General features: G+C 39.4%; 1 protein-coding gene and 1 long non-coding RNA gene across 2 annotated transcripts; one reads left to right on the top strand and one right to left on the bottom strand.

Annotated features, from left to right (window-relative positions):
* Positions 1-12,348: 12,348 nt before the first annotated feature.
* Positions 12,349-65,178, bottom strand: DHX15 (DEAH-box helicase 15). The gene is made up of 14 exons (XM_019928407.3): positions 64,956-65,178; positions 58,683-59,118; positions 55,326-55,519; positions 39,770-39,929; positions 37,996-38,214; positions 33,719-33,886; positions 25,667-25,753; positions 24,505-24,654; positions 23,990-24,098; positions 23,286-23,477; positions 20,279-20,401; positions 15,834-16,024; positions 14,127-14,296; positions 12,349-12,915 (listed from the first exon to the last, which is right to left on the bottom strand). The coding sequence occupies exons 1-14, from the start codon at positions 65,024-65,026 to the stop codon at positions 12,798-12,800; spliced, it is 2,388 nt and encodes a 795-aa protein (XP_019783966.1). The 5' UTR covers positions 65,027-65,178; the 3' UTR covers positions 12,349-12,797.
* Positions 65,179-65,260: 82 nt separating this feature from the next.
* LOC109548850 (uncharacterized) lies at positions 65,261-120,056 on the top strand. Its single transcript, XR_002175031.3, has 4 exons — positions 65,261-65,633; positions 78,505-78,658; positions 108,999-109,117; positions 119,761-120,056. It is a non-coding gene; the product is annotated as an uncharacterized lncRNA (long non-coding RNA).
* Positions 120,057-133,069: the final 13,013 nt, after the last annotated feature.

A 133,069-nucleotide genomic window follows, 5' to 3' on the forward strand; every position in this document is an offset into this window, starting at 1 on the left:
GAGGAAGCAACCGACAATTCAAGGAAGGATTAGGTGAGTGGGTGCGCTTTGACATTTGCCAAACTTGGCAAGACAAGGACGGGAGGAATGGGACTAAGGGGTGGAGCACAACTGTGATTTCTTCATAAAGCCTTGGCCTTCAAAAAAGCAAGTCTCTAGTGGCACAGATATGACAAGGAAGTTCAGTTTTGCACTGGCTGGGGGTAGGGTAAGGTGTTAAGGGAAATAACAATGCTGTGGAGATAACTGAGCTCTCCCTGCTCAGTTATCTGCTCTCCCCACCCTTTACCTCCACCTTCAAGGTTTGAAACCCATCTCTCACTTAGGCTTGAAATCTTGGGCAGGTTACATAACCTCACAGCACCTCATAAATTTAGTTTATGTTAAGTGCTTAACACAGTACTTGGTACATAAAAGTACTGTTCAAAAATCATAGGGCAAATCAAAATGTGTTTGATATGTGTTTTTCTTCCAGAGTTCAAAATTTTTCCTTAAGAAAAAGTCCAAAAATGATTTATTTCCTTAAGTTAAAAAATAAAGAAGTCAAAATTTTCATTATTTGAAAACTGAATGAAAAAGAAGTACACTCCATCTTTAGTTGTAAAGGACCAAGATTTCACATGCTTATATGATGCTAATCAAATGATTAGAAAAAAACAGCCTGACATCAGCAAAGGTTCGAAACTCCCTCCACAATGAAATTACTAAAATAACACATACACAAAATGTTTTAGTAACTATTATCCAAGTTCCCTTAATGCCACTGGCATAGTTTAACAACAGTTTTTAGTTGGGAAAAGAAAGAAATCAAAAGGGATTATAGGGCTTCCCTGGTGGCACAGTGGTTGAGAGTCCGCCTGCCAATGCAGGGGACACAGGTTCATGCCCCGGTCTGGGAAGATCCCACATGCCGCGGAGCGGCTGGGCCCGTGAGCCATGGCCGCTGAGCCTGCGCTCCACAATGGGAGAGGCCACAGCAGTGAGAGGCCCACATACCGCAAAAAAAAAAAAAAAAGGGGGATTATAAATATAAAAGCCACCATGTATGTAATTGCACAGGGGGGAAAGCCCTCACTTGGAATGAGGAAACAAAGTAACAAAATGAATGACCTTGAAGCAAACTTGGTTATTTCAGGGCTTTGATTTTCTTTGAAAATGAGAATTTGAAATCAATGGCTTGAGGTCCCTTCCAGCATTTCCTTTGATTTTGACGGCTGCTGCAATGGCACAGAAGTTATCCATTTGGCCCTCCCATTCCACAAAAACAAAACACATTATCATTTTAAGAGTCAAAGAGTCAAATTGTTGTTTTGAATTTTAAAGCACTACATAACTGCTAAGGTTAAAACTCCCCTCTTTCAAAAATCCGAAAAGGTTGAATCATCAGAGGATAGAACCCATCACCACTGAAAACCAAAGTGGATTTTCAACCTAGTAGAAAATCTGAATTGACAAAGCATGCAAAAATTAGCTCAAATAGCTGCAGCCTTCCTCCATGAGTATCCTGGTAAATGCTTAGTGGTTTAAGTGTTTATTGTTTATGCTGCAGAAAGCAATGAGGCTGGAAGCATGAATGTAATATGCCCAGAAACTAGAATCTTCATTCAACAGGGAAAGAGTTTTCTTCAAATAAAAATAACACAACTAAAAAATTCCAAATTCTTAAAAGGTTTAATTTTTTTCACAGGATTCTTTTTTTTGGGGGGAGGGGTAACACATGGGAGCAAACCACCAACTGTCAATCATGTATTTGCAAAATTCCTGATATTTTACAGTCACTGGATTTACATACATTTGTAAGTGATGTTTCTCCACATACACATACAGTGAAAGACACTGTCCAAATAACTTCTGATGTAAAGTAGAACTTCGAAAGAGAAATCACTTAAAAAATCAAATCTTATATAATAAAAATACTTTAAGCACAGCATTCACACATTTGACGGTAGATCCCAAATGCTTATCTAAACAGAGGGAATGCAATTAAGCTGCCTTCACTCAAAATGGTGCCAGAGGGCAACTACCCCATTTACTAGCCACTGATAAGTCATGACAACACTATTTCACAGCCCATCACCATACTTCTGAAGCCCCCCACCCCACCCCAGGATTCAGGATTTCCTCAACACTAGGGACTTATCTCAAAAGCCTTAGTTCAGAACAGTAAAATAAATAAAGATCGCAATGCCACATTCAGAAACTAGGTAATGGCTTGGAAGTAAAAAGGGGGCGGGGGAGAAATGAACTGTCACTTATCTGTTTTTCTAAGTTTTCTATTTTTTAATAAATAGCAAAACTAAACTTAAAACACTAACTTAAAAAATAAATCTAGCAGACTTAGAAATTCTGTGGGAAACCCAATGGCCATGGAAAACTTTTAGACCACTTATTAGTAGGTCTTTTTTCAGATATATGGTTCAGACATAATTTAATAATACATATGAACATGGTTATAGTATTTATATTTACTAACGAGAAGAACTTGGCAAAAGACACAATATTCCTTTTCACAATTAAAGTTTTGAAAAGATTCTTTAGATATCATATGTATACAAAAGCTATTAGTATTCATTTTTAATACAAAATAAGCTAATTTCCTTACTTATACCATTTAAATATTATTTTTCTCTCTTCCCTTATGGAACTGGGGGGGGGGAATGCTACAGAAGAAAAACAACTGATGTTTCTGCTAAATAGTTCAAAAAGTCTTCCGTAAGTCTAAACACCTGCTCCTGCTTGCCTAGCTGTGTCTAAACCCTGTCAGGAGACTAAAAAAGGAAGGTCAAAACAAATAAGGCCTTTCCCTGGAACCTCTACTGGACCCTTTGAGAGTGCATGACATTCTGAGTTTCCCTTGTAGACAAATACTTCAGACATTTATTTGTAATCAGATACTGACTTCAGTAGATTACAGCACAGGATCTACAAACAATCACAGTCACTACACTATCAATTCATAAATATAATGTGGATTATCCATGAAAAACTTGTGATTCCTTTCAATACATTCTTTTGGGGTACTTCCCGGCAAGCATCCCCTAGCATATAATAAGGAAAAGAAAGCACTCAGGTTACTTAAATCTTCTTGTCATATTCACAGTAGTATCAATTTTTGTAACAGGGGAATCTCTTTCCAGGTGACTCTGGCTAAGAATCCTAAGAGTCAGGGACTAATAAACAAGACAGACCTCTGGAAGGCGGTCACAATAAATATTTCAAAGTTCGTGTAAAGAATGGAGCTTTACTCAGGCCCCACGAAATACCCAATCATATTTGTAACAATGGAATAGGAAAAGTTGCTACTTACAGGCATCCACTGGACCAGGTGTTAGTTATATACTATTTCATTTAGTCAACCCAACCCTTTGGCAAAGTATTATAACCAATTTCCCTTAACAAATGAGGACGCGGTTAGGTAAGTCACGTCCAGTATTTCAAACCCCATCAATCAGTTTCTAAAGCTCATTACACGATATTCCTACCCCATATTCCTCAGATAATCTGGTTTCTAGCCTGGTGGTTAAAAAAGGAGTAGGCAGTCTAAGAAGTACCCCCATCACCAGTGAGGAAGCAACAATGCAATAAGAAAAGCAAACGTAAGAAAGCAAGCCACGGTGGTGAGATTTTTTAAATATCTGCTGAAAAGTTACTGCATACCACACCTAATGTTAGGTACTAGGGACACAGTGACATGTGACACAGCCCCTGCCCTTAAGGAGCTCACAGCCTATCAGAGAAAAACAGCCTTAAATACTCAACACTCCAAGGACAGAAATGGGTAAGACAATCATCATAATGGCTCGAAATCACAGGGAAAAGCAGTTTAGCGTGAATTAAGTAGGAGGGAATATGATTCACTTCGGTTTGGAAATATTTCTCATCCCCAAACTAAACAAGTTAACTTTTGGATTATGTTCACTCCACGCTAGCATATTACTGATCCACTTTAAAAACAAGAAATAGTTGCAGTGAAAATCCATACTATAATAAAGCAAGTTACTGGTTAAAAAAACATCCCATGAGCCCCTGTAGTACCACTCGAGGAAGAGGAGCACCAGAATGCAGTAAAGTTCCTTCTCCTATTTCCTTGTGAACATTACACCAGAACGGAAAACTAGATCCACCTCGCTCACACATGTGCCTATGTGGATAATGTTCTAAACTTACGTGAGATCACAATCTGAGAACCATGCAATCAATCAGAGACTCCAACTAGGCTTTATATATCCAAGCTCCCTAGTACACAGCTCAGGGGAAATCCATCAAGCAGTGCAGGGAGCCCTTAGGCTGCGAGAGGAATGCCAGTTCCGCTGAGTGGCCACGTGACCTTGGACCTCAGTTCTTCTGGGGAGGAAAAAAAGGGGAGGGGGGGAATAATGCAGTCTACCCTAGAGGTAGGAGATTGAGTTCTGATCAAGGACTCTTCAGAGTTCCTATGAATTATTTTAAAAGTTGCTATTGATTGCTTTCTCTTTTCCTCCACCATGATCATCATTTCTACTGCCTTCAGTCTACCTGTTTCTTAGTGAGAACAGGACAATAACTGTCCAAGAGAGCTGTTCATGTGAAAGTCCTCTATACTAAAAGATATCCAATATTACCTTTCTCTATAGTAATTACACAAACTGTGGGAAATTTGGGCTTCAAAGACTTTTCTTAACCCGGATAAACAAAATACCTTGTACCAAAATTGACAGGAGCGGATCTCGATCATCACATTACTTTGAGACATCTCTAAAGCAATCAGGACTTTCTGTACAAACTCCTGTTTCTCTGAGGTAATTAAGCGTCTCTAATAAAGGCAAGGAAAAAACAGAATCAGGCATTCAAAGTTTAAAAAACACCTTTAAGTCATCGGTCCAGGCTCTCTTAAATGTAAAAAAGGTAAACAATGAGAAAATAAAATGTAAACTATATTTTAAATTACAAAAAATTTCATTAATATAATTAATCATGGGACGTCATGATAGCACAAAGCAGCCAAATATAAAGCTTTTAAGAATTTCTAAGTAAATACTTTACAAAATAGTCTTCAGTACATGTTTTTGTACTAAGGAGAACTGAGGCTGTACAATAAAAAGCAAATATACTAAAGTAATACCATACGCTCACTACTGCAATTCAGAAATGAAATTCTAATCATTTTTTCTACAATTTACTGCACAAATTTATCTATCATTCCTTAAACATTAAAATGTTTCCCTTGTAAAGAAGAATGTTAGCACTGGTAAATTCTCCCTGCGAGTCAAATACTAGGTTCTTTGACAAGGTACTATAATATATAATAGAACTAGTGCCAAAGAGCTGAAGTATTCCCCAGCATCTGACCTTAACAATTCTACTTCTTTATGTGATCTAAAATAAACAACACTCACCTCTGTAAGCATTAAAATAAATTTCCACTAGCATGCCTCTGATTGTGCATCAGATTTGGCTAAGTCAAAATTTCTTTCAACTGCCAACAATTCTACATATGAGTAACAAATTAAGCTGAAATTAAGACACCTCTCAGCAAAAGCATGACATTTATTACCGAGTGTAGAATGTGTTCACCAATGCCATTAACCAAAAATCGCAAGAAAACAAGGCATAAGGAAAATTCACTGCTACTTGATGAGTTTACGGGTATAGTTGCCATCCAAATCTAAATACATGGAATGCATTAAACTTTAAGTATAAAGAACATCTGCTTTGCCTAAATTTTTTTTTTTTTAATGGCAAGATCTTAAAAGACTTTACCACTTTTCTCCATGCCTACTATAACCATCCTCAACCTGGGGCAGCCTTCTCCCTGTTTTCAGTTCCCAGGCTAGAACCACAGAAGAGGAACCTGAGCAGAGTGAATTTACTATCAGATTCCTAAGATCTAAACCCGCCCATGAGGAAGGCATCCCTTTGATGATCCTTTGCTTACTCACAATCAAACCACTTAACCAACTATCACGCATTACTCCCTTCCCTCAAGCCTAAACTTGATTTCCAGTGCACACTAAGATCAATACATTCCCCCACCCCCATCAAAACAGAGGCATTTAGGGCTTCCCTGGTGGCACAGTGGTTGAGAGTCTGCCTGCCGATGTAGGGGACCCAGGTTCGTGCCCCAGTCCGGGAAGATCACGTGCCAAGGAGCGGCTGGGCCCGTGAGCCATGGCCGCTGAGCCTGCGCGTCCGGAGCACAGCGCAACGGGAGAGGCCACAACAGTCAGAGGCCCACGTACCGCCAAAACAAACAAACAAACAAACAAAACAGAAGCACTTGAGTTAGGGTCCCTTAACCCTCCCTTCTATCTTCACCTTAGTCTTTCTAAGGAAGTTTTCTCATTTCCTAGGCTACCACCACCAAGCTTGGCCTCAACCCGTCTCTCTTAAAGACACAGGTCCAAGTTTTCCCTAAAAAGGTTCAGCTGGGTCCCCTTCTTTAAAAAAATATCCCTCCCATCTTGATCTCAATCCTAACCATGCAACTTCTTGTAAAAAGTAGCCTTGGCAAGCTTTTCCTAGTTCAAAACCCTCTCTCTCTCATTCAACAATGCCTAACAGAGGGCAGGTTGGCCATGCAAGGGACTCAGGCAAACTGAAGAAAATGTGCCTCCCCTCCAAGGGCCAGCCACAAACCCCACTGCGGATTACTGAGTGCCATGCTAAACATCAGGTAGGCCTGTCCTTGCCTGACCTATGAATATTTTGAAAAAACCTTATGTGATCATCTTTCCCTTTCTAAACAACGGCTCTACTTGGTTTGAAACACCCCACGGTCACATAAAACAGATGAGCTGGCTGAAATCTGGCTCTTTTGGCTACCCATTTGCAGCCTCTGCCTTAAACATAAACTAGCTAATCCAATGATTTTGTAGATTCACAATTCTCATCTACCCATAAAAGTGCACCATCTAAACTTTTATTTCTTGGTTTTTCACCTCTCCAATTCCCTTATTGTAGCTTCTATACTTGTAACCTCTGCCATTTCTCTACGTGGCAACTAGGATCACAATAAAATGATCTGAAGCCTAGATTCGCAGTTGGCACACCAAACCATTTCATTCACTTGTACCCTAAACCAGCTATCCTTAATGACTCCTTTGCTTTATGTCACTACTTACTCTTGCCCTTTCACTCTTATTCTTCTGTTTGGGTTCAATCTTCTTACCTGGATTATAATGTTCTAAGTGGCTTCAGTGTCCCTCACTACTTCCAATCTATCCTCTATAGTGAACTCAGATCCACTTTTTTTTTTTTTTCGGTACGCGGGCCTCTCAACTGTTGTGGCCTCTCCCGTTGTGGAGCACAGGCTCCGGACGCGCAGGCTCAGCGGCCATGGCTCACGGGCCCAGCCACGCCGCGGCATGTGGGATCCTCCCGGACCGGGGCACGAACCCGTGTCCCCTGCATCAGCAGGCGGACTCTCAAACACTGCACCACCAGGGAAGACCCTAGGATCCACTTTTAATCTAGCCTTTAAAGCCCTCCACAACTCGATCCCTACCTAAATTCACAGCCTCATCTGACCTCACTCTATAGCGTATACTCCAGCCAAAATGGAATACTTGCTGCCCCCTTAACACACCATCAAAACTGGCCCCGAATGCCAAGAGCACAAACCATTAAAGGGGGAAAAAAAAAAAGGATAAATGGGACTTCATCGGTATTTGAAAGTTCTGCTTTTTGAAAGACACCCTTAAGAAAATAAGTCAACAGGCTGGAAAAACATTTCCAAGACATGTATCTCATCAAGAACTTGGATCCAGAATACATGAAGAACTCAACAATAAAACTAATAATAAAAAGGGCTAAAGATGTGACCAGTCACTTCACCAAGAGATGTGAATGACAAATAGGCATGTGAAAAGATGTTCAACACCGCTAAAGATTGGTTGTGCAAATTTCATCACAGTGAAATGCAAATGGAAACCAAAATGAGGGACTACACACCTACTTAAATGGCTAAAATTTTAAATAAAAATGGGGGACTCCCCTGGTGTTCCAGTGGTTAAGACTCCGAGCTTCCAGTGCAAGGGGCAAGGGCTTGATCCCTGGTTGGGGAACTAAGACCCCACGTGCCGCTCAGTGTGGCAAAAAAATAATAAAGGAGGAGGGTGGTAATTACAAAACACTGGCAAGAATGAAGAGCAATGAAACATGCACTGACGGTGGGACAGCAAAATAGTACAGCACTTTGAAAACTGTTGGGCAGCTTCTCATAAAACTAAACATGCGTTCCTAGGTATTTACACAAGAGAAATAAAAACCGATGTCCACGCAAACACCTGTATGCAAATAGCTTTACTCATAATAGCAAAGGCTGGAAATAACTCAACCTTCCAGCAACAGGTGAATGCATAAACAAATATGGTACATACATAATGGACTACTGAATATACCTATATATGCAACATGGATGACCCTTAAGAGCATTATGCCCAATGAAAGAAACCAGACACAAAAAAACTACAACCAGTCTGATTCCATTTATGACCTTCTGGAAAGGGCTAAACTAAAAGGACAGAAAGTCTGTGCACTTGCAAAGCTCTTGGGAGTCGAGCAAGGGGATTAGTGAACAACGGGACAGGGGGAAACATTTTTGGGGTGATCAAAATGTTGTGTATCGTTTGTGGTGATGATTACACAACTGTATAGATTTGTCAAACTTCACCAAACTGTAGACCTAAATCAACATGGTAGTTTGCTGTATGTAAATTATACCTCAATTAAAGCAGAACAACTGTCTCTGGACCATGACTCTTGGCCTGATAATGCTGTTAATTGTCTAAGAAATACTTAGTGCCTATTGCAATCCTAATAATTGTTTGATGTGCAACTAAACCACAAAATTTCTTGATTACTTAACCCCAAATTTGCAAATGGCTGCCTAGAATCCAGCTTTAAGAGTTAAGAAAAAAAAAATCTAAAATTTATAATAGGGAGACTTAACATATAAATTCGAATTTCCAGCTTGGTTTAAAATACCATCAGGCAAAAAAAAAAAAAAAATACCATCAGGCATTGTCACATGAGAGCCAGGGATGTGAGCTTACCCCAGCCCTTAACCACTTCCAATGGACTCACACTTAACCATTTGACTTACTTGGCTGCTTATTTATCTCACTTTACTCAATACTTGACTAACTAATCCTTAACCTATCCTTCCTCTCTGATACCTATAGTTCTTTACCACATTCATCATACCTTGCTTTATATTATGGATCTTTGAACACATTTTAAAAATCCCAACCAGACCATAATTCCAGACGGTCTCTGAATTATCAATCTATTTTTATAGACTCACACAATGCCTTCCAGAGTTGGTACTTAATAAAATGAACAGTGATCGGTATTACTAAGCGATGTATACAAAAATTGTATGAAGGAATACCAATAACAATAAAACTTCTATCAGGGAGAAATGTTAAAAACAAGTTATAAATGTAGTTTTCCCATGAGTTCTCAATCAGGTTCCATTTACTACAGTCTATTATTAATTATAAATGAAGACTCTACAAAAAATACCATCTTTTCAAACAGAATAAAACAGGCCCACATATTAAAAGAATGCAAGAAACTTGCCAAATACAAGTAACTCCCAGGTTTGGGTTAAACTTAGTGTATGACTGATAACAGAGGCTGCTTTTGCTAGGCTAAGTTCAAACACTTTAGAAATGAGCAATTAACAGTCCAAGCTAGAGAATTCACAGTAAGCCAAACAGGAAAGTTCCCAAAATCTAGCCGGTGTATATCAACAGAAGTACTTAAAAGTCACTACAGCAGTAAGTTCTCAATAAACACATTTGCCTTGATGATGGCAAGATAATTATCTGACCACTTGTACGATGGTTATCTTTTACCTACGGATAAAACATCCACCTATTTTATCCATAAGTATGGTACGAGGGCACCTCTAAAAATGCCTGGAACCAGACCACAATCCCCTCCTCTACTTTCAGTAATATAGGGTAATGTAATCTTAAGTTGCATTAACAGAAGCAATGGCATGTCTGGTCCCCTGGGAAATACAAGTTCCACGGCACTTTGCCCAGCTTAGACCACAGTATTGACTACAATCCAGAGAACACCCAGCAGAGGTTAAGCAGGAACATTCATGATATCTATAGAAACCGTATCAAAGAGGAAGGCTGAGGAGGAAAACAGGCTGTACAGCCTAAATAAGAATAAAGGAAGATGACAGTTAACTCAAATAACTAAATGGCATCATGCAGAAGAACAGCCAGGCTTATTTAACTTTACTCTAGAAGAATTAAAAACAATTAGTTACAGTGAAAGAGTATGCCCAGCATTTCTAAGAGAACTATTAAGATGTCTTCTAAAGTAATGGTTTTGCTCTGAAGTATCTGAGCAAAGGAGATGGCCATTAAAATTATTTAGAAAAGAATCCCAACTATTTGCAGGTACCTTACAAACCTAAAATTCTAGAACTAAGTCATATACTATATTAAAAATTCAGCATAGAATCCTTTTATTTTTGCAATTCTAGCTAAATGGACTGATTACAGGGTATGTATTTTATCCTGCCCTATACCCCCAAGTTGTGTTCATTTCCTCGGCCTTTACAGACAAGCGTTCTACTTGCTGATTGTCTTCCTTCCTTATGCTACCTATTCTGCACTCTGTATCTAGGGGTTCTGTATCCATGGTTGGTTGAATCCAGGGACCTGTGTTTACAGAGGGCCAATTGTACTATGCCATTTTATATAAGGGACCTGAGCATGCACGGATTTTGGTAACCACAAGGGGTCCTAGAACCAGTTCCCCACAGATACTGAGAATGACTATATTCACAACAAAAAGCAGTTCTACTTATTTTAAACTGAGAGATAAGGAGACCTCTCCAGAAAACCTTCAAAAAAGATTTTCTGAATTACTATGGAGGGAATTTTAATATTTTGGTAGGCATGATAATAGGGAATAAAAACTCGGTTTGCTCTGTTTCCAGGCAGCCACTCCCAATGCACACTCATCACTTGTAAGATACAAACAATACCAGCCATTCCCAGAAACTCTGCCAAATAACTACCTAACATTGTTCTACATATCGCTCTATAACTTGTTTCTCTATAAGAAAACCGAATGGTCGAACTCTAGATTTTAAAAAGCACAAGGTTAAAAAACACATACAACACACTGAGACCTATTTAAAATTGGGTAGATGGTCAGATTATAACGATATGCAACTGATTTACCAACTGTATACTGTGGTATAATTTTAACAGATAATATATTACTTTGGCAAGACCTACCATTTTAGTAAACAGTCTTATCAAGTGCCTAGACTTTCTTAACCTAAAAAAAAAATGCTAGCATATAATATTGCCAATAGTTAACGTAGGACAAATTTTTAAACAATTTAAATGAAACCTAAAATATTACTTCAGCATGTAAATTACTCCATGGGACCAAAATTAAGCACTTAATAGAAGCATATTAACTCTTTCAAACCACTAGGCATCATTTAACAATTAACAGCTACCTACACTGAGAAGTATCCCAGTAACCTGAAATACTCTTAACTTGCCCAATTAACTCCCTTACACCACATACTAGATATATGCCTCAAAGTATATTGAAATCCCAACTATGTACACCTATACATTTAACATTTAAATATTTTTAAAGAGGGGAAAGGGAGAAGAGGCAAGTCCAGACATTAATGAGTACAGTATTTACTCTTCAAGTAAAAGGAACTGATTTACTAAGAACCCTTTGATGGGTCACACCCTAAAGACGGGTCGCATCTAAAGACCCTTTGATGGGTCATTTGTGGTTAAAAAAAGGGTTTTTAACTTGTCTGTGGCCTGTTACAGGGAATGGAAAGTTCACATTTTAACACACTACACTAATTACTTTGTACATTGCATAAAACACCCAACACTGAGAATTCAGTAAAACTGACCAAGATCTACAATATATCATTTCCTATTGTCTATTTAATACAAACATTTGTTTCAGTGACTAGAGTGCTTAGAATGGTATAAGTAAAACAAAAACATCTGCTAAAAATGTGGTAACAAAATAATAAATAATCAGTCTTATGGAACGAACTTTAAGATGAAGAGAAAACTATCCTTTAATTATTCTGTCTTTGGGGATCCAATTCTGAGTAAAAACTACATACTTTATCTCATTAGATCACATCCTGACCTAACAAAGTGCTAAGCTATGTTCTTTAAAACACTGCTGTAACGACTACTTTAAAGAGCAACCCTGTGGAAAGATGCTGAATATGTAATCATAGTACACTTACAATTCAAGGAGAGAAAAAAAAAGTCCCACACTGGGAAGAGAAGAAGCCATACTTAAAGAGACTAGAACAAAAATATCAAAGTGCTGTGGCCAAAATTAGTATAAATAGACTTTATTGAAGTCAGTGCCTCTGTACTGAGACAGAAGATTGTGTCTACATAAGCACAAGTTGTAACATTTCACAACTTCTAAAAGGAATGTCAACAATTACAACGATCATGCATACCATGGTCGATAATCACATTTTAGAAGCATTTTCAACCATTTCTAAAGAAATGCTTATAACATTGTTATATATAGAACTACTTTCAATAAACTGCAAAACATTGATCGACTTTTCCAGTATGAGCTACAGTGTCAACACAAAAGGGAGGCATAAATGTTTAATTTATGAAATCAGAATGGAATATTTACTGTAAAGAAAAATTAAAAAGCTTTCAAATAAAGGCCATTATTGAACCAACGTGAAGAGCACAACTTGAACTTTTGAGTTCATTCATCTTTTAAAGCTGTCCTCTGAATAACTTCAGTTCTAAGCATTGAATTCAGTACTGTGAATATTCCTTGGATTGCAGTTTGGCAATGATGCGGTCCAACTGTCTCTTTGCTTCACACTGTGGGAAATTGCTCATGTCATAATATTGAGGGGCAATTTTCACCAACCTGTCCAGAAGGGGGGGAAAAATTACCAAATTAACAATTAAAGTACTGGAATTGCTAACGGGATAGGCATTACTCATTAATATACTGATAAAGAAAGGCAAACCTACAAATCCAAATCAATGTTAAAATTACAAATGCCTAATCCTTATAAACACCACTTTTGATATGTATGCTTCTAATAAGCTGTAAATTTTCTGATGGTGGACTTCCCATAAACTTAAAAAAAAGATAAATTCTTACAAAAAATCCTTTCTTTACATTAATACAAAGATATTAACATAAGGTCATTCATTTCTTCACTCTAGAACACTATTTTGACCAACCTCTCTAAGGTTAGAGTACTGAAGGTTCTATACAAGAAACATCCTGGTATTCAAATGACTGGATCTTCTCATTTTCAAAGTTCTAATAACCATAAATATAACTCTATACCCCAAACAATACACTTGACTGAATCTTTTTTAACGTTTAGCCATACAATTTTTTCTCAACAAAGCATTTAAGATAAAATGATAATGTCCTACACAATTTCAGTGTCAAAAGTCATAAATCAGTGTAGGAAATATTGCAAGTGACATCAACTAAAATAAGCGCTTCAGTCCCACCATTCTTGGCTGACGTTTCCTATCTTAAGTTATAGAATAGATTCTGGCAAAAAAGGAAAAAAAAAAGGACACAAGAGGGAGTGAGGTAGTGAGCTAGTGAAGTGGGTGGGTAATTTTGCTTAGAATAAGTCAGTTCTGATTACATTTTGTGAATCAAATATGCAATGATACAAAAAGAGGTATAGTTTTTAATGCTTGCTTAGCTCCTAAAGCACCAACATATAAATAACAGTTGAGAGCTAATTATAGTGGGACAGATAAAATATAAAGACTGACTGACTTCTGGAACCAGAAGACTTGAGTTAATCACAACAGCAAGAGAAGGGCTCTAAAGACACTCTTGATATCAGTTAACTGTAGCTTTATATTTGGCTCCAAATCCTGCCCATGTCCGTACCAACGATCTCACTGTCCTCTTATCAAACCAAAGATTCTAAGAGGTAACCATACCATCAGGTCAAAGCCCCATAACTATACACTGGACTATATACCTTAGTGATGAAAACACCAAATTCCCCAGAGTGAAACGAAAAACAAGTCTCCTTTCAGATTCCATTCTGAGCAAATGGTAACGAAAACTTTTAGAACGAAAGGCGCTGAGCTTACCATTCGGGCTTGATATCTGTACACGTCCGGATGTAATTCTTTGTTGTAAGAACAAACTCATTATAAAGCACCCATTCAGGCTTGTGGTCAAGAACAGTAGAGGGATGCAACTGAACCACCTGGTTATCTTTCACAGTTAAGTAATGCCCTGTTCGTTCTAAATGTGCCACCTGAAACCAAAACCCAGTAAATTAATACGATACTTCTGATGTGCTAGTTACAAAACAAAAGTGGTGTAAAGCTACCTATATAATTAGGGACAAGCAAGCCTCACCTTTTGCTTTTTATCTGATGGCTATATTTATCTACCACTGCCTAATAAAAGCAGGCATCAGCCAACTACAGCAGGCCAAATCCAACTCACTGCCTATGTTTGTAAGGCCTGTCAGCTAAGAATACTTTATACATTTTTAAATGATTAGGGGAAAAAATTCGAAAGAGAAACATTTGGTGACACTGGAGTGGAAATCACGTGAAATTTACATTTCAGTGAAGTTTTACTGGAACACAGGCATTCCCATTTGTCCAAGGCTGCTTTTGTGCTACAAGGGCAGGCAGAGTTGAATAGTTTTAATAGGGACCTAATGGGCCCACAAAGCCTACTATATACTATTTGGCCTTCCTGCCTTAGACCATCTAGAGTAGGTTCTTAATGCCAGGTGACAATTTTGTGGTAGCTGAACAACTACTAAAAGATTAATTATCTACAATCAAACACATCAATTGGTGGCACTCATCTAATATTTAACAAATACCAAAGCAGATGAAGATAGCCCTTTCCAATTCTAGAACTCTAGTAACATAAAGAATATGTGTGAATAATAGAAATGAATAATACATAATAGAAAATAAACTCAATTTTATTCAATAAATATTTACTAAGCACCTACTAGGTGCCAGGTACTACACTGCATGCCCTATTTCTAATAAATTTTAATCTTAAGAGAATTAGAAATCCATAATGCTTGAATAACAGAGCAAGGCATGAAAATCCTAACTCTAGTAAGATCTTATAAGATGCCACAATAAACATTCTGTTGCTTTGATTTCAAATACCGACAATGCGCCAATCTACTTTCATTCTGACTGAGTGCATTTAAGTCCATTCTATTTATTGAGCTCATCTGGCCTTAAGGCAGGCCACATCTTGCTTAAAAGACAGAGCCAAAGGAGACAACGAAAAAAACAAGTGGGATATATAAGAGATAACTAAAACCAATCCCATCCCAAGTAAGGGACTGACTTGTTTTCATCAGAAAAACTTTGCATTTTTAAAAACATAATCTGTTGTAAGTCCCTTAAAATAAATACTCACTAGATTTACCTGACAAGTTTTACTTCAGCCTCCAATATAAAACACAAAGCTAAATGAAATGTTTTAAATTATTTTTCTTTATTACTTAAATCAAAAGACACGCCTGGCTTTCCCAGCACCAAGTGTCTTAAAGACTCCATTAATAAAAAAGTAATTCTAAAATTGATGTCTATATAACTGGATCACTAACCATGCCATTTAGTGAATTAATTTAGACACGTAAAAACTTCTTAGTGTATCAGTTCATTCAAGAATTTGGACATAAAATTTAAGATCAATATTTATAGGCATTCTTTAACTGAATTTTTGTGTTTATGTGGATTCCAAGGGCTGCTATAGAAAACAAACATTATGTAAACATTTAATTATGCACTTCTGTATTATCCACATACCTGCATAAAATACCCAGTAACCAAAGCTTTTCTTATATTAATATAATAGTCCCTGCTTGTAAAGTCAGTACTTCGACGAGGCAAATTAAATCTGTCCATAATTCTCGATAGCTGCTGGCGTACATTGTCTGCTGACATCAGGGACCTGTAGTTAATGAAGTTGTCATAACACCACTGAACCGATTCATGATCTACAAAGTTGGAGGGAGGGAAAATAAGAGGGACATGAATCATCCAAACAGGTATATTATCTAATTAAAAAAGGAAATCACTATAAACAGTAAGCTAAGTAATCCAAAAGGGAATAACCCACATCATTTTTATAAATTAATCACAATGTTATCAACTTTCCTAAAAATCTGGAGTGAAGTTCAAAATTAGAAATAGCACTAAGGTTTCTGGCTATTGAATGACAAAACAATGGTTTTTGGATAAACTATTTTAATTGTTCTGAGTTATTTACCCATAAACATACACCTGGTTGTTTTAGATAGTCTGACAGGGGTGGGTTGAGAGAATTTGGAAAAATGCCATGTCTTTCTCATTTTCAAAGAAAAAACAAGCTTAGATTAAGACTATCAAATACAATTTAAAAGTTATAAAAATGAACTTCAAGTGACTATTGTGTGCTTTGCTTTACTCCTGAGCTAGAGCACCCCAAACTTAGTGTTTAGAAGTTTTACTGTGACCCATGTACCTCTTAGTGGTTTAAAATACAAGTGACATAGGTTACAAGGATGTCTGGAACACTCACTCTTATGTTTAATAAACAAAGCTTATATCAAAGCACTTCAAGTAATTTCACTACATATATTTTATTATCAAAGGGATCTTTCTCCATTGATGAATCCTTCCAACTAACCTAGAGATGCTCATATAAGAGCTCAAACTGTAGCATCATGTAAAACATTACACAGTGCCATCTTTATGTCTCAAAGTCACAACGGAAAACTGCATTATTTACTTCAGAGGCCCTTCGATAAATAAATCTAAGAGGGTTATTTGTGAAATGGGGGGGGGGGTCCTTAAAATATTACAACTATGATGATACTTTTCCAGCTATGTGATATACAGTAATCTTTGGCATAGTCCTTTCTCCTTGGTTCTAGGATTCTACGAATTATAATACACATATTCTTAATAGTTTGTCAGAGGAACAACAGGTATATTAATAAATGTTTATCCATTACAAAATGCAGCCACATTTCAGAAACAGGGTAGGTGGATAGATGGTGTAGTAAATGACCTTTAAATTGAAGACCTGACATGTTAAAATGTCCATTAATTAACCCATCTGGAATGAGAAATAAAAGGTATCCAACTGAACATACTGACATTTAAAGCAAAGCACTGAGTATCTTCAGAGATGAAACAAAGAAAGTATGTGCTTAATGAAAGGTAACGTCGAAACAGACAATAAAAAGGGGGACTTCTTAAAAGGGTTGTTCATTTGCAGACTCTGATCTGGAGTGTAGTGTTTCTGACATGCTAAACTTTTCACAGAATTCATACACTAAAGAGTAACAGAACAGGAATTTTAAGTTGTCAAGATAAACAAATAGTATCTGATGGTTTTACTATGTCTCTAAATTTTTGAGAAATAGTTTGATAAATGGGAGGAATAAAATCTAAACACGGGAACATTTTATTAAAATAATTCTAGCTATATATTTCTCACAGTGAAACTACTCTTAAGATCTAAAGCCAAACCATTAGCACAGACACACACAAACACACAGAGAAATTAAGGCACTGCAAAATAACTTAAATCTAGTTCTGTTTCCCAAGTGTTAAAACAAATAGTATAAAGACTAATTTATCTTTACTATGTAATCAATCATTGTTTTTAATGAAATAGATCGTCTTGACTAATATCTGAAATATTTGCTAATATCTGCTAGTTTGCAAATACACAATGTTTCAAATACAACACAGCATCACTTAAAAAATAGTTAAAACACCCCAAATTCAATAAATGGATCTGAAATGTCCAAATATTATGTGGAGATCAAAGTTTGATGTTATTTTTAGACTAGCTCTCCTTATTTGAAAAGGTGGCAGTGATTAAAGGCTAAATGTCCAGTCATTCTGTTTCCTTTGACCTTATTAAGAAAAGCGTATCGAGGAAAAGGTCTAAAACTAACCAACAGCTTACCATCCCTATGGCAGTGAAAAGCATTTAGTAGAAAAAGATCATCTATCTAGTGAGCAGATGTTCCCATTCTACTTCATGACACTCCCTCTGCTCAGAATGGGTAGGAGAAAGCTTGTATAGGTACCTACTGTTCAATATTTTCCTAGAAAGTTCCCAACTACCAAATATGTGTATAAAGCACAAGCATTCTTTAGCAATTTTATCATTTAAATCTTAAAACTCCTCTAAGATACTGTAATGTTACATTTATATGTAAAAATGAAAACACACAGTTCCACTATAAATCTTAAATTTCATTTTCAAACCAAACTATGAAATACAATGCTGTGCTAGTTATCATCAAAAGCTTAAATGACAAAATAATACAACCTGATTTTAAAAGAATTAAAATGTCCTGTGAGAGAAATAGGGTTAAAAAACCATGCTGCTCCTACAGAAATCTTTTCATTTCCACTTAAAACAGTACCTTAATAACGTCAAGGGATTCTGAGAACCAAGATGGATGTGAATCTGCTCCTTCTCAAGGCAGTTATCACAATCTGTTAACAAGTTACGTGTCTGGTGGTCACACAGTTATCAACTAGCATGCAATACAGTTCGCACCACAACAGGAATATAGTGTATTTCTTGAATTGATCTATCCCATCAGGAATAAAGGCTTTAACATTATGCATTACCAATACTTTGGACACAAGAAGGATAAAATAAATTTTCTGACGTAAACTATGTATTGGCCTTCATCTGTTTCTCAATTACTTTTCATTTACCTCATCTGCCCCAAATTTCTCAGATCCAGGAAGAGAAGGACTCTCTACCTTTTCCTTATCTGATATTCATCAATTCTATCAACTCATATCAGAGTTCGTGTGTAAGACACAGATGTGCAATTTGGCTGCTAAGGTCCTTGTTCCTCATACTGGCCCTCTAGCACTTCTGGACCCTGAATGAATAAATTCACCCCTATCCCCAAAGAGATGTGCCAAAGTCAACAGACTATTTTAAGAGTGTAAATAGGATTTTTTGAGAAATAAAAATGAGATTCAAATAAAACAAGGAGTGCAAAATTTGAATGTCTATATAATAAATTAGGAAACTAAATTCTTATCAGCAGAAACCACAAACTTTCAGAGTGATTGAAGACACCACATTCCTGGAAAAGGGTGATGTAGGGCTATCAGTCTCTGATAACGTATCACCCAACAGGTTAACCTACCGATATGTAGAAATCAAATACTTTCAGAATCTATTGCAATTATTTCCACATTTTTTCCCCTTTACATTTTCCTCTCATTTAATTTTTATAAATAGTGCATTCCAACAAAAGCATCTAGCAATAACTGTATTATTACCACTATGTTTCCTTGTTTTCAAATAACTGGAAAATGTTTTTCATGTTGCTAAATATTCTCTGAAAACAATATAAAGCTAGAACAATATTTCATCACGTTGCTATAGCATAAATCACTGAACCATCTTTCTACTGGTGGGCATTTAGGTAGTTTCCATTTTCCCTTACTATGATAGGTAACTGTGGGATAAAAAACTTGAAACATATCTCTGTCCACAGAATACTAAAAGAAAATCTCACAGATTATCTCTGGGTCAAAGGGTTTGAGTTTGTTAAGGTTCTTGGTAACATAAAATCTACTGCTTTTCATAAACATAACATAAATTTACATTCCCAGCTCTGGTGTAAGACTGCTCCACTAAACCCACTCCCACACAACTAAAGACTATTTTTCTTTAACCTTTGCCAATTTTATAGGTGAGAAAATGGCACCTCTCAATAACAATGCATTCATTGAACTACAAGTAGAGGTGAATTTCCTCCTCATGTTTATGGACCACTTATAGCCGGAGAATGGTCATTCACATTTATAGCTTGTATTTCTATTTTGTTAGTTTACTCTTTTGTAAGAGCTATTTATTAGTAAAAATATTAGACAGTAATAATTCTATAATACAAAACCATTCACAAAAAATGCAAAATTAAAACAAAAGTATATCAAAATCTGTATGTTCATGGTAAATTTTATACAAGTATTTTATCTTTATTTCTCTGTATTTTCCAGGTTTCCAGTGCTTTTTCCCTGATTATAAAAGTAAACAACTCTGGAAAAGATGGGCAATTTCTATTTTAAATGATAGTCATGAGTTTTTTTCTAAAGGATCTCTGGGTTTCTAATGTAAAGTTGTCACGGATAATAAATGAAAGTGCGATGAAGAAACATCTTATATGCTGCAAGTGACATTTAGACAAAAGAGTGCCTTCAATCTAATTTACACTTACTTTGTTTAAAAGCGTGGTAGACATTCAGCAGTGTCAGATGATCTCCATCTATGTGGGCAAATCTCATCTTGGCCTCATCTGCGGCTTTCTTGGCCTCCGTGGGGCGAACAAAACACTGTGGGACTAAACAAGGTTGGTATGGGCCCAACACAAACGCCCATATCGATGAGTCACGCATTCACAGATAGAGGAACAAGGCCTAGCTAGGTCAGTTCACAGAGCATAGGGCAGGGCAGGATGGCCTCCAACTGCATCTTGGACTGTTTACTACCTTGATTTGGTACATCAACACCTAACCACATCTGTAAGACAAGAGGGTTTCAAAGCTACAGAGTACCTGATTATTTTTAACTAGATCTAAAAGTAGGCATCAAAACAGCTATTCTGAAGGCCATCAAGATACTAGGAAGCTCAACTCATTTCAAAAACCAGTGCCGATAGCTCTACCAATAGCCAGAATTACGGTGTTAATAGCCTTTTAGCTAAATATAATTTTTTAAAAGGCCATCCATTGAATCCACTGAATGGTTATGAAAGTGATGAAGCTATACTTGCCCACTGCAGGGCTAAAAACAACTTTCCAACCAGTGTACTGCCACATTTCTATTGTAATTCTTCCCTAGTGCTGTGGCTATTACCAACTGGTGGGTATCACTATTAGCACTGGTGAGCAGAAGCATATGTAAACATAAAAAATATCATGAAATCTTGGGTTTTGATGATAGCAGTAGTGGTGGAAGGTTAAACCGCCTCTGAATTAAGAAAATTCAAAAAGGCTGGGAATATTCGGCCTGGTTTTCCAGCATTTTAAGAAAGATTAGAAAATAAAGTCCCAAGTTCTTTTTTTAAACTGTATTTGAAGACTTCAATATAAAAGCAGAATCCAATATTTTAAAAGTTGACAATTAGTCTGAAACGGTCATTATTTCAAGGGTCATCAAAATATATAACTACAGTATTTGTTTAGAGCCTCAATATTAATTCACATAAAACTTTAAGTTGTTACATACAAAGCGTGCACTATATTTTTTGAAATACAACTTTCCTTCATTCACTTTAGCAATTCCATAGTCGTAATAGCAGTATGAAAATAAAAAGACTTAACAACTTGGGACTTTGTGAACACATTTTTAAAGCTCTTAAAACTTTGTCAATAAAAAAAAATTATAAATTATCAGTTCAGATAGAAGATAATGGGAATAATCGACAGTGAGATCAAATACAGTATCAATTACTCTTTGCCATACAGTTTCCCCTTTAAAATGATTCCAAAGAAGCCAAATAGAGACAATGACACATAATCACAGTAAATACTAAGTCTTGCTTAATGTAACTGAAGCAAGGTAATAAATAAAAGTACAGAAACCTCTCATAGCTGTGAAAGTTAATGTGAACTAGCTACCAGAGTTAAATATTGGGTATAAGAAGCACTCCATAAGGCCCCTGATTTGTACTATTTATATCAGGACCCAAAAACTTCAGAAACTATTTAAATGGAAAACAAAGCATTACAAGCTCAGCAAACTGTTTCAGTTCCGTGACTTCTTCCTCACACTTTAATAACGTTTTCCCCCACAAATGCCATGCTTAATAACTGCTGCACATAAGTGTTCACTCTCTTGATGTGCTAAAGATGACCAGTAAACCCTACGTTTTGTAGAACTAGTACAAATAAGAGATGTAGTTGGAAGATCTCAACTGCATCATAATGACCAATTTTTTTTAAGAGCTAATTTTCTGAACTCAGACAATGGTAATTGTATAGTATGCCTGATAAGAGAACCTAGAAAAATAAAAACTGGGCAGATAACAAATACACAATCTGTTAAAACTCTTGCCCCACACTTTCTCTAAAAACTAAAATGTTGGGTTAACTACAACTGGGAGAATCTAGCAAAAACAACATATAAGAAAAGGCAGACAACAACCTACCACCACCTCCGCAAGAGACTACAATTTCATTAAAATGATTCGATACTGCCCTGCCCATCTGCTCTGAGTCTGATCAATCATAACTCTGCAAAAAAAACATTTTAGCTAGTTCTTAAATTAAAAATTCACACCATTAAAATATACATCTAAACTAAGCCAAAATTTTTATATTTAGAAATTTTAAAAATTTCCTCCTTTAACTACATGTAAGATTTTGAATTATTTGAGGCATTTAATTATAAATAATACCAATAAACCACTCTATGACTGGAAGTCAACTTTCCCCAGTACTGAAACTAGTATTATAGAGTACTTTGATAGTAAAAACTTAATACGTTTTCTATTTTCCGCTGCAAGAACCAGTGTATATTTTTATATTAACAGTATTTCTTTTTTTTGGAAAATCTAATTTCCAAGTTACTATTTATTTATGAATTAAGTGTTACTATTAAAAACAATAGTATTTGTTCAGCTTAATGTCCTAATTTTTAAAATAAGCCATTTTATCTATTAGACATATTTATTTTATCAAGTGTTTTCCTGTCATTGTAAAAGAATTACCATCAGGTTAGATTTTAAACCCAGAATTATATATTACTACTTCTATTTATTTGATACTAAGTTTGAAGTAAATGTTTGATTGCCACTGCAGTACGATTTATACATGTAAAAAAAGCTCACTTAAATGACAGTTTGCTTTGTCTCAGGCTCACTTAATAGTGCCAGCTACTAGAACAAAGTTCTTCTGGTACTTTTAGCAATAAACTGCAAAACTAATGGACCTACCAAAGAACTCAGTTATGATGTCTTCAGACTTACTCTCTTATTGAGATTTTTATCTGCACTCAAGAGAGCCCATGTTTTTACTATACTGTGTGCACAATGACTTAATTTACTTTTGTAAATACTATGTCATTATGAAGCTACTTTACAAGATATTTAGGAAGCAAAATGAGTCCCTTAAAACCACCTATAAAATCCACTATCATAGTAAATATTAGAAAACAAAACCAAAAGTGAAGTCCACCCAAACTTTGAAGAGCTGGGCTTTTTTTAGTTCCTTTCCCTCTATTACCTGACAACATAGCAGTAATAGATAGGACCTCATTAGAACAGTTGTAGTCACAACTTGCAATAACCATTTTAGCGAGCTGTGGATCTAGAGGAAACTCAGCCATCATGGATCCCAATTCAGTCAGATCTCCATCATCATTTAAAGCAGCCAGATAATTCAAAAGTTCTAGGGCTCTCATCAGAGTTTCAGGAGCTAGGAGGAAAAGGCAATATAACAGACAAGCAAAAACGTGACAAAGTACAAATTATTATAAGCATTCTCATTTTTCATTCTACAGTGGACAAAGCTCGAAACTCAAACTGTCATCAAATTCAATTACAGCGATCTAGCAAACTATGAATCATATAAAATTGCAAAACTTTCCTGTATAATAGTAAAACTGTCATCTTCCTAAGTACATTAAATAACTGTTAACTCAACAATGTGTTTATCAAACTATTTTTCTTCCAAAAAAAAATTGGGAAAATTTTCATTTTCATGCCCTGTCAATAACTCCCAGAATAATTTAGCTATTCTGAAGGGAAAAAAAAAAAAAGAATTTGCTCTTTTGTCACTCTTTTAGTTTTAATGCTAACACACAAAATTTATCTTGACACAGTGTAAGAAACAGGTAAAATGTATTTAATATACACACTGAATAGGATGAAGAGAAAGAGTCAATTTTGGTTAAAAGGTTTGATAAAATATGCTTTGAGAATTCATACCTGGTGGATCCATAAAATCAAAATGCACCAAATCATCAATACCAAGTTTCTTCAATTGTAACACAACTGATCCTAAATTAGAACGCAAAATCTCAGGATAGGTGTTATCCTAGAAAAATACAAAAACATTTGTTCTGTTAAACATTCCTTAATCCTCTTGCTCCAAAAAGCAAAACGTATCTGTTCTCTGCCCCCTCAGCTATTAACTTTTGGCATTTCTTCTAAACCGCTGACTAAAGAGAGGAGAAAAACACTTATGGACTAAAAAGACTAAAAGGGAATCAGACACTTTCTATGAACTATCTTTATAGGGTTCGAAGCGTTACTGCTGCTGCCCACCTAGACTTAGAACTGTAACAAAGATTTGTATTGGTAGACTACACCATAAATCTCAGAAAAACTAAAGAGATTATAGTGCCAAAAGGCAAGATAAAGTAAATGAAGTAATTTTCTCCTGGTAACAAATTCAACTTAACCTTCCAAACGCACTAGGAAGGACACAGTAAAACCCTTACCTGCATTTCTGTTTTGTAAGCTTTCTCTGTATAAAGTCTGAAGCACTTCCCAGGTCTGGTTCGTCCAGCTCGACCAGCCCTTTGCTGAGCTGAAGCTTTACTAATGGCTGTCACTAAAAGGGACTCGACTCTGATTCGAGGATTATATACCTATTGGAATGGAAATAACATTAAGAATGATTCTTCCTTCAGTTAAACACAAAACTGTGATCTAACAGAAGTATCCAAAGCCCACAGCTAACCCCAAAATAAACAAAGTAGTACTGATGACCACGATAAACCATGCTGGGACAGAAACAAAATTCATCGTCTTTACTCCTTAACTTTCTTTCAGGTATTCTGTCTCCAACATTTTGAGAGACCCAAACTAACGTGAAAAGTCTCTTATCTAACACACAGATAGCTTATATCATCTTTACTCTTCCTAATTTAAAATAATTTCAGCTTTACCTTACTCTTATATAGTGGATTGTGCTGAAGGTTTTTGCCTGAAAAGAACCTGTCAATTTCAACACCTTGGACATTAAGAAAACTATTTTGAACTTAGTCCAGAAGAAGTCAGTTATATGCTGCCAGTTTAAAGGACAGTTTTCTATCAAAAACATGAATACTATGTACAATGAATTCTCCCAATTATACTTATAAAATGTAATCAAATGCAATCAAAGATCTTTAAATTATAAAACATAGTTTATTTATTTACTGAGCAGTCACTTCATTTGGTAAAAGTGCTTGGTATTCAGTACTGTTAAACTAGGGGTTAACATAGTACTTTTTATTCAAGTACTGTGCCTGGCACATAGAAACTCTAATTTAGTTGGGGAGTGACTGATATGCAGGTTATGATAATCAATCCTGTATTTATTACTACCACCATACTCCTTACATGAACATACACTCACATACAGAACACTCACCATCACTACAAAGAAACAAAGAAAACAATGCAACCGAAAAGAAGCCTAGGGTTAAACATTAAACATGGGCTTAGTATGTGAAAGCCAGCTAGAACACAAAGAGTTCATATCTCAGAAGTCTGAAAATGAAACACAAACTGGAAAATAATTCTAAAAAGTAAATTTAAGCCATTAAATGAGTAAGCAGTAAGTACTGTTAAACTAATACTAATTTATAAAGTACTAAAGTAGTACAAAATACGTACCTTTTGTTTCGCAAATCCAGGATCAATCACAAATACCACACCATCTATTGTCAAAGATGTCTCTGCAATGTTAGTTGACACAACAACCTGTTAAGAAATAAAGAGTACTTAACTTATACTACCGGCCAAGTACAATTCAAATAGTAAGATTAGCATTAACTTTCACTAAACAATCAGTTACAACCCACTAAATAAACCAGAAATAAGGTTTGATCTTTAATGACCAATGCTATATAAAGACGAATATTTAAGAATTCAGGGCTTCCCTGGTGGTGCAGTGGTTGAGAGTCCGCCTGCCGATGCAAGGGACACGGGTTCGTGCCCCGGTCTGGGAAGATCCCACATGCCGCGGAGCGGCTGGGCCCGTGAGCCATGGCCGCTGAGCCTGTGCGTCCAGAGCCTGTGCTCCGCAACGGGAGAGGCCACAACAGTGAGAGGCCCGCATACCGCAAAAAAAAAAAAAAGAATTCAAAGTTTCATTAAGCTCATCATAGTACCTTCCTTTTTCAACAAAAAATCTTCAGGTTATTACTCAATCACATCATGTTTTGATTATTCAAATAGCAGAAGAACATCAAAAGAAAATTATCAATAAATCAATATAAGCTTACCTCACAGAATGTCTCCCTGAGAGAACACTCCTTTGTTAATATCCAAACTCCACACAACATGTAAATCTTTCAATATTTTCAGGCAACATTGACAAAGGAAAACTTTGTATCACCAAAACTCAACTCAGTATTTTAAACAAAATGGCACATAGGGATGAAAACCTCAAGTTAGAATCCAAGAATTTGCAGATCATCAGAACAGAACGTGGATGTTTTGTAAAGTGTATAGTCTCAAAGGGGGTGTCACTGCATACAAGGAAACTGTTAATCATTTTAACTTTTTATTGACAGGGAATAATGTTTAAAGCATTTACATACTAACATGATAGCTTGCTTTTTCATGTGGGTGTTTTACTGTATTTTAAACAGGTTTTAGAAGATTAGGGGCTTGAGAATGACATGTTACATAATTTTTCTTTTTAAACAATGGGAAAATGGGATCCTCATTATTATTTTCCCCAAAACATCTCATTTTGGGAACAGATTGCTGCCATTAAGTAGGAGATACGTGTATATACAAGCAGTTTACACAGAAGATAGATCAGAGTCTGCTCTTAAAGCTTTTACAGTTTGTAAAGAAACATTAGAGGTGGAGAGGAAGTGTAATGACATCAAAAATGGGCTGTAAGGTTTCCCTGGTGGTGCAGTGGTTGAGAGTCCGCCTGCCAATGCAGGGGACACGGGTTCGTGCCCTGGTCCGGGAAGATCCCACATGCCGCTAGGCTAGGTCCGTGAGCCATGTCCACTGAGCCTGCGCGTCTGGAGCCTGTGCTCCGCAACGGGAGAGGCCACAACAGTGAGAGGCCCGCGTACACCACAAAAAAAAAAAAAAAAAAAAAGCGCTCTAAGATTTTTAAAGTGTTTATTTCCAAAGTGAAGACAATGAAAACTTACCGAGAAAATGGCGTTTAGGAGAGTTGTTGAAGGTAAGGTGGGATCTACCCACAAGAGGGAAGGGAAGAGCACTAGAAATAGAAGGTTCGGCTTAAACGAGAGAGCATGTGGACAAGAATGCCCATAGGCACATGTAAGAAAGGACTCACACTGCCAGGAAATCTTGGAGGTTTAAAAGATTACTAGAATGCCGCGGAGCAACTAAGCCTGTGTGCCACAGCTACTGAGCCTGCACTCTAGAGCCTGCGAGCCAAAACTACTGAAGCCCATGTGCCTAGAGCCCGTGCTCTTCAACAAGAGAAGCCACCGCAATGAGAAGCCCAAGCACCATAACTAAGAGTAGCCCCCGCTCGCCGCAACCAGAGAAAGCCCACGCACAGCAACGAAGACCCAACGCAGCCAAAAATAAATAAATAAAATAAATTTTTATATATTAAAAAAAGATTACTAGAACATCACTAACAGGATAATATTTTAGAATCACTTGCATGTCTAAGACAAAAACACTCCCTTTGTGCATTGGTCAGTTGAAAAGACTACTAACTAGCAAATGGACAATAAACCATAAGTGGTTTGATGCTTAATGAAATATATTTTCCAGAACATTTTGAAGACACGCACATTCAATAATTAGAGCTGAAGCAAGCATAAACAAGGTTAACAGGTGAACTTAAATAAATACAACCAGAGTTTATTTAATATTCTTCTACAAAGTCAGTGTGTTGTAGTGGAAGGAGCAGGGGTAGGTGGCAAAGCCAGGAATCAAACCTAAATAGCTAAGTAAGAGTGGAGAGGTTTTAACACCCCCAAGCTTTAATTTCCTTTTATAACTCTTGTATACTAGTCTAGCTGAGACAGAGTTTTAAGATATAAACTTAGATAATGTGGAAAGCCCTTAAAACTATACAGAATCACAAACTACATGCCTGTGATTACATAAGAGGTCTTGTAATTTTCTGTTATTCTGGGGTGAAAATGGTTGCCATTATGGATATATGTTGTACTTCTAGATAGATGTTTAAAACACATTTTGGGGGAAAAAAAATTTCACATATTTCTAATAGAACAAAATATACTCAATGTAATAAAAATGTATTGATGTGATTAACCCTTTGAGTTATTTAAAAACAATTTTTGTCCACCAAATAATTTCACTTGGTGTTCATGTGTCTTCTCTGGGTGTGTGTGTGACAAATCATACAACACCTTATAAAGTGGTGTGGATGTGTGATTTCACAAGTGTTTAAGAATCAGGTGATTACACCAACTTTGACAAGCTCCGTGTCATTACTGATGATAAAGTCAACTGCCATCCCAAAGTCACACTCTGAAATACAAGCATAAAAACACCTAGAGAAGCATGGTCTTTAGACTTTTTCCAAAGAAAAGCTTTAAGGTGATAAAAACTTTTTTTTGAGTAGGACCTACCTACCCTATGAGAGGTGGGTTTTGGGACAAAAAAGGGGAACAATCATATAACAAATTGTACAACTCTGAGGGAGGTATTTCTACTGACTCTACCACTAGAGCTGGATAAACAATACTAACTAAGGCTAAATAAAACATACACACCCACAGATTACAAAAGAATAGAGAAATAAATGAGATGATAAAAGTTATCTAGCTGTCTTGGAACCTTAGCAGTGGGGTGAGTGAGGCAAGCCCTAAGTATGTTCTAAATGTGTTAAGTGGCACATGATCTAATTAGGAAGTGGTCATAACACAGTGATACTGAATTTGTCAAGGGACTTACATATTACTGACAGGAATATATACGTTATAAGCTTTCTAGACTGTAGCTTGCAAATAAGTGTTCAAAGTGTCTTAAAGAGTGTTCAAACCTCACTTGCAAAGGAATTATTTCAGGTAAATAACCCCATATATAGAATAAACATTATGACAAAAAGTCTGGCGATGCCAATTCTAATCTTTTTATATTGTATGTGTTAAGAATAAACTCTCAGCTAGATTTATCCCTTTCCTCCTCAATAATCTGCCTTCTAATGGAATCCACGTTGATTTATTTCAGTAATTCCATTTCAAAGTACTTGAGTTGCTCTACTTGAATTCTATTTGGACTCAGTAATGCAGTTAGGTTAAACAAATTTGGATTTTTAGTCCCTAGGGAACTCGGTGGGAGTCTCCAATTCAGTGAGGACATTAGCTTGTTTGTAAATGTCCCAGCAGCACCACACTAAGTTATCTTCAGAGAGTGTATTATTAAGCCTCTCTTTAAAACTACAGAGCCATCACCATAAGGGCCATTTCTCTTTTATATTGAGCAATGAATGCTCTGAGCATACACTGTTAATTAGTAAACTCTAAGATAAGCTACAGAAAAATCAGCTATTTGTATGGACAAAATTAATGAAAACTAAATAAAAACAATAATAGTTGCTGGATTTTAATAACACCAAATCTACATAAAACAGCAGCTATAAGTCTTAGTCAAAAAATGCATACAAGTGACTTACTGATGAGTAAACTTTCATGCATGTACAAAACTACTGTAGCTTTAGCTTAAAGTCAAATATTTGAACAAATGTCAAGCATGATCAAAACAGGTAACAGTCTCCACCCTCACATAAATTTATGAATTGCATTCTCAACCTTTCTTTTAAAACAATTTATTTATTTATTTATTTTTGGCTGTGTTGGGTCTTCATTGCTGCACGTGGGCTTTCTCTAGTTGCAGCAAACGGGGGCTACTCTCATTGCGTTGCGCAGGCTTCTCATTGTGGTGGCTTCTCTTGTTGCGGAGCATGGGCTCTAGGCACGCGGGCTTCAGTAGTTGTGGCTCTGGGGCTCTAGAGCGCAGGCTCAGTAGTTGTGGCTCGCGGGCTCTAGAGCGCAGACTCAGTAATTGTGGCACACGGGCTTAGTTGCTCTGCAGCATGTGGGATCTTCCCGGAACAGGGCTCGAACCTGTGTCCCCTGCATTGGCAGGCGGATTCTTAACCACTGCGCCACCAGGGAAGCCGTCAACCTTTCCTGATTAAAAACTTGAAAGTTTACCATTGGTGTTATGTTGCAAGTCCACATAAAAAGAACTCAGTAACTATTTGTAAAAGGAATACTGGTTAAGTACCCAGTGCCCATAAAAGATTACGTTTAATATAGCCTACATTTAAAAACTTGAGTACTAAAAAGCTGTTTTGTTATTAGTTTTACCACAATCCTATTAGGAACCCTATTTTGCATAAATTAATACAATGAGTAAGATAATAAGGTACTACCTTACAAAACGTGCTCGAATATAAAGTAATTTAACAAAAACATGAATCAAATAGTATTTTGTTTCACACTGGAAGCAGACTGTAAACCCCTAAATGTTCCTATGTAATTTTATTTATCTACTTATTTTTGTGCTTTGTCACACTCTTTATATTTTTTTAAATTGGAGTATGGTTGATTTACAACACTGAGTTACTTTCTGCTGTACAGTTTACATATATATATATATCTCCACTCTTTTTTAGATTCTTTTCCCATATAGGTCATTACAGAGTATTGAGCTCCCTGTGCTATACAGTAGGTCCTTATTAGTTATCTATTTTATATATAATAGTGTGTATATGTCAATCCCAATGCCCAATTTATCCCTCCCTGTAATTTTAAATGAATTGTATCAGTCAGTGACAGCACTCTTGAATGAAAGTCCCATTCTAGTAACTGGCAGTTATGTTTAATTAATGAATTCATGACAAAAGAATCAAGCCTTGGCCTCTAGTTCTTTGTTTTATAATATAAATAGGATATTACCAAAGTTGTAGCATTTAAAAAAGAGAACAGGAAAATAGCAACTGAATACCAGTTCTTACTGTTCTGGTATCCACCCACATTCCCTCATGTAACCTGTGTGCATCTTAATTCTTACCCTTCTTCTTTTCCCACAATCCCACCAATCCTTTCTTCTATTCTAACTGAACCTGCCAAGCCCTGGGTCTGATGGTCACTTGCTCATCTCGCCTGCCAGTCACTGCTTGGCCTTAGTGCATTTCAACAGTCTCAGGGTTTCAGCTGGCACTCCTACCTTCCCTGACCAGCTTCAAAATACATGATTTGCTGGGTGAATCCTCCTCTATAAACTTCTATAAAAATTGTTCACTTTCCCTTAAACATGCTGGGGTCCAATGTGTCTTTCCTCATAAAGAATAATGCACCAATTGCCAAGGGAAGTCCTCCCTCCCCTGGGATCATCCAGGGAGGCCATGACAGCCCTCTTCTCAACCTCTAAGATGAAGCTGACTCACGCCAGGAGATAACATGATTTCCCAACAAGAGATCCTATAGCTTTAGCTGAATGAAACATCATTAGTGGATGATGAAATAGCACTGTGGCCCTTAGTTTTGATTCTGAATTAAAAGCCTGAGATGGGATCCCAAGGTGAGTCCAAGCCCTGGGAACTCCAATGGCCTCCCCTCAACATCTGTGGCCATCACACATATATCCAACTGCTGCTGAATCACTCTTTTCAGAAAGACAAAATTCTCCTAAATATCCTAGGATTTATAAGAACATGAAAAGCAATAGTTTTAAAAACCAAACAACTCATTCTATTCCATGGGCTTTGGCTGTAGAGTCTACAAAATGTACCATGTACTGGACTGACACCAGACTGAACCTAAATTTCCAATATACTAGTATTAACAGAGCGAAGAGCTCAGATATGAAGTAAGTTTTAATGTGTGGGCCCAATAGTTCTCAAAGTAACTCAAAATGGAATGAAGAGAACTACATGAAAAGACAAACATGGCAAATCTTGCTGTAAGCCAATTTTACTCAAAGATAAATAAAAACACCATTTTAAAATTAAAACGAATGCAGATAACACAAAGTGTACATGATTTCAAGAGAAAATTAAATCACCTGCCTGGAGGATGTACTAACTCTAACTCCTCTTTACTACAGAAAATGTTTACGAAACAGCTATTTTTATATACATCCATTGACAAAGAGTGAAGTTAAAAACTCCACAGAGAATGAGTACTTTTCAGTCAACAAATCAACTTCAAAATTATATACTAAAGTTATCACTTAAAACTGTCCCCCAAAGTTCTGAATGCACATAAACAGAAAATATTTTAAAACATATTCTAGAGACAGCACTGACAAAAATAATTGCAATAATTGAACATAATGAAGCTATGATCAGACTATTTTTTTTAATAATTGCAATGTTGAACATAATGAAGCTATGATCAGATTATTTTTTTTAAAGTCATATTCACTACTCTTGTTGATCTATGAAAAACTCAAAACCTAATATTTTTCCTTATCAACCTCCTGTTAATTTATATACCACTACGCTGGGGGTGCCTAACTTTTCAGTAAGTTCTTTCCATTTGAAAAATGTATCTGGTTCATTTAACTTTTACACAGCCATGTAAAGAGATAATTAACCATGATACATTTAAATATCTTTATAATTTGTAATTTTCCAACAATCATCAAAAATGTTGGGAAAAAAGATCGAAAAAATACAGCAAAAAAAATTGTGAATCTGTTAAGCTAGAATACAGACATAAGAAAGCAATAAATTCCAAATCTGACTGACAAGCAAGTCATAAGTGAGTAATATTTCCTAAGACTTTTCTACATGAATAAACTCAAGAAATGTGTAACAGTTGCCACGAGGGCCTAGACTGTTCTAGATATGTTAGTACCCTGTATACAATAAGCTTAATCCCCGACAATCATCTCCCCAAGGTGATGAAGGTAATCAACTATACCCAGTTTAAAATATGCAAACTTTAAAACCAGATCAAGAATCGTACCAAAATTCACATGCAGCTTATTATATAGCCTAATAAGTGGCTGGGCTTTTTAGAAGCCAAATTGACTCTAGTGGCTTTCCAACCTTTTCAAACAATGCAATCTTATTTTCAAAGGATCTAAGAGAATCTCCATCTCTTAAAAAATAAAGGCATAGCTACCTGTATCAAACTCAGATCTCCTTCCTATACACGCCCCCCCCCACACACAAAGCACCCAGAAACAAGGCTGGAATTCCCCTGGCTCCCTTCCTGTGCCAGGCAGATATCCACACCAAAAGGATCCACAGTTCCTGCCCACAAGAAATCCAAATATTTACGCAGTGTGATTAGTGTTGCTGTTATTAGAGATCTGTGCAGTCACCATTTCATACCTACAGACATGACATTTGGTTAGGTCTTGACAAAAATTCTAGGCAGAAGCCAAGGCACTAAAGAAAAAAGTACTTAGTTTTTGCCAAGTGATTTAATGGGGAGGAAGACATCTGGCTGTCTTCCTCACCCCAATCAACCTTCCATTTGCTAAGGAGGAACTTCTGGGGAGAGAGGGAAGCAGTATCTGCTCTTACTCTAAGGTCAAAAGATATGCAAAACTCTACTCAAATACATTTCTTTCTATTTACTTTGGAAATACAGGTAACGCTGTAGCACACAATTCAGATGACAATCACCCATAACTTACTCCTTTATAATTAATTCAATATAGTTTGATATCTCACAGACAAATCTTTCGGCATTAATGCAATGTTTATAGAGAACATTTCAATGCTACCTTTCTTCCAATTGCTCCGTTCTGCTTTTTTGGAGGCGGAGGCTCAAAAATGCGTTGCTGCTGCTGAGGTGGGAGTGTAGAGTACAGTGGAATGATTTTAATGTCACCAACTTCAGGGCCCAAATCATCAACCTCACGCTTTATTCTCTTACAGGCTTCATCAATTTCCTACAAAAGTTTGAGTTTGAAAATAAAATGAATACACACTGAAACATTTTAAGTATTTATCATAATCCTAGTTCTATGCACCTTATTTTCATTTTAGTAATCAAAATTAATTTAGCAAATTTCACTGGGATTTCCAAAAATAATCCAAGAAACTGACTTCTGTAGTCAAATAAACACAAAATTGCCTTATTGGCATTCCACACCCTTTTTCTTAGACTCGATATCCTAATTAATTCTCAACAAACTGTACTAAAATTGAAATTTCTCACCCAGGAATATTTAACTGCACTCATAACCTTTTCAATTTTCACAATCTAAAAGAAATTGATGTGCTAGATATTTTAAACAAGCCAATTAGGCTTTAATGTCACGTATCACTAATGCAATTATATGGAAGATTTGCTTCATTGTGCTTAATGAGAACACACACCTCTACAGTATCAACATAGATATTTAAGAACTAGGTTAACCCAAATATCTTAGAGCCTCTTCAAAAGTTTCCCTACTACAGAAAACGATTCCAATACATTTGCATTCAAACCCAGTTTTAAAGAGAGGACACACAATGAATACTGAGAGTGTATGAGCGACAGGTGGATGGGAGGCTCTAGGGGATGGCAAAGGGACTTGAAAATGGGAAGGGAGCCAATTTTAAATTTTACAGAAGCTTTGATTTAGTTAAACTCAGAAGTATGCTAAATGATTTGGCAGTCTGTCCAATAATCTCTACCAGAAGTTACCCTTATTGACAAATTATCTTTTATTCAAAAGACAGAATGATTTTTAAACATTTATCAGGTTAATTTATTGTATATTATAATCAAGCTAGAATAATTTTCCTTGAAATGATTGTAAATCAAAGTGCAACTGTGTTTCCATGTTAAAGAATACAAAGATTTTGGATACTTAAGAACAACAAAAAAAAGGTTTTTTCCATCAATTTCAAACATACCAGTTTTCTTGAATAACAGATAAAGTCTTGAAAATTGTGACACAGAAAATTACTACTAAGTATTTGATGTAATAGTTTCCTTTGAGATCTAAAGTTTCCAAACGAAAATGAAAGTTTGCTATTCACTGAAAAAAATATAACAAATGAAACAAATATTTTTACCAAAAAAACTGCTTTCAAATGCTGAACCTAGATTAGAATGCCCCCTGCTGGTATACAAATACAAAATTAGACCTCTTCCCCACCCCCGCAAAAAAAACTGAATATAAATCCAAAACTAAATTTTATATATTACATATCCTATAGGAAAACTGACACCAGTATTTTCAATTTTGTTAATTCTATAATATATTCGACTGGAAAATAAATGGTCAGAAGCCACCAAATCCCAGATTTTATATAGAAAATTAAAAGTGCCCCAAATCATGCATTTGCAGACTCCAGAAATTTTAACAAGATTATTGTACTTGGAAGTACTAGAAGTATTTGCTAAGCATGTATGGAGCTAAAACAAAACCACTATTGCACGGGATATAAAGACTACTCTAAAGAGCAGAGGGGAAAAAAATGCCACACCATTTATGTTTTTATACAAAGTTCTAAACACTATGCTTTTAAACTCAGCAACAAAATTTTCCCTAAATTTAACCAAACTTCCAGAGTCAACACTGTCAGTTCTGAAGACCACAAAGCTTATTAACATTCATCAGCACAATGCAACCTTCTGCTTAGTCATGAATTGAGAACTGAGACAAAAGTTTAAGAGTTTCTGAATTCAGGAAAGACTTTCAGCTCCAAAAGCATCAATATGTATGTTAGTAAATTAATTCAGACCCTACTAATTTAAAGAATCTCAACTCCTGCATGTGGAAAAGATTCAGTGAAATTAAAGATAAAAGAATATACTGCTTAAAGAATGAAGGTTTCAACATCTTTAAGCATCTACAATTGATATTTCAATTATAATCATTCTTATCTAATTCAGTAGCACAGCTCCTCTAAGGAGTTCTTCTAGGAACACTTGATTTAATGGATTAACAAAAAAATAATACACATTCTAGAATTCACATGTTTTCCAACCTTTCACCAATTAAAAACTGGTCTCTCCCCTCCCAAATTAACTCAAGGGACTACAGAAAACACAACTGTTTACGTGGTCAAAATGGTAACATGGTCATCATTTTTAAATGTCAAGATAGCTAAATTTTATGGATGCTATTCAAATTTATGGAGACAGGAGTACTGAATTCCCAGAATCTACCATTTAACTGACCAAGTAAAAATAACAGGTTCACAGACATGAGGAATAGTAGTATTGCTACCTTATCCTTAAAGGTCTTTACATTCTTCAAGACTTTATTAGTCTTCTAAAGGAAACTTAAAAATGCAACAGGACACATGTAAACCTAGTTCAATTACAGTAATACTTTACTGAAAGATACACACATTTGAAAACCTTGGGGCTTATTCCCTTCCTTTCCCCAGCTGTGGGGTAGCTGCCAAAATATCAACCACAGAAATTTAACTCATAGAAAAGCATCTCAGGTCGTCTCCATAAGGCCATCTGATATTTTTGATAGAATTCTAATATGCTTGTCTATGTGAACATAATGACTATTTTGAATAGCCATTAAAAAAACATGCTATGCACTTTGGAGGAAGTGAGAAACTATAGAGACCATACACAAAAGAACAAAATGAATACAACATCCTCAACATTGCATTATAGGATAAACACTGTTTACATGCATCTAAAAAGCATTTGGTACTCTTGCTTACAAAATACATATATAAATTCTTCCATTCAAAATGCATACAAAGGGAGACTAATACATACAGAGATCTATCTGTAAAACTGAATTTGCAACCCACCTTTTTTCCCAAAAGAACAAATATGATTCTCTACTGTGAATGATTTTGCACCCCCAGGGGACATTTGGCAACGTCTACAGACTGGGGGAGTGTAACTGCATCTAATGCGTAAAGGCCAGAGACACTAAGAAACATCCTACAATGCATGGGGTACCCACAGCAAAGAATTAATCAGCCTACAACATAAATAGTGCTATGGTCGAAAAACCCTGCTCTACAGAAAAGAAACTATGGTCAATGGGACAGAAATAATAAATCATATGGACAATACTGAAAAAATGCAAGGGTAAAAAAGTCACTCAACATTTATAGCTCTTAATGCAACAGCATTTGATCAAATATTATATATCAAGCATCCCTGCAGACTGAACGCAAATAAGAGAGTTCACATTCTAGTGGAGGTGAATGAACAGCACAGATACAGAACATTTCCAGCTATGAAGAAAGTTGTAATGGAAAAGCACTCCTCTAGAACCTTGCTAGGAATAGAATCTCAGGCCCTACCTGACCTATTGAATCAGAATCTTCAAGCTTTCTAAGTGATCAGCACATATATTAGTTTGAGAAGCAAGTTCTAGAAAATTCACAAAGCCTACTACAGCAAATGACAAGCTTTAAGAAAACCTCTAGAAAAGGCTTTCTAAAACTATTTTATCCAGATAGCTTTCATTGAGCTTATTTAGCCATCAAGAATTTTTCAGCACACCTGTAAACATCCTGTTGGATATGAGTTTAGAAAATGCTGCATCTGAGAATAAAATTCCTATCTTAAAATTGATGTAAATTCTAACTAGGGAATTTCAGTGATTCCTTCCAATCCTCAGTAAACACATGCAAGACGACAAAAACAAAACACACACATTTGTTTTGATGGTAGATGGGCACCTGAATTACCTGAGTTCACTTACAAACTAAATTACTGACTATAATAACCAGATTTCACATCACCTGTGATTCAAATTCATACCTCAGCAAAACTGCAAATTAACACAACACTACTCACCACCCAGGTCTCTCCAAAGTTGAGACTACAATTGCTAAATCTTGAAATTCTAAAAGCATTTAATATTCTTAGGGTAATTAACTAGAACACAAAGACTAATAGTATAAAAGGGTATTCCTAGAGTACACAGATAAAAGGAGTTAAATATTTCATATATATATACAATCAGGTTGAAGAAAAACTTTAAATACTGGGATAAGAAATATATGGTTAATATATGCCAAGTTCTTAAAGTTGTTGCCTAATAGAAACTATAAATAATGAAGCAAATAATGACAATACCTCTTGACCAGTTAAGAAAAGTAGAAGATCTCCTTCCTCTTCTTCACACATATGAATCTGGATCACGGTTCGAATTGCTGCTTCAAGATAATCTCTCTCTGGTTCGGGAGTATAAAAGATCTCAACAGGATGTGTACGCCCAGGAATAGTTAAGAGAGGACAGTTATCAAAGTAAATCTGGAATTTTCCTGCATCTAGAGTAGCGCTCATAACTATAACCTGAAAAGAAAACAGTAAATTAAGTGAAGCTGTCTTCAAAGATACTTATGTGGTTTTAAAGTAAAAAACAGAAGAGTAATGTTTACTGCTCCAAATATGTCAATATGCCTAAATAAACTGTGATTAAAAAATTCAAATACAGAAAAGCTGTGCTATAGTAAGCTATTTACATTTTTAAAAAGTAGGAATAAACCTGGCATCCAATAAATAAACTAGAATACATGTTCATGAAGCAACACCTTAAAAACCAAAGTTTATATAATTACATGATATGTAAAAGGGCTTGGTAAAAGACAACAAATATGTAGTATGATTGCAGCTATGTTATTAAAACAAAACATGACAACCTTGCACATAGGGGAAAACAGGAAGAAAGCGCAAAAACAAAACAAAACAAAATATTTCTCTATTCTTCCAAACCATCTTTATTAAGCATATGTTCTTCAGAAAATTTTCTAAAACAGAGGCTTTCTATACTGCTGTAAAAGCCACAGTGAAAAAAGGTTGTTCAGGTGCAGGGTTGCATGACCGTGTAGTCACCCTCCTTTTATTTAAATTATGATGTTATATGACCCATTAAAAACGTACTTAAATAGAAGGCTCCCCCCTTAAACATTCCACTACAGAGTTCTTAATTTCTACTTTGAGTTCCTAACTAAAAATTTCAGTAGCTCATAAGGTTTAATCAATAATGACAGTACTCATATAGTTATTCAAATATATTCTTTAAAAGCATAAATTTAATATTTATAAGCCAAATCATACTCAATATCAATTTTTCTTAAGACCAAGAATCTTTCTGCCTAGTATACAAACCCTCTGTAACACATACACTAACACACGATACTAAGTTCCAATGAATGGTACACACATACACACAGACACAATGCAAAAGGGGAACTTCATAAACTTTGGGAGACAAAAACGTCAGCATAGTCAGTCAGTTTTAAGCCCTTATCAACACAGTAACACTGGCCAGGGTCTAAGTGGTGTAATGGACAGAAAAACAAACAAACACAAGACCCTAGGTTAAGGGAAGGCATTTCTAAGGAGTGGTTTATTCTGGGTGTAGATATTCCACTCTCCAGCATTACGAGTTATAATGAGCATGTTTGTGTTGGGACAAGGACAAAGATTTGATCCTTAATGAAGGCGTTCCCTGTACTTAATAAAGTCAGGGTGAACAGAAGGCTTAAAAACACCATTAGATCATTTAAAACAAAACAAGAAACAAAAAACTGGGTGGGTTAGAAACTGAAAAGATTTGGCTTAAAAATACATTACTAAAATATATTACTAAAAATACATTACTAAAAAATACATTACCAAAAAAATTTGGCTTAAAAAGGCATTACCAAAAATACATACTTAAAGTCTAAAAGACACAGCAAGGTAAATTAGAAAGAAAGGATAACCACTATAGGTACTCTTATTGGTTGCTTCTTTTACAGGTGATTATTTTTTGTAGTCGATTAGAGTGAGCATCATGTGCTCCCTGTTTTTTATATATACATACATATATAGGTATTTTTTAACAACAAATAAATTAATTCACCTTTAAATCTGATCTCTGTCTAACAACCTCCTTCAGAACACCCATGAGAATATCTGTAGCCAATGTCCTTTCATGAGCCTCATCAAGAATTATTACACCATAACGCTCCAAGAGAGGATCATTCATAGCTTCACGAAGTAACATCCCATCAGTCATATACCTATATTGACAAAGAACATGTTAGTTAAGGTTCATTTAGGGCATTTTAAAACTAACCTTCATGACATAAATATGAAATGCAAAGACATCAGATAAGTCAAAATTAAACTCTTATTCAAACCAAGTGTGCTACTGTTTCATAATCAATTGCAAAATTAAGCTTCCAGAAAAACTTTTCAGTGAATATATCAAAGTTATACATTATCAAATCCTGTCAAGTGAGCCTGTAATACTGCAATGCATTGAGAAAACAAGGTAAATCTGATGATGGAATATAACAAACACATGGTTTCACACAAATGCCAAAGCAAAATTAGTCACTTAAAAAATTTCTTAAAAACAAAATAAAATTTTAAACAAATATTCAACCTGCGAATAAAACTAAGAAACCATTTTAAGTTGCTTTATCACATTACAGCACTAAAATGTTGTACTTCTTTAAAATCCTAATAATTCCTCACTTAAGCTAACAGACTCCTGGTTCAAAAGGACTAAGAGAGCACAAGTCTACCATCTTTCTTTCCCCAGCCCCATCCAATTCAATAAAATGATGGTAAAGAATCATAAAAAGGAATATATTCATGGAATGAGTAGCAGCATTAGCACTATGGAAATGCTGATAAATACATATGGAAGAGAAAAGGCAAATGGCATTAGCTGTATCAATGAAGCAAAGAGGAAAACTAGGCTTAGGGATGGCTCAAGAGAAGACAGCTAATGTGTGATACAGGCACTCAGAAGAAGGGTGGTTTGCAGAATGGCTGTATGGGTCAGCCATCTCCTGTCCATTCCATTCTGGCTGCTACTGTCACTAACACGAAACGCTATCCTACATTTGGCACCTGGACAAATTGCAAATGCTGAAGTCACAGGTCATTCAGTTAAAATACAAATCCATGGTTTTATTTACAGAATTAAAAGCAGTATAAAAATCTGATGTCATTATTTATGACTTCACTATTCTGGCTCTATTTTTTGTTTTGTTTTGTTTTGTTTTGTTTTGCGGTACGCGGGCCTCTCACTGTGTGGTCTCTCCCGTTGCGGAGCACAGGCTCCGGACGCACAGGCCCAGCGGCCATGGCCCACGGGCCCAGGCACTCCGCGGCACGTGGGATCCTCCCGGACCGGGGCGCGAAACCATGTCCCCTGCATCGGCAGGAGGACTCCCAACCACTGCGCCACCAGGGAAGCCCCCTGGCTCTATTTTTGACAAATTAGTCTAATCTAATCTTTCACGGACCAACTTGATATTTTTAGCTAAGGCCATCTGCTGGAGCACCAAGTTCAGCAAAATGACAGTATACAACCCACAGGAAGCCCTCTCTTTATTTTACCTGAACTTAATTGTAAATTAAGACTTTTGGCAAAGAAATCCATCTTTACTCTTTATATGTTATGTTTCCTTCTTCTTTGGTCCTATTTTAAAAAGGAAGCTACCACATTCCTGGCATCGACACAGCATTACCTGCAAGATTATTTTATATTAAGACCATGAAGCAAAAACAGAGCCAATTAAACTATGACTCAATGCCTTAACCACAGTGCACCACGGTGCATGAATCAGCTACACTATCCTCTAGATGCTCTGAAATATCTTTTATCTCTTTGAGGACATGTGGTGCTTTCTCCTGCCTTCAGATGTTATTACTGACATGAGCTGGGCAGTCCTTTTGCACATTATCTCAGTAGCAAAACATTAATACAGTTTCATCTACTTGTGGATAATTTCCTTAGATTCAACAAAGCTCTTGTCTGTTGCTTTGCAAGGCAAAAAACCCGAACTGGTCACTCTTTGAACAGCAAATATCTGCTTAAATACTATCAAATTTACACTCTACTGCTCAGTTTGCAAGCCAACTCATTTCAACATGGAATCTTAGTGTATTATTTTGAAGATACTTTAATTAACAAATGAACTCAACATATGTAGTTACGGCAATACATATTACTTATTTGAAGTGACAACTTGTACAGCTAGATCAAGTTCAAGCACTGACAACCACCTAACTTCTACCTGCTTAGAAGACCCACATAGACTGTAAAATGCATTCTAATTTCACATATTAAAATTGTGATTAAAAAGCCACTAAAGTATCAAACTTTCACTTGAAAAGTCCTTAAAAAAAAAACAAAACACCCTTTTATTTTGATCTTTTCTCATATTCCTCAAACTTCAGACCACCAAAACACTATGGAGGCATCCAAAAGGAGAGCTAACCCAAATGCTCATTCTTTCATATTTTTCTGAGAAGAGGGGAAAGGTTACAAATGGCAGTTTATATATTAAATTAATGGAACTATTATTTGCCTTCTTTTATTAACAAATTGTATTACCTATTACCAAGTTGAATGGTCAACTAAACCTGAACCCTCTGACTTCCAGATTCTACAGACTCCTAATAGTTCAATATTGATTAGATCATCACCCAGTGATCCAATTCTATGACATGTTACAGTTAATTATCTCCTGCATCACCAGCTAATATGGGAAGCTTGCTGTTTGTACAACAGAGAGCTTCAGGAAAAAAGACATTTGTGAAGTTGGAAAATCTCTCAAAGATACAATCAAATTTGCTGCTTTCCCAGTGAAGAAAACTGAGTACTAGCAGTTAACTTTTCCAGGGTCTCAAAACCAGTTAAACAGCTTACTAAGACTAGGTATCAGTGTACTGATTCCCAATCCCAGGCCCCTCCTACACTAACACACTCTTCTAAAAGTCCCAGGTAAATAAATGAAAAAGATACCTGGTGATTTGCTGTACTGCTAGATGTATGAAACCCTTTGCTAAAAAAAACAAAGTAACCTGAAACAGAGCACAAAAAAGGGAGAACCAGGTAGGTACTGGTGGTCCTATTAAAACCCTAACCATTTTCTTTTAGTTAGGTCAAGTTTTACTACCTTTCATAGTAGTGATAAAATACTTAACCCAGACTAAGGGGTGAGCCATAAAAATAGGGGGTCACCATAATAAATTGTAATTACATTATTCTGAAGTTTCAGTAATGGACTAGTAAACAAAAATTGCACAGGACGGCCGAACTCTACATTTTACTGGATACCCTATTCTCCAGTGTTTTTTTAACTGTCTTAGGACAAAGACTAGCTTAAAAAGTCATCAGCATCACCTGGGAACTGGTTAGAAATACAGAACTGGCCTCACCTCAGACCTACTTAATCAAAAATTCTGAAGGTGAGGCATAGCAATCTGTGTTCTAACAAGCTTTCCTATGATTCTGATGCTTGCTAACTTGTGGAAAGCACTAGTCTAAATTAATCAAGTTAAACAAGAGGCAGGGTATTCCCTGGCGGTCCAGTGGTTAGGACTCCAAGCTTCCAATGCAGGGGGGCCAGGTTCAATCCCCGGTTGGGAACTAAGATACCGCAAGCCGTGTGGCATGGCCAAAAACAAAAAAGTCTTTGGCGCTATTAAAATAAAACTTAAAAAAAAAAAAAAGAGGCAGATTAAGCAAAGTAGATGGTTAAGGTGGCAAAAACATCCTTGGAGCAAGTCAGAAACAGTCCCTATTTCCAAACAGGACTGTCTATATAATAAAACAAAGCAAAAAAACCCGGTGTGCTAAGTACTATCAATTTAGCTTAAGTATTTTTTGCAGTCAATGCGCACAGGCAGACGGCATGGTACAAGCCAACCGCAAACTCTGATCCCAACCAATGTCACAAATTCTGGTATAAACAAAGCACTTTAAAACATTATGTACTGCAAACGTGTTATTTGTTTATAGTTTTCTTTACATATATTTATAATTTTTGAAACATCTCAAGTAGTCAGATTCAAAGAAAAGTCATAAAGGGAAAAAAGATCCACAGAAAGGTGACAAATGCTTTGCAAAATGAACACCAGAAATTTAAAAAAAATTTTTTTTTTTTTGTGGTACGCGGGCCTCTCACCATTGTGGCCTCTCCCGCTGCGGAGCAGAGGCTCCAGACGCGCAGGCTCAGCAGCCATGGCTCACGGGCCCAGCCGCTCCGCGGCATGTGGGATCCTCCCGGACCAGGGTATGAACCCATGTCCCCTGCATCTGCAGGCAGACTCTCAACCACTGTGCCACCAAGGAAGCCCTAAAAAGTTTTTAATAATAAACTATGTATTATTTATAACTTTAATGAATGTCAACAAGTAATGCTCAAGTTATGAGTGATGAAAAACTGACTAGGGCTTCCCTGGTGGCACAGTGGTTGAGAGTCTGCCTGCCAATGAGGGGACACGGGTTCAAGCCCCAGTCCGGGAGGATCCCACATGCCGTGGAGCAACTAAGCCCGTGCAACACAACTACTGAAGCCCACATGCCCTAGAGCCCGGCTCCACAACAAGCCACCGCAATGAGAAGCCCACGCGCCACAACAAAGAGTAGCCCCAACTCGCCGCAACCAGAGAAAGCCCGCATGCAGGAATGAAGAAAAAAACCTGACTGTATGGGTAAGCAATCCTCAGTAACAGTGTTCTCGGGGTGGGGGGGGGCAATAATAAAAGACTCCCTGCCTCAGCGCCACCCCCCCAATTCCAGACTGATCAAAGATGTTTAAGACAAAAACATACTAGAGTACAGAATACATGGAGGCTTATTTAAAACAACCTTGGCCAGGGTGTGATGTAAAATCCACATTAAAAAGTGGTTAGGGGGCTTCCCTGGTGGCGCAGTGGTTGAGAGTCTGCCTGCCAATGCAGGGGACACGGGTTCGTGCCCCGGTCCAGGAAGATCCCACATGCCGCGGAGCGGCTGGGCCCGTGAGCCATGGCCGCTGAGCCTGCGCGTCCAGAGCCTGTGCTCTGAGGCGGGAGCGGCCGCAGCGGTGAGAGGCCCGGTACCGCAAAAAAAAAAAAAAAAAAAAAAAAAAAAAAAAGTGGTTAGGGCTTCCCTGGTGCATTGGTTGAGAGTCCGCCTGCCGATGCAGGGGACACGGGTTCGTGCCCCGAGTCCGGGAAGATCCCACATGCCGCAGAGCGGCTGGGCCCGTGAGCCATGGCCACTGAGCCCGCGCGTCCGGAGCCTGTGCTCCGCAACGGGAGAGGCCACAACAGTGAGAGGCCCGCGTACCGCAAAAAAAAAAAAAAAAAAAAAAAGTGGTTAAACGCTTGTATAAAATTCGTGTTTCTGCAAGGCATGAAATGTCATAAACAAGGCAAGGAAACAAATGGCAAACTAGGCAAAAACTGCAGCTCATATCCAGAATGCCAAACTGCTAAAAGTTCATACAAATCAGTAAGAAAAAGGCCGACCAACCATAGAACAACCATAGGACAAAGAATAGAAAGTTACCAAATTTCATCAATCCTATAATACTGTATATTTTTTAAATTTTCCTTCTCTGTGATTGGCATGCATTTTATTTTTATTTTTTCCACTCATGATTTTTTAAATTGAAGTATAGTTAATTTACAATGTTGTGTTAGTTTCTGCTGTACAGCAAGGTGATTCAGTTATACATATACATACTTTTTAAATATATATTCTTTTCCATTATGGTTTATCATAGAACACTGAATATAGTTCTCTGTGTTATACAGTAGGACCTTGTTGTTTAAAGCATACATTTTGAAATAGCACCTGTCAACCAGGTAGCAATACTCCTGGAAAGATGAAAAAAGCATCTCAGATTCCAAAAAAAAATACAAATGGCCCATAAATACATGTAAAGATGCTCAATTTCATACAAAAGAAATGCAAATTAAAACCATAATGAGATTCTATTTTTCACTTACAATACTGACAAAGATAAAAAAAAAAGTTCCACAACAAAGTGTTGGCAAGAGCATGGAAACTGACGCTCATTTTCTCATCCCTTACTGGTCTGAGTAGATAAAATCTCTGTGAAGGGAAATCTGGCCACAGCTAATAAATTCAAACACACCCTTTGATCCAACCAGTTTCATTTTTAAGAAACTCATTTCACAGATATACTCACCTGTACACGTGTGAAAAAATGTGTGTACAAGATTGTAAGGGAGTACCTAGGGCAGCAACTGATTTTAATAACAAAAACTGTAAATTTGAGTGTCCATCAGAAGAATTAAACTATGCAGCCATTAAAAAGAATGAGCCGGGCTTCCCTGGTGGCGCAGTGGTTCAGAGTCTGCCTGCCGATGCAGGGGACACGGGTTCATGCCCCGGTCCGGGAAGATCCCACATGCCGCGGAGTGGCTGGGCCCGTAAGCCATGGCTGCTGAGCCTGCGTGTCTGGAGCCTGTGCTCCGCGATGGGAGAGGCCAGAACAGTGAGAGGCCCATGTATCGAAAAAAAAAAAAAAAAAAAAAAGAGGCAACTTTGTTTATTGATCTACAACCACCTCCAAGATAAATATAAATGAAATCAGCAGCCATACGTCTTGAACCAGCCCTACTATAAACTCTGAATTAATCTGTTCTGAAAATCCTAGTTACACGGTGCTTTTCCAATACTGTTAGGGTTTTGGTTACCTTTCGAAGTATAGGCTTTATCCTGGCATGATTAAATATGCATGTAAATCAAAACTATGTTCTTAGAGGATCCAAAATTTGTCTCAGTATGACCCAAAGAAATTCTTGGTATCTGCTTCAAAGAGTATTTAGTATAAATGACAGGCACTGTTCATTCTGAGTAATTAGACTTACTGCTTCACAAATACTTACACATAACTATATGGAGAGATGAAGAATGAGGATGGAGAGGAATAACAACACATACAGTAGTTAAGAACACATCCTTGTTGCAAGACAAACCTTGATCAAGTCCCTGCTTTCTTACTGGTGTTCAATCTTGAACAAGTTCAACTTCTCTAATACTCCATTTGAAAAATGAGAATATGGTAGCTATTGTTTAAATTAAATAAAACAATGTATATAAAACACCTAACTGCACCAACTGCCTGGCACTTGGTAAGTATTCAATACAGTAGAACTCTACACTCCACTCTTAACTAACCTCCACCTAATGAATGAATCCTTGGGAAAACCACCCTTACTCTACAAACATACTGTAGTATAACTACACTTTTGTCCCTGCCAGTTGGGACAACATAATCATATGTGACATGATGATCAACTTTTAGAACAGAAAAGAGAGTTGTACGTATGTATCCTAAGTTGTATGCTCCAGAAAAGCCTGAAAAAGATAAATCACACACACAAAAACTATCAAATGTGTGAGATAACTACAGAAGAGTGAAAAGTGTCTGGAATTCCAGAATTCCAAAAGACTGAACTCTCTTAAATTCCAGAAAACAACACCTGTGTACTTTGCAAGTCTTTGAGGTTTAGATCCCACCTTTAGAACTAGACATTTTACTAAGTAATGGAACTCCAAAGGGCCCATATTCAAGGAAATGGGTTGGTCCTACATTAACAGATTGACAAATGAATGTATGGGTTTTAAGCTAAAATAAAATGTTTAACATTTTCATAAATTTTCTATTTACCACTGTTTTTATTTTATTTTAAATTTTGACTGCGTTGGGTCTTTGTTGGTGCACATGGGCTTTCTCTAGTTGCGGCGAGCAGGGGCTACTCTTCGTTGCGGTGCACAGGCTTCTCATTGCAGTGGCTTCTCTTGTTGCAGAGCATGGGCTCTAGGCACGCGGGCTTCAGTAGTTGTGGCTCACGGGCTCTAGAGCGCAGGTTCAGTAGTTGTGGCGCACAGGCTTAGTTGCTCCACAGCATGTGGTATCTTTCTGGACTAGGGCTTGAACCCGTGTTCCCTGCATTGGCAGGCGGATTCCTAAGCACTGCACCACCAGGGAAGCCCTACCACTGTTTTTAGATTAACCCACTACAATCCAGTCAAGTGACATATGTGTCTCTATTAAAGAAAAGCTACCCATATTAAAATGCCTACACAAACAGGTTTGTGTCTGGTAATTTCTTCAAAGTTATAATGGATCAAGACTTCTGAAAGAGACAATGACTAAAAGAAGTCCTTACACACTTTCCTACCACAAAACCTATTTTTGTTTAACGCCCCTATCCGTAGAATAATTTTTTAATGACAATAGTAAGGAACAGAAAAATAACAAAGCTAAAATAGTTTGCATTTATCAGGAATAATATTCAGAAGATAGAACTACATAGAGTACAGTGATTTTATAAAATATTGTTCTTTTCACCAGCAAATATGGTGAGTCTAAACACCCTACCCTTCCTTCACAATGCCAACACTATGAAATGGTTGATTACCAAAAAAAAAGCAAACAATTTTTAAACATGCTTACAGTGAATGCTATTATACTTATTAAAGAGCTACTGATAGTTATCAAATACCTTCATCCATCAAAACAATTTTTTTCCAATATCAGTTAGTACTTCTGTATGCCATGTGCACAAAAAAAGTTGATCATACATTTTAAGTATATAGAAGTCAGTTTAAAAAATGAAGTTTTTTACCTCTTTTAAGTGACCTGGCTATTTCTGGACTCATCACTAACTTAAGAAAGTCTTCTTGTGCATGTCCAAAATAGCTAGCACTGTATGCCTCAGTTCTATGAATTTATTTTAGACAACTTCACAAACCTGATCCACAAGAACACAGCCATTTAAAAAAGCAAGACATTTTGTTGTTCAATATTACGATCTCCTAAAGGACAGCTCACATACAATCCACTAAAGCACAATCTAATTTTACTGTGTAGAAAAATAAAGGTGGGAGCATCCAATCTGATTCCGCAGACATCACATTAGCAAATAATGGTGGTTAAGAATGAAATAATGACTGAGTTTTTTCTTTCAATGTCCAATATTTGTTTAATAATCTATTAAGTTGTTAGAACATAAATACTTATTAGGTTCTTAGAACCAAACTACTAAATAAACAAGAATTCTGAGTTATTTCTTTAGGCCTAGGGTGTCATGAAAAAACTCCTGACATTAAGCATGCTGCAAATCAAAGCAGCATGGGAACTTCTACTCTACTTAAAATCTAGCTAATCTACCTAGTTAATTTGCCCATTTAAGTCTCTCCATCCTTCTCAGCTCAGATGAAATACCACCTCTTCCGTGAAATCATCTACACAATTCATGTGACATTCAAACTACCTTCTTAATTGCTTCATAGCTTACCTCCCCAACCAAGTCAGAAAAGAGCCAGCAACACTAGCTCGGTTCCTTTATATACATAATGATCCTTTCACTGGTAAAGGGATAAAGATTTATATAGGCTCACGTTCAGTCTGACATATTCTTAGCAAAAGCATTACCCAGTATGAGCAACACTAATCTTACTATAACCACAACACTATATTTAGCATGATATCAGTTACAATGAGAACAAATCACTATTAAATGTAAACAGTCACATGGAAAGGTACTATACGGTACTTGGAATAATTTGCAATCTACAATGTTTTAATGCAATTCTAATATCAAAAAAATGGACAGGGACTCCCCTGGTGGTCCAGTGGTTAAGAATCCACCTTCCAATGCAGGTGACATGGGTTCAATCCCTGGTCGGGGAACTAAGATCCCACATGCCGCCGCAGGGCAACTAAGCCCGCCCGCCACAACTTCTGAGCCCTCTCGCACTAGAGCCCACACACGAGAGAGCCCACGTGCCAAAACTGAGCCCTCGCACGGCAATCAGAGAGAAGCTTGCGCGATGCAACAAAAGATCCCACGTGCCCCAAACTAAGACCCGACGCAGCCAAATTAATTAATTACTTATTTTAAAAATGGACCAAAAAAGCCAAACAGAAAACATCAAATCACACTTATGAAGTATACATAGCCTCATAGTTATTAACTGAAATGCTGAAGATCAGCAGCCAAAGAATCCAGCTTTATTTTGGCAAACAGCCAAAATACATTTGGTATGTGTTTCAGAGTTAAGGATCTCATCAAGCAAAAGAAATTAATAGAAAAATAAGGAAACTAAATCATTTTTTTCAAAATATACTGCATGCAAATTTTCATAATTTTTGAAGGAAATGTTCTCCCATCTTCACAACAGAATTTACAAAGCTAGGATCAATGTGTAGGTTCTACTTAGTGTTTTTTTTTAATTTATTTGGCTGCGCCAGGTCTTAGTTGCAGTATGCAGGATCTTCAGTTGCAACATGCGGATCTAGTTCCCTGACCAGGGATTGAACCCGTGCCCCCTACACTGGGAGTACGAAGTCTTAACCACTGGGCCACCAGGGAAACCCCCTACTTGGTGTTTTTAAATATGTTGGCACTGTAAACAAAAGAGACTTCTATAATCCCTTGTGAGTGCCTAAGTATAAACACAAGCATCAAATGTAATACTATATGCAGACCTTTAGGAAATCAAGTTAGCTTTCTATGAATTAACAAAAGCCAACAGAATTTCAATTCTAAGGTGACAACAGTGATTTTTTTAGTCTCTATGACAGGAACTGCTTAAGTGGTAAATAGCCACATTTACTCTTTATTCCCACCCCTTTCTAAAGATCCACTAAAACCGCCTTTCCCTAACTTCAGTGCTACACTTGAATTAGAACAAAGCCTACCATATAACAGATGTTCAATAAAGTAGTTTATAATTGATGTTTGTATAATTAATGACCTCTAATGACCAGATATCTGTTTCCACATCTTACCTTCAGTCCTAAAAGAATATTTGGATTCATTGATTAATTTCATATTGACAAGTAACGTTTAATTCAAGCTAAAACTCCCAAATTGTAATTCAATTGTTGTATTAAAAGGAACTTTATTAAATTGGTTTTATAAGTCCATTTTAAATTAACCAGGTTAACTGGTTAATAAGATCCAATAATTTCTCAAACTGGAAATCTTCCACCACTATCAGCAGCAGCAAGAGTAGAAATGTTGACTTAGCACTTGCTGGGTAACAGGAATTACTCCATGGGCTACACACAAATTACACATGTGATCTGAGAACAACCCTAAGATGTAGTTGTTATTATCAGCTCCATCTTCTGAAAAAAGCAGTAAGCTCAGGGGAGATTAATTACGTGGCCAAAATCACACCTAATAAGTGGCAGAGCTAGGACACAACTCAGGCACTGCAATCCTAGAGTCTGTGCTCTACAATCTCTTTCCTTTTGACTCTCTTCTCAAGTCAACTTTTCAGAACAAGACTGTCTTGTTGGAAACCCACTCTGGAATCTCTAAGTAGTCCTTATAAAGCTGGTGCTTCGAACTGTTGTTTCCAGGGGTCCCAAAGAATTTGCTATGGCAATGTCTGATAAATCCTCCCCAAGGGTCAACCTTAGATACTCTATTTTACTGGGTTCTTATATTTGTTAAATATTTTTGGATTCTCTTTCATCTTCTTGCCTAGACTGTCTTTTGGAGATTAAAAAATTCTGCAAGTTTCCGATCCATGTTCCATGGAAAAGCACTTCCTTGGCTGGTTTGCTCAAAACTTTTCTCCCTCAAGTTTTACAAAGGGCTTACCACACCTTAAAACCCAAGGCTTTATTTCTCCCTGTCACTTAATTAAATTTCAGCTATGTCCTGTCTTTTAACTTTCCTTGATTTTCTAGCATCTTGTCCTGAAGTTATATAAAAGATAAACATCTCAGGATAGTGCACAGTCATACAGAGCTAAAAGCATGTGTCCTCCAATAAAGAGCTGCAACACTTTCTGCTTCATCAACATTATCCTGGGTTGAGTTCTTAGTCTTGTGACATCCCAAAATTGAAATGAATCTGATACCCAAAAGCAAAAGATTCAGAATAAAAGGCAAATTATGTACATAAAATCACTATACCTTCTCCACCAAGACAAGTTTAAACAAATCAGGGAAAATGTCTTTCCATGAAAATTCTACCCTCTCCATGATTATATTTTAAGATTCACCCTTAGTCTACATTGTAGTGACAAATTTTCACACTCCTCTGCGGCCCCTTCCGTGTCCTCAGAATTTTTTTTTTTTAAAGGATTCATGCACAAGACATGTCTACAGATACAGACACAAACTCTCTTCCCAAAGGGTTTATGTTCCAATTAGGTAAGGAAAAAAACAAAAAAACCCCAATCTCTGATCATCCATACTGTCTACAAACCAGTCCTGAAATATCTCAAAAGCCATCTGCCATGGAAATGCTGATTCACACAAATGAGTTGGATACTTTAAATAATATGCAGACTACAGTGCCTTCAAGCAAAAAGTATGATTTTTTCCCCCTTCAGAAAATAAGTTTTCAAAAATGATGTTCCATGTGCCTAGAAAGATCTGCTTCTCTGTACCCCAATCCCTACTCCTGGCAAACCATTACTTTTAGTTCAGTCCTTGACTTAAAATTCTGCCTTCTCTTTTCTAGTCTCAACTGAATTCTCAAATGATGCTTTCCTATACACTCCAAAATTCTCTTTCAGAGCCTAATCATAATTTTAGATTTTATATTTACTTTTTTATTTGCTTTACGTAGACAGGAACCAGATTTACTACTATACCTAGCACTGCCCAACACACAGAAGGTACTCAATTATTAACTGACTGAATTAATAAGCATTACTGGATTCCCTCAATATCACAATCTCTCAGTAATTTGGCAGTTTGAGGAAAAAAAACAGAAAGGAAGCATACCACCTAAAATAACAGCGAAATTAGCTACTAAATTAATAACTTAAATATTATGATGTTTTCCTGAAAGTTCAAGACTACTAAACTGCTCTATTCCCTTAAAAGTTAACAGCTCCTTCACAAAGAATGAAGAATGGATTTCTTAAAATTTGTTACAAGTCCAACTACGAAGTGTTTAAAATCCTGTGCAAAACTGTTATCAACCTCTTCCTAATATTAAAATGAATTAAGGTATTTTTCACTGACTCATCACAAATTTGGCAACTTAATCTTTCTGACTATTCTGGTCTTCTTATTGCTACCTCATGAGGTACCTCTCCCACTAATGTGCATTCCAAGATGGCCAAAGGAACATAAATATACTGCAAAAGAAATACTTTAGGGAGGGAAAAAAAAAAAAAGATGGGAGCAGGCAAACACACAACAAACAAAATATAAAAACATTTAGCAGTGGTGGTTTTGAAAAGTAACTTGTCTACTGGGACTGGATAGCTATTTAAGGCTAGTCTAACATACTGTGCACTAATTTACACTAGATCCAATCCTCTAAAATAGCATAATATTAGACCTAGAACCTAGACATATATGTGTCCCAAACACTGAAGAAACTATCTTTGGACCATTAATCTGTATAAAGATGATTTAAAGATATAATTAGGCTAAAGTACTCTCAAACTTATTTAATTAGTAAACACGTATTTGTTCAGTATACACAACGAATGAGGAAGGGCATGGTTAAATTCTCAGCTCCTGAGACAGAATCTTTGTAAGTTAGTCCTCTTTACCATCCTTCTATGGGTGAAAATTAAAGGCTTCTTCTGGCTACACAGTAGATACATAAGCATTTTATATCTATATATGAAAATAGTTTATGGAGGGTACTGATAGTTGTCTGATGTATTCACTCTTCCTACACAATTAACTATGTAACCGATCCTCGTTAAGTTGAAGCTTTAAATGTTTTGACACTGGGTTCTCAAGAAATGAGTTGATAGATGACTATACAAAATACATACAGGGATTCGTAAGACACTGCACTTAATGAAGCACTTCCATTAGTTAAAACTACCACTAACCCTGTACTACTAGGATTTGATATCACTTAAAGATAATACCAAGTCAGCTTCTAGCTCTTCAGAAGATTCTAGAAGAAATTCCAATAAGCTTACCCTGTCAAGAATTAAAGTTTTTTAAATTTTATTATAGCCTCCAGAAACCATTCCATTAAAAAAAATCACAATGCCAAAGATACTTTCATTTTGAGCTATCATATGTTACCTGTCACTCCCTATTAACTGAACCAAAATCTTTCACAAGCATACACCTTTTAAAAGCCTACCACTTCCTACTACAAACATACACAACACACCTTCTGTCCCAACACTGCATGTAACTTTCTCATCTCCGAATTTCCAAATTCTGTTCCCCTGCTCAACTGTGGCTTTCAAAAAAAAAAATTCAATGCATACTGAATCAAATTTTAGAATATTATTCCTCCTAAAGGTGAGTAAAATCTGCCTTTTATTATCCTCAATTGCTTGACATTATCTAATCTTAAATAAAAAAAACATAAGATTTTGCTTATGTAGTGTTTTTGTCAATTATATTGTAATTACAACCAACCAATAATGTGATTACACTAAACTAAAAAGACTTATTCAATGAAGATTAAGGTTTAAGCCAAAAACATGTCTCATAAAGTCATAAAGACAAGCTGAAGTAAACACCTAAGTTCAATTGCTATTAAAAATGAAACAATCTGAAGTTCTAATAAAACAGTATATCAAAGAAACTAAGAAATTGAAATGAAATTTGAGGGTAACAATGTTCTGATTATGGAAAAATTTTAAGTTGTGTTATCACAGTTACATTTCAAGAAATCTTATCTTCGAGAGATGCATTGAAATATTTAGATGAAAGTGTATGATGCCTAGGATTTACTTCAAATTATATGGGACATATAAAAGGTTGAGATATGGATGAAATGATTGGCCAAGTTTGAAGATGCAAGACAAATAAACATGAGTTCATTACAGTATTATTCTACTTTTACATACATTTGAAGTTTTCTGTAAAATATATAGTTTCCCCCATAACACAGTATGTACCTCTGCCATCAAAGACTCATGTCACTGTCCATGTAACATTTTATTCCCAATTGTCTTTTAAAAACAACCTGAGGGAGAAGATTGTATCATGACAAGGAAATTGTTTTTAACAAATGATTGAAATGTCATACATACACAGAATAAACAAATTTTAAAAAGGGGAAGATTTTCAAAAGCATTACCATCAGGCAACAAACATCACTACTTACGCAGAATGGAAGTGTTAAGATGAAGATAAAAAACTAGGGAAATTAAAGAAAATGTTAGAAAAAAGATCAGTATGATTGTCAATCATGTGCACCATGGTATAATGAAGAGGAACGAGGTCTTTGAGGAGACTCCAAGAGTGTATCACAAGACAAAAGATTCCTCCTTTTAGCTCATAACATATGCATGGTAATAGCTGTACAGTTAACATTAAAAGCTCTCTCACCCAAATAAATCATACCCCTTCCCACACATCATTTGTTCTAAAAGTAACTGTCCTTTACTAAATATATCATTTTACTTTTCTATCATATTTAAATGATACAACATTTCACCTAAGATATTGCACCAAGTAACTAAAAAATCTGACCTTTGAACTTCAATGACCACTGAATAGCTATACATATATTACTACCAAGAAAAAGAATCCATATTAAAAAGTCATCTAGTAAGCATAAGAAGGTCTAATCTGGATTATTCTAAAGTCAGATGGCTTGAGACTCCACTAGCAAAGTCCCCTATCTAGTGGCAGAAAATAAAAACAGAGGGGAAAAAAGTGTTCATTTTTAAAGATAATACTTACTTAAGAATGGTTTTTGCACTACTGCAGTCTTCAAATCGAATGGAGTAACCAACTTCCTGGCCCAACATCACATCCATTTCATCAGCAACTCTCTGGGCCACACTCATTGCAGCCACTCTCCTGGGTTGGGTACAGGCAACTCCTCTTTTGGGTCCTGGTAATGATCGCATGTACTCCACACACCACTGTGGAATCTATCAAATAATTTCACATTTAAATTAATTCTACTCTGCCTGTGCATCAGGTATTTAACATGAAGTGTTTTATCTCATTCTAATAATTTAAAACAAAATTCAATTTAGGCACACCACAAATTATTACTTATGACTTATAATAGCATGAGCTCTCCAAGCCAAGGAAGGGTCATGTATAACACTGATATGTCATAACTGTACTCCTCAGTGAGCTAGGTCCACTGAGGCTTTGCTGAACATGCTCTATGGTGTCAGTGTTCCACCACCAAGCATTTCTCTCTGCACTGGAAAAATTCCAACTTATGAAAATTCTACTTCATAACAAATGTTAGTTCCCAAAAATATTCTAAGAAACTGTAACTTAAATTCCTATACAATTTAAGTTACAAATTCATCTCATACTTGGTAAGCCAGCAGAATCTAACTCCTATCCTTCTCCCCTCAGAAGTATGCACAATGGAAACACCTTAGGTACATCTTAAAAGTTAATTTTAGTTAACTATCAAACTCAAATTCAATAGGACCTATAGAAGCAGCAACAGCACTTCCCTGAAGGAGGGAAATGAAGGGTAAACAAGGAAAAAAAAAAAAAAAAAAGACCAACAAGCATAAGTAGTTGGTTGTTGCCATGATGACACTGCATTTCCTAGCTGGTTTGTTCCTAAACCAACCATTATCAATAGAAACTAAGATATTTGATAATTTAATGGTTCTTCTCTACTCACTTACCTGTGAAAGAACCATGGGAAAAATCTAAGTGCTTACTACATTAAATTGGAATCCACTCCTACAAGAAGGACATGATGGATCTCCATCAAAGCCTCCAAAAGCCTAACAGATTTTAATGCTACAGGAAACGTGGCATTTTTTTGGTATAGGATTTGTACAGTGATATTTGAAGAATACTAGTTGTACTATTACTACTTTTTTTTTTTTTTTTTTTTGTGGTACACGGGCCTGTCACTGTTGTGGCCTCTCCCGTTGAGAAGCACAGGCTCCGGACGCGCAGGCTCAGCAGCCATGGCTCACGGGCCCAGCTGCTCCGCGGCATGTGGGATCTTCCCGGACCGGGGCACGAACCCGTGTCCCCCGCGTTGGCAGGCGGACTCTCAACCACTGCGCCACCAGGAAAGCCCTATTACTACATTTTAGTTAGGTTCCTTCTGCAATTTTGTTTGGAGAATTTCACTTTCTGATAGGCACAAAAAGATAACCAAAAATGGCTAACTATTCTTAATGGTTTTGAGTCAAAGTTTAATAGGAGTATGTGGAAAAAGCATTTGCATGAAATTCACTATTTACAGTTGTTTCCCTTTGAATACCCCAAATCCCTGCAATCCTAGGTATCCATGTACCTTAAGTATTAAAAAAAAAAAAAATACTAATCCAAAAAATCACAAATCTTGTTTTGCGTTCACCTGCCCTTCTTCTCCACTAACTGCTACTAAATAAACTCATCTCTGAAATAAGTTAATCATATAAGACCACAGAAGAACAGTATGAAATAAATATAACTTTGGCTATGAGACAAAGGGACAGAGTTTTAAATACTGAACCCACCTATATCTACAGTGTAACCTAGGGCAACCCACTAAACCTCTCATAAATCAAAGCCTCATTTTGCTCATCTGTAAAATGGTGATTAACAACTTCCTTGCATGGCTGTTGAAAAACTTAAATGAGATAATACAAACTACATAGTGCCTGGCTTTACCCAATTGCTGACTAAATGGGTGCTATTAATACTACACAAACTAGATAAACCAGTTGAAATAATTATTAAAAATATAATATTAATAAGCTTAGAATTATATCTTTTCATGTATTCTTTAAATTTCCATAAGGTGATAAAAATAAACCAACAGTTTTAGCTTCTAACATCAGCATTACATTTCCTCCGTTTAAAAAGAAAAACCATACTTAGGCTCAGTCTTATATAACAAAAGCCTCCAATCTGGGTTGCTATTGTAGCCTTCAAAATGTCTCCATGAAATACTCAAATTGACAGACTTGTGGCATTGTGTAACTTAAATTATACACATACAGGATAACCTGTACATGTAGTATGCTCAAATCTAAACATGTTCACAGGTACATAAACATGGAAAATCAGGCCCGTAGGAAACACAGCAATTATTTCTGCGTGATAAGTAATTATTAAATTCATTTCAACACTTTCCTGAATTTTCCAAATTTTCTACAATAGCCAGGGGCTGCTATTTTTGCAAAATCTAAGAAATTTTCTGATGGATCAGGCTCAAGCATCTGAAAATGAAAATATGGTTACCTCGCTCATAGCAAGAAAATGCAAATTAAAAATTACACTGAAATACCATTTTTCTCCTGTCAGATTTGCAAAAGTTCAAGTTCAGTAGTACACTCTAGTCGTTTCCCACATATGCTCTCATACATACTCACGGAACGGTAAACTGATACGTTCCCTATAGAAGGCTATTTGGCTGTACGTTCCACAACTATAATCCATCTTCTGACCCAATAATTTCTACTTCTGAGAATTTATCCTAAAGATATACTTGCCCATGAAAAACAACCATGAGAAGCAGCCTAAATGTCTATAACATGGGCCTAGTAAATGGTTCATCCATGTTTGAAAAATATCCTAAATATATTTCTAATACAACACTAACATGTGTGTTTAGTTCAGGGGTGGGGAGGACGGGGACACTATTGGATGGAGGTCACAAGTAAAAAGACTTTACTTAGCTCTTCTATTTTTTTTTTTAAAGAATAGATAATATTCACATAGTTCAAAACAATTATAAAAACAAAGAAATGAAAATGACAAAAACAAAACCACTCCAATGGTTCAGCTCTCTCCACCCAAGCACTGGAAAACAAACCTTGTGCCTCCAAATATGTACCACCCCAGATTCAAAGTGGGTGGGAGAGTATCACTGCCATAATTTACATAATAAAACTGGAAAAAAACAGCACCGCTGTTTTTCCAAAGAGACTCAGGAAAACAGGTACTCCCTACAGGATTCCAACTCCATAAGTCACTAAAAGTTGCTAAACATAAAAGCAGCTATGCTTCAAAAAGTTCTGACAGACAGCCAATGAGAATAACCACCAGAACCAAATACGCAACATTTAGTAAACATAAACATTAATGAAGTACGTACTGTGGTATTCAATAACTCACCTGTGTTGTTTTACCAGACCCAGTCTCACCAACAAGTACAAAGGATTGATGTCTAACCAGAATATCTGTAAACCTATCCTTGTACTCCCAAACAGGGAGCTGAAGCCGTTTCTTCAGAATATCATAGTATCGAGGCGTATGGGGTAAGTTGGTAAATGGATTAATGCACTGTGGAAGTGATGTGTGTCCTGCATGTCCGGTGTGTGTAGAATGAGCAGAATGTGTTGAATGTGCTGAATGTGCCGAGTGGGTTGAGTGAGCTGAATGGGAAGCTTTTAAAGGTGGTAATCCAGCACTGATAAGCATAGCATTCGTGGAAGCTCGCAATTCTTTCTCCTTTTCTTTCTCCCTCTCCCGCTCTCTATCTCCTCTATCTCGTTCTCGTTCCCGATCTTTAGACCGATCTTCACGATCACGGTCACGATCTCGATCCTTCCTAAAAAAAAAAAAAATTTATAACTCAGATTCCAAATTTTATGCAAAATGTTCATAGCGGCGTTATAGTCACAAGAAAGTAAAATGTCCAACAACCAAATAAACTGATATAAAACTCGAAGTATCAGAAACAATGAAAAAGAACTTGTAATCAAGGATCCTCCATGCCTTATCCATAAACATCTTTCCCTTCCTTAATGATGCTTCAAATTCTATTAAGGAACAGTCTCTTTCCACCTTTAGCCATTCTGCATGTAAAATCCTTTCCTTCTTAGAAATTAAAAACTGAGGGCAGTGTGGGAAAAAGGTAGGGACAAATTAGGCAAAAAGAGAATGGCATCAGAGTTTTTCCCAGATTCTCCTTCAGGTTACATGAAAAGGTATTTTCACACTGAAAGTATGTTCAAAATTTAGCAAGAACTAAGTCTTTTATTGCTTCTGGCCTCAAAGACAATTCCACCTCACATTACAGTAATACAAACAAAATTCAGCACAAAATTCCGAGTTAAAGAATTAGCAAGTTTATTTTCCTAAGTTAACGCTTTCCAAATTTTGTTCAAAATGCATATATTGCTCTATAAGGAAAACTAAAACTTTTTATTCTTGTTTTCATTGTTTACTCTTGCATGTATCCTTAACAGCAATAGTAAAAAACACTGGAAGTACTTTGTAAAACCTATGTATACTTTGATCATCCACAAAGGAAAAGTAGCTCATTTAAGAACAAGCTTCACTGAACACTATTAAGTTGTTTAAAATGTTTAAATTATGCAGATGACCACCATATTAACCTTAGGTCATTTAGCCAATTCCAGCATCTACTTCTAGACACTAGAGATGATCCCTAACCAGTAAGAATTTTAAAATTATCTATACTTATTCATTTTACTAATCTAGTTTATTTCAGACTAAATCCTATAGCAGACAAATGTGCCACAAGGTGTTTGGACTCATTTGAAATAGTGAGGCAACTTGGAACCATGACACAAGCTGCTAAACATGTCATTGTTCCTTATCCATAACACACACAAGACATACAAATTTCCCATGCCCCAATTATCAGTAGCAGACTAGGGAAGACCATTCATTCTGATGTAATGGCAAATCAGCTGGGCAACAGTTACTCCCCTTCGTAGAATACAGCTAAAATGCTGAGCCCAGCATGAGTTAGGATGGTTCCCCAATTACAAAAATGGTAAGCTGACCAATTATATTTGATATTGTCCCTTCTAAAATAAATAATTCTATTCCACAGGAACTTGCCTAAATAGAGAAAAGCCTTATTATATGTTCACAAATATTCATACACACATATATTTTTTACATATATATAATCTTTTCATGTATGTATATATAAAAAGCGATTCTCCCTTCCCCCAACCCAATGTTCACCTTCTACAGAATTACAGGACATACAAGCTAGGATCGGAGCTTCTCATCCCATGTGGCATAAAGAGAAAGAAATCAAAGGAACCTAAAGGATAACCTACTCAGCATACAAACTGAAGTCCCACAACTCAGAACTTAAGCTTCCTGGCCTATCTTCGCAATATACCATCAACCATCCTTTCTTTGCTTCTCTCATTCTGCTCTAGTTTAACGTGCTTGTAATTAAATAAGTATTTGCACAGCTCCAAAATGTAAATGAGAAAAAGTTTACAACAGGATAGATAGATACGTGTCCAGCAAAGTGAGCAGCACTGTAGTCAGGAATGGATTCAAAGACTAGACATTTTATAGTTCATAGAACATAAAGAATCCTTAAAGAACATCTGGTCTAAATAATACATGTTTTTCAAGGGCCTACTTCACCAGAAACTTTATTACCAAAAATAACTGCAACAGAGGAAGCATAAAATACATTCTGAAGACACAAAGATTAACTGCTAACCATGAATTGGGGTTTAACTCTAATATAAGAGTAAAAGGAGCACGAGCACCTAGATCACAGTTGCATAACCACTGGAAAGGTATAAGCCTCAATTTACTAATCTGCAAAGCGAGAAGTATTAATAAAATAGTCTCTTAGATTAAAATTAGAAAGCAAATTCAATCACCTAGAAATGTTGCCTGTGATTCCAACTACCCACCTTCAACAGGAAAGGGAAGATAAAAATTAGGGTCAGTGGGGGGGGGGGGGGCTCAAACCCACTGCTTCATAAATATATGCAGAATATTGTGTATATGCATGTTTTCTTTTTTAAACAGGCACCTTTATTATAAAGGAGTTTGTTACTTAGAAGATTTACTAATCGAGGTATAATGCTTAAAAAACTAATTATCAAAGCAGTGATCACTTAGCCACAATAATGGCAGGGAGAGACACAACAGGACACATTTGTTTAGCACGTGGTTCAGTATTTTATCTCAGCTTAATCCTGGCTCAACACTTAAGCTATATGACCACATTTATTTCTTTCCTCATCTTTAAAAAGCTCTTGTGGGGTATTGCAAGGGTTAAATGAGTTAATATATGTAATGTGCTTAAAGTAGTGCCTGGAACATAATAAATGCCCAATAAACATTGGTTATCATTTATTTTTTAAATTTAAAACACCACGTTAAAATTCTACATGGAGTAACAGAAACTAAAGAAATGCTAATGAAGATGTAAACTGGTTATCAAAATCAGAGTATTTTAAACAAGCATTGATTTTAATCTGGTAATCTCACTTTCAGAGACTTCTAGGGATATAAGTACACATAAGGATGTTCATCACACTTTTCACTTGTAAGACTAGGAAACTACCAAAACGTCAGTGAACAGGAAATTGGTTAAATAAGTTATGATACCCCTTTACAAGTGGAATACTATGCAGCCAATGAAAAGAATAATGGATATCCATTCCACAGTTTATAAAGTATTTCTGGGTGAATTTAAAGAAATCAAAGCACAAATAATACATATTAAAAGATCCTACTGGTATCAAATAGGATACCTGTGAATAAATATGCAGAGATCTAAAAAAATTTTCATCAAGGGATTAAATAAAGATGAGGATGAAGATTTCTCATAATTTTTTTCCCTTTTCTTTATATCTTTACGAATGGACGTTTCTTGTGTTCCCTGGGGCAAGTTACTTAACCTCACCACAGAACTGCAGTGAAAACCTGTTTATAAAGCACCTGAAAGTTTTGGGAACACTGTACGTACGTTATCTTATCTATGTTTCACATTTTTAACCGAAAAAATTTTTATCAGGCAGTAATATCAGAAACTAACATCAAAGTGAAAAATGTCCCTGTTTTCAAAATTTTTTTCCATACTTCAACATTAAGTTGTCTTTTGGTTAATAATTTTACACAGAAAATGTTGTGGGAAAAATGGAAAAAGGAATAAGGTCAATATGTAACAGAAACCTTCAACTTCTCTACCTGTTTCCAAACTTAAAATATAGCAAGAGTAAATAAAGCCATATATAGTTTGGGAGCATGAATTTGAGTAAAATCTCTCACTTAATTACCTTCCCTTCTGAGTAGCGGGGAAAATGGGACATCCATGTTTGGCAGTGGAGTTCACAAGACTGACAGGCCTACCCTCTCATGTAAAACCACCTGCTACTTAGCAGGGCTTTAAAAAAAGAAAAGAAAAATCTGCAAGATTTCATGACAGTCAACAAATTATTTTGTTGACTTTTTAAATTATTAAATATGGAAAAAAAAAACCCTAAGCACTAATAAACACTCCAAGCCCACTGCTAAAGAAAGTTCTATCAGAAATGACATTCAGGTGACACAGAAATGAGTATACAAATGTCCCTCCAAAATATCTCAGAACTTGAGCTTTATTCCAAAGATGAACTCTCGTTCATTTACAGGTAGATGTCATATATAATATCCAAGAGAATCAAAAGGTCACCACCAAAGACTTAAAAAGTCCACATTTTTACTAAGGATGTCGGATTTGCAAGGAAAGGGGAACAAACCCATGTACATATCATGGGCCCACTAATCCCCCAAAAAGCATTTAAATGGTGCACATACACACAAATATTAGTAAGTGAATTCATTCCTTCCCCGTATATTTTTTTCCAATCTGAATTCTGTGAGAGGCATTAGTTGCATCTTAGCCAGATGACAAGCAATTTATTTTTGCTTCACAGGAACAAAGAACCAAGTGTTCCCTACTTTACCAACCCATTGTAAATGTCATTAAAATAGGCTGTAATGACTCTTAACTACAGTCACAGTCTGTGTGCTGTACTGGAAAAAGCAAGAGGCTAAGATTGAAAATTAAAAGATCAAGGTTCTAGATCCACCTGTAAACTGTAAGGTTGCACAAGCCACCTTAACAACTCTGGGTCTCCATTTCTCATCCCTCGAGTGGAGCCGAGTATACGCTCTTTAAAGTCACTTCCAGCTCTAAGGAGCCTGTGACTTGTAGCTCAAATGTGCTCAAGTTCTGCTGTGTGTGTTGGGGTCAGGGAGAGAAAGCTGACACAGAACACTGTAAACTAAAAAATGTACACGATTAAACTGTTATATATTTATGCTTTCCATATTCAATATACGGAAAGCCACCAAAAAGTATACCCTATCCTGGCTTATACTCCTCAGACACAGACACCTCAATCAACCGAAAGGAAGGACTCTGAGTGAACAAAAGTTATACAGACTTGACACAGTGATTCTGCACACGTACACACACACTAAAATGCAAAATTATGCAAAGTATTGAAGATATTCAGACTTTCATGTCTCTGCCTGAATTATCCAAATAAACCTCTGTACTTCAGGAACGAAAAGTACACACTGGACAAGAAATGATTTTGATGCAATTGCTAAGGTTAACTGTTAAATTCCTCTGCACCTTTAAGAAAAGGTAAGTAGAAAGGAATCTGAAACACCACGGGCGTGGTCTACTTCAACTCCCAAGCAACCTCCCGACAGGCGATACTTTGCCGTAAACACTAAAAACTTTTGAAAAGGGTCTTCTCGTTTCAAAAGCTACCTAGGAACGAGGGCCGGGGAGGGACACAGAAAACAAGAATTTATTGGAAAAAAAGAATGTCTTCTAATTGCTATCCCGGGGATGCCCAATAACTACTGTTTTGGCCAAAGCAGGAAATAAAGGAGATGGCGGGAGCGTGGGCAGAGAGCGGAAGTTTGCCTAGTATCTACTTTGAAGTGTTTGAATGGACCGAGGCACGCACTCTCCCGCCAAAGTATAAACTCCGCGTCTCCAAACCACCAGCCCTCCAGCCCATCAGGTATACTCCACATTTTCCTTTCTCCCGGCTGGCCCTCTACTCTCCCCTCCCCCGAGAACTCCTCGTCCGCACGCCTCACTCTACTCCCAGCACCTCCACCCCAGCCTACACAAGAATCCATGCGCTTCGCTCACTTTCCGGCCTCCGCTTCTCCCCTTGCTGGGCGCCCAGCCGCCCCCCAAGGTCCTCTCCCCGACCCCGCTGGCTGAGAAGTACCTGGTGCCCTTGGAAACGATTACTCTCGCCGCGCCCTCCCCCACCTTCTCTCCAGGCTCCAGGCCTTACCAGGAGCCCAGGCCACGAGGTCCGCGGTTCCCTCCCGTCCGCTCCCCTCGAAGTGACTCTTGCTCGACTCCGCCCGGGGAGGAGGCACCCTACTGGCCACGACAGGCCTCTCCGCTCTCCCGACTGGGCCGGGCGGCCACCGCGCCACTCAGCTCCCCGCGCCCTTGCTGGGCCGAACGCCTAGGGGTCCGCTCTCCCGCGCCCCACCGCCAGTGACCCGAGCCCAGAAGAAAACAAAAGAGTCAGGGCCCGTGGCCCGCTCGGCCTAGCCCTCCCTGGCCCGCTCCCGGCCGGGACCCCAACAAAGCCTGAGCCCCTGCCTCGCGCCCCCGGCCTGGCTTACCCATCGGTCCCCGCACGCTTCTTGCCGGAGGGGTAATCCTCCCCCAGGTCCAACCGGTGTCGCTTAGACATCTTCGGACTCTTCGAGCGGGTGGTTACGAAGGAAGAAAAAAAGAGAACCTAGCGGCTCTATCGGTGCAGTCGAAGGCAGCTACAAAACTCTGGAGGACCCCCACCCCTCCCGCTACAACAGCCTACACCGTGCGGCCGGAACCAGGAGCTAAAATGGCGGCGGCGATGAGGGCTGGGCCTGCGCGCGCGCTTCCGCGGTATGCTGTGCGTGCGTGCGTGCGTGCGTGCGTACGTGGTGCGCGCGCACGCATAGGAGGCGGGAACTCAAGCCCCGCCCACCGCCTCGTTGACCCGCCCTTATTCCGCCCTCCGCCTGGCAGGCACTTCCCGCCCTCTGGGCGGGTGCTAGGCGGGTTGGGCCCTTGGCCCCTTCAAGGCCCTCCGATTTAGGAAATTGAGAGAAGAGGAAGTCTAATCCTAGTTAGGAAATCCTATCCATCTGTATTACCCTGGCATTAGGGGAATCTGAGACCCACAGAGGTTGAAAAACTAATCGAGATTATACAGCTGATAAGGGACAGAGCCAGGATTGGTACCCAACTATAACTCCTGATCTAGCACTTGAAGCCACTGACCAGACATTCTCAACTGCAGTGGGAAAACTGAGGTGAGAAAATGTCAAGACTTACCAAAATGCATTTTGCCTTTTTTTTTAATGTTTATTTTATACTATAGTTGATTTAACATTTTGCCTCCTTTTACCAAGCACGGACAGATTGCACTCAACCTATTGATGTTTTTACTGGAATAGGGAAAATTGGCAGTAAGGGCATAACTTTTTCCTGTGTGCATATTATGTGCTTCCACGCTGTTAACCCTACTTCTATTCTCATTCTTACAGTAACCCTGCAAAGTAGGTGTTATTTAATAGATGTGAACACCAAGACTGAGAGAGGTTATGTCACACAGCCATTAGGGTTGTCCCTAAAGCCATAGCAAATTGTTGGGATAGAATGACTTTATGACTTTTGTGACTCTCTCCCCCCAGAACCTATCTGCTTGCTCAGTTGCATTCATTCCCAGAAAAGCACACAAGAAAAAGATCTGTGAACCAGCCCAAGCCGGGTGATCTATGTAGTTTGCGCAGTGGTCATTTGGATGCCCTGGAAGACCATATTAGGGTTCTTAACCAGTCCTCAGAATTGCAATCTCTAAGGTTAAATGCAACTCTACAATTGCAGCTTATAAAGAGAATTCTTTTATTTTTTTTGTACAAAATCCACATTCCAAAGTCAGCCCAAAGAAAAGTGAGTATCTTCACTTACAAAATACCCAGTATAACTTTCTACCCTAAAAGTACATTAACAGCATATTGACTTTTGTTGGAGATCATGATGTATAATCACTGAATTGTAAACCTGGAAGGGTTTCCAGCTGATCTTCTCTTTCTGCTTCATTTTCCAAATGAGGAAATCTAAGCCCTGTGATGACCAGGTTCACCAGTTAGTGTCAATGTCAGAATTAAAATCCAGATTTCACTCTCACATTTCCAGGCTCAGGTCTCCAGGTTCCCAGTTTGAGGGATACTATAAAGTGCTCTAAAATTTTGGAGAAACAATGAAGGAAAAGCTTAGAATTCTACCTGCAGAAATGCTCCACCCTAAGAGGCATCAGCCTGTCATAAATGTGCAAGGAAACTTGGTAAAGGAGGAACTGAAATCAAAGTGATAAGACTTCTTCCTTGGAAGTTCCTTACAGAAAACTGTAACCTAATCAATTGTTTTGTGACCTGAATGACTGAAGAGAGGCTGTATTTCTCTAAGGATAGTGGCCTTTCTGGAATCTACAACAGGGGAGCAAAGGGCCAGAATCTGCCAGGATGTTTACACTCTCTGTGAGGAGGGATAGAGTTCTGGATCTGAATGACTCACCCTGGATTTTCAGGCAGAATGGTCCCTAGAATAGAGAAGAGCTATCCACCAGCTCCCCTACAGCTTGCCAGAAATGTTGCCAGAGGAGATTTCCTTTACTCTTACTCTACCAGACAACTCTCCAGTCTATTATTTGGTCTATGGCATGACTTTACTCACCTAGAGGGAATGTCTTACGCAGCTAACCAGCTCCAGGTGTCAAGCCAGAGGTGTCTCCCAACCTAACTTAATAAATAATATTAGCTAACACATATAACACACACATATACTGGGTCCCACAAACTGTTTCTTATATATATTAACCTATCAGATCCTTACAGAACTTTAAGCTGGGTGCTATGAGTTAGACTTGTTTACAGGTGAGGAAACTGATGCACCAAGAAGCTGAGTATTGTGGCCAAGATGACAGTTTTGGATTCATCCCAGAACAGTCTGTGTGCTTAAGGGGTACACGGTAGTGCTGCTGATAAATAGGTATTCTTATTCCACATTATTCTCCTAGGGTTTGGTTATTGAGGATAAGTTTCCCCAGTCAGACAGACTCAATGTGAAATGATAAGTTTCTACATTGTCAAAGGGGAGGACGCGTTTACAGAGCTCTCAATGAACGGGTCAGGATTTAAAAGACTTGAACCCACTCTGTCTCCAGAGCCACATGGTTAACCACTGCACTTTGTCACTATTATCTATGCCTTAATTACTTCATTTACTTATTCACTCAACAAATATTTATTAAACTCCCATGTCAGGCATTGAGTTAAGTGCTGGGAAAAAGAGAAGAACAAAATAGCCATAGTTCCTGCCTTTATGACACTTATCAGAGGGAGAGAGGCAGGCATTAAACAGATAAATACACAGGTAACTATATCTGGTAAGTGTTTTTAGGCCATGCAAAGGGAACAGACACTGTGAGAGCATATAACAAGTGGCCCTTATCTAGAGTGAAGGTTAGGGAAGACCTCTCTGAGAAAGGGACATTTAAACAAAGACAAGAATAAGCAGTACAAATTGGTCAGTCAAAGAGGTAAGAAAGCATTTCCAAGCAGAGGAAGCAGCCTGTGCAAAGGCCCTGAAACTTTCAAAAGTCAGGTGCAATCCACAGACAGAGAGAACATAAGTGCAATGAGATGAGGAAGACGTGATCCTGCAGATGCAAGAAGGGGCCGTTTCACGCAGAGCGTGAGTTGTCTGCCAAGGATATTAAGACTATCCTTCCCAAGAGTAATAGGAAGACATCAAAAAGACTTAATTGGGAAAATATGATCACTTGTGAGGATTTGCCAGGATCAACCAGCCAATCTCTCTTTTTGAATTCTCTTTAGTTGCAAAATGCTTACAAATTCAAAACAATCTTCAGTAGTGCTTTTAATCACCCTGTCCTCTCTCTACCATTTAATGGAAACTGTAACAAAGTGTACTGGGCACTATGACTTGCCATGGAAATTCTGCTTCAAGAATGAAAGACATCCCTCAGTTTCTAGGAGTGCTACTTGCAGACGGTACTCAACTGTCTGCTCCCTTCAGGAATTTCCTTGGTTAAAGAGAGCTGCCTGGGACTTCCCTGGTGGTCCAGTGGTTAAGAATCTACCTTCCAGTACGGGGGATGCAGGTTCAATCCCTGATCACGGAACTAAGATCCCACATGCCGCGGGGCAACTAAGCCCATGCGCTGCAAGTACTGAGCCCGCACACTCTGGAGCCCACACACCACAGCTAGAGAAGCCCACACACCACAACTACTGAGCCTGCACCCTCTGGAGCCCATGCACCGCAACTAGAGAGAAGCCCATGCGCCAAAGAGCCCAAACACTGCAACAAAGGTCCTGCATGCTGCAACTAAGAAGCAACACAGCTAAATAAATAAATAAATAAATAAATAAATAAAGAGAGCTGCCCAAGGACAGCCTGAAGACGTTGTGGAGGTATAAACACCTGATCCCTTTACGTAACTAGGAATAACCGTGAGCTTTGGCGCATCAGAGCTCCCTATGGGATCAGCTGAGGCTGTTATTATTTATGATGGTGTCTCTTGTACCACCATGCATTTTGGCCACTAACCACCCAGAGTTAACTCAGATGCCATGATTTAAGGGCACAGTCTCCAGTAAGACTGCCCTTACTCCAGATGCCATCCACAAGCTCAGGGACCAACAGGCCACCTGTACTTCTGACCAACTGGCTACAAATTTGGGGTTTCCCACAACCTACTCAGGTTCAGTAATTTGCTGGAATAATGATTCACAGAACTCAAGAAAGTACTATACTTATGATTACAATTTTATTATAAAGTATACAAATCAGAATCAGCCAAATGAAGAGATACATAGGGTAAAGCCTGGGAGGGTCCTAAACACAGAGCTTCTGTGCCCTCTCTCTGTGGAATTAGGACACATCACCCTCCTGACACATCAAGGTGTTGTTCACAAACCAGGAAGTTCCACTGAGCTTCAGTGTCCTGAGTTTTTATTGTGGTTTCATGACACAGCCATAATTGATTGAATCACTGGCCCCATGATGGAACTCAATCTCCAGTCCCCTTCCCCTCCCTAGAGGTCCAGAACCTAGGCTGATGTCACATGGCTGAAAGCCTCAACTCTTTTATCACATGGTTGGTCTTTCTGGCATGACCAACCCTCATCCTAAATCATCTCATTAGCGTAAACTCAGGTGTGGTCCGAGGACCCACCATAAATAACAAACTCACTCCTATCCCGTGGGAAATTCCAGTGGTTTAGAAGTTGCCTCCCAGGAACCAGGGACAAAACCAGTCACATTCTTTATTATACGACAGCATCACAGCCTAATTTTTCCCTCTGTCTGATCCTACTTTTATGCCTTTCCTTCCACTAGTGTACTCCTTAATAAACTCCCAGAACACTAATCTTTGCTTCAGAGTCTACTTTTCATGGAACCTGACCTAAAAGATTTGGTGCCAGGAATGGTCCAAGAAAGAAGACACTATGATTGAATTTTGGAGTTGGCCACCAATTTCATTGGCTGGCAATGAATCAGTGGCAGGTGGAACATAGCTACCACAAGAAAACACGGCAATTGTTAAAGCTTTCAACTGTGGTATACGGGGAAAGATCAGGCACTGTTGCCAAAGTATAGGGGAAATAGTATCTATACTATAAGACCATTGGGATTTGATTGGCTATTGCTAAGTAGACTTGATACTTTGAAGAGAGATAATGAAAGGCTGAGTATGATTAATCTGCAAGTCAAAGCTCAGTATGGAAGCCAGAAGATCTTCTGGAAGCATGTAAAGAGGTTCTCATCTCCTGCAGTGGGAAGACAGAGAAAACTGAGGACAGATCCCAGGACTTAACTGTAACAGTAACAGAAAGCCAAGTGGAAACTTCCAAAGAAGATTAAACTCTCCATTTAGGCAGGCATGATATTTCAAGGGTAGATCCCTGGTTGGGAAAGAGTGGGACCCTGACACATGGGATGAAGACATTTAGGTCGATATACATGAAAAATCTCGAACCCTAAATTCTCTACAACCTACTGAGCCTGCCAAAATGCCCCACTACTTCCTATTAAAAGCTAGTGCTCCTTCCTTGTGAGATAATGAGAGGCCTTCTGTGCAGGATAACATGCACCTCCCTCAGGATGCACCCCCCACATTACCTGCCGATCACTAGGCAATGATTAGAATTAAGTCACAATATATGATATTCCACAGACATTCTAAGGCTGATAATATTGGAAAGCAACCCCAAAGAAGCTGTAGAACCTACGCAACAAGTACCAACAGAAGCCAGGGAAGTATGCATGTGATTGAATTCTGAAGGTTCTGGATAAAAAGAGAAGAGGGAGGCGGAACATAAAGTCCAATGAGGGAGAATTTATCAATTTGGGTGTACTCTCCCAGGATACGGGTTCGCGCAAGAACCCCAGGTGATGGCGTGAACACACTCAAGATGTCATCTAGAAGCATGGCAAAAACAATGGCCCAAACTACATCAAGTAAGGTAGAAATGCCGGAACTGCTGTGGTTGACAGTGTAAGGGGTGATTAAACAGTTCAGGTAAGTGAACATGCTAGAGCGAAAATACTTACATAAAGCTGGAAAACTCAGCAGATGAATATATTCCACAGAAAAGTTCAGAGGACACACCACTTAGCAAATCGAAAAGGAATTTCTGGTAAGAGGCATCATCATCACTCATAACTTCAGTGGTGGCTGTCATCGTAGTCCAGGGCTGAAGATAGAAGATGACATTTCAGAGCTGGGCTTCCTGAGAGAGGTAGAGATGATAGCACCCTGTAACACAGAGGTCTTATGGTGGCATTTAAACATCCGAAACCAAGTGGATGCTATAAGGTAGGAGTGCAGTCAAGGGGGCCTGACCCACAGAATTATGGAGATGGTAAATAGAACAAGGCATCTAGGGCAAAATGGATGGACAACCATCAAAGGAAGCCCTCAATCTGAACAACCAAAATAAATCAAGGATGCAAGATCAAGAGGTTAAAGAAAGTTGCCCCAGTGAAAATTTGCCCAGGTTCTGGACCTGAACTATGTCAAAAACCAAATTCTTCACACTGAGTAAAACAAAGCAGAAAGATGAGTTTATTGAAAGGCTTTTGACCTGCAAGGTGGGACACTCAGGGCTACCAGAGCAATGAATTCTGAGTTGCTCACAGACTAAAGGGTTTTTGGGAGGGTAAATGCAGAAGTTATTTGGACTTTTCAGCTGATTGGTTGCCTGGTGGTCTTCTTCCTTATTTTGGTCAGGGTAGTGAGTCAGAGGAACAAGGAAATCCAAAGATGGCATGAATAGACTTGGCATTTGGGGACTGACCCGCATCCTCTGCTGATTTCTGAGAAGAGCTGTAAATTCCTGCAACTTATGTTAGGTAACGTTAAGTTTCATTTTTCTTTAATGAACCCAAATTAGCCAACTCCATTTTGTCCCTAACATAAGTGACTCCATTTTAGTTTTGGGTTTACAACCGGTTTTTGGACCTGGAACACGTTAATTAAGGGAGAAATATGTTCCTAGGAGAAAGAACTCTACAACACCGTAACAGTGTATTCAGTAGTCATTCCCCGAGTCCTTTCCTTAAGGGGTCTGTAGCCATTTGCTTATGTAGCCATACACTGGGGAAAAGAGAGTACCCAAACGTTTCAAGGACAATTGGATATACAACCTGAACTGACATTGATGCTAAGAGACTCCAAGTGCCTGTATGGACTCCGTTAGAGTGGGGGCAGATGGGAGCCTGGAATGGAGGTCTGGCCCAGGTCCAGCTTGTAACAGTTTTCCTGGATCCTCAAACACACCCACTTGTCATGTCCCCAGTCCATAAATGTATCAATACACTTAAGAATAGACATCCTTGGTAGTTTGCACAACCCCCCATATTGAATTTTTGGCCTGTAAGGAATAAGAGCTATCATAGTGGCAAATGCCGAGTAGAGGCTTATGAAACCATCCCCCCCATCTCAGCCAAGATACTAAATAAAGAACAACCTGGGGAGGAATTTCCACTTACACCACCAGCATGTAAAGAGCTTAGAAGTTATCACTCCCGTTCTTAGAAGAAAAAGCTGAACAAACTGAAAGCCAATGGCTTTTCTTGAAACCATTAGAAAACTGAGGTTGCAGGGTAAACTGCCACCCTGAACTCTGGAGAGACAGGCAAGTTCAAAGAGTCATAGCAAAGATGTGATTACCTGGAGCAGAAGCCACTGGAGCCATACCTGGTTGGAACGCTCACCTTAATGGTCATTTTGACAAATTGCTAATGGCTGAGTGGGGACTATCTAGACAGTGAAAAACTCTTGTGGGCCTCAGTCTTAGGTGGGCTTTCCCACTCCAGTGGGTTTTACCTCCAGGAATCCCACCAAGTTTTCACAATAAAGAGCCAAGAAAGATACTCTTGTGGCGCCGGAAGAGATGGGGAAGAGCAACCATTGTGAAATACGCCCAGAACATTCTCCATAGCAAGAGCTTACTTTCCAGGAGAGAAAAAGGCTCTTACCAGAGGCTTCCCACCTGGGTGGAGGGCATTTCTCCCACTCCAACCCCTTCTAGCCTTCCTGTTTTATCTAAGGGTGTAAAAAAAAAAGCTAAGGCTTGTGAAGGTCACAGCTCAGGAACACAGGCCCATTAGAAGATAGATTCAGTGATAAGATTAGAGAACACATCGCCTGCCCACTCCTTACCACCACCCCAGCAGGGTTGCAGTGTAACAGTATAACACGATTAGCACTGAAAGAGCTGCAGGATGAGGACTCAAACTGAGGATGATTCCATAGGGAAACCACAGTCAACCTGGAAGACTAAATAAGGACAACAGAGGAATTTGAAACCTCTAGCACCTACAGGTACAGTAAACATTAAACACAGCCCAACTTCTGCCGGACTAACATAAAACCTCACACTAAAGACCTACTGTTTACTTCAGTCCCTGTTACCCAATACATCATGCTGGCTTTCAAGAAAAAAATTACAAGGCTTGCTTAAAAAACAAGAGAAAAACATAGTCTGAAGAGACAAAGCAAGTACTGCAACCAGAATCAGATATGACACAGATTTTGGAATTATCAGACAGGGAATTTAAAATAACTCTGATTAGTATGCTAAGGGCTCTAATGGAAAAAATGGATAACATGCACAAGCAGATTAACATAAGCAGGGTAATACAAGTAGAGAAGTGGAAACTCTAACAAAAGAATGAGAAGGAAATGCTAAAAGTAAAAAACATTGTAACAGAAATGAAGAATGCCTTGCAAAAATTATTAACAGAAGTTCTTCAGGGAAAAGGAAATGATATATAGGTCAGAAACTCAGATCTACATAAAGAATGGAAGAGTATTAGAGAAGGAATAAAAGTAAAATAAAATCTTTTATTTTATTTTATTTATATTTTGTTATAGCAAATGGATAAGTTAAATGAATGACAGCAGTGTTATAAGGGATGTGAGGGAGGAATTGGGGATATTCTGAGTTACCTGCAATAACTTAGTATGCATGAAGCAGTGTAATGTGATTTGAAGATGGACTTAGATAAGTTTAAATGTATATTGAAAAGTCTAAGGCTACCACTAAGTTTTTTTGGAAGTATAATTGATATGCTAAGAGAGGAGATAAGATGAAATCATATAAAATGTTCAATTAAAACCTGAGAAGGCAGAAAAAGAGGAGGTGAAAAAAGAAACAAAGAACAATTGCAATGAATAGAAAACAGTTACAAAATCAACTCAGGGAAACAACAAGAAACAAACAACCCACTTAAAAAAATAGGTAAAGAACTTGAATAGACATTTCTCAAAAAAAAGATATACAGATGCCCAATAAACACATAAAAAGATGCTCAACATCACTAATCATTAGGGAAATGCAAATCAAAATCACAATAAGAAATCACTTCTACACCTGTTAGGATGCCGATTATAAAAAGAAAAAAACAGAATATAGCAAGTGTGGGACTTCCCTGGTGGCCCAGTGGATAAGACTCGGTGCTCCCAATGCAGGGGACCTGGGTTCGATCCCTGGTCAGGGAAGATCCCACATGCATGCCACGACTAGGAGTTCACATGCCACAACTAAAGAGCCCACTTGCCACAACTAAGGAGCCCACATACTGCATCTAAGGAGCCCCCCTGCTGCAACTAAGACCTGGTGCAACCAAATAAATAAATATTTTCTAAAAAAAAGAAAGAAGCACATGGTGTCCAGGTGGCTCTTTAAAAAAAAAAAAAGAATATAACAAGTGTTGGCAAGAAATTGGAACACTTGTGCATTGCTGTTGGGAATGTAAAATGGTGCAGCCACCATGGGAAACAGTATGACAAGTACTCCAAAAATTAAACATAGAATTACCATATGATTCAGCAGTTCCTCTTCTGGGTATATACCCAAAACAACTGAAAGCAGGGACTTGAACAGACATTTGTACATCCATGTTCATAGCAGCATTATTTCACAATAGCCACAAGGTGGAAATAACCCAAATGTTCATTGATAGATAAATGGACAGAGAAAATTTGGTTTATACATACAATGGAATTTTATTTAGCCTTAATAAGGCATGAAAATCAGACCGTCTACAATATAGATGAATCTTGAAGACATTATGCTGAGTGAAATGAGATGTCGCGATTAATGGCGGTGGAGGTTGCACAGCAATTTGAATGTACTAAATGCCTCCGAACTGGACACTCATGAATGGCTGAAACAGTGAATTCCGTGTTATACAGTCATCCCTTGGTATTCGAGGGGGAGTAGTTCCAGGATCTCTGTGGCTACCAAAATCCACAGATGCTCAAATCCCTTATATAAAGTGGTGTAATATTTGCATATAACCTACGCACATCCTCCGGAATATTTTATTTAATTAATTAGTTTAAACCAATGCTAATTTTTAAAAATTTATTTATTTATTTTGTTTTTGGCTACGTTGGGTCTCTGGTCGCTGCGCGTGGGCTTTCTCTAGTTGCGGCGAGCAGGGGCTACTCTTCGTTGTGGTGCACGGGCTTCTCATTGCAGTGGCTTCTCCTGTTGTGGAACACAGGCTCTAGGCGCACGGGTTGTCACTAGTTGGGGCACGCGGGCTCAGTAGTTGTGTCTCGCGGGCTCTAGAGCACAGGCTCAGTAGTTGTGGCTCACGGACTTAGTTGCTCCTTGGCATGTGGGATCTTCCCGGACCAGGGCTTGAACCCATGTCCCCTGCATTGGCAGGTGGATTCCTAACCACTGTGCCACCAGGGAAGCCCCCTCCTGTATATTTTAAATCATCTCTAGATTACTTATAATACCTAATACAGTGTAAATGCTATGTAAATTGTTGTAAATACAATGTAAATGCTATACAAATAGTTGCCAGAATGTGGCAAATTCAAGTTTTGCTTTTTGAAATTTTTTTCAAATATTTTCCATCCACCATTGGTTGAATTTGTGGATGCAGAACCTATGGATATGGGGGGCCAACTGTATGTATTTTACAACCCACATTTTAAAAAAACTGAGAGAAAAAAGGTAAATATGGTTGCCTCCCTTAAAGACCTAAGAGATGGATGGGTGGTGGTTCCCATCATACCTCTGTTTAATTTACCAGTCTGGCCTCTACAAAATCCAGACAAATCCTGGAGAATGGCGATGGACTATCACAAATCTAACCAAATAGTATCCCCAATTGCAGCTGCTGTGCCAAGTATGCTATCTTTGCTAGAGCAGATTAGTAGGGACTCAGGTACATGATATGTGGCCAGTGATCTGGCAAATCGACTCTTTTTCTATCCCCATCAAAAAAAGAATCAGAAATAACTGACATTCCTTTGGAATGTGCGACAATATCCATTTATGGCCTCGCCCTTAAGCTATGTTAACTCTTTGTCCTCTGTCATAACATAGTCTGAGGAGACATGGACCAGCTGGACATCCTGCAGAGTATCACACTGATCCAGTAAATTGATGACATCATGCTAGTTGGATCAAAAAACAAGCGATTGCTAGGATATTGGAGGCCTTGGTAATTTACATGCATCCTCAAGGGAGATGAACTCGAAAAGACTCAGGAGCCTGCCACATTAGTATTTTTTCAGAGTCCAGTGATCTTGAGTATGCTGGGGCGTCCCTTCTAAAGTAAAAGAGAAATCACTGCATTTTGTAGCTCCCATCATGAGGAAGACAGCACAATGCCTGCCAGGTAGACCTCTTCAGGTTCTAGAAGCAATATATTTCCAGAAGTACTGCTCCAACTCACATACCTGGTGACACAGTAGGATGCCATTTTTCAGTCGGGTCCATAGCAGGAAAGGGCTCTGCAACAGGTCTAGGCTGCAGGGCAAGCAGCTATTGGCCTTTTGGACCACACAGCCCAGCAGAGCCTATTAGGGGTATCAGTGGTGGGAAAATATGACATGTAGATTTTATAACAAGCCCCAATAGGAGAATCACAATGTAAATCCATAGAATTCTGGATCAAAGCCATGCCAACTGCAACAGAGAATTATACACCTTTGAAAACACAGCTCCTGGAATACTACTAGGCCCTGATAGAGATGAATGCCTCACCATGGAACACCAAGTGACCATGACACCAGAACTACCCCTCATGAGATATTTCTATCACACTTTGCAAGGCATTAGCTGGGGCAGACCCAGGTAGAAGAGGTACATCTAGCATTGAATGTGAACAAGACCTGAGGGCACAAGCAAGCTGCAAGAGAAGATAGCACGCAGGTAGCTCATAGCATCATGCAGGTGCTGTTATGCAGCACTTAGTGGTGTGCTGGAGCCAGTCTGCACCAGCTCATGAGAGCTCATTGTTGTTTTCAGGAAGGGTTGCCATCTTGTCGACATCATATTGGTGGTTTGAAATTGACCATAGTGGAAGTATTTACACTATGAAAATTAGCTAATGTTATAAATCAGATATTTTTTTCTCCTTTTCAGAAAGCCAGTTGTTAAATATTTACCAGTATACCACTGCTCAGCTCACATCTCTTACTGCATGGGGGAATTTTTGATGATCAGTTGATGCAGGAAAAAAAGCCTGAGCTTGATTCACAAATGGCTCACCTTAGTTTGTTGCTGAAAGCTAGAAAGGGGTGATGGCTGCACTGCTGCCCCACCCAACATGGTCTTGAAAGATGACGGTGAGGAGAATGCCTCCCACCTGGTCAGCTACTTTATGTGGAAAGAGAAGTGGCCTGAAATGAGAATACACAGGGGCTCATGGACAGTGCTGGATAGCTTGGCCCTCTGATCAGGGGTTTAGAAGCGGAAAGCTTGGAAGACTGGGGAACAGCAAAGACAAGGGAAAAGCCATGTGGTTGAACATATGGAAGTGAGCATAGAGTGTGAAGATCCTTATTTCACATGTTAATGACCATCAGAGAACATCCATCATAGGAGACGTACTACAAAAACACATATCCAGTTGATACAAGCCAGCCTCTGTCATCAGCCACTCCAGTGCTTGCATCTTGGGCACATGAATGGAGTTCCCGTGGTAGCAGGGATGGAAGCTATACATGGATGCAATGGCACAGGTCCCTCTTAAGGGTGATCGACCTACTCTCACCACTGAATGTCTGACCTTCTTGCAACAGAAACCAACAGCACAGTCCCTCCAAGAGACCAAGCAACCACCTGATGACAAGTTAACTACTTTGGATACCATCTACCCTTTCCCAAGGATAGATGTATATTCTAGGTGTGGATTTGCCTTTCCTGCCTGCCAGCCCTCATCCAGTACCATTATCCAAGCACGTATAGAATGTTTAATCCTCCAGCATAAGATTCCACATACTACTGTGCCACACAAAGGAACTCACTTAACATTAAAGGAAGTGCTGGAACAGGCATGATACCGTGAGATCCACTGTTCACATCACATACCGCCATACCCAGAAGCCACTAGCCTGATAGAAGAGCCAGCTCAGAGCCAATACCTTATGAAGATGGCATGCCGTCCTGTGCAATGCAGGGGACATTCTAAATAAATGACCCTTATAGGGTGCTGTTTCCCCAGGAGGTAGAATACATAGGCCTAGGAATCAAGAGGTGCAAGTGGGGGTACTCCCATTTTCCTTCACTCCTACTGATCCATTTGGGGAATTTGTGCTTCCCTTTCCTGAAACTCTAGGTTCTGAACAGTCAAGAGTCTTGGTTGCTAGAAGGCAGTACTTCCACCATGGCTGCCAGCTGGGCTCTTTAAGCTCCTCCTGCCAAGGTGTCGGAGGACAAGAAGAGGAATCACCATCCTGGCAGGAATAATTGGCCCTAGTCACCAGGAAGAGGTAAGACTGCTGTTAGACAATAGGGGCAAAAAAGAATATGTTTTCCACCTGGATGATCCATTTGAGCATCTCTTGGTACTCTCTTGTTCAGTTTTGGTAATAAATAGACCAGTGTAGCAGCTACGGACTGAGAACAGCATTGTGACCAGGGACTCAGACTCTTAAGAGTTGAGGGTCTGGGTCATACTACCAGGTAAGCCACCAGGAGCACCAGAGGTGCTAGCTGAGGGTGAGGGTAAAATAGACAGCCAGTAGAGGAGGGAAATGATGAGTATTAATTGCAGCACTGAGACCTACTATAGTGGTAGTGTCTGTAGTTGATCCCAATAGTGTACGTCCTCCCCAGGGTAGCCTATGTCCAATGACTGAACATCATGGAAGTATAAATCCTGGTCCCAGCTGTCATGATCTGGACCAAATTGGGAGGGCTACCCTAGCTTCGGAATTCCTATTAGGATCAACTTAGACCTTTTAGGGGACTAACACAGCCAAACTTTTCTCTCTGCCAAATTCTACTTTCTTTTCTTTTCTTTCCACTGGTGTTGATCCCTGAAGCAATCCCTAGTAAACTTCCTACATGCTAATCTCAGGGTCAGAGTCTGCTTCCCAGGAAACCCAATTTAAGACACTAGGTTGGTTTCTTTATTTTCAATATGAAAAACCTCCAAACAAATTCTAGATTAATTATCAGAAAGCTTGAAAGCCTCATATGTACATTGATTAATTCATTCATTCAACAAATATTTATTTAGTACCACCTATATATCAAGAACCATTCTAGAGGCTAAGGCTATAGTGACAAAAACATAAAAAGATTCCTCTCCTTGTGGCACTTGTATTCTAGTGGAGGGTAACCAACAATGAGCATGAAACAAATAAGATAATTTTGATGAGTGCTATGAAGAAAATAACACATGAGAGTATGATAGGAAGTAACTCGAGATGCTAGAGGTATGATGGGTTCCATCAAGAAGGTGGTTAAGTAAAGCTTCTCTTAGAAGATGGCATTTGAGCCCAGATAAGAGGAACCCAGCCTTTTAAGAACTTGGTAAGAATATTCCAGGCAGAAAAAAGAGCATGTGTAAGGAAGGAAATGAGTGTGAGCACGTAAAAACTAGGACAAAGAGCAGAGTGGAAGGAGGTGGTGACCAAGAGGGAGTGGGCTAAGAGGAGGCCATTGAGGTAGGCAGGGGCCACATTGTATAGGACCCATGGGAAATTGAAAGGAGTTTGGATTAATTCTAATCTCAGTGGAAATCCATTAGAGGATTTTAAACAAGGGAGTAGTATCATCCGTTTTATTTTTTCATAAGTCAATTTAGTTGCTGTTGGAGAATCAACTAAGGGGGAGAAAGGCAAAAAGTGAGAACAGGGAAATTGTTGTTGAAGTAGCCCAGGTAAGAAATGATGGTGACTAAACCTGGAATGGTGGCAATAAGCAGGTAAGAGGTAGTTGGATTTGGGATCTATTTTAGAGGCATAGCCAACAGGACATGCTAATGGATTGTCTCAGTGGAAGTTCAGGATAACAGAAAGGAGAAGAATATAGAATGTTTGATCAACTGGATGGATGGTGGAACTGTTTATTAAGATGGGGAGGATTGTGGTGGGTGGGTTGGAGGGAATGAATCAAGAGTTCTAATTTGGTGATGCTAAGAGACATGACACCGAATGATAGGTAAAGTCATGAGTTCCGGGCCCCAGAGAAAGGCTTCAGGTGGGTAAAAATTAATACTGGTTTCCCCCAGCAAGAAGTCAGGCCACCTCTGGATTTCCAGACAGTTTACTGTGAACATTTAAGCGATCTGGGGCAAGGATATCAGTGAATGCCCCTCGCCCGTGGCATACACACCTTCTCTCTCCTCCCTGTGTGGACACTCCAGCCCAACTGTGATGGCTCTGGTCCAGGTTCCCAGGGGGCACAGACTCCAAACAGCCACATTGCCTTGGCCCTGTAGACACTTGGCCAAGTGGGTGAGTATTGCCTGAGAAGAGCCCCAGGGGCGCCCTCTGTAGCCCAGGGCTCAGGGCAGGAGCCCTGGCTCCCTGGGTCTAAGGGAGATCTTGCTCTAGGCTCTAGTAATGTGTGCCAGTTTCTCCCCTCATCATGATAACTGTATAAATAGAGCAGTAGGAAGCTCAGGGCACCTAGTTATCAAGCCCCATACAGGTGCTGAATTATTTAAGAGGCAAGTAAGAAAAATGGGAGCCTGTAAAGAAAACAAAAAGGAACAGAAAGTGAGGAAGGCAAGCCCACCAGACTGTGAGAGACTTGAGAACAGTGGCCACATCATAGCCAAGCTTGGATCCTCAGCACAATGCCTGGAACTTACTAGGAGCATGGGGACAGCTTATCTTTCCAACCCCAGCTTTACACTCTTTTAAGGCACATCTTCCTCTTGGGGAAAGTACCAGCAAGGAAGATTTCACCATTTTCGCCAACTCAGTAGAGCCTGACCTCCATTGGTCCATGTTTCTCAGTTGGGTGAAATAAATGTCACTGTGCAACCAGCCTTTTGGTTCTTGTTCTCTTGGATCTGCATGCCCACAAAGGGAGTCCATTGTCTTTCTGCACTCCCACTCCTCAGAGGAAGCTTGCAGAGATAAAGCACCCACACTGCTCTCACACACCCCCTCCCCACCAACCCGTTCCCCCAACAAGAGGAGGGAGGCCTGAAGTTCCCCAGCGGTGCTACTTCTGTTCAAAGAGGAAAGAAATATTAGCCCCACTATCAATCTCACGTTTAAGATGGTTCTTGGTCAGTTCTCCAAAAGCCAGTTTTCTAAAAGCCAGCTCACCGAAGGCTGATTTACTGAATGGCCCAGTCTCCAAAGCCCAATCACCAGGAGGGAGTCTGATGTGGGTCTTTTCTGTATCTTCCATATCTCTCCTTAACATGCTCATGTTTTCCTCCACCTTCTTGAACATATTTGTTATTACTCCTTTAATGCCATAGTCTACTAATTTTATCATCTGTGTTATTTCTGGATCTGTTTTATTGATTGATTTTTCTCATCTTTATGAGTTATATTATTCTGCTTCTCTGCATGCCTAGTAAATTTTTATTGGATGCAAATAGTTTGAATTTTGTCTTGTTCAATACTGGATATCTTTTGTTCCTTTGAATGGTTTTGGGCTCTGTTTTAGGACACAGTTAAGTTACTTGGAAGGAATTCAGTCCTTTCAAAACTTGTCTTTATACTTCATTAGTTGGGTTTAGAGCAGCCTTTAGTCTAGGGCTAGTTCTGGGGATTGTTCTGGCTGATCTTTTCTGGTGGTCTTCCCCTAACCTCATGTAGAGTTCTCACACACATTGCTATGGACTGAATGCTTGTGTCCCCCCCAAATTCACATGTTGAAACCTTAACCCCCAATGTGATGGTATTTAGAGGTGGGGTCTTCAGGAGGTAATTAAGTTTAGATGAGATCATAAGGGTGGGGCCCTTATGATGGGATTAATGCCCTTATAAAAAGAGGAGGAGACCAGGCATCTCAGTCTCTCTGAGACCCCAAGGAAGGCCACATGAGGGTATAAACAGGAAGAGAGCTCTCACCAAGACCCAACCAGACACCCTGATCTCAAACTTCCAGCCTCCAGAACTGTGAGGAATAAATGTGTTTTTAAAAAATTTTAATGGAAATACAGTTAATTTACAATATTAGTTTCAGGTGTAAAACATATCAATTTTTTTTTAGATTATACTCCACTTAAAGTTATTACAAAATAATGGCTATGGAAATAAATATCTGTTGTTTAAGCCACCTGGTCTATGGCATTTTGTTGCAGTGGCTGAGCTAAGACACCTAGGTACTGATGAGTACTGAGCTGAACTCTCAAGGGGAACTCTCTGTGGATCTCTGAGCTCTCTTCATGTGGCTCTTTACTATCTTCTGGCCTGACCCACAAATTCCAGCTCCCTTGACCTCCTCAGGGGTCAGAGACCACTCTGTTTAGGTGCTCCTTCCTGTGCTGCAGCTGAGAAATTCTCTCCAGGGGGTATGCTTGGACAGTCTTAGGGTTCACCTTGTTTGTTTTCCTTCTCCGTGCTGCCTGTTGTCCAATGCCTGAAAACTATTGTTTTACATATTTTTTTCTAGTAATTTCATTGTATAGGAAGGAGGCTAAATCTGGACCCTGTTATTTCATCATGGTCAGGTAAACTCAGTCTATACTATAGACTCAATGCTCCAGTATCTAGTAGGGAAGGTCTTCCCTCATTTTTCTTTTTACTTCAAAACTTTCTTGGCCATTTGGGTCCCTTTCTCCTTCATATGAATTGTATAGCCAGCTTATTAAATTCCCTTAGAAAGTCCTGTTGGGTTTTGGATTGGGATGAATTAAATTTATATAATAATATGAGATATAACTGATATCCTTACATTTGCATATATCTTGCCCTTGGATGGGGAAAGTTAATATCATAAAATACTACTTCTCAGCTGCTGATGCTTTCGATGGCCTGGAAGGGGAGGATGCATGATACAATTGAATTGGGCATTTGAGGAACCAGTGGAGGACAGGCTGGCCATTTCAAGGTTGATAAGCTGGAAGGGGGTGGGAATTCTATTGGATTAAAACCTTAAAATTCTAAAGGTTAAGGAGGTAAGAGTGATCTCTGAGACAGTTTATTATGAGAAAACAAGATGGAGAGAAGTATATATGGTATATATATTTAAGAAAGGGGAGATACATATACACATATATAGATACTGTGTATGTATACATGTGCATAAATCTATAACTACTTAAATTAAAAACTGTAAAGTTAATTAACTATAAAACCAGTTTTCAATGACTTCCTGTGGGGAAGTAGTGAACAAGCAGAGACAGAAGCTGAGCTTTTCTGAATATTCCCTGCTTTTAGATTTGACTTTAAAACCATATACGTTTTACACAATTATACATCAAACTTAAATTTTTAAAAAGCAATCCCTAAACACTGAAAGTAAAATAAAACAAATGAACCCAACTCAACCAGGATCATGTTTTGGTGGCACAGCTACCCAGAGAGAAGCAATTTAAAGTGACTTTTAAAGCACAGTAATTTGATAGCCCATCCCTAGTGGGATATGCCCTACGGACAAAAAAAGAATTGCAAAAAATATCTTAAGCTGCCCTAAGAAATCCCACATTTTTTGAGGCAGTATTAGAACCGTTATTCTCAGACTATAGTGTATGTAGAGTGCCCTAAAGGAAGCAAGTAATTCTGCTGAGATTGTCAACAACTGAAATTTTTCAGTGTGGTAGGAAGGAGGTCAATGAGTTAAGTACTAACCCTGTAGTCTTTAATTTGAGTTGAAACTATTAGTATAAACTCATGACATGTACTCTTACCAGCAAACACCATTTTCTACTCTGTCCACTGAAAAAAAATTCCAGAAACAGTGACTAAACCAGTAACATCAAGTGCCCAGATGGTGGTCCCAAATTCAGTTTCACCTAGAAGGCCAAAGGGCCCCTTGGATTACAGCCATGACAGATCTAGGGCAGGAAACACACCACCTGCCCTGAGTAACTGAGCTTCCTGCTCTCAGGTGTGACCTTAAAGATTCCCAGGGCTGTGTCCAAAGGCCTCACAAGCCAACCTGAAGAGGCTCCCACAGGCCACTGAAACATGAATAATAACTTTAATAGATTGAAATATATCCAATATGATTATGCCCGCTAGTTCATAACAAAACAAACAAACAAAACAAAACAAAAGTTAGTGGTCACTTTCAGAAGATTCTAGGAAGTCAGCTCATCTGAAATCAATCTCTTATCTTGTTTTTTTGCATAACATGTACCTCCAGGTACCCAAGTAGTTGTAGTACTTTTGTAGAAGAAACATCTAAAGCTGCTTCCATTAACAATACAGAAGGAGTGATGGAGTCATAACGTCACCACTGTGCAAGTTCTAACAAATCCATGGATAGAGGAGTGCTGAATAACAAAGAGAATCAGACATCCTGTGCCGTCCTCTGTGAAGAGTATTTGCCAGAAAATTGAACCTGAGTCTGATCTAACCACTAATAGGCAGAAACTAAAGGGACAGAGGAATACATTAAATGACACCACAGAGGTGCAGTTATCAAAATGCAGGCTAGGAAATGCTACTGGAAAAAACAACCCATTCTCTTCAGTAATTGCAAGAAAAAAGTGTGACAGGGGAGGAGTCTATAGATTCAAAAAAGATTTAAAGACCTGTCACAACCAACTGCAATTTATGGCCTTATTTTGATTCTGAGTCTAACAAATAGACTAAATAATCGTGCGATAATTGGAGAAATTTAAACAGTGACTAGGCATTTAATTATCCAGAAATTGTTCATTTTTAAGATGTGATAATATTTCTCTTTTAAAGAGATAAATACTGAAATTCTTATAGACAAAAAATAACAATAGTCTCCCTAAATAAACATAACACATTCCATTTATTATCCTAACAGGTTTTCTGGGGGGAGTGGAAGGAGTTGATAAAATTGTTTTAAAATCTATATGGAATACATATGGAAATATAAAAGCCTGAAAAGCAAAGAAAACTATAAAGAAGATAAATAATGAGAGACTTGCCTTCAACTGAAAGCCATTGTAATAAAAATCACTGTAATACAACCAGAATGGTATTGGCATAAGAGTAGACAAATCAGTGGAACAGAAGAATGGATCCAAATATAGATCTCAGTATATATCATAATTTAATATGTGACAAAGGTAGTATTTCAATTCTGTGGGAAAGAATGGTTTATTTAATAAATAGTGCTGGCATAACTGGCTATTCATCTAGAACAAAATGAACTTGTATCCCAGTTTCACAACAATACAAAAATAAATTCCAAGTGGATTAAAAACTTAAATGTAAACAGTAAATCTTAGAAGAACATTTAGGCGACTACGTGGAAATCTAGGGGACAGAGAACACCTCTTTAACTAAAACCAGAAATCTGGAAGTATAAAAGATAGACATACTTCATTATCTAAAAATGGAAAACTTTTATATGGCAAAAGATACCATAAACAAAGTCGAGTCAAAATATGCATTTAGAAAAGTATGTGTAATGCAGATAACAGATAAAGGGTTAATAATTCTTACATGCAACAAATTCTTACGAAGTGGTAAAAAAAAGATAAACACTTCCATTTTTTAAAAAGGGCAAGTGTATAAACAGGCAATTTACAGAATACCAAATCCAAATGGCTAATAAGCGTATTAAAAGGTACGCAAACTCACCAGCAGTCAGGAAACTGCAAATTAAAATAATGAGACATAGGGCTCCTCTGGTGGCGCAGTGGTTGAGAGTCCACCTGCTGATGCAGGGGACATGGGTTCGTGCCCCGGTCCGGGGAGATCCCACATGCCGCGGAGCGGCTGGGCGCGTGAGCCATGGCCGCTGGGCCTGCGCGTCCAGAGCCTGTGCTCCGCAACGGGAGAGGCCACAACAGTGAGAGGCCCGCGTGCCGCAAAAAAAAATTAAATAAATAATAAAAAATAATGAGACATTACACCCATCCGACTGGCAAAAATTAAAAAGAATAGGACTTCCCTGGTGGCACAGTGGTTAAGAATCTGCCTGCCAATGCAAGGGATATGGGTTCGAGCCCTGGTCCGGGAAGATCCCACATGCCACGGAGCAACTAAGCCCGTGCGCCACAACTACTGAGCCTGTGCTCTAGAGCCCACGAGCCACAACTACTGAGGCCCACGCACCTAGAGCCTGTGCTCTGCAACAAGAGAAGCCACCGCAATGAGAGGCCCGCGCACCACAATGAAGAGTAGCCCCCGCTCACCGCAACTAGAGAAAGCTCGTGCACAGCAACAAAGACCCGACGCAGCCAAAATATAAATAAATAAATAAATTTTAAAAAATTAAAAAGAATAATATTATCTATTGCAGTCTCATGCATTGCTTGTGAAAAGTGTGAATTGTTATTGCCTTTTGGAAAAAAATAATCTAACAGCATCTATTAAAATAAAGAATCCACATACCCAATGATTGCACTGCTGGGAATGTAGCCAGTAGAAATAAAAGAACCAGTACAGAAAGCTATATGTAACTTGTTTATTGCAGAATTATAGTAGCAAAAAACTAAAAACAAAGTGAATATGCATCCATAAGGAAATGGTTGAATAAATTGTGCATTTATCTGCGTCATAAAATACTATGCAGCTACTAAGAAGAAGGAATTAGAACTACTCCCCATGAATTAGAAGGATTTCTTCACAATGTTGAGTGATAAAGACAAGATGCTGAGAATGGTGTATATTATGGTTTCCAGCTATAAACTAGTATATGAGTGTATGTATGTATGTGTGTATATATGTAAATGTATATATTTGTGTGCAAACTTCAGTTTGCTCATGATTACATGACCTTGGGGAAAAAGCATGGAATGCTCTACAAGGTGTTGTTAACAAGGGCTATGCCAGGTTGGGGGTAGGGGGATTAGTTTTGGGTAGATGCTGGAAGAGGGTAGAAGGAAAAAAAATCTAATAGAAATTTTTTAAACTAGCGTAATGACACTATATATATATATATATAACACACACATTAGTATGTATATACATTATATATACACATATACATGTATAATGTGTGTGTATATATATATTAAGAGAAAAAGCTAGAGTTGAATCTATATCGACATATTTGCAGGGATATTCATGATATGTTGTTAAATTTTTAAAAGCTAGTAATGTGTATGGTATGATTCTATTTTGTCAAAACAAAGAACATAAAAACAAACCACTATAACTGTGGGCTGCATAAATGCTTGTAATACTGAATGAACCATGAAAAAGATGTGAAGGGATAAATGCCAGTTGTTAACATTTGTCACCTCAAAGGGGGTTGAGATGGGGATGAGATGATGATTAACTTTTCTTTACACATCACTGTAGTAGTTTCCTTGTTGCAATAAAGCTGTATTGCTTTATAATTGGAGAAACATAAAGCAGAGAAAATAAGAAAAAACTATAGTCTTTCACTTAGAGAACATATTATCTTTCATGATATATTGAAGTCTTTTTTTCCCCTTAAAGTTTCTTGGTATTTGTTGTTTTCTTATTCGGGAATAAGTGTTTATCAAATATTTTGGGGGCACCTATTGAGATGATCATCTGGTTTTTCTCCTCTATTTTCTCTTCAATATCTATACTCTCCCATGTGGCGATCGTATTCATTCTCAAACATCATACATGTGCCAACAAGCCCCCAATACATATCTCCAGCCCAGACTTCTATTCCAAACTCCAGATCCTGGAGAACTGCCTGTTGACATCTCCCCTTGAATGTCTAATGACATCTCAAACTCGACACAACTCTCCCAAATTCCACCAAACTTATTCTACATGCAGCTGTCTTTATATCAGGTAAGGACAACTTCATCTAGCCAATTCTCAGGCCAGAAAATATGTGTCATCTGTGACGTTTCTCTTTCACACTTTTACACTCAATGCATCAGGAAATCCCGTTCATTCTATCTTCAAAATGCATTAGAATTGACCACTTTCATTACCACCACTGCTTCCAACCTGGTAAGAGCCACAATCCTCTCTCACCTGCATTACTGGTGGTCCTGTGTCTGTTCTTGACTGTCTACAGTCTATTCTCAACAGGACACCCAGAGTCAAGCCCTTTAAATGTCCATGAAATCACATCACTCCTTTGCTCAAAACCCTGTTCTCTCCTCTCCCCGCCTACACACGTCCCCCTGCCACTGCTCCCAATTCATTTAGATTAAAACCCAAGGTCTGTACAAGGGCTACACAATCCAGCTCCCTGTGACCTCTCGACCTCATCCCCTTCCACTTCCAGTTTCCTCAAAGTTCCTAGAACATGACAGGCATACCACTCCCGCCCTGGAGTCTTCATACTCACTGTTCCCTCTGCTTTGAATGCCCTTCCACCAGATAGCTGCTTGGCTAACTCCTCTCCTCAGCGCACCCTACCCTAACCACTTTATTCAATATCCAGCCTCCTACTCCCACAGGACAACTGTCTCTCGCCCCCATCTACTTTTTCATCTTCCATGGCATTCATCCTCTTCTCCAGACTGAAATGTTTATCTTTTATTGTCTGTCTCATGCCACTAGAACACACTCTCCAAGAGGACAAGAACCTTGTTTTGTTCACTGATGTGACCCAAATGTCTAGAACAGTGCCTGACACATAATAGATGCTTAACAAATATTTGTTGAATAAAAGAATGAATTAGTGAATTGCATTAGCTCCTCCAAAACCAGTCCTCTCAATGCTATGATTCCTCTCTTGGATGTGTTTTGAGCTGTAATGTTCTACAGGATTTTAAAATTTCCCTTAAGTATGACTCTTACTGCTTTTCCTCTTTTAGGAATCTTTCCAAATTTCTGGCTCATTATTGAAGCTTTTCATTGTTTCCCCCACACTATTATAGATTTATTTTCTTTTAAAGTACCTCTATGATGATTTCATAGGATTTGGTGAGTAAGGAAAGGCAGATGTGTGTGCTCCCTCTTCCCACCCTTGACCTCAGAGAACTGGGAGTTTGTTAGTGTGCATCCGTCTCTCTGAGTCTGAGTGAATCTGATGAACTTAAGTTACTGGGCTGTGGGCCCTAGTGACCCCATCAATACAATGTAGCCTTATGAAGCCTGGCTTGGCCAACAGCTGGCCTTCCTCTAAAACCTCTAGCTCTAGCCTTTCAAATTTAACACTGTCCTCATTAACCAAGATATTATAAAGTATTTTTTTTCAATTCAGAGAGGAAATGAATTGCATAAAAGCTAGATAATAAAAATGAGGTTCTAATGCCTGACACCACATTTCCTTCTTACTAATCAACTCAAATCTTAAAATCAAAGATATCCACCCGCATCCTTAGGGAACTCATTGAAAATCTTATGCAGCTGAAAAAATTTCTAATCTCCTTTTACCATAGCTCTACTAGTCAATTAAAGACTTTTCAAAATGTAAAATATGCATTTTTATGTCTAGTCTCAAAGTCACTGAAGACCAGATTTTGACCATTGATTTATATGCTGAATATGCCTACCCTATGAAAAGAAATTTGGTTAATTTGGGAGTTTGGGAGTGTGCTAAACTATTTTTATCTGACTTTCCTACTAGCATAGCATTTATAAACTGCAGAAAAACTTGCTTTTTATTCCCTCATTAAAAAAATATTTATATTCTCAATGCTTTTGGTTTTGTACTTTTATGTAATTTCATGGCTATGTTGGATTTGGAGGAAAAGTGTTCACTGTGAACCCATTTATCCAAGACCAAATGTGAATAAACATAGAGCACGAAATCACAAAACTGTGACTGAATTTATTATTTTTAAAAAAGTATGACTTGGCCTTTGACTACTAATCTCAGCCAATATAGAGAAGAGACCTTGAGCTATCAGCTGAGTCAGCACCCCCCCTGTCAACACCCAACTGTCAACTGGATAAACCAGTCTTTCCAGATCTTTCTGTTGAATCAATAGACCCACGTCCTTGGCCTCCTGCTAACAGTCTTATCCTTTTCCTCTACCTTCTCTAAGATGCACCAAATAAGAACTCCAGTTTGTAAACAATTGGTATAAATGGTTTCTATTATCTTGGGAAAACCTATGCGAATGGAGGCTTTCATCTTATTTTGGAGTTTATTCTATTGTTCTAGCACCGTGATAGTAAATAAGTTCTTCCCTGTGCTCATCCAAAATGTTGTCCTTTGCTGTAAACTCATTTTCTCTTAATTAAAATTATTGGACATAGAAAACCGTCACTCATCATCCTCTGTATTATCCTTGGAGACAATGCACAAGATCTCCCTTTGGCCTATTCTAATTTTTGCTTGTGAAAAAATGGAAACCTACTTTTCATTTCTCATCATTTTTGGATGCTGTTCAGCAATTCCATGTGATTATTGAAATGTGGCCAAAATGTGACCCCATTTACTAGATCTTTGTAGAGATGGTAGCTTTTGAAAGATTGAAACAATAGGAGAAATTAAACAGGAAACGATAGATTTAACTGTCTAAAATTTTTGAATTTATATACCATGAAAATTAATAAAGCTGGCTAGGAAACATTAAAATAGTAAAAAATTCATATCTATACAATCTAAAGAATTTACTTGTATGAAAATCTGCTTATATATAAGATCAAATTTTTAATGAATAATTATGTTCATTTTTTAATGCTTTGGTTATTTTCATTTAAAACCATCTTTTTGAGTAACATCAAGATGCCAGTAGATACATGAATCCTGAATAGACAATATTCTTATTGGCCAACATTCACTTTTCCTCAAAATCTAGTTGACGTGTCATGTCTTGGAAATCCTCAAGAAACTCCTAGGGAAAGTAAGCTCTTCTTTAAACCTGTGATTTTGTATTCCATAACACACTGTACTGCCCTTGTTTAATAGTCACAACAGTATTCTGCAATTATTTATATGACTGTCTTCCTACTAGAAATAACCAACCGCATGATAAGATGTCAGAGCAGGGACGATGTCTTTGCTTCATTATCTTTTCATTGTCCAACATGGTGTATGCCATATGCAGTAGGTGCTTCATAATTGCTTATAGAATGAATTAGTTCACATTAAAATAAGTGTAAATAGTAATTAGAGAATTATAGAAAAGACCCCCCTTCTCAAGCTCTTAATCAAAAGTCTGCAATATAATGCAATATTATTTTGTTCAAAAAGACTTTAATGTGTTGAAGGACATGTGTTCATTTTGCCTAGGAATTTTAAAAATATGAATATTATTAGAGATATGAAAAGATAAGAGTTTTCCTGAAATTAATTTATAAATTCAGTTTAATGACAGTTTACAGGGTTCTTAAAACTTAGCACACTCATTCCAAAGTCCATCTAGAGAAACAAACATAAGAGAAGAGCCAGATAGAAAAAAATAACGAAGAGAAATAGCCCTATTAAATATTTAAATGTTTCACTAAATTGCAGTAATTAACATGCTGTGGACTGCTGTGGAAACAGAAAGATTCTATTAATAAAGAGAATGAGAAATTCAGAAATGATCAGAAGCATGTATAAACATTATTTTACAATAAAGTTAGCCTCTCAGAAGAAGTGATGAAAGGTTGGCCTGTCCAATAAATTATATTATGAGAAATGGAAAGGCATTTGACAAAGGTCATCTGAATCTCTACATCACTTCTTTCACCAAAAGAAATTCAATGGCTTAAACTCTTAAAGTAATACAATGACAACAACAACAAAACCCCTAGAAGAACATGTCAATAAATTAAAAAAAAAATAAGTTTGAATGAGGAAGACCATACTAAGCATGACATGATATTAACAAACCATGAATGATTAGATTGACTATTTAAATTTTAAAAAAATCCTGAAATTTCCATGCAGCAAAAAAGAACCCTACAAAACAAACAAAAAACTCTCCATAGACAAAATCAAAAGATAAATAAGAAACAGAAATAATAATGTTTGTAATACATGAAGCACTAATCTCTTCAATATGCAGAGTTCATACCAATCCATATAGAAAAGATTAATGTTCCAATAAAAAGATGAGCAAAGGATATGAACACAAAATTCATAGGAGAGTAGTAAATGGCTAATAAATCTATAAAAAAATAATAAAAGAGTATCAAAGTAAAACAATGAAATTCCATTTTTTACTTAGCAGATTAGTAAATTTTTAAAAAATTGAGGACATACAGTATTGGCCACAGAGAGAGGAAATTAATACTCCCCCAAAATTGGTGGAGGGGTGAGAAGATGCATAAAATATTCTAGAGGGGTTTTTGGCAATAGTAATAAAACATTTACATTAAAACAAACAAGCAAAAATGTGTTTAAGGGTGTTTATTGTAGCATTGTTTGAAATAATAAATGCTAGATACAACCTGAATGTCTATCAACAGGGAGTTAAATTATTACAGAGCCATACAATGGATCTCTATGCAGCTCACAGAGAATGTACTAGAATAGAAGAATATGAAAAAGTGTCTGTTATATCATTAATCAAAAAGAAAAGCAAGTTCAGAACAGTGGTAGAATAGGATCCCATTATTTTTATGTTGTCATTTTTGTTTTTTTTGACTGTGTTGGGTCTTTGTTGCTGTGCGTGGGCTTTCTCTAGTTGCAGTACGCAGGCTTCTCATTGCATTGGCTTCTCTTGTTGAGGAGCATGGGCTCTTGGCGCGCAGGCTCCAGTAGTTGCAGCATGCGGGCTCAGTAGTTGTGGCACACGGGCTGTAGAGCATGTGGGCTTCAGTAGCTGTGGCACATGGACTTAGTTGCTCTGCGGCATGTAGGATCTTCCCGGACCAGGGCTTGAACCCATGTCCCCTGCGTTGGCAGGTGGACTCTTAACCACTGCACCACCAGGGAAGTCCCCCCCCATTTGTTTTTTTAATGAGTATTAACAGCATTTATGCTTTGCATGTATTTATATAAAAACTATCTGAAAGGACATACAATTTATTAACAGTGGCAACTTCTGGAAACGGGGCTGAGAGGAGAAAGTTATGATAGAATTTTACTTTTTACTTTACACTTCCTTTTACTTTTTTATGAGTATGAGGTACTTTTGTCATTAAAGTTTAAAACGTAAAATAAAACTCACATTTTACATAGCAAACATTAGAGGCAAAACCCTTTGACAAACAATCTGGCAACAGGTGATGACCCACAGGGCTGGGGCTAGGGTGGGGCGAGAGAGGCACTTGCTTTGGGCACAAAATTTAAGAGGACATCAGAAAACCCAGAAATCAAGATGAGTGATATTTTAATACACTATTTAAAAACTTTTTTTATTGAAGTATAGTTGATTTACAATATTGTGTTAGTTTCTGGTGTATAGCAAAGTGATTCAGTTATACATATATATATTTTTTCCAATTCTTTTCCGTTATAGATTATTACAAGATATTGAATATAGTTCCCTGTACTATACAGTAAATCCTTGGTTTTTATCTATTTTGTACGTCATGGTGTGTATCTGTTGGTCCCATACTCCTAATTTATCCCTCCCCCACCTCTTTCCCCTTTGGTAACTGTAAATTTGTTTTTTATGTCTTTGAGTCTGTTTCTGTTTTGAAAATGAGTTCATTTGCATTATGTTTTAGATTTCATACATAAGTGGTATCATATAATATTTGTCTTTCTCTGTCTAGTTTACTTCATTTGGTATGATAATCTCTAGGTCCATCCATGTTGCTGCAAATGGCAATGTTTCATTCTTTTTTATGGCCAAGTAATATTCCACTATATATATATTTATATATACATTTATGTATATATAATGAAATATATGTATATACCACATCTTCTTTATCCATTCATCTGTTGATGGACACTTAGGTTGTTTCCATGTCTTGGCTATTGTAAATAGCACTGCTATGAACACTGGGGTGTATGAACCTTTTCAAATAGAGTTTTTGTCTTTTCCAGATATATGCCCAGGAGTGGGATTGCTGGATCATATGGTAACTCTATTTTTAGTTTTTTAATTTTGTCATTTTAAGAATGGTATATAAGGCTTCCCTGGTGGCACAGTGGTTAAGAATCTGCCTGCCACTGCAGGGAACCCGGGTTTGAGCCCTGGTCCGGGAAGATCCTACATGCTGTGGAGCAACTAAGCCCGTGCGCCACAACTACTGAGCCTGCACTCTAGGGCCCTGTGCTCTAGGGCCCGCGAGCCACAGCTATGAGCCCACACACCGCAACTACTGAAGCCTGTGCGCCTAGAGCCTGTGCTCTGCAACAAGAGAAGCCACTGCAGTGAGAAGCCCGCGCACCGCAGCAAAGAGTAGCCCCCGCTCGCCGCAACTAGAGAAAAGCCTGTGCCAGCAGCGAAGACCCAACTCAGCCAAAAATAAATAAATTGGAAAAAAAAAAAAGGAATGGTATATAAACGGAATCGTACAATATGTGACCTTTTGAGATTAGCTTTTTTTATTCAGCATAACAACCTTTTAAAATTCATCCGTACTGTTGCGTGCATCAGTGGTTTGTTTTCGTTGTGGAGTAGCATTCCATGGTATGGATGTTACCATGTCATTTTCAACCATTCACCTATTGAGGGAAATTGTAGTTCCAGTTTTGGGCTGTTTCAAATACTGATGCTATGAGAAATCATGTGTCAGCTTTTGTTCATTTCTTTAAAATAAAAGCCCCAACTATCAAACTCTTAGAGGAAAACATAGGCAGAACACTCTATGACATAAATCACAGCAAGATCCTTTTTGACCCACCTCCTAGAGAAATGGAAATAAAAACAAAAATAAACAAATGGGACCTAATGAAACTTAAAAGCTTTTGCACAGCAAAGGAAACCATAAACAAGACCAAAAGACAACCCTCAGAATAGGAGAAAATATTTGCAAATGAAACAACTGACAAAGGACTAATCTCCAAAATTTACAAGCAGCTCATGCAGCTCAATAACAAAAAAACAAACAACCCAATCCAAAAATGGGCAGAAGACCTAAATAGACATTTCTCCAAAGAAGACATACAGATGGTCAACAGGCACATGAAAAGATGCTCATTATTGTTAATTATTAGAGAAATGCAAATCAAAACTACAATGAGGCATCACATCATACTGGTAAGAATGGCCATCATCAAAAAGTCCACAAACAATAAATGCTGGAGAGGGTGTGGAGAAAAGGGAACACTCTTGCACTGCTGGTGGGAATGTGAATTGGTTCAGCCACTATGGAGAACAGTATGGAGGTTCCTTAAAAAACTACAAATAGAGCTACCATACGACCCAGCAATCCCACTACTGGGCATATACCCTGAGAAAACCATAATTCCGAAAGAGTCATGTACCAAAATGTTCATTGCAGCTCTATTTACAATAGCCAGGAGATGGAAGCAACCTGAGTGCCTATCATCGGATGATTGGATAAAGAAGATGTGGCACATGTATACAATGGACTATTACTCAGCCATAAAAAGAAACGAAATTGAGTTATTTGTAGTGAGGTGGATGGACCTAGAGTCTGTCATACAGAGTGAAGTAAGTCAGAAAGAGAAAAACAAATACTGTATGCTAACACATATATATGGAATCTAAGAAAAAAAAAAAAGGTCGTGAAGAACCTAGGGGTAAGACGGGAATAAAGACACAGACCTACTAGAGAATGGACTTGAGGATATGCGGAGGAGGAAGGGTAAGCTGTGACAAAGTGAGAGAGTGGCATGGACATATCTACACTACCAAATGTAAAATAGATAGCTAGTGGGAAGCAGCTGCATGGCACAGGGAGATCAGCTCTGTGCTTTGTGACCACCTAGAGGGGTCAGATAGGGAGGGTGGGAGGGAGGGAGACGCAAGAGGGAAGAGATATGGGAACATATGTATATGTATAACTGATACACTTTGTTATAAAGCAGAAACTAACACACGATTGTAAAGCAATTATACTCCAATAAAGATGTTAAAAAACAAAAAAGCCCCAGAGTGCAATTGCTGTGTTACATTGGCTGTACCATTTTACATCCCCACCAGCAATATTAGAGTGGTCCAGTTTCTCTGCATCCTCTCCAGCATTTGGTGTTTGTTATGGGCTGGATTATGTCTTTCCTAAATTCATATGTTGTAGCCATAACCCCCAGTACATCAGAATATGAGTATATTTGGAGATAGGGTCTTTAAAGAGGTGATTAAGGTTGAATAAGGTCATTGGTGTAGACCCTAATCCAATACAACTGGTGTCCTTATAAGAAGAGATTAGGACTAAACATATACAGAGAAAAGACCATGTGAAAACACAGGGAGAATATGGCCATCTACAAGTCAAGGAACAAGGCCTCAGAATGAAATCAACCCTGCCAACAGTTTGCTCTTAAACTTCTGGCCTCCAGAATTGTGAGAAATAAATTGCTGTTGTCTTCAGCCACCCAGTCTGTGGTATTTGTTACAGCAGTTTTAGTAAACAAATGCAGTATTGTCATAATTTTTTATTTTAACTGTCTGACAGGTGTGTAGTGACATCTCATTGTACTATTAATTTGCATTTTCCTAATGCCTAATGATGCTGAACATCTGCTCATGTGCTTATTTGCCACTTGTATATCACTTTTGGTAAAATGTCTCTTCATGTCTTTTGCCTGCTTTCTAATTGGATTGCTTGTTTTCATAATGTTGACTTTTAAATGTTCTTTGGATATTCTAGAAATGAGACCTTTGTCTAATATGTGATTTGCAAATATTTTCTCCCCATCTATAGCTTGCCTTTTCATCCTCTTAACAGGGTCTTTCACAGAGCAAAATTTTAATTTTGATGAAGTCCAATTTATCCATTTTTTTCTTTTATGGATTGTACTTTTGGTGTTATGACTAAGAACTCTTCACTAAGTCCTAGGTCCTGAAGACTTTCTCCTATATTATCTTTTAAAAATTTTATAGCTTTACTTTTTTTTGTTTGTTTGTTTTGTTGTGGTACGCGGGCCTCTCACTGCCGTGGCCTCTCCCGTTGCGGAGCACAGGCTCCGCGGCCATGGCTCACGGGCCCAGCCGCTCCACGGCACGTGGGATATTCCCGGACCGGGGCACAAACCCATGTCCCCTGCATCGGCAGGCGGACTCTCAACCACTGCGCCACCAGGGAAACCCTATAGCTTTACATTTTACATTTAACTCTATGATCCATTTTGAGTTAATTTTTTTTATAAGGTGTGAGGTTCAGGTCAAGTTTTATTTTTTGTTTTTGAGGAGTTTTTTTGTTTTGTTTTCTTTTGTTTTGTTTTGTATTGCCTATGGATAGCCAGTTGCTCCAGCACCATTTACTAAAAAGACAGTCCTTCCTCTATTGGATTGCACTTGCCCTTTATCAAAAATTACTTGACTGTACTTGTGTGGGGATATTTCTGGGTTCTCTATATTGTTCCACTGATGTATATGTCGATCCCTCTGCCGAAATCACACAACCTTGATTACTGTAGCTCTACAATAAGTCTTGAAATCAGGTAGAGTGATTCCTTCCATTTTTTTCTTTTTCAGAATGGTTTTAGCTGTTCTACTTTCTTTACCTTTCTATATAAATTTTAGAATTATCTCGCCTATCTACAAAAAATATTGCTAGGAATTGCATAAAAGCTGTATATCAGTTTGAAGAGAATTCACATCTTTAGTATGCTGAGTTTTCCAATCCATGTATATGGAAAGTCTGTATATTTACTTAGATTGTCTTTGATTTCTTTCATCAGAATTTTGTAGTTTTCAGTATACAAGTCTTGTACATGTTTTGCTAAATTACACCTAAATATTTCACTTTTGAGGAGTAATTGTAAGTGATGTTGTATTCTTAATTTTGATTTCTACATATTCATTGTTGGTATGTACACAATTACTGGCATCTCTACTAGTATACAATTTATTTTATTTTTTATAAATTTATTTTATTTATTTATTTTTGGCCGCACTGGGTCTTCGTTGCTGCGCACGGGCTTTCTCTAGATGCAGCAAGCGGGGACTACTCTTCATTGCGGTGCACAGCCTTCTCATTGCGGTGGCTTCTCTTGCTGTGGAGCACGGGCTCTAGGTTTGTGGGCTTCAGTAGTTGTGGCATGTGGGTTCAGTAGTTGTGGCACACAGGCTTAGTTGCTCCGTGGCATGTGGGATCCTCCCGGACCAGGAATTGAACCTGTGTCCCCTGCACTGGCAGGCAGATTCTTAACCACTGCGCCACCAGGGAAGTCCCCCAAAATATATTTTTAAAACATTTATAGTAATGTTTCAATAGTAAACGCATTTAGTTTTTTTACAACTTTAGTAATTATTTTGCCATTGCAAAATATAGCAGGAGGATGACTGGACCTTGGCAGCTTAACTCAATCGTGTAATAAAAAAGACACTTCACCATCCATACCATCCCTGAGGAAATGGCTTCAGTAGCTAAATTCTTATCAACTTCCGGTAACTTTTGCCCATACAAGAAATCAAAATGAATTAAAAAGGGGAATTTTCTCTCCAAAGACTAAATTTCTAGATTCATATACTTTTTCTATTTTATCTTCTTTATCTCCAGTGGTACATTTCCCCTTCCTGTCTGCTCTGGCCCCGCACACAGAACTCAAGATTATGGTGAGGAATATGGGAATACAACAGGATGAGACTCAGGGGAGTCACTTCCCTCAGCCATTTGTACGTAGAGCCACTTACCTGGTTGAGGCCCTTATCATCTCTCCTGGGGGAATATTGTAACAGCCTCCAATTGGCCCCCCTGCCTCCTCCAGCCTCATTCTCTTCCCATTCATTTTCTGTACAGCTATTGCAGTTTTTTTGTTTTTTGTTTTTTTGCTGTACGCGGGCCTCTCACTGTTGTGGCCTCTCCCGTTGCGGAGCACAGGCTCCAGACGCGCAGGCTTAGCGGCCATGGCTCACAGGCCCAGGTGCTCCGCGGCATGTGGGATCTTCCCAGACCGGGGCACGAACCCGCGTCCCCTGCATCGGCAGGCGGACCCTCAACCACTGCGCCACCAGGGAAGCCCTGCGGTTTTTTTTTAAACAAATACATTTGCTCATGAGACTTTCCTATTTAAATCTTTTTGTGATCCCCTCGTGTGTACAGGATAGAATAAAACACGAGACCCTTCATAAGGCCCAGCCACTCCAGCCAGTGTACTTCTTCTGTCTCCATCCTCATAAAGCCTAAACTCTAGCCATTAAACTACTCAGAATTTCCTGAATAAGCCAAATATTTTTGTTCATTAATATAATTTTCCTCTAATTTAAACTCTCATTACTCCTTTGACAAAAATGTACCTATCTTTAAAGACAAACTTAAAAAAAATCAACATTTCAGAAAGCCAATTACTTTCCTTCATCTCCTGTTTCAAATAAAATTTACCACTCCCTTTGTCATGTCCCATAGTGCTTTACCCTTTTACCTGTGACCTTATCTTCCTAATCAACAAGTGTGACACATTTTCTGATAAATATAATTATACTAATGAGGACAATCAGATAAAATACTTTAAATTAAGACTACATAGCACATTTGACAATATATTATAATCATAAACACATTTGATGGTATAATATCTTGATTTTAAGACACTATTGATTTTAAGATGGCATATTTATTTAGTAATACATTTTTTAAAAGACTATTAATCTACATCAATCTACATATTTTAAACTGCCAAATTTATCCAGATAATTACATTTTACTTTTTTTGTTTAGTATTACAGAGTTTAAGTCTTCAACATAATGAGAATCTAAGGGTCCTTCTGAATCACATCTCATCACCTGCAGTTTGCTTGGCATCACGGTTTATATCATGATCATTTTGTAATCTGTTCTGGTGATAGTGACCCCTTTAGCATCCTTAGTTAAGATCATTAAGTATGGAGTATATTAAAGATTATCAAAGTTTGTCATTGTTTCTTATTTGGTTAAACTCAGTCTTGGTTGCCATTTAATTAAATGATGTATTGCTGGAAGTTAAATGGTTTCTCTTTAAGTGAGAGGAAGCTTTGAACAGAGAGACTTCTAAAGCCTGAGTGATAATCCTTCATGGTGTGTGAATTGGTTACACCTGCCTCTCCCAGGTTTGTAAGTTCTATCAGCTATTACTGAGAGACTTGGTCGTTTCTACTGTCTTTAATCGCATTGCTTGTTGAAGAGAGGAATTTGTTCAATTTTGTTTGTTTTAATTCTTCATCATAAAATAATTTTTTGGAAGACACTTAAGCAACAATTAGGAATCCAAAGTTAGTTAAAATTTTATCACCGATGCAAATAAAGGTGAGAAAAGGGTAACATACTCACTGTGCATCACTAAATACTCCTGTGCTCCATCCAGCCTTCTCACTTGTGTTACCCCAGCTGGTGACAATTCACTCTTCTGCCTGGCAGCTTGTAGGAAAGTAAAGATTGGCATTGATTGTAAAGGCACATTTCAATTCCAGAAATATCAAAATTTAACAAACATTTGCATTTATCATCACAAAATTAAGGTATTGTTTATGTGTTTGTGTCCTTCACAAGACTATAAGCTCCTTAGTTCTGCTATTTTTTCAACTTCATCTCTGTGTTCCTAGAGTCCGGTATGGTGCTTGGTATGTATTATGTGCTCAATAAATACTGTGGAATGAATGAGAAAATGCAAACTATACACTAATTGGGTAACTAATTTGATACGTGTTCATGTATCAGTTATTTAGTTGGACTGACATAGGTTTGAAGGGGGTGATTCTCAATTTATTCTTCCTTTTTTTGGTGAATTGTGTTAGACATGTTTTGTTCCTCAATTTGAAGAATGTTTTTCTCCAGTTCAAGAGGAGAAAAGTCACATAAATGGATAGAATTTTCTTGCTTAGATTGCCCATGTATCTTTGGAAGCTGCTTCTACTTCTCTGATAAGCGCCAGTTCACAAACAAGTGAATAAACAAGTAGCAAACAAATATTATCAGGACATTTTAGAAATATCTGATAGTCCGTAAGTCCAGAGATTGATTTTTCAAGGAAGAGTGTGCTGAAAGCTGTGCTTTTTTATTACACACACGTACTCATGTCATATCTAGGCTACTAAAATTGTTCTTGGTTCATATGATGGAATTAAGTAAAGCAATATTTCATGGTGCTATTCAAAGAACCTTCTCAACTGTGCAGGGGTTAGGACTAGATGCACTGTTTGCCCAGAGGCTCTTCAAAGAGGGAAGCATGAAAAGCCTGGGAGTGAGTGTGGTGTTCTAGTTATCCATTGCTTATAACGAACTATCCTGAACACATGGCAATCATTTTATTATATCTCATGATTTTGTGTGTGAGGAATTTAGGCAGGGGTCAGCAACAGTGCTCCATGTGGCATCATGTAAGATCACTCGGCAACACTCAGCTGGAGGCTGGGCTGGGCAGGAGGGTACGAGTCGGCTTTACTCACATGTCTGGTGGCTTGGTGAGTCGGATGAAAGGCTCAGCTCAGCTGGGACTGTCCGCTGGAGTGCCTATGTGTGGTTTTTCTCTCAAGGTGGCCTCAGGATAATTGGTTTTCTTACTAGGCAGCCCAGGGCTGCATGGCTGTTTATGACCCAGTCTCAGAACCATATAGTGGCCCTTCCACCCTGTTCTATTGGTCCAAGCCTACCCAGATTCAAGAGGCAGGGACACAGATCCCACCTCTGGAAGGAAGGAGTGTCAAAGATTTTGCAGCATTGTTTTTGTTGTTGTTGTTGTTGTTGTTGTTTTGCAGCATTGTTTTAAAACTGCCATGAGTGTGGATGTGGGGAGACTCCAACAGGAAGCCCTGTGTATAGGGGGGAAGACTATGTGCCCATCAAGCCTGAAGGGCATGGTGAGGCTGCAAGTGGGAGGATGAAAAGTAAGGTCAGAATCTATCAGCAGGAGTCAGAAACTACATGATAGGAGGAATTGTTGGCATCATGTATTCAGAAGAAAGATCTATGAGCAGCAAGAAATGATGGAGTTTTCCTTTAGAAGTGGCGCAGTGCCTAGTGTGTGATATGCGTGGTATTGCCCATCAGAGGAACTCATGATCGTTGCTACTTTATGCTTGGACATCTGAGCAAGTTTGATAATGTGGTCACCAGAAATCAGCATTTCTTCTTCTCAGCAACTCAGCCCATTTTCTGTTCCACAGATCCCTTCTGTAAACCCTGACCAGGGGTCACTGTGTTCCTGGCCTTTCCTCAAACAGAGGCTTCTGCTCAGTTCCCCGGTGCCCCCCTAGCTTAACCTCAGGGGCCATGGGGCAGAGGGCCATGGACAGATTTGGGGCTTCTCTGGCTTCTTTAAACACCCAGTGGAACTCCATCTTCCTCAGCAGGTCTCAGATCTGTGCCCTGAATTCTGTCTTCCTTTATTATTTCCTCCACATCCTTCTGTCTCTTTCCTATTCTGCTGTTCCCATCCCCATGTTCCAGTTCACTCAGGGTCTTCTTGAGGCTTTCTCTGAGCTCATACTTTTCACCCCAGATTTCCCCACTAGCAACTCTCAGGATGGTTAACTGTTGAATTGTCAGGTTAATTTCACATGGATAGTTTCAACTTGGCCATGGTAGAGTAGCTATAACCCAGCCCTCCCTACCCCAGAGCCAGTTGTTAAACACTTACCAGGACGTTATTGCCCACTTCTTTATGATTTTATTTTCTGTCTCTTGCTTCAACCCACCTCTGTCTGAATTTACTTCAGAAATCACCATTTCCACTCACTGTGGAGTCACGGGACATTTGCATTTGAAAATATAAAATGGTTAAGAGCAAGTGACTTCACCTTCTTTAAGCTCTCATCTCCTGTCTGTAAAGTGGTGATAGCAACGTCTTCCTTGGAGGTCGTGATGGGACGAGACCAGGTCATGTAGGTCCGGGCTCAGCAAATACTCACTACTCATTGGCTCTTGTCACTGTGCCGGTCCCCGCCCCACCCAGACTCAGGTTACTCCTTTATCCACTGATAGTTTTTCTGGCACTCTCATGTTCTACGAAAAGCTGGCACTAATGATTCATTAGTGCGGTGTGTTTTAAGCTGACAAAAATCACTTCAATGGTGGAAAAAGCTCACGACAATCAATCCACCCTCGTTTACACTTCTGTGATGAACTGTGAAACTTAGGTCTCGTTCTGCAACGCTAGATCCTGGGCAGTTTGAGGGATCTCAAACTGTGAATTCTTGGATCATTATCTACGTTGTCATTCTTTCACTTGGACAAAGCTGTTCTTCTGGGAATACCCATCTGGCACGTGTCTATATTCAACTGTGCCCTAATTTTGTAGGAACAGCTTCCCTGAGTTCATTGTGCATTGAGGTCAGATAAGAATCATTTGGGCAAAACAAGCTGTCCCCTCTTCTCCGGAGTCTGAAACACACACATCCCATCCTATGCATCATCTGACGTGGGTAGCGGCTGTTAACATGTTTTGCCCAATGGAATTCATATCTGATTCTTCCTGCAAGGCTAATTTAATTTGGAAAAGACTTTTTTTATCCTAAAGTTATTATATTTGATGAGATTAATTGCCCCCTGCTTTCAAAAATGCATATTTCAACGGCTAACAGGGATGTCAAGAAATGCATAAAATAAAAATATAAGGCAGGAAAAAATAGCAGTTATTTGTTTGACGTTGGAAAGTGCCAAGGTCCTTTAATCTGCTGCTTCATGGTCCCAATGGACCATTTAAATGTAAAGTTAGGTTTACTGAGGTGTAATTTACATGCAGGAAAATGTACCTATTCTGATATAGAGTTCTATGAGTTTTTGGGGTTTTTTTTTTTTTACATCTTTATTGGAGTATAATTGCTTTACAATGGTGTGTTAGTTTCTGCTTTCTAACAAAGTGAATCAGTTATACATATACATATGTTCCCATATCTCTTCCCTCTTGCGTCTCCCTCCCTCCCACCCTCCCTATCCCACCCTGCTAGGTGGTCACAAAGCACAGAGCTGATCTCCCTGTGCCATGCAGCTGCTTCCCACTAGCTATCTATTTTACATTTGGTAGTGTAGATATGTCCATGCCACTCTCTCACTATGTCTCAGCTTACCCTTCCCCCTCCCCATATCCTCAAGTCCATTCTCTAGTAGGTCTGTGTATTTATTCCCATCTTACCCCTAGGTTCTTCATGACATTTTTTTTTTCTTAGATTCCATATATATGTGTTAGCATACGGTATTTGTCTTTCTCTTTCTGACTTACTTCACTCTGTATGACAGACTCTAGGTCCATCCACCTCACTACAAATAACTCAATTTCGTTTCTTCTTATGGCTGAGTAATAGTCCATTGTATATATGTGCCACATCTTCTTTATCCATTCATCCATTGATGGGCACTTAGGTTGCTTCCATCTCCTGGCTATTGTAAATAGAGCTGCAATGAACATTTTGGTACATGACTCTTGGAATTATGGTTTTCTCAGGCTATATGCCCAGTAGTGGGATTGCTGGGTCGTATGGTAGCTCTATTTGTAGTTTTTTAAGGAACCTCCATACTGTTCTCCATAGTGGCTGAACCAATTCACATTCCCACCAGCAGTGCAAGAGTGTTCCCTTTTCTCCACACCCTATCCAGCATTTATTGTTTCTAGATTTTTTGATGATGGCCATTCTGACTGGTGTGAGATGATATCTCATTGTAGTTTTGATTTCCATTTCTCTAATGATTAATGATGTTGAGCATTCTTTCATGTGCTTGTTGGCAATCTGTATATCTTGGAAACACAAAAGACCCCGAATAGCCAAAGCAATCTTGAGAATGAAAAACGGAGCTGGAGGAATCAGGCTCCTGGACTTCAGACTATACTACAAAGCTACAGTAATCAAGACAGTATGGTACTGACACAAAAACAGAAATATAGATCAATGGAACAGGATAGAAAGCCCAGAGATAAACCCACACACATATGGTCACCTTATGTTTGATAAAGGAGGCAGGAATATACAGTGGAGAAAGGACAGCCTCTTCAATAAGTGGTGCTGGGAAAACTGGACAGGTACATGTAAAAGTATGAGATTAGAACACTCCCTAACACCATACACAAAAATAAGCTCAGAATGGATTAAAGACCTAAATGTAAGGCCAGAAACTATCAAACTCTTAGAGGAAAACATAGGCAGAACACTCTGTGACATAAATCACAGCAAGATCCTTTTTGACCCACCTCTTAGAGAAATGGAAATAAAAACAAAAATAAACAAATGGGACCTAATGAAACTTCAAAGCTTTTGCACAGCAAAGGAAACCATAAACAAGACCAAAAGACAACCCTCAGAATGGGAGAAAATATTTGCAAATGAATCAACTGACAAAGGATTAATCTCCAAAATTTACAAGCAGCTCAATAACAAAAAAGCAAACAACCCAATCCAAAAATGGGCAGAAGACCTAAATAGACATTTCTCCAAAGAAGAGTTCTATGAGTTTTGACAAACACATGTGCTGTGTAATCACCACAATCAAGGTATAGAACATTCCCAGTCCTTCTCCAAATTCCCTAAGGCCCTTTGATGCTGACTCCCCTCCCCCATCCCCAGGCCCCGGCAATCACTGATCTGTTTTCGGGCTCTATAGTTTTGCCTTTTTCAGAAAGTTGTATTAATGAAACATTACACTATGTAGCCTTTTGAGTCTGCCTCCTTTTACTCAGCTAATGCATTTGAGATGCACCCATGATGTGCCTGTACTGGTGGCTTATTCTTTGTTATAGCTGAACAGTATTCAATTGTGTGCATGTACCACGGTTTGTTTATCCATTCACAGTTAAAGGACATTTGGGTTGTTTCCAGGTTTGGGTGATTATGAGTCAAGGCACTATAAATATCTGCATACAGATTTTCATATGGACATAGGTTTTCATTTCCCTTGGGTCAACCCTATGGGCCATTTTCTCAGCTCCCCCAAACTCCTGTGGCTGCTTCACATCTGCCTGCATTATCCTCAGAGCCCCAGCTTGGTGAGTTGAGCACCGTTCTTACTTCAAGCAGAGATGTGTGAGTTCCAGAGCCAGGGAGCAGTTTTAGAATTTAGGTCTCTAGACAACTGACCTACCCTCTCCTCTGAGGAGACAGGGAAATAAATAAAATGCAGAGAAATAGATGAACGATAGATAGAGGGAGAAGAGGTGGGCAAAATAAGGCGAGTGAGCACAAGACAGATCTCCTACATCAGGTGCTGTAATTAAGGGCTTCTTCTTAATTAGCAGCCCAGCTGCCTATAAAATTGAATTGTGTTTCTCTGCTTATAAACAGGAATTGTGACTCACTAAGTTATGATTTGCTTAAATCCACTCTTGCCATTTGTGCGTAGGAGCTAATGTATTTATTGCAGCTGATATCTGGACTAAAGTGAAATGATTAGGAGGTCTTTGGTCATCAGAGATTTCTATTAATAACTCGATTTGAAGAACAATAGTAGCTAACACTGAGTACTTGCCATGTACCAGATACTGTTCTAAGGACTTTACATATTCAAACTCAATTAATCCTCATGACAACCTTAAGAGCTAGCGGTAATTTCCCCCACTTTACAAATTTTATATAATCTGATGCACAGAGAGGTTGAGGACCCTTAGCAAGTGGCAGTGCTGGAATAAACACAGGCCATCTGGCTCTCCAGCCCAATTGCTTAACCATGAGGCTATCCTGCCCCTAAGCTCCTGCCACAAAGAGTCAGACACTTCGTGCGCCTTCTCTGTTCTTCATACCTACCCAGCAAGGTGACTCTTATTATCCCTATTTTACAGATGAGGGAATTGAGACTCAGAGAAATTAAGTAACTAGGTCAAGGTCCCCGGGCTTGTGGGTCATGGAATTGGGAATGGAATCCGAGTTAGTCCACGTGCTCTCCACCACTTCTCCCTGCCTCTAATAAAATCCTTTGGTTCGCCATGGACTTGACCTAAGTTGAGAGGCTGTCGAGGACATGCAATGAAGATGAATCTGTCTGAGGCTGTGTTAACCTGCTCTCCAGGCTCAGCGTGTGCTCTCTGCGTGTTCCTGCTGGGACTTGGCTCCATGCGGCCTGCTAGCCTCAGAGAGGAGCTCTCTGGGGACCAGGAGTCAAATCGTAAAAATATTCTTATTTTTTCCCAGGACTTTTCTCAAACAATAAACTCCCTTAGAAAGGTTGGGGGAAACACACACACACACAAGTAAATACTTATTGAGAATATATTTATAATAGATGTCTTTTTGCATTCGACTCAACTTTCCTTAATAGGCTGCTTATTCTGGGCATCATGCTCGCTCTAATTAGTTTTTTCATCATGTGATGGTTGGTCTCTGGAGGAAGACAGAGCTTGAAAGCATGAGCCGCAGCCATATTTAGCTGTAAAACCACCAAATAAGCTCATCATTGCCTTGGCTGTGCTTCTGTGAGGTGGAGGTGAGGGCTGGCCCAGTCCTTACAGATCTCACCTTGCGTAAAAATGCCCTGACGTTGGGGATGCTTGGTTTGCATTATTTATTTCATCATCATTGGGCATCTTCTCCGTGCTCAGCTCTGCGTTCAGCACTTTTGGACTTTTGCTACCTCTAGTCCCCACAGCTGACTTTCTGCACACATCTGTCCCCCTACTAAATTATGGGTTCCTGAGTGTAGAGAACTATGTCATCAGGGATGAATTGGATCTGGTTTCCTATCATCCAGGAGCCCCTAGTTTAGTAAGAGAAACCGACATATATATAAATAATCTGAAAACATGGCACACTGTGATGGTGCGATAGTTTTATAACAATAATAATTAACATTTGAGGAAAGGGTATCATGGTCCTGGCCCTGTGCAAAATCCTGCAGTGTTTACATATATCTTTAATCCTTAGGGAAATCAGTGCTGTATCAGTTATCTGTTACCATAATAAGGCTGTGTAGCAACCATAAAACCTCAGTGGCACGCAACAACATTTATTTTTGCTCACAAGTCTGAGCATTGGCTGGCAGCTTCTGCTTCTGGGGCAGCGGGCTGTTGGCCGAGGCACCTTGGCTGAGTTCTCCCATGCATCTGGGTGGCTGGGGACTGGCTGGTCTGAGAAGGTCTCAGATGAGACACTTTGCTTCCATTTTACTCTGTCTTTCCTCCTCCAGCAGGCTAGCTCTTGCTTATTCTCATGGCAGAGGCAGGATTCCAAGAAGCACGTGGAAGCACACAAACCTCTAGAGGACGAATCTCGAAACTGGCACACAGTCAATTCTGCTTCATCTGCACTTGGCCAAAGCAAATTTACAAGGGTAACCTAGATTCAGGGAATGGGGTAGAGGCTCCACCTCTTAAAGAGAGGAGCTGCAGAGTTATTCTGTGAAGGGCATGGATGCCAGAGCAGTAAAGAATCGTAGTAGACATTTTTGTAATCTACCACAGGAACTAGTATCATCCCCATTTTACAGATGAAGAAACTGATGCATAAAGAGGTACCTAAGCTCACGCAGAAAGTACTGGCATCATAAAGAAAAGGGCTATGGAAGTACAGATGAAGGAAGAGATTGATGTTTTTATGACAGACTTGAAATCTTCTTTGGTGTGGGGATAAATCAGAACTGGGACACTGTAGCAGGTGCGGTTGATGCCTCACCCCAGTTCATACCAGGACCTTGAGCTCACAGCAGCTGTGGGGGACAGCCTGCCAGCTTCTCACCTCAAGGGACTCTCTGCTTCTCTGCTTGAGGCTTTTTCCAGGGTCATCAAAGTTTGCTCTGTCTCCTTGCAGGGGAGCCTGCAAGTGTCAGAGTTAATGCCCCCAGAGGCAACCCTCAGCCAGCAAGACATAGGAGCTGAGGAATCCATACCCCAGCTTCCCCATCCTGGGTGGAATAATTCTGTGGCACATTTTCGAAATTCCTCAGATGACCCCCTTGGGAACTGAGCCCCAGGTTACTCTCAGTAGTAAACTGCTCATTAACACACACCTTATCACTCTCCTCTTTCAAGGAAGACACCTGCACCCAAACCCTTGTCTTAGGGTCTGCTTTTGCAAGAAATCAAAGGAAGACACCTTGAAGGACGGAAAAGATGTTGACAGATAGAAGAAGCCTGGTGCAGTGTTCCAGGTAAAGGATCTTATTTGATAATGTCTTGAAAGTGTTCTACACTCGTCTATTTTGTTTGGTCAGAAGTGCTTTTCAGAACATGGGACTGGTTTTGAAACATGTAGCGCACAAAGCAAACATGAGGGATACCGCTTAGCTTATTCTCATTAGGCACATTCATGTTTTTTTGCTTCTCAAAAACTTAACTTTTCTAGTTATAAAAGAAATGCAGGCACATTGTAGAAAAATTGGAAATGCAAAAGAAAGTAAAAAGAAGAAAAACACATAATCCTACCACACAGAGGCAATTCCTCCTAAAATTTTTCTATATTTTCTTCTGATTTTTCTTGTATGTGTATTTTAATATGTTTCAGGTATACTATTTATTCAGTTTTGGACGCTTCTTTTCCACTTGATATCAGAGCAAAAGCATTTTATAACATTATTAATAAATTTCCAGAAATCTAACTTCTAATGGCTGCTTTATATGACAGCATGAGAATGTGGCATAGATTTACCTAACCATTCCCCCAGTTCTGGACGTTGTGTCTAAATTTTCCTTGTGCAAATAATACTATATTCATATCATTGTGCAATCGCATTTTATATTAATTTCAGATTATTCCTTTTAGGAATGATTCCTAGAAATAGAATTAGTAGGTTACAGGGTTTAAACATTTTCAAAGACTTTTGGCCACCAAAATCTTAACTTTAACATTTAGGTTTTGTCCAGCCCAGTTATCTGTCTTAGTACCTGAAGAGGGTTTTAATTCAGAACCTTATTCGATCAATCAACGTATATTTATTGAGCACCTATTATGATCAGGCGTGGTTCTCAGTACTAGAGATACCAATGAACAAAACATACAAAAATCCCTCCCCTGGGAAGTACAAGATGAGCCTCAGACATCTTCTAATAAATACTAGAGCGTAAGGAAGTGCTTAAAAAAATGATGAGTGCATGTAGGGAGGACCCAAGAGCCTGCTTGAAAGGGTTCCCACCAGCAAAATCTGGGATAATGTGAATATCAAATAACTAAGGAAAACAGTGAATTATAAACTATTGAAAAATTAGAAATTGATGAATCCATTGTAATAATAGGTAGATAAACAAACACACAAGGGAGAAGGGAAGGCTCTTGCTTATAGTAAAATGCCAAATTCTCACCAGTCAATGGACAGGGAGTGCTGAAGTGGGAAATTACCATTTTATTACTATCATAATAAAGATTGGCTTAGGCAAGAATCACCAATAGATTAAATCTAGGAGGTAATTTTCACAAGGAGCAGGAGATCTGCATGGCCTTAAGTGTCTCTCTAGAGACTGGTCACCATTTGCAAGGGAAAGAACAGTAACTATTCAGTGCAGAAATCGCACAACATCTCGACCAGATGATAAAGATTGATATCACCCATGAGGGGCAGAGGGATGGTGTGTGCTTTCAAATGTCATTCATTGAGAAGGACACATCAATGATGTATTCTGGTCGGGAATGCCTAACCTGAATATAACTATGAGGAAATATCAGACCAATCCCAAATGAGGAAAGTTCTACTGAAAGAGAGAGAGGGAGAGAGAGAAGCATTATAGTCTTCAAAAGTGTCAGTGTCATAAAATACAAAGAAAGGCTGAGCTGGGAAAAAAGTGCTATAAACAGTATTAGGTCAATTGACATCATTGGGTCAATTATCAGTTGGAATACCCTAAACACGTTAGATAAGAGTTAAATTCACTGAAGTTGATAACTGTGTTATGGTGATTTAGAATATCCCAATTCTTAGGAAATACACACTGAAGTAATTAGGGGTAACAGGCCATGATGTAGGCAACCTACTCTCAAATGTTCAGAAAAGTATTATGTAATTATATAGTATGGTTGTGCAATTAAAATAATCACGTAAGTTTTATATATGAGAGGGAGTACATTATTATGCACATGAATAAAATGCCAGCAGTATGTCAATCTGGGGATAGGGCTCATGGGTGTCCTTTGTCCTATTCTTATGTTTGCCACTTTTCTGTGAGTAAAATTATTTCCATATCAAAAATTTTGATCTCATAGAGCCCACATTCATTAACATTACAAAAAGATTGGGGGAGAATCACTGAATCCACACACTGGAATGAAAACTGTGTTCAAACACTTCACTAAATGTTTGCTTAAGCATAACCAGCCTTCTTCCAGTGTTACCTTCCAGTACCCTCTCTCTAGGTTGGGGTGGGGTCCTTAACCAATGGGGTGTAGGTCCTCGGCCTGTGTTCCACTTCTTCATGGTTATGCCCACAACGTCTCATCCCCCTATTGTTCTGCATGATGATATTTCCTATTTCAGGGCTATATTGGCCAGGTTCTAACCAGGACGGCGGAAACCTTCTGGATATTTAAAACAGAGGGAGCTTAATGTGGGGAATTGGTTACATGGGTGATGGAAATGTTAAGAAGACAAATGGGAGATCGAGGCGGCCCAGAGATTTGCAACAGCAGAAGGCCACTGCCGCCTCTGAGCTGGAGGGACAAAGGGGGAAGGCAGCATTGCTGGAGCCCAGGGGCCGGGGTCACCTGGAGACACAGGAACCGCCACAGGCCTAGCTGGCAGGAGCTGGCAGCTCAGACACAGCCCTTGCTAGAGGAAGTCCCTGCTTCTCCCTCCTCCAGCTCCAGTCTCCCACGACTGCCTCCCCGTGGCTGAGCCCAGGGCAGCCTGGGAAATGCAGCTGCAGGGTCAGCCCATCTCTCACCCTCTTAACACAGACACCTTGTGGGATATAGAGCAGAGCAGGAGGAGAATGAAGAATAGATCTTAGGGCAGCCACTCCTGTGCCCTCATTGCTATTTGCAGAAAGTTCTTGGCATTGGCATCCACAATGTTCAAAATCCCCTCTATGTATATTGTCTAGGGAGGCTTGGCCTCTCTCCTGTCCTTTTTGTAAATTTTTGGTCTAGGTTCTTGGGCCTGTGACTCTGTCTCTATTCTGAGCCCTCTCTCTGTTGGCCATGAGTTCTCTCAAGCTGACCTGTGTCAGCCGTGGTTTCTGCAGCCAGGCAGATCCCTTTGAAGTCCTGCATAGTTTTCACATTAGCATTTATATTGTGGCTGCACCTTTGAGGGTGCTAACCATGCACTTCTCTCCCTCTCTGTGGTCTAGCTGCTGTTTCCCAAACACTATCTGTAAACGTGTGAGCAGGATTTTGCACCCCTTTGGTGGGAAGAGTCTCTTTTTACTTGGGACCTGGCCTGAAAACAGAGTTCCCCATTGGGTGGTGCTGTGGCCCATCCTGTGTCCCATTACTGAGAACAACCCTACTCAAGGATGCTGCTGCTTTTGTCATTTCAGGCCCAACGGCTTGTTAGCCTGTGCCTTTTCATGGTCTTTTGTCTAAGAGTGGAAACAGTTGACTTCCCATTTTTCCTGGAAAATTAATTTATTCTTTCCATGTCCATGCTAAAGATGGCCAGAAGATTGAAACAGGCACATATTGGAAATACCACTGGGGGAAGGGCAGGTACCCCTATCTCAGAGTGACTAAATGTCAGCGATCTAGATGTCCCCAATTCTCTCAGCCTGCAATCACCTTGTCTTTAAAGATTTAAAGATCAACTCAAATTCCTATCTCACTTTTGCCAGAAATCAGCATCCCTCCCAAAAAACCATACTATTCTCTGTGACTTTTAAGTTCCTCCCAGTCACCTCTGGCTTCAGTTTCCTGCTTCCGTTTGATTCTCAATCTCCATTCTACGTCCTCTATGCTGTTCCTTTTCCACACTGCGCGATCGGTGTCATTCTTAACATCATGCAGGTCCTTGACCTTGGAGGCCATGTGTTTCAAATGCCGTGTCCTCATTGTGGCCAGGGTGAGAAATGAAGACGTGTTGTGTTCAGGTTCATTTGTTTCGGTGTTTATCTGGGATTGCAGCCAGTACTGCTTACTCAAGCACATGCACTTCCCTAAAATTGCATGTTGACACAGGCATAGCAAACTTTTACTGAAATTTTGAGGGTATGGGGGCTGCTTTTAACTCAGTGTAGCACATGCAAGTGCATATGCATACATACACACCCCAACTTAAAATTAAACGTTAAATATCCCTATTAAGTCCATTGGTCTTTCTTGTACCATGAACTTCTTACTGGCCAGTCTTCCATATGAAGACATGATCTATCCCCATATTCTCCATTCGTTTCTTTTTTACATCTCTTTTTTCTTATTTCCTCCATTTTAGAGGATAGCCTCCAACCCAGCCACCCTCTCTTTATATCTTCCTAAGCCAACCAATTCACCCCCCCCCCACCCTGAGTGCTAGTCTTCCATAACCAGAATGGTTTATCAGAATTTTCACTAAATAAAAGACGGCTCTCTCTCTCAGGTACCCCATAGCTAATGTGTTTGTAGAGATGGGATGGGAGTGGGGATCAGAGGGGAGAACACATGAAGGGGGTTTGACAAATGTCCCTTGTGAAGGGGACAAAATAAACATGTTAAGCTTGAGAGTAATCTGGACAATTTTCTGCTCTCCCAAATATCTACCTCACAGTCTCTAACTCGGTGCTTTGTTCTTTCGGACTCTGAAAGTTTTTTGGTCTTCAATAATTCTCTATTAAAATGCAAATACCTACTGGGAGTTGTTAAGCCTTATCAGTTAATAGTTGACTGTTGCATGAGCATAGGATCCTGCTTTAATGGGGCCAGGATGGCAGAGGGATGGGGTGATATTGTGGAAGGACAAATAGATATAGGATGAAGGGGAGAGAATATTTATTGAAGGGGTCATTTTGGGGTCTTTCTTATATTTTGACCAGAATGAACTCAGTTCACCATTTTCCATAGCCTTTTCCTTTGCCTTCTCAAGAGGAGACATTTTTAAATGGTTGGTTTCTTTCCCCTTGACCTGAGACTAAGTTGAATTAAGGAGGGATGCTGGAGCTTCTCTCCTTGTCATGCCTAAATTAGAAAGAGTAAAAGTAATCCAAGGAAATAGCTACAACAGAAGCCCCCTCCAGTTTAAATTTAGCTCTGTTTAATGGCATCAGTCCTGTGGCAAACATGTGGCTTTGGTGGCTCAGTGGGTAGCAGCAAAGCCTGGATATGGCCTGGATGATGGTGTGCTTCTTCCGTGGTAGGAGGTAAGCCAAATTCCTACCAGCGCCCATCAGGAAGGACCAAAAGAGAGTGCAGGTGCACACTGCCAATCATCCCAACTCCCAGGAAACCACAGAAAGCTCACAACCTCCAGAAGAAGTGAAGGTATTGTCAGCTGAGTCCCAGCAGCCTTCCAGCTAGAGCACCTTCTGCATCACCTGTGCGCTCTCTACCTACTGTGCATGTCTTCTCTCCCCTGCTGGACCGTGAATGTCTTCAGCAGGAGCCAAGCCTGCTTCATCTTCAAGTGCAAGTCCAAAATGCTTTCAGAATAAATGCATCCATAAAGAATAAGCAACAATGCGGGATCATTCCAAAGCAGAATGTGGAAATAAATGAAATCTTTGCCACCCTCCCATCCCTTTCCCCCAGGATTCGGTTTTCCCTTTCAGTGTTAATATTAAAATATATAACAACCAGGACGGCACCAGCATCAACCAATCAGAAGAGAAGCAAGCTTGCTCAGAAGCTGAGTCCTGGGCCACATGCTGTGTGGGATTAACCCTTTAGTTCCCGGAGCATCAAGTTTGGGAAAGGTTTGCCCAGTTGGCTCAGGAGAGCATCAATTTACCCACCAATGTGGAAACATTCCAATAGTTTAACAGCCTTATGGCTATCCTGATGTGTCCTGCCTGAGTACCAGCCCCTGCCCCTTTCTAGGTACTCTGCTCCCAGCTGCAAACCTGGGGTGAAGCTGGGCCTATGAAAGCTCTACCTTGCACTGGCCTGTGCACTTTGGTTGGGGGGAGCTGTCAGGGGGCTCAGTCCTAGAGCAGGGGTTGGGGTCGTTCTGAAGAGGCCCAGGGCCTGGTGGTTCAAAAGGCAATGTCTGTGTAGCTCTGAGCTGGCAGGACAGGGCACATCTTTTCCTCAGACCCAGCAGGCATATGGTCACTGGCTTTGGTGCCAAATTCCCTGCGGCTTATAACAGCTCCAGAGAAAGGCTTGCTATGACACTAAGACATCAGCTTTCTATTCTATTTTTTGCCTTGCATATTCCCACTATTGAAGAAAAAAAAACACAAAACTTCCCTTCCCCCACAGCCCTCATCCCCCTAAAAAAATTATCTTTAGGCAAACCCAGTTCTGCTGCTCGCTGCTGAAAGAAAGGAAAAGAAACTGTTTTAGTTTCTTTTGATGCATATTAGATCCAGCTTAGGGTTCACTTTTACTACCTCTGTCCTCATTCATGCATCAAAGCTCTCAGTCTAAGACAGGGTTAGGGGAACCCTGACTCTTGGGGTCTTTGAATGTAATCGTGAACCTGGTGTGGGGGGAGACAGGAGGAAGAGAGCAAGGAAGTGAGCTATTTTCAGTTTGTCAAAAATCCAAATGGAAATTATAGATGAACACAGCACCCTTGTGTGCAACTAGAGAAATTCAACTTGAGCCAGCTTAGGGGGAAAAAAAGCGGAATTAATTAGCTCATGAAATCAATCCACAGGAAGAACTGGGGTGTGCTGAGCCTCAGGGACCACTGGGACCAGTGCCTTAAATGTCACCAGGACATTCTCAAATTTTCCTAGCTCTCACCTGTGCTCTTCTCTGAATACGGGCTTCATTCTCTAGATCGGTTCGACCAATGGTGGAGGGTGACTTTACCCTCCAGGGGACATTTGGCAATATCTGGGGGGAGATGCTACTGGCATCTAGTGGGTAGAGGCCAAGATGCTGCTATACATTCTACAATGCACAGAATAGCCCCCCTAAACCCAAGGATTATCTGACTCAAACTGTCAATAGTTGTTGGGAAACCCTGGTCTAAGACCGGCTTCCTCCGTATGGTTGGAAACTGGCTTCTCCCACACCTACATCCAACAGCTTTGATAGCCCAAGGGGGACTGAGACTTGTCCCTTCTGATCCAAATGTCAACAATCCCAGGAAAGCTCCCTGATTGGCCCAGCTTGGCCAGGAGGCTCACCCTAGACTAGTCAGTAGTTCCAGAGAGGTGGGATTTTAAAAGACCAGAGAAGCCCTTTCTAGAACTTCATGGTTGAAGTTGGGAAGGAGCTTTCTCAGAAGTAAGAAAGTAAAGGGCAGGGGAAACATGACAATAAAGTTACAAATGCTACAGTTGAGTAAGTTCAGTTTATTTGGGAGGCAACATCTTTTAAAACTAGGGATATGGGGGAGCCAGTAAAGAGAAGTGAGCTTTGGTGGAGTAAAGGTTGGGAACCGTATTAATACCAAACCCTCCACTAAAATACTGCACAGGCCAGTGTCCTCCGATCCAGACCCTTTTTTTCCCATTCCTCCCTTGAAGACAATTCCTGGGGGACCCATTCGCTCAGAATCTATGGGTGGTAAGTGGCTATTCAGATAACCTAATTATCACTAATGTTTAGCTAGCTAATGAGTTATTCTCTCCAGATGACATAATGCCTAACCCCATTACAATGTGCATATCCTTTAAAAGGTCCTTAAAGGAGGAAATAATGGTAGAAATTTCAGGCAAATAGGAGCTTGGTGGGAAGGTATTTTTGTTTTGGTGTCCTCTAGATTCAGGAGATAGCAGGTTACACTATAATTGAATAAGACATGTTCAAGGTCAACATATTCTGAAGTATGCTCTATGGAACACTGAGTCCCTAGGATGGTAGAAGGTATTATTGAAAATAAAGATTTCATAATCAAGTCAGTTGGGAAATGCTGGTTTAGATGACATTTAGTGGGTTTCTTTACTATAGGACTCAGAGCTTTTAATAGTATGGGTGTTGTGATTCTCAAGAAGAAACTATATAGTATGCAGACTTCCCAAAATTTTAAGGTCAAGGAACCCCCTTTGTTGAGACGTATTTTACATGGGGTGACCAGTCATATTTTACACCTGCTGTCCTTGCATAATTGCTAAAGGCATCTACTTTAATTCCCCAAAGTGTACCAGTTTGGAGAGTAAATTATATGGTCACCCTATTCTAACAGAAACACACTTTGGAAAATGCTTTTCTATTGTCATCTTTATTTTGAGAGAGCAACATTTTATACCACCTTTGATCAGCCTTAGGAATTCTTCTTGCTGGAATATTTATCACTACTTGGGCATCAAACTTGGAGTGAATTCTTAGTTCTCTCTAGATGAACACAGCATGAGAATTATCTGGAACAACGGTTTCCCATTGTCCCCCAGAGCACAATTTAGAGCACTAAATTGACCCCTCCAATCAATGTTAATATTAGAATCCCAAAATCAAAGTACAGGCTTTTAAAATTAGACAGACCCTAAGGTCATTGCATTATTTTTATTTATTTATTTATTTATGGCTGCATTGGGTCTTCGAGTGGGCTTTTCTCTAGTTGTGGTGAAGGGGGGCTACTCTTCGCTGCGGTGTGCAGGCTTCTCATTGCAGTGGCTTCTCTTGTTGCGGAGTGTGGGCTCTAGGCGTTCGGGCTTCAGTAGTTGTGGCTCGCGGGCTTTAGGGTGCAGGCTTAGTAGTTGTGGCACACAGGCTTAGTTGCTCCGCAGCATGTGGGATTTTCGCGGACCAGGGCTTGAACCCATGTCTCCTGCATTGGCAGGTGGATTCTTAACCACTGTGCCACCAGGGAAGCCCAGGTCATTGCATTATTAAGGAATTGTTTGTAAGAGACAGAAACTCAAATTGAACAACCAAAAAAGGGAAGGAAGGAAGGAAGGAAGAGAGGAAGGAAGGAAGGAAGAAATTTAGGGAATAAAATTCTAGAAGCAGAGGACAAAATTCAGGAACTAGAACACCTTTGAGTCCCTTGAGGGCTGGACCCAGTTTCTTGCTGTTTCAGGATTCCATCTCCAATCACGGTTTGTCTCTGCCTTAGCGTCAACCTGTCCCACCTCAGACCATGTTGCCTCTATAGATGCTGGTGATTACAGAAGACAAATTTATGACCTGCAAGTATTCACATAATAAACATCAGACAAAACAAAGACAATCATTTAAAAATTAGAACCATGAGCAAAAACATTAAGCAATGTAGAGTGGTTTCAAAGGAGGACAGGACAAAGGGGTTTTGTTTTAAGGTCAAAGTGTAGGACAAAAACCAATTCCTGTAAATAATGACCCTTGGAAGTCCCTTAAATCACCTATAAAGTACAGTATATATGGTTTTACATCCTCAACTCTTGATATGTACAAATGACAGAGGCATGCAGTAATGTGAAGAAAATAAGGAATAATGTACAGAAAAATAATGAGTACATGTGTAAAACATAAACTTCCAGACTTTTTACTTTCTTGAAGAGAGCTGAGAAATGGAAGAATAAAGAAGAAAATAAAGGAAAACTACAGATGGTTTCTTCAATTGAGCACCAGATCAAGTACTCAGTTTAGAATTAAGGGGTATTTTGTACCAAAAAAAAATGTGTCTTTAAATACTAGATGATATTTAGGGCAGAGACCATGAAACACTTACAGGGAGAAGAGCTGCATTAAGTTTTCAGTCTCATGCTCACACTGAGCTTGGTTCCCTGATGGGAGGTGGGGAAGAATCATCTGCCCTATTTTGACTCTGTTTACTTTTCCTTTTGGTTTTCTTCCTCTCCTTCCCCTTCCCTTTAGCCCTCCCTCTCTCCCTCCCACCTCTCCCCTTTCCCTTAAGCCAGTGTGGTAGGCAATGTAATATAGTAGTAAAAAACACGGGATATGGTTGCATCAACTTAAATCCCACCACTCTCACTGTGGACCTTGGAAAAGTTACTTAGTCTTTCTATACCTCATGTATAAAATGGGGGCAATGAGAACATGCCTCCGTGTTTTGTGATGATTCAACAAGATAATTCATGCAAAGCGCTTAGAACAGTGAAGATACTTATCACCACTATTACAGCTATTACTACTGCGACTACTATTAGCACTGTATGATAAAGCCAAGAGGGTCTCAGTTCTCTGGGGACCTTTATTTATTTCCACTTTGTTCATTTCCTCCCAATCCCCGGTGTTTGTTTTGTTTGTTTGTTTTTCTTTTAAACCCATCTTTGACTGGTTTGTGCCTTATGGAGAGAAAGCCTCTTTTGATTCTTTCTTCAGGAGTTACACTCCATTCCTCATTCATTCATTCAACATATGTTTATTAAGTGGCTTGTATGTCCCAGGCATAATTCCAGGTGCTGGAGATATAGCAGAAAACAAATCAACACAAATCCCTGCCCTTGGGAGCTACTATGCCAGTAGGAGAAGGAAGCTGTGAAGGGGAAATTTTCAAGCTCCCTAGTTCATCATTCAAATTGTGTTGTCTTTCTCCCCTCTCCTGCTCCAGCTTGCTTGTCTCTAATTTCTTGACGCCACGTCTTTTGTTTATGTGTGAATACCCTAGGTTGTCCCAGAAAAGATTTCAGGCAGCTTCCTTGGCTTTTAACCTCATTGCTTCCAAATGACTTGTTCCATCCCCTGCCACGTGCAGTGATGTTTTCCTAGATGCTGTTCACCTTTTCCAAGCTGGATCCATCTCCTGCCTGGTCTTTCAGAGTCCCTTCCTTTGGTGGAGGCAACAAATCCCAATTTAGTATCACTTGTGATTATAATTAATGTGCTGTTTACTCCCTCTTCCAGATCATTAATGAAGACGTTAAGTGAGACCAGAATGAAACCGTGTTTCCGTGGCATCCTGCTAGACACCTTCCAACAACTTGACACCCTGCCATTTGCTGTTTCATTACCCTTTGTTTACCTTGCGAGCCCAGGCCCTTGCTTCTCAAGGAGGCAGGAAGCTTGATATTTCTACTGCTGCAGAGATGCCACTTAAAGGTGGAGCTATTAAAACCTGGCAGATTGTCAATACATCCTTTTGAATGTGAATTAAATGTGGATTATGAATAGAGCACTGTCAGTAAATACTTGGTTGCTCTCCCTCCTCTCAGATGCCTTTGTTTTCCCTGGACTTTCTGCAGCTGTTCTGTCTTTCCTAGAGCAGAGAAGAGTAGATGGTTGGATCAGCGTAACTATGAACTGGAAAGTTACTGTTACATGTGAAGACTGTGCTAGATGGATTGCATTCATAGCCCCTGTTTTTCTCCCTTCCCTGTAACCATGCCCTCCCCATGTAACCCTGCAGAGCCCCCTTCCACTCTGATTCTGGCCCAGCCATGTGACTTTCTTTGACAGAGGGATTTTAGCAGACATAATGCAGACATTGGCTTGAAAAAAGTCACTGTATCTCTCTGCTTGCATTCTTGCACCTTCCACCACTGTGGTGAAAACAGGCCTGGGAGAGCCTGTTGGGAGATAGGACACACAGAGCAGAGCCCAGTCACCCCAGCTGCCCAGTCAGGACAACTAGCTGACCTCCAGATGCATGAACAATAAGTATATTGCGTATGAGGGCTTGTGGTTTTTTGTTACACAGCAGTAGCCATGGTAATAGAAAGCTGATACAGTAGCACACATCTGGAGTCTCATGGCCTGGAAATGCACTGATTTCTTTTTTCTTTTTTCTTTTTTTTTTAAATGAGGGGCAGATACTATTATTATTATTATTTTTTTTTTTCGGTACGCGGGCCTCTCACTGCTGTGGCCTCTTCGTTGCGGAGCACAGGCTCCGGACGCGCAGGCTCAGCGGCCATGGCTCACAGGCCCAGCCGCTCTGCAGCACGTGGGATCTTCCCAGACTGGGGCACGAACCCGTGTCCCCTGCATTGGCAGGCAGACTCTCAACCACTGCGCCACCAGGGAAGCCCTATTATTATTTTTTAATAGATCTTTATTGGAGTATAATTGCTTCACAGTACTGTGTTAGTTTCTGTTGTACAACAAAGTGAATCAGCCATATACATACATATATCCCCATATCTCCTCCCTCTTGCACTTCCCTCCCACCCTCCCTATCCCACCCCTCTAGGTGGTCACAAATCACGGAGCTGATCTCCCTGTGCTATGCGGCTGCTTCCCACTAGCTATTTTACATATGGTAGTATATATATGTCCATGCCACTCTCTCACTTCGCCCCAGCTTCCCCCTCCCGCTCCCCATGTCCTCAAGTCCATTCTCTATGTCTGCGTATTTATTCTTGCCCTGCCACTAGGTTCATCAGTACTATTTTTTTTTAGATTCCATATATATGCATTAGCATACGGTATTTGTTTTTCTCTTTCTGACTTACTTCACTCTGTATGACAGACTCTAGGTCCATCCACCTCACTACAAATAACTCAATTTCGTCTCCTTTTATGGCTGAGTAATATTCCATTGTATACATGTGCCACATCTTCTTTATCCATTCATCTGTCGATGCTTCTATGGTCCTGGCTATTGTAATAGTGCTTGTTTTCCACATAGTGTATTCTTGACGCAATCCTTTATAAGAAAGGAGAAGGAAAAGTTTTCTAAGTAGAGATTCGGAAGTACAGAATAGATCCTAGCATCTGGCTTCAGGCTTTAAAAAGCAAAACCAGAATACAACTTCCATTGTTTTCAGCTCAAGATTGTTAAAGCAGGTACGGAGCACAGGTACTGTGTGTGGCGTGTCATAGGAATTCTGACAAGTACAGTCACCTTTATGTGGGGAGGGGCTATGGGAGCTGCAGCATTTGCAGTGCACTGAGAAACTCCTTTTCCCAGTGAAGACAGAAAAGAGAAATGAAGGCTGTCGCAAGAAGAACATGAGTGGGCTTCCCTGGTGGCGCAGTGGTTGAGAGTCCGCCTGCCGAGGCAGGGGACGTGGGTTCGTGCCCCGGTCCGGCAGGATCCCACAGGCGTGAGCCATGGCCGCTGAGTCTGCACGTCCGGAGCCTGTGCTCCGCAGCGGGAGAGGCCGCGGCAGTGAGAGGCCCAAGTACTGCAAAAAAAAAAAAAAGAACACGAGTGCTAAACAATTGTTTGCTGCTTCCCTTTCAAATATTTACCTCCTGAAACTACCCCATCACTCAGCCCGTGGTCGAAAAATGTCCCGTTGGTTTGTGGCAACCTAGTGATACATGGCCTCAGTTGGATGGGCTAAGCCTGGAAAAGCTCTGTTTATGCTGCTGTTTATACTTCCTGAGTGGAAGCCACACGCTCCTGAAGTGTGGAAGAAGCAGCCTCTAGTTGCTCCCTGGGGCCTTTCGCAGCCAGGGCCCCTCTAGGCTTCCTCTTCACGGCTAACACCCAGCCCTAGGACCTTGCTAGCAACAACAGGGTGGGCCTCAGCCTGTTAGACAGGCAGAATCCCAGGTCCCTCCCAGGTCCACTGAATCCATATCGACATTTTCACAAGAACCACAGGGGATCCGCGTGCACGTTAAAGTGTGAAAAGCAATGCACTAGGGGAATTCAGAGCTTTTCTAGTGTAGTAAGTTATTTCTCTTGGGGTCAGCTACCTCCTCTAGACGGTGGGCTTCTTGAGAGCAGGATCACGTCTTTTGGATTTTTGTATCCCCAGCACTTCGCGCTGTGTTTGAATATAGTAGGAGCTCAAAACAAACCTGTTGAACTGTAGTGAGTGGACGTTACTGGGCAGCCAGACGCCTCAGGCTACTCCACTACCTACAGACACACCTTTTCTCTCCACGATTCCTGAGCCTCCTGGAGTGGACGCCACCTTGAGTGTGCGGATTTGCCCAAACGAAGCAAACTCTGCACGGGCTCTGGGCAGCTCTGCACACTCCAGAGATCTAGGTTGGAACATTGTGATGTAAAGCACGGCATCAAGTGCCTCGGAATAAGCAAGGTTGGGACCAGAGTCCCGCATATATTGGAATGTCAACACTGGACCTAAATTAGTGCCCTAGTGAAAAACTCGCTAGACATTTAAGAGAGGACATAGAAATAGACCAGCGGGCAGGAAGGGAGAGAGAGTGAGGAGGAGGATGGTAAGAAACCAGGGCGGGGCTTCCCTGGTGGCCCAGTGGTTGAGAGTCTGCCTGCCGATGCAGGGGACATGGGTTCGTTCCCCGGTCCGGGAAGATCCCACATGCCGCGGAGCGACTGGGCCCGAGAGCCATGGCCGCGGAGCCTGTGCTCCGCAACGGGAGAGGCCACAGCAGTGAGAGGCCCGCGTACCGCAAAAAAAAAAAAAAAAAAAAAAAAAAGATAAACCAGGGGGAATGACAGCAGGGGAGGGGAAGGAAAGAAAAAATAGGCCAGAGCTTATGGGACCTAAATTTTACCTTCTTATTTTCTAGTGGAACTTCGAATTTTTTCACCCCCCCCCCCCATGGTATCATTGACATTAAATATCCAATCTCCTCAGGCCCACATCAACTTGAGTAATATACTACAGCCAAGGTTGGCTGCATCTGCTCTGTTCCCCCTTACTCAATTCAAGTTAAGAATGCTCCCACCATACATTACTATTGGGATTTAAAAAATGATTTATTTTGCTACACAATTCAGACCTTTGAACCATGCTGGATGCTGGGTGGTTTGTTGACATAGTAGTTAGGGATAAAAGGAGAGTTTGGGGGATTGTGGAATTTTGACTTTCTATAAATCATTAATTTTATTGTAGTAAATAGAGGTCACCTCCTGGAACTTCAATAGCCTGCCTTGAAAAATGGTATGAAACTATCAAAGTCCATCAAAAGGAAAAATAGGACAAATGGAGTAGAGGGGAAATAATATTTCTCAGTTTCAGTCAAGGCCACAGCAAGAATATGGTCAGTACGGTCAGAGCTACTTTGAAGAGGTCAGCCAAAAACTTTCCCTTGCTTCTTTGAGCATGTTGTATATCACCCTGCCCCAGAGGAGAAACTAAAGATGAAGCATGGGGCAAAGTAGCTGAGGAGGGTGGGGCCTTGGATGTTCAGTTCTGCCGTGAGCCTAGAAAGGCTAAGGCCAGAACATACTCCAAAACCTATGCCCTGACTCGGCTGAGAATAACGTATATGGCAGGCGTTGCAGACACAAATACAGATACGGGGGCCATGGAGGGCAGGTAAATGATAAACCAGACTGGGAAGGGTGTATTCTAAGCTGAGATACTCTAGCTTGAGTTCTACAACACATTTTCAACTGCCTTCCTTCTTGATAGTAGAGGCAGTAATGCATGTTCCATTTCCCAGCCACACTTGCAGCAAGGTGTGGCTGATACAACTCACTTCCAACCTTTAAGATGTTAGTGGAAGTCCCTGGAACGTCTTCCTTTCTCATATGCAAGGACAGCTTTGCCTGAAGAGATTTTGTCCTTTGCCCCTCTCCGTCCTCCACCCTCTTTTCTTGTCTGAAACACATATGCTCTAGCTGGATGTGCAGCAGCCATCTTGAGATCATGAGGACAAAACACCACATGCTAAAGATGGCAGAGCAGCCAGCCAGAGGAGCCTAGGTTCCTGATGGCATTGCTCAGCCTCAGTGCCAGCCTCAGACTTCTGAATCCTGGACATCTCATCTTGCTGCATGAGAAAAACTAATCCCTTGTTTAAACCCTGGTGGTCAGATTTTCTATTATTTACACAGTGATATACTGCCCCCTAGCTCTATCCATTGTTGCCATGTAGAAATGATGGCCCAGTGTTGCCAGATCTGATTTTTCAAGAGAAGATGTAAGTCTAGATTACTTTTTTACATGTAATTTCCCAGTTGGCAGTTGGGAATTGAGCCCAATAGAGATAATTAATTGAATTATTTGAAAACACACTTCCAATTTTTGTGACCTCTGATTTATAGAATGTTTACTCTGGGCCAGGTATGATGCCAAACACTCTATGTATCAATAGATTATTTCATTTAATCCTTACAACAATGTTGAAAGGAATGCTATTATTTCTTCTGTTTTATAAGTGAGGAAACTGAGGCTCAGAGGTTAACTTGCCCAAGGTCATAGGGCTGGTAGGGAAAGTGCCTGTCTTTGGAGCAGGCATGGCTAATTATTATGGAATCAATCATCTCTTACCACAGTAACGCTGCTTAACAAACAGCCCCACACTCGATGGCTTACAATCAGCATTTATTCTCATGCTTCCAGGTCTGTGGGTTGACTGTGGTTTGGGCCTCAGTGACTAACTCTGCTTCAGGCTGTGGGTTCTGTGGGACTGGCTCCAGGCTGGGACTCAGGTTCGGGTTGACTCTATGTATATTCATCCCGGGGGCCAGGTTAAGGGCAATGGCCACACAGGGGGGACACCAGAGTTAAGAACTAAGCCAAACGGGCTGGCGCATGTAAAGCCTCTAGCCTTGTTGTGGCTAGCGTTCCATTGGCCAAAAACAGTTTTGAAGCCAAGCATAACATTGACAGAGCAGGGACACAGACTGGGCCCACGGTGGGAGGGGGAGTAAGTATTGCTCAGCGACAATTCAAACAATGGCAATTTTACTACACAGCCTCAGGAGAAGCTGCCTTCGTTGTCATGAAACAAGGACTCCTTTTGTTCCCGTTGCCTGTTTGCAACGCTGGCACATGGTACACAGACCTGGAAAATGGGGCATGAAGCCATCTGAACTCATCTAAAATCATTTCGTTTTAGAGCTGTCATCACCCTCTGATGATGTTACACCCTGCAAATTGTGATCCAGCTCTAGCTTCCAGGAGGCAACTGGCAGAAGTTGGGGAGGAGTCGGTGGGAAGGTATCCCAGCTCCTTTCTGAGGGAAGAGCTTTTATCCCATTCCAGTTTTGACGTCCCTCCCCAAACACGGGCTTCATGCAGAGAGATGGATGTGCTACCTGAGAGAATCCAACCTTGCCAGTTCTTTAAAGCAGAGGTTCTCAAAGGGAACAGGGGTGATTGTGCCTCCAGGGGGCACTTGGCAACGTCTGGAGGCATTTTTGATGGTCACAGCTTGGGGAGGGGGTGCTACTGGCTTCTAACTTGTACAGGCCAGGGATGCAGCGAAACACCCTGCAATGCATAGGACAGAATTATCCAGCCTGGAATGTCACTAGTGCCAGGTACTCTAGAGACGTGCTTGTTGGCCTCCCAGTCATCTCTGCAAAGGCTTGATTTAATTTCTAGGTATCATTTTGTTTACCTTGAGAAGGGGTAATGTATGCACATCACAAAATTCAGAAAGTGCAGTAGGGTCCATAGGGAAAGTGCGTGCCTCTCCAGCCTCCCGGTGCCCCCTCTCCTCCCCACCACTAACCCTGGTTCCTTATGCTGTTCCCTCCAGACAGCCTCTGGGCATGTTTGGACAGACCCTGTCAGTGCTCCGCTAATGTCCTCTCTCCCCTCCCTTCAACACCCCAAAGGCTGCTCTCTGTGAACCCTGAGATTTCCCTCCTGGGGCTATTTGCTCTGGTCCTGGGAGCAGCTTTGGCAAGCAGGAATGACTCGAGAGAGTGAATGTCTTAGAAGTAGCTCACAACCAAAGACAGATGGAAAGATGACGGATAAACAGCACAGTCCCCTGACCCCGCAGGTGAGGTAGTAGTGAGGTGAAGTTCACGCCCTTTTCCAGACTCCCCCAGCAGATTTGCACTCCTGCCTTCAGTGGTAACTCTTGATAATGCCCTTAACTGACTCTCTTTCCTTCCCTGCCTACCTAGACATCCCTTGCCTTACTTCTCCACTTCCTATTGGAGTTTCCTGTGGTCACAAAAAATGACATACACTTATATTCTTCTCTTAAAGTTTGATTCTGGAGGAATACAAATTCAGACAGCTATAAATATATAAACATATATGTAATATACACATATAATGTAATATGTATGTGTGCAATGTAATATATATATATGTAATACATGTATTATTTATTACCTTTGGTGTACATTACATATATGTATATAATATACCACACATGTGTATTACATTACATATTGTATACACATATATTGTATATTACATTTATTACATACATGTGCTATATGTGTGTATAGACATATATATGACATGTATATATTACATTATACATATTGAATGTTTGTGTCCCCCTAAAACTCATATGTTGAAACCCAGTCCCCAATGTGATAGTATTAGGAGGTGTGGTCTTTGGGAGGTGATTAGGTCATGAGGGTGGAGCCCACATGAATGGTATTAGTGCCCTTATAAAAGAGACCCTAGAGAGTTCTCTCAGCCTCTTTCTACCACACGAGGATACAAGACGTCAGCAATCGAGAAGAAGGCCCTCACCAGAACCTGATCCTGCTGGCACCCTGATCTCGGACTTGCAGGCTGTAGAGCTGTGAGAAATAAATTTCTGTTGTTTGTAAGCCACACAGTCTATAGTAATGTTTATTATAGCAATCTGAATAGACCAAGACTGTATGTATGTATGTACATATGTATACATACACGTATACATATATATACACACATATGAATATGTGTATATATCTATTTTTTACATGGATGATAATATTCTTCATCTTGCTTTTTCACTTAATTATACATCTTGTTAATTGTTCCTTATCAGCATAGAGAGTTATCTTTTTCTTTTATTGGCAGCATTTGTATTTCATTGTACAGATATTCCATAATGTATGGACATCTGGATAGTTTTCAATCTTCTGTGTTTATAAATGTTACTGAAGTGACTATCATATATTTGATATAATTTCTTCCAGTGGAACTGCTGGGCCATGTGGCATGTGCATTTAAAAATTTTGATAGACATTGGCAAATTTTTTCCCATAAAACCTATACCAATATATATCTTCTCATCAGCAAAGTGTAAGAGTAGGAACTCAGTGCTGAAAAGATGGAACCAAATATTTCTGCTCCCCTTGTCCATGCTTTGGTCACTGCTCAAAGCATTTTTCTCTCTTCTGTATGTTGGAGGTGGACATGACCATGGAACCCCCAGGCTGTGGAATTACAGATGAATGAATGCAGCCCGGAGGCACACAGACAGTGCACTTGAAGCTGTGCGCGCACGTGCGCACACACACACACACACACACACACACACACACACACAGCATAACTCCCATGCCCATCCAGTTAGTTAGAATCCTTGTTGGTTAAGTGTCGTTGAGGAAGAAGGTTCTGAACTCCACAAAAGTGAGGTTTCCAAGACAGATTCAATGATGAGATACTGAGAGGATATATGCATTTCATGTGACAGCACCCCCTTGAAATGTAATGAAGACAAATGCGTTTGGAGCACTTACTATGTGCCTGGCAGAGAGCCAAATGTCTTCCTGTGTCCTCTTACCACTTCACAACCTGTGTTGATGATGATGTTCTTATCCTTGTTTTTTTTTTTTAATGGGGAGACTGAGTCACAGAGATACTGATTGACCACATATCAGTGGAGGGAAGCAGTTCAAAGCATGGTCTCTGTAATCCAGACTGCCCGGATTAAAATCCTGACTCTCCCTCATTTTAGGCGGGTAACCGTAGGCAAGTTGCCCTTCCTCTCCGTGTCTCAGTTTCTTCCTCTGTGAAATGCAGACATTGTCGTGAGGAGTAGATCAGTTAACAGATAGAAAATGCTCAATAAAGTTTGGATATCACCTTTGTCAATCTGACTCTTCAAGATGGAATTTTCATCACTGCATTTGACTGTATCCTAGTAGTCCAGTTCATTTTCTTTTAAATAAAAATAAAATGTATATGTCTAAGATTTTAAGAAAATAAGTGAAAGAGATAAAGCAGAAGTTTTATTCCAGAAATTCTCAAACTGCTCTTAAAAGTGTGGCTGGAACCACCGTCATACCTGAGCAGCCTGGATGACTAGGAACAGATCCCACCACAGTGAGTGGCCGTGATGGAGGCAGAAGTCAGCACTGACTGCTATGCTTATCTGCAGAAATCCAGGCTCTCTGCCTTCTAGAATAATTTGATCCACACCATCTGGCAGCTTGAAAGAAGAAGAAAGAGCAGAAGAGAAAGAAGAAACAGCAGCCATGGAGCATGAATGTAATTCCCAATCTGAGTTACGCACTCTCATGTAATATGAGCCAAATTTAAATATGTCAACATCTCAACAATTGCTGATTTTTCAAGTGCTATACGATGCATCTGGCAGGCGCTCGTTGAATGCTCTTCAACGATGGTGACGCAAATGTATTTACTAAAATATAGTGTATTGAAAAAATAAATAGTATATTGTGATGTCCTTTAGTTTGCGTTTGCATAAATTGGCACTCTCTGAAATAAGTGGTTGAGATTTAAAAGAACATGATATATCTTTAAATGTTCAAAGAATCATAATTATAGAGCTTACGAATCCTTTCGTTCATTTCCCTCATTTTAAGTGTAAGAAAACTTAGCCCAAGATTAGTTTTTTTTGTTTTGTTTTGTTTTGTTGTTATATTTTGTCTTTATTTCTCTCTGCCAGACACTGTTAAGCCAACTCTTAATATAAAAACTTTTTGGTTGCCAAGATTAGGTTTTGATAATGAGAGAGAGAGAATAGGGTGTGAGCCAAGCACCCTGGGATCCCAGCAGGGAGGAAAATGGGGGAGAAATGTGAAGGTGAGTGGAAGCTGGACCACTCTGGCTCCTGGAGCATCCTTCCTTCCTCCTCTCCTCTGTGGTGACTTCCTGGAGAGGAAGCAGCAGTGTAACTACTAACCAGGTGTAGCTCCTCTGCTTCCTGAGATGGAAGCTCCTCTGAGATGGAGATAGTGTACCTGTGGTTTATTAAGAAGGAGTCTTGGGATTGGAACCTGTAAACGGGAAAGGCAGAGGGGGAAGTTGAGCTGTGATGCCTCCACAGAGCCCCCAGACAACTCTATGGGACATTCTGAAGCCAGGGTGTGCCTTCAGATTGTCCCAGACTGAGATAAGGGAACCAAGCCTTTATATCCCCACATTGGCCAGTCATTAGATGTGGGTCACTGCAGGTGAGGGGGCTCCCTTCTGCTCAGGTGGTTCCTGAAATGAGCTGACAGCTGAGGGCTGGATGCCAATAGCACTCTCAGAACCGAAGGAGAGCCCTTCATGCCTAAAGGAGTCGTGGGCATCACATCACAGTCCCCATCACACCAGGACAGTGCCTGGCACAGGCTGAGCCATCAGGAAATGTCTGTTGAATGGATGAACCCACCTAGAGCCTCAGGACAGACCTACAAGGGACAGAATGGGCTGTCACCTTTACAGTGTGATGTAGAGGTACAAGAAGAGATCAGTTCACCTAAGGTAAAATAAAACTCCACTCTACCTGTTTCTCTAGTATCTGGAATCTCTCTAGATTCCTGGGCAATGGAGGCACTCCTGAGCAAGGTCTACCCCTACGAGGTGCAGTTGCAAGACAACTCGCAGTACTATGTTGAACGTTGCTCATTAATTTCCTTCTTCATTTTGAGCACTAGAAAACGCAAAGCTAAATTTGCACCTCATCTATAATAATGTATGGAAATTTGGAGCTGCAAAACTATTTTCTTCATCCCCCTACCCCCAAACTTGATATCCCATTCTAACGTATAGTTTCCCTGATTCTTATGTTTTAGCATTTATTTATGTCTTACTATTTTAATTGATGTATTTCTGATAGCCTCTGTAAGCTCCGTGGAACAGGCCAAATATGAACATACGCATACTGTAAGTTTATTATCTTCTCTCGACAGTTAGTAGTTGGGACCCAGTCTCACTCACGTTGACTCACATTCTATGACATCAAGGCTAACGGATAAGATCAGCAGGATTATTCTGGGATCTTTAACGGGATGTCTTCATGTTGAAATGCTCTCTTTTGGCTCAACAAAACGATAGTCATCGTATCTTTAGGCGGTAAGAAGCTTTCCTCATAAACCCTACTTTTGTGAACTTTTATATAATGCAACTTTATTTCCTGGATTTAGTTTATATATTAAATATAGGTTTTAAAAGCACTGTTGTGATCTCTAAGGCATAAATAAATATTTTCAACCATAGCTTAGCGGTCTTGCTTTAAAAATGCCAACATCCAGATCCTTCGGTGTGGGCAACAAATGTTTCTTGTCGCCTCGTCTCTGCAGGGTGGCAGCACTGGTCTCTGTAGGGTTTACAGGTGACCCTGGCCTCTGTCCTTGAGGAGACAGCAGCAGTGATATTGTTAAGGCAAAACTGTCCTTGAAAAGCCTGCTCCCCCATCCAGTGTTAATTCAGGCAGCCAAGAAATTGAGGTCTCTTGTCTATTTAAGTCTGGGAAAAACTTGCTTTCATCATGTTTGAGGTGAGTAATAAAAACAAATCAAGAAGTTGTGTGACTTTGTTTTGGTGGTACTTTGTTTTTTGAATTATTTTTTTAAATAGAGGTATAGTTGATTTATAAAGTTGTGTTAGTTTCAGGTGTACAGCAAAGTGATTCAGTTATATATATATATATTTTTTTCAGATTCTTTTCCTTTATAGGTTCTTACAAAATATTGAGTATATTTCCCTGTACTATACAGCAGGTCCTTGTTGGTTACCTAATTTATATACAGTAGTGTGTTTATGTTAACCCCAAATTCCTAATTTATCCCTTCCTTCCCTTTCACCTTTGATAACCATAAGTTTGTTTCCTATGTCTGCGGGTCTATTTCTGTTTTGTATATAAGTTCATTTTTATCATTTCTTTTTTTTTTTATGGAAGCATGGAAGCAACCTAAATGTCCATTGACAGATGAATGAATAAGAAGATGTGGGGGCTTCCCTGGTGGCGCAGTGGTTGAGAGTCCGCCTGCCGATGCAGGGGACACGGGTTCGTGCCCCGGTCCGGGAAGATCCCACATGCCGCGGAGCGGCTGGGCCCGTGAGCCATGGCCGCTGAGCCTGCGCGTCCGGAGCCTGTGCTCCACAACGGGAGAGGCCACCACAACAGTGAGAGGCCCGCGTACCGCAAAAAAAAAAAAAAAAAAAAAGAAGATGTGGTATATTTATATGATAGAATATTACTCAGCCGTAAAAAAGACTGAAATAATTTGCATCCATGTTGCCATTTGCAGCAACATGGATGGACCTAGAGATTGTCATACTCAGTGAAGTAAGGCAGACAGAGAAAGACACATATCATATGACACCGCTTATATGTGGAATCCAAAAAAGAAGTTGGGGACTTCCCTGGTGGCTCAGTGGTTAAGAATCTGCCTGCCAATGCAGGGGACACAGGTCCCAGCCCTGGTCTGGGGAGGTCCCACATGCCGCGGAGTGACTAAGCCCATGTGCCACAACTACTGAAGCCCATGTGCCTGGAGCCTGTGCTCTGCAACAAGAGAAGCCATTGCAATGAGAAGCCCCCACTTGCCACAACTAGAGAAAGCCCACGTGCAGCAATGAAGACCAAATGCAGCCAAAAATAAATAAATAAAATAAATAAATTTATTTTTAAAAAATAAAATAAAAAAGAAGTTGTACAGCTTTTTTTTTTTTTTTTTTTTTTTGCAGTACGCGGGCCTCTCACCGCTGTGGTCTCTCCCGTTGCGGAGCACAGGCTCCGGATGTGCAGGCTCAGCGGCCATGGCTCACGGGCCCAGTGGCTCCGCGGCATGTGGGATCTTCCCGGACCGGGGCACAAACCCGTGTCCCCAGGCGGACTCTCAACCACTGCGCCACCAGGGAAGCCCTGTACGGAGTTTTTGATGGGACTTAGACCTGCTGCAGTTGAATGGTATTAAAATTGTAGGATGAAGAGTGAATTCTAACTTACACTGCTATAGGCTGGGCTTTTGGGAATCCACCCCTGACATATGGGTGGTGAGGCTTCCATGGGGTTTTGGATCCACACAGATATATACGTGCCATTGGACTCAGACACTGTATATCTTTCTCAGAGCAGAGCTAAAGTTCTCTCAAGTCCATAACTGGCTACATAGTTTAAAGACCTTTCAATCCTCTGGAACATGGATCTTTACTTTCATCTTTTATTTGTTCATTTCATCTATTCATTCAAACAGTATTTACTGAAACTTTACTATGCCTCAGGCACATAGTGAGATCGGTGAAGAACTAAACAAGAAAATACAATGGAGTGTGAAAAGTATTAGGATGGAGGACATGTGGGGTAATATAGGAGCCCAAAGGAGCAGCAGGGAATATATCAGAGAAAATAATGTCTAAGAGGAATGGAGTTGGGGAGAATGTTCTAGGCAGAGGAACGG

Source organism: Tursiops truncatus, chromosome 5, assembly GCF_011762595.2.
Source record: "Tursiops truncatus isolate mTurTru1 chromosome 5, mTurTru1.mat.Y, whole genome shotgun sequence".
Lineage (NCBI taxonomy): Eukaryota > Metazoa > Chordata > Mammalia > Artiodactyla > Delphinidae > Tursiops > Tursiops truncatus.

Coding starts and splice junctions, on each gene's coding strand:
- DHX15 (XM_019928407.3), bottom strand. CDS start 65,026: ATGTCTAAGCGACACCGGTTGGACCTGGGGGAGGATTACCCCTCCGGC. Junction 39,930..55,325: donor AGTGCAAAAACCATTCTTAA/GTAAGTATTATC, acceptor TTGTCAATATAG/GTATATGACTGATGGGATGT. Junction 23,478..23,989: donor TGATTTTATGGATCCACCAG/GTATGAATTCTC, acceptor TTTTCCTCCTAG/CTCCTGAAACTCTGATGAGA.